Genomic DNA, 144179 nt, shown 5'->3' with positions numbered 1-144179 from the left:
CATGTCTGTCTCTGCCCCACTTCCCATGGCTGGGTGCTGGAACCCCCCACCCCCAAAGAGAAATCAACCTGTTTCTGAAGACAGGGTTTGGCTCACAGAGTTGGCACAAGCCTGCATCCTTTTATTGTTTCCCAATAAAAAAGCCTCTTTGGCTGAGGACCTGCAAAGATTTATGCACTTGCTTGATTCTCTACTCTGAGACTAATCTCACGGGTTTCAGTGGGACCACAGGCAGTGTGTATGTGTAAATCATCATGGCACTCAGTTCTGAAAATCAGTGCAAATAGAAAATAGATTTAAATGTACATCTGGTTATTCAGCCTTCATACTTAAGGGGAGAAGGGACAAGAAGCATTTTTTCTTGATAACAGAGCTTGAAAATGCTGCAGCCAGGCGTTATTGAAAAACTGGTATTGGAAGCTGGTTTTAAACAAATTTTGCTGCAAAATAAGGTTGAAAAAAAAGTTTGTAGGTATTATCTTCTCAGTGACTAGTGGTAGACATTCAACAAAAAAATTTCTTTTGGTGAGAGCTAATGACTTACTTACTGAACCTGTTCTAATTTTACTGTGTCCTTGTATCTTGTCATGTAAGATCAGATCTTCAGATTCTTTAGAGAAAGTAATCTTTCCAGTAATCAAAGATCCAAGAGGGTAATGTGGGATTGGAGGAAATATGGCATGGCACTTTTCTGCGGGATGTGCTTTCCTGACTAGGATACTTTCTCATGATGTTCTCTGCAGCTTGGGATGCTGTCTGAACACTTCAACCACTTAATAATATACATTGATTTTTTTTTTTAATTTTCTGTTAATATTTTCATTTCTTGGATGAAATTTTTCTCCCTCCCTTAACTAAGTTTCTGTGTCTTGCAAAGAGCCAGAGACTGGATTTTAGCAAAGAGCAGACACATCAGGCTTCAGCAGGTCAGCCAGCCTTGGTGAGAGCCTCCTTGGAGGGAAAGAGAAAGATCTCAGGAGGGGAAACAGAAATTAATCCAAGTGACTGATGCATGTGACTGGGAGGCTACACAGGGGTTTGGAGTGTACCTGAGGATGCTGGGGTTAGGCTTCAGCAGGGACATACATGTTGTTTTCTAATTATTTAGGGTGAGGAGGAGAATAGGGATCTTCATGGTGCAAGTGGGGTGGGTAGTAAAACTGAGCTAGAGAGCTGAAAACCAAATGCCCCATGTTCCTTTGGACTGCATCCCTGCTTTTCTCAGCATCACTTCACAGTTTGTCTTTAAATCCTCTTATTCAGGACTAGTAGAGAATATGATAAAGGAAGGGAGTTAGCCAGTAGAGGAAAGAGGGGTGTTGACCTCAGTCTTGGTTACTGAAGGGCTTCTACTGTTGTGGTGTAATCCTTTGCTGGAATGAGACAAACTCTGTTACTTAATTGGGCAAAGCTCCTGTTGACTTGTGCTTGATTAACAGCCCTGGGATCTGGCTCTGTGCAGTTGTGATGAGAGATGCCTCAGCACTTCAGCTCAGCCTGCCAGTGCTGATCCCCCCAGCTGCTGCTTCCCAGAACTCCCCAGCTACTGGTGGTGTGCACTGTTTGAGGGGGGAAATTTCTCTTTGAGCAGCTGCAAATTGTTGGTAGTATGCATGCTGAAAGGCAAAGCCATCAGCTGGCAAGAGGGAATGAGGGTTAGGCAAATGGCAGAGCAGAAATCTCTCACCTTTCCTCCTTTACAGCCTATCTGCTGTGCCCTTGCCAAAAAAGTTTTGGGGTTGGCTTCTTTCTTTCTTTCTTTCTTTCTTTCTTTCTTTCTTTCTTTCTTTCTTTCTTTCTTTCTTTCTTTCTTTCTTTCTTTCTTTCTTTCTTTTCTTTCCTTCTTTCCTTCTTTTCTTTCTTTTTCTTTCTTTCCTTCTTTCCTTCTTTCTTGTCTTGATGCTACCAAAAGACATGGACTGCTAGGGGCTTTCTTTGTTTGTTTGTTTGCTTGTTTGCTTGTTTGTTTGTTTGAATGGAGCCAGCAGACCTGCTTGCAAGCAGTTTTCAGCATCTTGGGAAGTTACAGACCACCCAAGGTGCCTCTTACAGGTCTGTGGTGAGGTTCTCTCTCCTCTAGGTAACAGCAGGATTAGAAAAGCACTGGGCTGAGCACACACATGTGGGGCTGCCTAAAATTTTCTTCTTCAGACAGATTGTGATGTTTCACCTGGTGCTCCTTGTACGTGGCTTTCTCATGGATGCACCCAGTGTGAAAATCAGCATGTCAGGCATGTGCAGCCATACCCCACTGCTGCAGTGCTGCTACCATGTGCTCCTACCGTGTGCAGGAGTCACTTCATGTAGAAAATAGTCTGGTCAGTACTGTCTGTTAAAACCAAATATTTGGCTGTACTTGTCTCATGGGCACTGGACATGTTTTATTGCACATAAACTCAAAGAACACAATTCATCCCTTCCAAAAAAAATAAACAGTCAAATTGTAAAGACTGGGAAAATTAGATTGTGCACAGGGCTGTTATTAAACCACCTCAGATGCTCTATCAGTCTCTGAATTAAGAACAAACAAACAAACAGAAGGCCTGCAGGCTGCCTGGTGTTTAACAAAAGAGGGGCAATTAATGAATTGGGTGTGAAGCTGCATTATGATTTTTAGGAAAGATTTTGGGAAGGGAGTTAAACTACTGGAATCCATAACATTTGGCACAGGGTTTACTGGTTTTAATTTCACATTCTTAATACCTTCTTAACTGTCTCGTGGACATCTGATGAACAGAAGAAACTTTCTGTGGAGCATTTTCACAATATCTTCACTTTGTTGTATAAATATGAAATGGTGAAGCACGGAAATGCTAACTATATATAATTTTGTTTCTATTGCAGAATTATTAATGATATGGCAGCTGTAGTGTTTGCATATTCTACTTTGTCATTAAAACCTTGCTGTGTATCTCCTTGATGGTAACTCCTTTTAAGCTGAGCAGTAACGTGGCTTGAATGAAGACTTTAGGGTTTAGCAAATGAGGAATACACAGGCTCGGGATTCAGAGGAGCTGATGCTCTGTCAGCTCTTCTGTGTTGATAGTGACATGCTCCTGTCATGTTCACTCTCTGTGCTTGAGAATTGCCTTTTGAGAAGCAACAGCATCATGCTGGCTGAAATTGCTCTGGGGTCAATATCTTTATCCTCCTTTGGGGAAGGAACGTGGATCCTGCCATCCTCTCTATAGACCACAATGTATTTCCATTCCTTTTGTTTTAAGACTGTAATTCCTATTGTTTGTTCAGGTTCTCTCCAGTCCAGAAGTTGACAATGAATAGGGCATTAAATGAGCTGTATAAAAGTCTGTACACTAATCCATGGGGCAGACGTAGATGTAAACAATTGGATTTCTAAGTGCACTTATCTAGCATTTTCTAGGTAGAGGGGGGAATATCACACTAGGGAAATAATGATGATTTGTTTTGTTATGAAAAAAAACCTCTATTGTGGCCTAATTATCTGAATTTCTGGAGTTGTATACCATCTGAAGAGTGATTTATGAGAAAAGTAAGGAATACTTCTCCTTTGTTTCAAACTGGTGTCCCCAAATATGCAGCTGTTGTACACACAGAGCCAAGAAAAACAGATGTGGGAAGAAGAAACTGGAGAACATAAGAGCATACAATAAAATAGATTATCCCATGCCCAGAAACCCACATTTCTCCCATATATGATGGATATATAGCTTACACCAATACATAAAGACAGTATAAAGAGAAAGGGAGGGACAGGTGAATTACAGCAGCACAGTCCCTGGTACTCTGTAGCTTTTATGGGGCTGCTATGCCTGGCTGCAGAGGGATTCTGTTTTACTGCATCCACTTCGTGTTCCACTTTCCTGCTGAATTTTCAGGAGTGCTACTTTGTTATTGATGTTGTTGGTGAATTGTGGTTTTAATTGATGGAGACCATACGTGGGGAAAGGAGCTTCTGGAGCGTCTTCGTGTCATTGTCACGGCTCTTTGTCAGTCCCTTTCTGCAGTAAATCTACCCCTACACTTCTGACAGTGCAGCAGTAGCAACTGAGCTGATTGATTACGTGTAGGCTCACACCAGTCTTTCAGAAAGCAAATCAATTTACATTTCTCAGGGAGTGTGCTCTTATTTTTTTAACTTTTACCAGTAGCTGAAATGACTCTTAAGCTTTAATGATATGAATGCTATTTTACATATTGTATCTAGGCTTTGATACACAGGACATCCCTAACAACTAATGGATTCAAGGCCTGTCCCTATGTAATTAATTCCTCTCTTTATGTTTTTAGGCTGGTGGAATAATGGAAAAGCATTTAATTAAGAGTATATTTGTGAACCTTCCCTGAGGCTGATTCATGCATAAAACTTAGAAATTACATGCTGCTCAGCTAGTAACTTTTCAACAGGATCCCTTCCTTTCAGCAAAGAGACCTCTTGTTTTGAGGTAGTAATTGTCTCTTTCAGATATTTGGCCAAATCAAATACTGCAGGTCAGCATTGCTTCATTGCCTGTAGCAGATTAATGCCCATTCCCAAAGCCTAAGGCTTTAACTGACTGTTCACACAAAGGCAACCTTGTCACAAATTAATAGAAAGTTGCACTTGATTTTATGTGACTGGCACTGGTTGGTTGGTTTGTTGGTTATTTTCTAGAATTTAAACCACTTGACGCAATCTTAAAATGTATGTGTGGTACTGGTTTTCATTGTGTGGGGATTTTTTAATATTAAATTCTATTAAATCTTCTTGATATCTGCATTGAGAGACTTATTACAGTGACAATGCTGGAAGACAGGTAGGAACAACACTCTATGTCATTTCCAAAACTTAAAATAAAATAATGGTTTTACCTGATTTACCCTGTTGATAAACATGGTTTTTCTTAAGAGAAAAAAAACAAACCCAAACAAGAAAAACATACAAACAAACACCAACCCCCCAAAGCAGAGTACGGGGAAAATATTAGAGCTCAGTGGGAGGCATAATACAGATTTGCTTCATGTAGTAATGCCTTTGATTTTTTTCTCTTTCATGTGTGCTGCTATCATTTATAATGCTAGTTTTTGTTTGCATGTCTCTAACTATGGTGTTTACTCCCAGGAATTGTTTTGTGATGGCTGATTGCCCCAAATAAAGGATGCTTAGATAACCTCGTCTTTAGCTAAAAGAGCTTGGGTTTTTTTCAAAACAAAATACAATTATTGTTAGAATATAAAAATCAAATACAGTTCTTCACCCAGTAACCTGCAGAGAGAATAAAAAGAAATGTGATTTGCTGTAATAATTTGTAGCCCAATGTTCACAATTTTGTTGAGAAATGTGATTTTTTTATTGAACTGCAAACTAAAATTTTAAAAGCATATACTTCTGCTTGTTTTTTCCTATTTACAATATATTCAGAGACCCAGTAAAACACTATTAACTCAGAGGCTAAGCACCTAATAAAATAGGTGGTTTCCATTTTACGCACCAAATTCTTGACTTAGAATAAAAATTTGGGCAGGCTTAGGGAAATGTGTTGGTAAGTGAAAAGTGACACCTGCCAGAGATGTGACTACTCTCATCATTTTGATGTATAATCCACAATCATTCCTTCTGATATCCTATATGTACAGCAAAGATTGTTCTAAGACAGATCCCTGATAAAAACATACATAGAGACAGTTGGAGGCATAAAATCCAAGTTGAGATTTTGCTGTTGGACCCTTCTCTAATTTCATCATTATGTGTATATGTGTTTCCATTGCAGATTTGTTAAATTTCTGTGTCATCCCAGTTACTTTTACATTCCAAAGTTGGTATTTTGTATTACAAAAACAGTACTGATACAATGCAAAATGCATCTTTCTGTTTGCCTGAGATTCTGTAATTTTTAGGATCTCACAACTGTAGGAAAAAGAGTAGTGCCATAATGAGTAGAATTTATGAAATCTGATTTCCTGTAGCTTTGTGCTAGATGTGTGAATCTTCTTGTGTCTAATAAATTAACATTAAAAATTTCCCTCCGCAGGAAAGGGAGGGACATTATCTTTCCTCTGCCCTACCATCCATACATGTACAGAACTTTATCAGACAGTATTTTTATAACTGCTACGTTCTGTCAAAACCTCTTTGAAACTGCCCTGGAAAAGTGGAAGTTATTTTGCAAGGTAGACAAATGGATAGAAGCACCTGTGCAGGCAGTTGTATGAAGTGACTTCTTTGGGAAGGAGGACTGATAATAAAAAGTGACTTGCTTAATTCCAGCTGCTCTGACCATGCTGGAGCAGATAACCTGTGCCTCCGTTTGTCACGGAGGGAGGAAGCGAGAGCAGCCCCTTTATCACCACATTTGATTTGCTGCAACTCAGAAGTGTTGTTCAGCTTCCAGGAGATCTCTGAATGGATTTCATTCTGCAGTGGTATCAGCTGGAGGGTGATTGATTTGGTTGTGCTCTTTTCCTCCCCTATTGTGTAAGAGTTGTGGTGATTTCAAAAAATGTTTCTTTTACAGCATTAGCTGAAAGGGCAGGGGAGAAAAATAAAAATCAACAGCATATCCCCTCTCAATCCTTTTCATCCACCCACCAGTAAAATCCAGGGAAGCTGATTTGCTGTACTTTAATTTTGACAGTGTATTTTTTTCCCAAATTGTTAAGCTTTCATAGTTGTTTATATTGCTTTAGAAATGGGAAACATGGTATTACATTTTGAAACCTCAAAATATGCACACAGTGGAAAATTTGTGAATTTAAAAATATTCCCCAGCTTCAAGGGTGGTCAAAATGCTACCTTCCAGGGGGATGTGTTGTTCCTCTGGATCTGTATTTTCTGATGTCTGCTAAGGTTCTATAGCTCATCTGGTCAGAGCCTGGTGTTAATAATGCCAAGGTCATGGGTTTGGTGCCTGTGTGGGCCATTCACTTAAGAGTTGGGTTTGGTGATCCTTTTGGGTCCCTTCCAGTTGGAATATTCCATAATCCTAATTATAAATGAACACCTATATATAAATGCTTGCTGTTCCAGTATTCAGGCTTGGCCAGCCCCTCTCTGAGGAGCATCTGTTGGGGAGTATAGAGAGAAGTATGTATCAGGATGGTTTTCCCTTCCTCTCCTTTCCCCTTTTTGTTTTCATGCTTCTTCCTGTATGGGAACATCTGAGGCTCACAAAACTGGGGATATTTGAATAAATGAGCAAGGCTGACATCACTATCTTTTATACTGACTACCTACATAAAGCTAAACTTCTAGAGTACTTAACGATCAGCTGAGCTAAACAGATTGCCCAGAGTAGCTGTAGGTTGTTTGAAATAGCATTTTATCCATCATTTATACATTCGAGCAAGTTTTTTTAAGCAGAGTTGGCACTGCAAAAATCAGTTTAAATTAAAAACAAACAGCAAAACAACACCAGACTCACGGTAAATAATTTCATCCCCCATATGTATATATCTGTACAACGTATATTTCTTCTCCCTACATATCCCCCTGGCTACAAATACAAGTGCTAGGAGGGTAAGGTTTCTTGTCAAAACCTTGGCTTTTGATGACATTGCCCAAGTGGGATCTTCTGAGATGAAAACCATTGGTGTGTGAGGCCTGATCCATTTGCTCTGGCTGGTTGTTCAGCAGTTGGACTTGGGGAAGGAGTGCACAGTCTAAAAGAAGCTCTGTTGATGAACAAAAGAAAAGAGAGATTTATGCTTGGTCTTTCCTCTGGGGCCAGAGCTCTGTGTGTGTCCTGACAGGACTGCTAAAGCTGAAATTTCCGTGGCAATACATGGGTGCTGATGAGGCCCTTCAGAGCCATTACTTCCACTACCACCACCCCTCTTGCCCCTCCACTGTTGTGGAGGAGGGAGATGCCCACCCAGCTGAGTTTCTTCATCTCTCTTTAATGCTATCCTGCTGGTTTGGTCAGCTGACTTGTCCCCCTGCTTGAATTAATTTCTGCTATAAAGCTGAAAAGCTGGGTATGAAGCCTTTGAGGATCTAACTTTTGTTTTTCCTGTTTAGAGCAGCCTCTCAGGTAGCTCTTTCTCCTGGTGGTTCTGACTCATGTCACCTCTGGGTCCTGCTCCTGTCTCTGCTCCACAGGGCTGGGGAGCAGCCAACACAACCCTTCAGAGACAGACAGGGACTCTCTGAGACTTCTCATGATGAATAATCTGTGTCTGATGCCTGTGATGGCCTCAGGCAACTCTGGTTGCTGCTGGGTCTTAGAGCTGCTTAAAGATCTTTGCTGGAGCCTCTGGGCCCTGCGTTAGACAGCATTTTGATCCCTTACAAAGCTGCCATTTATTCAGATCTGTGGAGCTATGACGGACTTAGGCAGGCCTGTCTTGCTCTTGGCTAGGGGGATTGGTGTTGTCAGACCAGCAGACACCTTGCATGGATGCAGTTGAAACTTTTTACTGGAGCAGCTTTTTGGGAATGGTCCACTGACAGCGGCAGCTGTCTCTGTCTTGTTGTTCCATTGAGTGAGAACTGCTGGTGTGGTAGAACAGCATGCCTGTGTCAGCGGGGAGCTCTTCTGGAGCTGTTTCAGACTCTGCGGATGGCTTGCTGGAGCTGAGGAGCAGTTGTCCCAAGCTGACTGTGACAGCTCGAGCTGTCCTGACGGATGCTTTGTGCAGCACTGCGTCCGTGGGGCTGGGCCTGGCCACCTCCACCACCTGCCATGGGCAGGGCCAGGAGGCCACCACCACACCACCGGTGATTTCAGAGATTTAAGCAGCAGCAGTTAGCTCTGGGGGATGAGATACCACCAAGGTTCTCATCTGGTTGGTTTTGTTTACTTCTAATGCTCAAGTACTAGAGATGAGAATCACCAGGAGCTACCCTAAGCATCTCTTGTAATATCTTTCTTACTTCTTACTGGATCTAAGCCTTGCAAATATTTTCCACTCCATTCCTGTCTTGTCTTCAGTCCTGTAAGAGCTTTATGCTTCACCCAGTTAAAACTTTCCAGGTCTCATGTGTGGTAAGAGTTCTTAACCAAAATCAAGCTTTAGACTCACAGGCTATATAGTATGTGTGCATCAACTTCAGCTACATGTGTGCCTTTCCCTTTAGGTTATCCTAGGCAGCAGGGGAAGGTTCCCTAAAATGGGATCTTAACGATAAAAATATTTAAAACAAAAAACAAAACCAAGAAAAAAATGCAGAAAATTTGCATGAAGAGTACAGTACTCGAGCTGTCCTAGTTAATGACCTCTCTGAGAAGCTTATCAAGCAAACACTGAAGAGTCTTTGAACTTGCCCTTAACACAGGCATTGATATTGGGCTCATCAGTGCTGCAGAATTACAGTATACTTCAGGGAATTGTTTATCACTGCAATCCTCAAAAACAGGATGACTGGCATGGTTAGAGGCAAACACCAGACATTTGTCCTGGCATGGGCTGGGCTTTCAAACACTTGAGATGATGAAAGCTGTATTCTGTCTTGCTTTATGGATGTTATCCTGCCTGCTATCATCTTTAAGCATCTGGGAAATAGCATTGCATTTAGATGGACTTACTCGGGATTTCTGAATAAAATAAAAATAATTTCCTGCACTTTATTCTGAAATTTTTCATTTTTACTTTCCTCTTAGAATTTGTGGCTGCACATGTGAGGTACATCCAAACTGATGTACCTTGTGTCCTGGTTTCTACCACCTTGAGGCCTCTTTGGGTCTAGGCTTTGTGATTGCTTTACTGAAGAGATCATTTCAATAGACAAAGCACTGAACTTGTGTTGGGTTTGTTAGAACTTAACAACATCACTTGTATTCTTCTCTGTAACTGAACAGTAGTAGGAAGAATACTTATAAACTGCTCTTATAAATTGCTTTTGTTTTCAGAACTTTCTCAAATTAATTCACTGACCACTGATCCTTCTACATATGGAGTGCAGCAGTGCTGACAAACAAATTTTTGAAGGCAAAACACTGGCACACTTGCTGCTCACACTGAGGTGCATGAGATGTTGTTGCTGTAAATGTTGTGGCTGGGCTATTACAACAGGGACCTGGAAAGACAAAGAGAAGATCATTACAAGAGGTGGCATCAGGAGGAGAAGTACCCTCCTCTCTGAAAATGGAGAATTTTTTGATCTCCCTCCTCCTGTGTGATTAGTCATTGGGAGTGCAGCTGTTCATCACGTACTGGGCAGCTTTCCAGCAGTGTGACATTATTGACATGCCCCAATCATCACCCATTTCTGCCTACACTTCTGGCTTACAAGCTTGAAATGTTCCTTTCATCAGCTTTTGGGTCCCCAGGAGGCTGGTGCCTGTGTGAAAGTGAGATGGGGGTACCTCTAGAACAAACAGGACTCCTCGTTTCACGCGTCCTTAATGCAGTCTCTTCTTTCACTGGGATTACACTTGAGTTAGTAAAGCCAACAAGGGGCTCCCTCAACCTGGGGATCAAGTTGCCATGTAAAAGGTTTTTTTTCAATTCAGCAATTCTGGGTTAAATAATCTTCAGCAGCCAAAATAAAACTCTTGTCTTTTTTTCCAAGAAGGTGGGTTTCTAAGTGCTTGGATGCTGCTGGGCGACTGAAGGAGGGATTCCACGGATAATCTTAACATTTTTGTATGGTGTCCTGAAATTATATCTGTCATCCTTTCCCCCTCTGAGGGGCACATCATTTCATCTTAGTGGAAGGGTTTTTAGAAGGGTTACAGAAATATCTCTTACACTTACTGAAATGTGACTGACTCACTTGGAAATAAAACCTATGCTAGGAAGCCATAAGAAACAGATGAGCTATGGCTGTCCCAGATTTTGGATATGCTCTTTGGTCTCTCTTTGCACTTCAAAAGCATTATGTAATTTTCAGAATTAATCAATGAGTTACGCTTATATGGGGAAAACTAAAACAGAAAGGTTAGTTGCTTGAGAGCAAAACCAAAAAAAGAGCAATAATCCTTTTCTTCTTAGTCCCACAGAGTAGACATATCTGATTGTGTTGTGGCTTTTTCTGTTCCTTCTTACTCCAAAGGAGGGGGATGTCTCTTCATCCCTGGCACTGTGCTCCCACAGACACGAGTGGGGCTGTCTCCCTTAGAGCAGGGCTGCTGTGGTCAGAGCCTGAATGACCCCCAGGGCCTTCAGGGGAGGAGCAATTTAGTGACCTTGTGGGGAAAAAATGGAGATAAACATTGCACACAAACTGCTGGTTGTTTTTTCGTTGCTCCCTTGAAAAATTAGGATTAATAGAGCAGCAGAAGAGTGGCATATTTAGGGTTTGTTTACCTTGTTTTTGAGCATCTTGGCAGCTCAGTAGCTGCTCCTGAGAGCTGCAGTATCAACTGGACAATCAGTGCTCAGAGAAAGGAGCTTTGTGTTTCCTTCAGAATTAAAGGACAAGAGCTACCTGCCTTGCTGGCAAATGTGATTAATTGTCGCTTGTCTGGAGGAGAGGAGTTATGGCCTGCTGGCTTTTCAGACTGCCTTGTCTGCCTTGCCTCTCCTACAAGGCTATGGAAAGGAGTGGAGGGGAGGATACTGTAGAATTTGTCAGCGTGATGCTGATATACAGTGAAGTGCATGAGCATAAATATACTGCTCCTTTTTGAACTGATCTGCATCCACAAATAAGCAGATTACAATAAAGCATGGGGTAAATATCTTAATTTTTTTTTTTCTTCACAGAGAAGAGCAGTCATGGAAAGCAGATCAGCTTCCAAAACTTCTCCTTTGCCAAATGCAACATTTTTTATATATACATAAGTGTGGTCCAGCACTGACATCCTCATAGCAATGGAATACAATTGTCTTTTAATGCCTGTGCTTATTCCTTGTTCCCTCAATAGCTGCTCAAGACATGACCCTGCTGATAAGCATTTGTAAGGTTTTGTTTAGAAAAATTGTTTTCTATGTTGTCCCTGCAAGAGAGTCTGAGCAAAAAAGTTCATGAAACAGTAGGGTTTCCATTTTGCTGCAAATTGCAACTTTCTTTTTTTTTTTTTTAATTTCATTTAAAACTCCTTTAAAAAAAAAAAAAAAGTAGTGAGGTTTTGTTACTTATTTGAAAAAATGGAAAGAAGACCCATTGAAAGATTCTCATCTTCCTGATCATTTGAAATTCTTATTTTTGCTGCTTATTTAAGCACAGAAAAGTCACGATTTTTATAACTAGTAGGTATCTGGATTATGCCCCAAGAGGTCAAAAATATAGTCCTAGCTGTGTTATATGTCCAGATAAGGGTGATAATCATTCTCATGGTTTTATTTGGGAGGTTGTGGAAGACAGGACTGTAGTGAGGCATTGAAAAACCAGAGCTGGGCTTCCCACCGGGTCTTCCCCACTCCAAACTTCTCTCCTGCTCTTCATTTTTACATTATGATTGTTTTCTTTTTCTGTGTGTCCTTCTTAGCCTGCTCTCCTGACAGCCCAGCTGGTACTGTTCATAATTGGCAGGCCATTCAGGGCTTAGACAAAAATAGCTGTAAATTAAAACACGATTGACTGACCACTCTCTCCCCTGCCTTGCACCTTCTGTAGATACTTCTATGTGTGGAAAATGAGTGGGAAATTATATCACTTTGTTCCAGTAAGATTTTATGCATGCTTTGCAGGGATGGAAAGGAGCACAGACTGGTATTGTACAGACACAGAGCCACTAATTTACATTAAGGCTTGTGTGCTAGTTCTTCCCTTGGTTCACACTTTCCACTTTTCATGCATTTCATTAATTTTAATTATTTATAATATTAATAATAAATCAGTCTTCCTTCTACTCTGTCCCAGGGGAACCCTCTCATGAAAGTTAAAAATTAGGTATGTTATTACTGTATCTGCTAAGCATTAGGAGCCAGATTATTCTAGATAGTGATATCTGGAGAGTATGCTGATAATTTTAGATAGTCATTCACCTAGATAGTGAATTGGAATTGAAAGAGGGGTGGAGGGTGTCAAGCTATTACAAGCTCTGTAATAGCACCTCCAGAAACCTCAATGGTAATTTAATAATGAAAAAAAGATTCTAAAAGCATTTAAAAAAAATAAAACACCAAAGCTTACAATGGTCCATACCTGTAACAAGGCTGATTAATAAAACAGTTTTGAAATGCTAATTCTTAAGATGAAAGGCTAATAATTAGCCTGTGTAATTATTAACCAACTTTCAGAACTGACCTGACAGCTGTTTCCTGTGTTTTGGAAAGGATGATGGGCAGAGGGAGAAGGCTGCCACAGTGATCCACCCATCCTTACTGACAGACACACGCTGGGAGGTGCAGAGCCCACAACTGGTACTGCAGCTCAGATAGAAGGAAGGCAGGCAGGTAAGAGGGTTCATACAGAGACATGCTTAGGTTTGACTTCATCTAATTCACCTTCTCCACTGAAAAATGAAAACTTCTGGGAAGTTTTTGGCATGGTTTTGGTGTCTGTTTTGTTGTCTGTGTGGGTTTAGAGCCTTTACCTTGCTGAAGGGGCAGTTCTTCTTGTAGCAGGTTTACAAAGGAGGCCGTGCCCAATGTTCTGGTCTAGCATCTGTAAATGGGTCACAGCTCTCCCAAGTCTACAGGCTGGTAGAGCTTTTGCAGTAATGGCTTTCCTTAGAGCAGGCATCCAATTTCTTTAAAATCCTTTTAGGTCCAGTTGACCCAGGAGAAGAAATTCTTAGCAGGAGTTTTGTGTTCCTCCCCCATGCAGTCATTGTACAAACAAGAACTCAGCCTCTATGAGTAAATTACTGTATTTGGTTTAAATGTCTTTGGATTTCAGCAAGTTCAAGATGTGCAGGCAGACTTGTTTTAATTCTCCCTTCCCCTCTCCCATGAACTTTTGCTCAGAAAAGACTTTCTGGGATGAGTTTTGACTAGGTTCTGACTTTGCATATACTTTTTTTCCTACGTGCTTTCTGGCATATTTGTAATGTTCACGGGGTAATTGCTGTTCTGTACCACATGGAGACCTTGATCTGCCGCTGAAGCAAATACAGTTCCTGTGTTGAAGGCAGAAACTTCCTTTTGAAAGTTGTCACAAAGCTCCTACTCTTGCAGAAGATAATAAATTTCAAAGCCATCAGGAAAGCCGTCAGAGGGATCAGGCTGAATATCGCCCTAAGGCACATGGATATCTGTTTAATTTTTTTCCTTTTTTAATTAATTAATACAGACTAAAGCTTCTTAGGACTTGGAACGTTAGGAGTACCTTCGAAGTGGATTTGTTGGCAGAGGCTGGAATGCAGGATCAAAGATGCATAATGGATTCTTTTCTGCATGGCCCAGCCTCAAAGAGCTGGGTCTCATCTCACAGTGCAGAAGTTGATGGTGATTTTTTGATTTTTTTTTTGTGTAATCTATTGTGAACTCCTGTCAGAGCTCTGCTGGGACTGGTTTCATTGAGCAGTGCTTAATGCCTTGGTGACTGACTTATCCTATCATTGAAAGCATAGATGCTATGTTTGGGTTATTTTGAACCAAAAGTTCATTTTAGGATGTAGTTAGCTTCACACACTTTCCTTGTTGCAGCAGAGGACAGAATTTGAAAATGTGTGCATTTTAAATGGAAAAAGAGAGTTTTTATGTTGTTGGAGAGTAATTGTTTTCACATAGAGGAGTGCATGCAAGTGCAGAATATGGGTGTTGTGGGACTGAAACAAAAGGTGGAGAAGGAATTAGTGTTTTGCAGGGTGCTGTTGTAAAGCTGATGGCCAAATTGCTTTGCAGCTTTTTCTCCTTTCACAGTTTCTGGTCCTGGGGGAACTGACCTAGGCTTTCCATAGGGCAAACTAGAACAGAACCTGAAGAGCTGTCCCAGAGGAATGGGGGAAGGGATGTGTGAAAATGGATGGGCAGAGGAACTGGAGGGAAATGACTCCTATGAGTTCCCCATTACCACTCTTCTGACTTTTATATCCATTTTAATGGGTTGTTCTTAGTCCTGGTGAGCCTGCTGTGTTGGTACCTCTGCCTTTCCCTGCATGGCAGGATGCTTGCTGAAACAAGGATGAGAGATGGGAAAAATATGTGCATGCTGTTTGGTAGTGGGTGAATACCTGAAGTGATTCCAGGTGAGCCACCTTCTAGACTGCTGCCACACCTGAACTAATTATCTTCACAGAGATATTTTTATTTACTGTGAGGAAGTCCCCAGAAGTTGTGCTGTCTGTGTAGGAAGAAGAGTTTAAATCATCCTTGTAACCCCTTTCTCACACTCGTTTTCTGTTGGAATTGTTGTTGTCTGTATTTTCCAGGTAGTATTGAGAGCAAACTAATAATTGTATCTTTGGTAAACTGTTGGTATGATCACTTTTTTCTAGGTTAAATGATTTATGATGTTTTACCACAGTCTTATAAACAGGAAAAGCCAGCCTAAAGACTGAAGAGAGATACTAATTAGAGAATGATAGAAATACAAATTTAAAGCAGCCACAGTAAGGCAGAGAATTTAAACAAAAGAGCGTCCCTTTTATTACAACCTAAGCCTTAATTACATATCCTAAGTCCTCTATTATATCCTAAGTTTAATTGCAGAAAACAGGGGATGGGAAAACTAAGCCTTCACAGACATATTTGGCAGGAGCTCTGGAATATGATTTGACATTAGAGGAGAAAGTAGGAAGTGAGCCCTCATGAGGAGCACCTGAGAGACATCAGGATGCTCTAACTTGGCCAAGAGGAGATGAGGAGAACCTGGAGCTTCAGCCACCACGGAATGGGACAGAATTAAGTGGGTGAGTGCAGGCTGGATGCCCCCTGATGTAGCTAAGGGAGAAGGTGATGGTCAAATATGACCTGGTTATGTACTTTACTGTTTTGTCATTAAAAAAACCCCAAACCAAAAAAAAACTGTTTATCTCTACATTGGTGACAATGTCATTAAAAAATGACAAACCAAAAAAAAACTGTTTATCTCTACATTGGTGGTGTGAATTTGTCACAGTATGGCTTAACAGACTCCCAAATTGTTTATCACCCACCATGAATGGCGTTTTCTTGAGCAAACATTCAAGGAATTGCTCTTTTGGGGGATTGGTAGCATCAGTTGTTGATCTTGCAGAAAGAACATATTTAGTAAATTGTGGAAGCATACAGAATGCAGCTCCTTGACCTCCCAGTATTTAATGACAGCAAGGTTTCTCTGCTATGTGTGTGGACCCTCTCCTGCAGACTTGCTTTGTTTAATTCATCCCCATGCTCCCCAAAGTGGTCACTGAGGAGGGACGTGCCCTGCTTCAGCTGCTGTGCAGGGCTGTGAGCAGCCCTGCAAGCTGGTTTCTCTTCCAGGGAACCCTGGACTTCGTGTGTTTTCCTGGTTTAATTTTCTTTGTTTCCAAATACACTGGATTGTCTAGCTGGTCTAAATTGAGTGTGCTCATTAAGTCGGAATAATGAAAGCATCTCTTTTTCCTCTTGGCTTAGTACAGACAATACAAAAAAGCCATAACCTAGATAATCATGGAGGCTTAAACTCCCCCAATTCATTTACTAAAGGTAGATTCCTCTAAGTTTCAAGAGTTAGAAAAGGGGTTTTTTTGGTTTGGATTCTTGTGTGCATGTGTGGCTTCTGAGACAGAGTTGCCTTTAAATTAAAAATAGGTGGAATTTTTTTTCAAACAAAGAAAAATGCACTTATTTATCCACCTTTGGTTTATATTTTGAATTCTTGCTTCAAATAATGGGAGTCCTGTAGAATTTCTGAATAAAATCATTAAGTATTTTGCATAAGAGTATTTTCTAATTGCATTCTGTAACCTGAAGTTAAACATCCAGAAAGATGATAGATATTAGTGGACAGTCTATATTAATATATGTCCAGCATTAATATTTTAATGCTTAATGTTATCTACCTATATTATCTCTGTAGGCAGAAAATTGTCATCTGTTTTCCCTTTTCCACAGATGAAGTGACACCCAGAGACAATTATATATATATCTCTTCCTACTTGTTTTTAAAAGTGTCAGGGCCCAAGTTCATGCAAAAATAATATGGCAGTGTCAGGAGCTAAACTTCACTTTTAGTCTTAGATCACATTCCTCTTCCCTCAGCTGAAGTGACTCCAAAAGGGATTTTGAAAGCTTCATAGCAGGAGCAAAAGCTTCCTGTGGATGCTTTCCCTCTGTTGCTTCCACTGTAATTTTGGTAGGTGTTGTTTATAATCTCCTTTAGTAGCAGCTTATGTGAAGCATGGAATTCCTCAGGGAGAGAGTAGTTAGTGAGAGACTCACAAAAACAGTGTGTGTGGAAAAGGAAGATCTCTATCTCCATTTTAAGTTCTTTTGTCGTGAGCTGCCTTCCCAGCTGACAGAGACACTACATAAGTCTCCATGCTACTCCATTCCCAGCTCAGTTTGTGGTCTCTCTTCCCAGCATCTGACCAGGAAAACGGTCTCCATTGCTGCTATTTATTAATGGACATTCAGAGGGTACAGATGGATTTTTTATCCATACAGAACTAGTTAGGACTTAGGGTTATTGTAAATAAAGAAAATTATAAATTCTTCTGTGTTTATATTATACAGTTTTCACATCTGCAGTATAAAATATATCAGCAGCTGTGACACTGAAAATCCTGGGCTGTTTTCTTCTTCTGCCCTTTTTCTTTTAAATACCTAGGTTTGCCCTCAGTATGGGATTTCTTTGTCAAAAACACTGGGGTGAAGAGCCACGCAGCCCTCACCTTGTGAAAGAGCTTTAGAGCGAGCTGCTGATGTGTTCTCCTGAACTGGGGACACAAAGCTGTCTGCCTGACACCTTTGAGAAACGAGAGTATGTCTCCACATCTCTACCTCCTTTGCATAATCTGTGATATCTGAATTAAGTTTCATGACATATTAACACTTTGAAGCTGAGTTAATACACTGTGTTGTATATAATACATTATGTATGATTTGGGCATCAATTGTGCTGGAGCATCAGCAGCCACAGACTTGAAAATGTCTCTTTCTGTGACAGAAATCCTAAATAATACTGAAACCAAGTTCTGTTGGCATGATTCTATTTTGTATTCCTTGTCCCATTACAGCATCTCTTACTTGCAAAACCACTCATGTCCAAGCCATCTAGATTCCTCTTCTCTCCTCCATGTACTTGTCACAAAGTCCCCGTTCCACATCTTTGGTATTACAAATATTCCCATGGCGTTGCACGGATAATTTTCATTTGTAACATCAGAAGTGCTGGGATTATGTTAGCTTTGCTGAGCCTGGGCAATGTGATGTGAAGAGGAACAATGATGAGCATTAACATTTATAATAATGATGTGCCGCAAAGAGTAAGAAACAGAAAGAAGACAAACCCCACTGTGTTTTCTCTTCTTACATACTCACATATCATGCTCCCAAACTGAGCTAAGATAGAGCTTGTTTTTAGAAGTTGTCTTGTGAACTATTTGTCAGACTACATTGGTCTGACATTGGATACAGTATATACATATATATAGGCAAATATGCAGTCACAGGTTTATTGCTCTTAATATAACCCATCTTAAGCCTGACTACTTTTGTTTCAAAATTAGACTCTCAGAACATATTAATTATGGACATATCCCCAGACAACATGGCTGTCCATGGGGGATTTCTGCCCTTAACTCTGATTAGCATTAATAGGAGCTACCCATGTAAACTCCTAGAGGACCAAAAGAGAAATAATGTTCTGCTAGCTATGGGTTTTTGTTTAGGGTATAGAACAATGCTAAAATGCTCCAGGAGGGAATTGGTAGAGTGCCTGATAGTGCCAGTCTGAAACCTTCCCTCTCTTTACATAAATACTGTAGATATTCCTATGTACAGGAGCATGTAGGGACAGAACAAAGGGGAATGGGTTCAAATTGAATGACAGCAGGTTTAGAATAGATTAGATATTAGGGAAAAAATCTTTTCTGTGAAGATTCTGGAGCACTGTAACAGATTTCCCAGAGAAGGTCGAGATTCCCCCTCTCTGGAAGCGTTCAAGGCCAGGTTGGATGGGGCTCTGAGCAAACTGGGATAGTAGAAGGTGCTCCTGCCCATGGCATGAGGGCTGGAATGAGATGATCTTTAAGGTCCCTTCCAACTTAGGTCATTCTGTGATTCTCTGTGGTGAATTCTGGAACTGATAAAAACACATGACAATGCTGTACATGATACATTTTGTATATTGTATATTTTAAAATTTATATATAATGTGATAGTACTTTTTGTTTGGTTGGGGTTTTGTTGTTGTTATTTTGATTTTCTAACCTGAATGAGACATTAGGGAATACCTTTTATTTTGTGCCCTGGAAGCACTGGACTGAGGAATGCTATTATATAAATAATGTCTACGTGACCTGATGTTGTATGCCCTAATTATCCACTTGTCATAATTCTCCCACCTTGAATTTCTTGGGGAAAAAATAATCGCATTGGAATTAACAACAGGAACAATTTTCAGACAGAGGGGGTGGCTTGTACTAGATGTTAGATAAACTTAGAGATTATTTGGTTTGTCTGAGACTTCTGGGCTCTAGTGGAAGCTAAGCATATAATAATTCAAATAGCTTCTTAGTGATGGAGAATTTACTGCATCTTTTGACAATTCATCTCAGTGGCTAATTAGACTTAAAGCGTGCTTTTTATCTTCAGATTGAACTTGCAAATATTGGATTCTGTTGTGTGTCTGCCCACTAATTTAGAGTCTTATGAAATATCTTCTTGTCTAGTCCCTTAAAGATTATAATCTTCTCTTTGAAGCAAAATACATTTAGTTCAGTGTCTCACTGGAAGGAGTCTTTTTTTTTTTTCCAGAACAAAATCATTCTTGTTGCTCTTCTCGGCTCTCGTTCCATGCTTATTTATTTTTATTTATTTATTTAAATTAAAGGTATTGTAGTTTCCCAGAGGCTTTCCTGCTTTGTTCCCAGAGACATTATGGTTTCCTGTGCACGTCTGCAGCTGTCCCTAACTAAGCAAATGGCACAGATCTTCGTGCCTGCCCTCATGGGGAGAGGTCTGACACCCCTGAGCTGATGGAAAGAGCAGGCAGGTGCCATCCAGAATCCAGCCTAAAGGGTTTTATTGTCTAACACCATTCAGAAGCTGCACCCAGGAATAAAGCAGGATCTCTTCCAAAGGATCGTGCCTATTCTTAGCAGCAGCTAAATCTTATGATCATGATGGTAGGCCCGTGTGACTGGAGGGCCGTGTTCCAGGGCGGAGGTGATGAGGAATGCATAATGCCTGCCTTATCTTGGGGGGGCTCCTCAAGGAGGAGAAAGTCTCAGCTTGCTGGATAAACAGAGGGAAATAATAACAGAGTTGTAGCTGTGCCAGCTGCTCTGCAGGTCACGGCAGGGCAAAAGTACTCTTACCCAAAATGTAGTAACAGAAGGAAAGTAATTGTGTCATTTTCTGTCAGTCCGCTCTCTGCAAAGTGTGCAAGTCAAACTCTGAGCTTGGATGAATGATGATGCTGACAAAGCAGTGCCCTGGGTGTGAGGGGGGTAAAAAAATACATCCAAATGAGAAAAGTCATGGGCTTCTCTTAGGGAGCAGCAGGAGCTGACCCTCCTCATCTGATTGCTTCTGAGTGCAGCTAGCCCAGCTTCTGCAAGGGAGTGCTTTGATATCCCTCCACATTCTTTATTCTTTACTCACCTGACTTGCTAGGCTAGTTGGAAATTTCCTTTTTTGTATCATACTGTTAATGAAAATGAAGGAAAACTGGGTCAGGTGTGCTTGAGGGTGTCTCCCCCATCACATGGAAGAGAAACAGAAAACCAGCTAGCCAGCTTGTGCAAGGGAGTGCTTTGATATCCCTTCACATCCTTTATTCTTTACTCACCTGACTTGCTAGTCTAGTTGGAAATTTCCTTTTTTGTATCATACTGTTAATGAAAATGAAGGAAAACTGGGTCAGGTGTGCTTGAGGGTGTCTCCCCCATCACATGGAAGAGAAACAGAAAAGGAAGAGAAAAAAGTCACCAGAGAGGCATGGAAGGAAATTCATGTTGAAAAGATGGTAGTGATGAAAAATAGGAAAAGTGTGACTGTGATCTCTCTGCCTGTGGATAATTTATTTCTAACAAGCTGTAACAAATATTATACTTCCAAGTATTTGTTTTATTCTAGTTGCAGATGAAGAATTGTTCAGTACACCTTTACTTTCTTAATCTTCTCTTGCTGCTCCATATTTTTGTGACAACACAGATGTAATGGAGCATTACCAGGATCTTCCAGTACTTTTCTGTCACTTAGTTTTGTTACAGTAAATGCATACAGGCATCTTGAGCTTTTACTGTTGGTGCAGAAATGATTAAAGCATCTTAGGTGGCCTCTTTCTTGAGGTTTTCATTTGATGTTTAGGTAGGTTTCTGTTCCTGATCAAAGATTTATTTTAGTAAAGGACAGGGCACAAATGTCTTCTTCAAATTTGCTGGGCTGTGCGTGTTAGCATATTTTATGATGAAATACACAGAAGCCAAGCACTGACACTGCTCCAAAGTAAAACTGGTAGCAAAAAGCTGTACAACTATAAAACTCATGACACTGTCATAAAGTATGGCTTTTTAGTGTGGATATGCTGACACTTTTCTACTATTTCATCTCTTTAGCTGATTTATTAAGTAAGGTTGAATGTCACTGTGGGCTGAATTACTGTAGGTATCATCACAAAAAGTGATCTCTGCAAAGACAGGCCTCAGAACATTGCCTGATTTCTGTATTTAGGTCTGGTTATTAGAACTGATCACTCAGAATAGAGCACGCAGCAAATATCCACAGTATTCAGAAGGTGCATAAAGTCTGAAATTGATTTTTTAAAAACTTTTTAACATTTAATGTAATCCTATCAAGGTGGGTGATGAATTTTATTTTCTGGGCAAAGGAAAGGGGGGAAAACACCCTCACACCATGCTCTAAAGCCTCATTAACAAAGAACTTTACTCAAGGAGGAGATGTTAATAAGTAATGAAACAAAGGCTCTTTTATGGAGATTAAATGTCCATGTGTCGAAGTACAAAGTTCCTGTTGCAAAGTGCAGCTGTTCCCCTGCTCACAGCCCCAAAGCCTGGGTTCAAAGTCTGCCAGTTTTCCTGTCACGGAGCTGACCGGGGCAAGGTCCGGCCAGGGTTCAGAGGTCAGTGGCTGCAGCCTTGCTGGCCCCGTGGCCCTGCTGTCTGACACACTCGGGATAAGCAATTTAAGATTATAAGTACAACCAAGAAAAACTTCCCGTTGCCTTTTCTGTCGTGTCAGATTTCATTAAAGAGGGAACTTTTTGGAAGGAGTCGCTGAAGTGTTTAAAAATAATGTGCTGCATAATGGAGTGACCTCACCAAACCCCTGTGAAGGAGCAGAGTTGGAAAATGATGCATGTGGGAAGTAGTGCCTGTGTGCGTTCTCCTTCCTCCTGAGAGGTATTTAAATGAGGGGGAAAATGAACAGCTAATTCTATATATCCAAAGAGATGAAACAACTCTTTTAAAAAAAGAAACAAGAAAGAAAAAAATCTGGTCCCTGTGTTCCCTTTGTGTCACGGTAACGGTGTTCCACACCACGGGGGTGAAGAGAACTTAATGCGTCTGGATATCCTGCTTTCAAATCCTCCTTTTTCACCTCCTTCAGAGGCTTTTTCGAAGCTAACCCCAACTTTCTTATTCATAAGGGCTGAAAACCCACCTGTGCAGCTTTTTTGATTAGCTGTGGTCATATCAAAGGCTGCTGTACCCAAGCACAGACCCTGAGTGAGAACGGAGACTGACAGCTGAGAGCAAAGGCTGGTACAAACACCCTTGGAGGAATTTATATTTCAGGCAGTGCTGTAGCTGTATTACAGGTAGAGAAAAGTTTCCTATCTGTTGCCACATCCTTTATCATGGAAAGGATGATAAACCATGGGTGGTAAACCAAGTCATCAGTGCTCAGTGCCCGCAGCATGCCGCTGGTCTGAGCAGACTGCTGTCATCTCACCTCACTGAAAGGAACATGCATGTTCAGAAAACTTTCTCAGACATCAGAAGTCTGCCCCCATTGTATCATGGCTGCTATATGTCTGGGTTCAATAAATTTAATTATAGAGAGCCACGAATAAAACCAGGATTCATGGAAGGACTGCAGTAGCCAAAAACGTGAGTACTGGACCAAAAGGTTTGTGTGCTTAGAAACTATGATTTTTTCCTTCCTGCCAACATTCATGAGTTCACCAAACACCAGAGGAGCCTTCCTCTGGAGGGTTAGTTCTGTGCTTTTGTTATTACTTCAGGTCTGACCTTCTCTTTCTAAGCAATATATTTAAGAAACTAACAAGGACCCTACTTGTTAGTTTCTTAAATATAGTGAACACTCCAGACCATGGCTTGAGAGGACTTGGAAGAGAGCATGAGGTACTCAGTGCTTAAAAGAAGTGGGGGGGGAAAAAAAGGTCAGCCAAGGTCCACAGATCCAAAATAATGTGTTATAATGGCTAAGCCCTTCCTGGGAGAATGCTGAGAAATAGAAATAACAGGAACTGCACCTGTGATGTTCCAGTCCTGTCCTGGACTGTGGAAACTCAGGAATATTAGGGAGATTTTCCTGCTACTCTTTGTTGTCTGCATGCAGCCTATGCAGTGAGCAGACCAAGCCATTGAGCCACTGTTGGAAGTAGTGCCTGTGGCAGAGCACATCCCTGATCAGTTCATTCGGTCTGCACTGATGCAAATCCCTGACACAGCAGCAATAGTGAGTAACATTTGATGTTGCTCCCATTGCTGCAGTTCCACACGAGTCTCTGGCCTCTCTTTGCTAGGCTGATTATCCCTGGCCTTGGAATCTTTGTTTCCTATGAAACTCTGACTGTCGCTGCACTCCCCAGCACTTCTGGCAACTGAAAATACACAAAAGGTGGGGAGAAGATGATAAAGTTAACAGCTATAAAATGTGTACATTGCCTGCTGCACTGATAAAAGCCCTTCAGGTGATAGAGCTCTTCTGGGTGGTGACTACAGATTTGAGCCTTGGCTTGCCTCATCTGAAAAGATGAACCCTGTCAGGCCATTACTACTGTATGGAGTGGGATTCCTTCATTCCTTTCTCTTGGCATTGACCACATATTAATAACAATATGTTTGCAGGGGAAGGTGTAATGGAAGGAAGGAAGGAGGAGAGTGCCTGTAGCCCCACGGTTAGTGAGGTTTCATGGGCCAGGGCAGTAGGCTGAAGTTCAGGTACATAGTCCAAATCAAGCAAAACAGGAACTGGGACTGGGTTTGTGAGCTAGCAACTATGCTGGCTGGTTGTTGGCTCCACTGAAGTGGAGAGGTGAATGTTTGCATCTCCCTCTTGCCTTCCCCTCACCCCATTTTCATCATAGTCTTGTATGCCTGTGTCACCTGGCTTCAGCTAGAAATACAAGAATAAACAGCAAAACTACTTGCAGGTCAATTCTTGTTTTCAGTTTTCTGCTTTTTTACTTTTCCTCTTTTTTTCCCCTTTTTGTTTTATTTTAAGTTTTTGCCTGGGTGTACCTGCTTTTGTTTGAAGCTGCCTGTTTTCTTTCTCAGCAGATAGTTTGAGAATCATCCCATCTGTTGCCTGCCTGAACCAAAAACCAGATCCCAGAGAAGGACTGTGCCATACTAGCTGGTTGCAGATCTACTAGGATCCTAACACTGAGGAGAGATCTGACAGGTAAGTAAAAGTTGGAATTTATTTTACTTGCAGGTCAATTCCTGTTTTCAGTTTTCTGCTTCTTTACTTTTCCTCTCTTTTTTCCCCCTTTCTGTTTTATTTTAAATTTTTGCCTGGGTGTACCTGCTTTTGTTTGAAGCTGCCTGTTTTCTTTCTCAGCAGATAGTTTGAGAATCATCCCATCTGTTGCCTGCCTGAACCAAAAACCAGATCCCAGAGAAGGACTGTGCCATACTAGCTGGTTGCAGATCTACTAGGATCCTAACACTGAGGAGAGATCTGACAGGTAAGTAAAAGTTGGAATTTATTCAAAGTACCAAGACTCTTAAAAGAGAAGACTGTAATTGCCCCTTCTGAAAAAAAAAAAAAAAAAGAGTGACCAGAAAATGTTGTATGCATGCAAATATGACCTGCAGGACATTTTTTAATCTGGGAACTAGTATCTTTCCACTAAGAATCTGTGCCTGTGAAATGTTTTCTTCTTGGTTTACACACTCCCCAGGTCCTGTTTCAAACCCCTCCAGGTAAGGCTATCAGAAAAGCCCTCCTATCTAGCTTCCTCCTTCTCATGCAAATACAGGTGTCTTAAGAAAATGCAGGGGGATTTCCTTTGGCAGGAATACTGAAAAAAGCCAAACCAGAATAGCCCAAAAGTTATTTTTATTTGTTTCTCATTATTGTTTTGGTTTCTCATTATTGTTTTGGTTTTGCTCTCATCTTCAGAACTTTCTGAGTGTCTTCTTCATTCAGTCTTGACCACAGTGGCTGGGCAGAGTCAGAGGCTTGTCTGCAGCTACAGTTTTACTGCTTTATTCTCCTGGGGTAGTTAAGGGAAACTTTCCACCACCCATTGCTACTTCCTAATGTTGTGATATGGTTGTGTTATGTCAGCAAGAAGGTGCTTGTAGAGATACTTAGAGTGCTCTCAACAGCAAATTGACATTGATCATTTAGTGCCATATTCAGTAAAACTGTTTGCACACTAGGACTTGGCCAATTTAAAAAAAAAATCAAATTTGAAATAAAACACAAAGTACCCTGGCTAAATGTTAAAATTAGAGCAGGATTCTGAGTAGCTCACTACTTTATACCTTGATATTAATGAAACATGTTAGGTACACTTTAGATGAGTCACACACATTGTTATAAAATAAGGAGGAAAGAATGGACTAAAATGAAGTTATTTTTATAGGTCTACATATATTTACTATGTAAGGACTTTGACAGATTTCTTCAAAAGAGTTGTTCAAAAGTAATGTTTGTTTCCTCATATATAGAGGCTTCAGTCTTTCCCTGGCAAGAAGCTCAGGTTTTTACACTTCAGCCATAGAGCATGGCCTGCACGGTGTAAAATATTGATTGAAAATGAGCTTTTCTAAGAAAAGAAAAAAAAAATAAAATAACTACATTTGCTTAAAACATATGAATTATTATAGATGTCATGTAAGATATATGATATGAGAAAGGTTTGAGTCTTTATTATGAAAGGACCTTGTTGGTTTTGGTCTTTCTGTCTGACATGAGGTTTTATATGAAAATCTAGAGTTGTATAGCTTCTGTGTTAAGTGGAGGGTTCTGCATGATCTCCCCATTGTGTGTCTGGCTGCTGGTTTGCCACATTTAAGGGTGGAGATCAGTGGTTTATTGTGAAGATGCTGGTTTTAAATTCAGAGTTGAGATTGTTGTAGAAGCTTTTTGAGAACTCTCAGTTCCCAAAAACAAATCTCAATAAACTGCCACCTATGGTGGGAGTGATTTAAATATTTAATGATGTTTTGACTGGAAAATGAATGAATGTAGAAAGATCTTCTAGAGTTAACATTGAATTAATTTCTCACCAGTGTTACTTTTAGCTTGTTCTTCCTTTCTCTAAGTCACTCTCACACTCTGGGAGTGCTCCTTTGTTCCTGCTCTTGCTCCCCAAGGTGCTCCCTGCCTGACTATCAGCACGGATGCGTAGTTTTCATCTGTGGAGAATTTTCTAACTTTCTAGTCATAACTGAGAATTTATGTGCTCAGTTCAACTCGATGAATTGCATGACAAATCTGCAGCAAGGCAGACGCCATCGGGGAGACAGAGAGGCTGCCTGTCTGTCTTGCCAAGTATCTCAGCAATCCTGGGACAGCAGCAGCTCCCTAATGCGACAATGAGCCGTGTTGACTTTCAGATATATTCGGGTACAAAGTTCCTGCTGAAGATTTCACTTCCCCAGCAGTCGTCTGACGCAGCCGGGTATCTCCACCGTGCTGCCATATCTGCTGGAGAGGGAGAGGGAGGGGAAAACACTCCTGTGCCTTATCAGCCGTGCTGGTGGGTGGTGTGCTCCTCCAAAGAGGAGCAAGCGTGCTCCTCACAGACTTCAAGGTGTGTGTGCCTGCACGTGTCCCCTATTTTTCATACTGCAGCTGAAATTTCACTAATTAGCTTTTGCTTGTTTACATTAATTGAACTTATACACATAGGATGATTTGATGTACTTATTTTTATTTCAAAACTCTGTGCTATTATTTTATGCTTGATACATGGCATCACCATGCATTTATTTTCTGTGCTGACAAGCAGACTTGTTTCCTTGTGAGGAGATGAATTGTTTACTTTTCAGACAAAATACGAACATACTCTTTGGAATTATAGCATGAACTGGTCTATTTGAGAGACTGATAGGTAGGTACACAACAGGTGCTCATATTTATTGCTACAGCTAAAGTAGCATTTGCTGAAATATATATTAAGAACCCAGAGAATGCAAGAAGGACTTGAAAATATGTCCACTTTTTTTATTCACATCCCATTTTGATAGCTCATTCTTAAGTAACAGTGAAATTGTTTGGGCTTATTTGGTTTCAGAAGAAGTGGAGACAAGATAAAATAATTGGTTATCTTCAGTTAGGTGTTAAGATGTACTTTTTTCTTTTTCCAGGAAAGATCCTTAGATTAAAAATAAGCCGGTTGATTTTCTATGGATTTCATCTGAGCCACAAGCTTTAGGTCAATGAGACTTTGATTTTTCAAAATACCAAATCAATTTATGTGAGGGACAGAGCTTAAGTTTTTATTTCAGTCTCAAGTTTCCTATTTTTAATGTGTTTTCTGAATGGACCCCTGTAGTCTGGGATATTGGTGATGCAGGGCTTGCTTACTTTGACTAGGACCAGGAGTCAGTCACTGCTTGTGCATGAACTGAAATGAAGCCATGGAAGAGAGGAAAAAAAAACTTGGAACACCAGCTTATGAAATTGGCCACCCAGCTTCCTTGTAATATAATGGTGATGGCAAAAAGAGTCTTGAATCTTACAAGGCTTCACATCTCTGTGGAATTCAGCAGGTGCCTCTGGATACATTTGTTACACCCAGCTTCTTTAAAGTGGTTTTGGTGTTTTCACAAAACTAAGCAGATAGCCTCTGGAACACTAACTGCTTGGTAAGGAATAGATGGATTTAGTTACATTCCTTCCCTTTGAATGTCATAAATGTAGATTTCACACAAGGAGAATAAAACAGTGTTGCAATTTAAGCAGCTTGTCTCTAATGGTTGGAATTTACATTTCATTCTTTGCCATTGACTTTTATGGCAAGGAGCTAATGTAAAGATGGTTTTGATAAACAAATCCTGTATATCTTAAGTAGCAGGTCAGTGAATCTTCCTTTGAGCAGCAAATCCATTCCAATACTCAGGATTTTAGCCAGGGTCACAGGGCAAAACTCTTATGTTGCAAAAACAAAAACAAAAACACAAAAAAACCAACCAAACAAACAAAAACCCACAAAAAAAAAAAAGCATTGCAAAAACAAAAAAAACAAAACAAAACAAAAAAAAAGAAACAAAACAAAAAAAAAAAAGCCAAGGGACTTTAAATGATCCAGTAGAGATGATAGGACCTTGGCATATGAAAAACCCTGATGTAGTAAATCAAAGCAGGCTGTCTTGAGTGTAGTAATATTTCTATGCTAATAAATTAGTGTCATAAGTGATTTGTCAATAAGATGTAGAATATGCTATGAGGGAAGTCAGACAATATTTTTCTTTCCCACAGAAAAAGAGGGTGAGGTCATAGCAAAATGCTCACCATGATTTTTTTCTAAGAAATATGTGGGTGCTCTGACCCACTGCACAATATTTGCATATTTAAATTCTTAATGTGCCTAAGATATCCTTGCATACCTAAGCAAGATAGATGAAGATGGGCTGAAAGAATTGGGGCCTCAGAAGAGAGGAATTTGGGGAGAGCTTTTAGTGGCCTTTTAGCACAAAAAGGTGACTTACAAGGAAGATGGGGACCAGCTTTTTAGCAGGGCTTGTTGCAATAGGACAAGATGTAATGGTTTTAAACTGTTCAGGAGAAGAGAGGAATCTGGGGAGAGCTTATAGTGGCCTTTTAGCACTAAAAGGTGACTTATAAGGAAGAAAGGGACAGATTCTTAGCAGGGCTTGTTCCGATAGGACAAGATGTAATGATTTTAAACTGAAAGAGGGTAGATTAAAACTAGAGATAAGAGAGAAATTCTGTAGATGTAATGGTTTTAAACTGAAAGAGGGTAGATTGAAACTAGAGATAACAGAGAAATTCTGTATGATGAGGGTGGTGAAACACTGTTACAGATTGCCCAGAGAGGTGGTAGATGTCCCATCCCTGGAACCTGATCAAGGTTAGATTGGATGGAGCTCTGAGCAACCTGGTCTTAAAACTAGAGATAAGAGAGAAATTCTGTATGATGAGGGTGGTGAAACACTGTTACAGATTGCCCAGAGAGGTGGTAGATGCGCCATCCCTGGAACCTGATCAAGGTTAGATTGGATGGAGCTCTGAGCAACCTGGTCTAGTTGAAGATGTCCCTGCTCACTGCAGGGACTTGGACCAGATGACTTCCAACCCAAACCATTCTACTTACCTTTTGATCTGATTGGTCACAGCAGGCCCTGCTGCACACAACCTTCCTCCACTGCTGCTTCATGCAAATACAATTACAGGTAGAAATCTAGTCTGGCCATTTGGCACCCCTCTCTCCAGTGATGGCACAAAACCCCTTAGGAATGTCACAGGATTATCAAAACTCTAAGGAGCCATACTCTGATAACTTTGTTTTAATTCATTCCTGCTATTAACAGTTTTGGAAATTGCATCTTAGTATAAAATATAGAAGTGTTAAGTGGATGTAATTCCTCTGGAGCTTGCTGGATTGGCTGCAGCAGAGCCGTAAGCCTTCTATGGATCTACCTAAATAAGTGTGATACTGAGAAAAGAGTTTCCATCTTTCTCAACATCCAGAGAGTCTTGGAGGGTAGAAGGCTGGTTTATTTGCCATGCTTTTCAGGTAAAATTTGCTAATCTGTGATAAGATCATCTTCTGTAGTAGTAAATGAGGGTCTCTGCAGTTTGGAACCATCAGCCAGAGCACATCAGCCACAGCTCAGGAGCAGGTCCCAGGCGGAGTCCTGGTGCATCCTCTCACACATCACAGTGTATATTTTCAGAACCACCTCTGCACTGTGCCCCGTGGTTGCAGTTTCTTCTTGTAGGTTTCTGATTTCAGGTCGTGATTCCTGAGCAGATGCTTATTCCTATCTCTGGCTGCTGACCCTTGGTTTGACTTTCTGGTTCCTGGTTTTTGGCCATGAACGTTTGCCTCATTTCCCAGCTCTGGACACAGGCCCTAACCTTTGGGCTGGATAGCCCCTGCTCCAGTCTGTAATCTTAGACAGCCACCAGCTCATCTGTAGTAGAGAGTACTCTAATTTACTCAATAACAAATGAAATCTAGCAGATAAATTTGGGATTTTTTGCTGTGTTTTCTTTTTTATTAATTTATGGCAACTGCAGCTATTTAATTGTAAACTTCTACTAGTCTTTTTCTCGACTTCTACTAGTATGTTGCTAGATTGTGAAATGTGAGCTTCTACTTTCCATTAGCTGTTGTATTGTCCCTAATGGCCATCCTTTCTTAGGGAGACTATTGCCCTGTCTGAGCCAGTGGAGGGGGTGAACAGAACTGTTAGCATGTATAAACATTTCAAACTGGTGGCCACAAGTTCAATAAATTACCCTAGAAAAGGCAGCAATGTCAGAACTTCCATTTCATTTCTATGGGACATGTTATAAACATTATTGATGTACTGTATGCATGTTCTGCTTTTTTGTGGTGGGAGTTCATAATGTCATTCTAGCACACATGACATAAGAGTGTAAACACACTCAAAATGTGGTCACTTAGACCCATAAGAGTGTCGTGACTGAAACTTGATGAAAATATGAGTTACAAAGTTCACAAAGTATGAAGATAAATTTCCAGAAAGAGGAAGAATTGAAACTTATAATGTGTGTTAATGTTTGGGTGGAAGAAGGGTCAGGCTGCTTTGACAGGAGAATAAATGGATAAGGAGTACAAAGCTGAGTTGTAAAATGTACTGAAGTTGATACTTAACCAGTTACAAGTCATATGGTATAGACAATAATGTGAATCTGAGTGAAAACTGCTTTTTTATATGCTATACATGTTACATTGTTTATACACAAAATGGTGTAGCAAAGGAATTCACATATATATATGTGTGTGTGTGTGTGTGTTCATCAGAAAATAGAAGTCACAAGATCTGGGCAAATGTTATTTTATTTTGCCATCAAAAATTCAGTGATAAAACATTCCATGCTGATGCAATGGCTTTGCTTTGTAATATTTTGATGGAATTAGGTATCCAAAATCAAAGTAATAAGTAATCTGTCCTGTTTCTATGTAAAAATGTGTGACAGTTGCCAGTCTAGGAAAAATGAGCTATTTTTCACCAGCTTAAAGGTGAGTTATATTATATTCTGCTGTTCATGGATGTTTCATAGAAATGTGAACCTTCCTTAATTTTAGAGCTTAAATTAAAACACATCAATATAGAAACTCTTGGATTAACTTTTTTATTAAATTATAAAAACTTCCTTGCTAAACCCATCTCCTTCTGCCCTTTGACAAGAACTGTCCTTTACTAGAGCAATTTTCCTATAGATGAGTTTTTTACCCTGAAGCAGGCTAGCTCAAATAAGGGATATCAAGGTGTTCATGAGATTTAGCTAACAGTGAATTGAGACTCTTTATCTTAGTAGAAGTGGATAGTGGAAGCAGCAAGTTTAGTGCATTGCTTTGGTGTGTTTCTTCCAAATTGGCCCCGTGCATTAATACGATTTTACATACTTTTGTTAAAATATCAGCTCAGAAAATGAAATAAAACAAGCACCTCCTTCAGTTTGTTTTTCAGTTAAAATCTGTTAATATAAAAAGCTACAGCAGAACAGCAGGGCATAGTTTTTATCTAAACTAACTGTTTTACTTGGTTTAAAGCTCTTTAATGGAACTGCTTGTGAACTCTTATGATATTCACCATGCATAATGATATATATTTTTTTTTTCCTATCCAAATGAATTAAAAATGGAAAGTACTTCCAGTACTTCTTGGTAAGTACCAAGAAGTCATATCCCTTGGTATCACAGAAGTCCTTTCTTCATTAGAGGCAGGTAGTTTCCATTATTCATATTCGGTACCATTTAATTTAAAGTCCCACCATTACTTTAAAAGCAAGATATTAATGAGAGATGTTACTGGAGTGCTGTCTTTTAATTTGATATTGTTCGATCTAGCTGTTTTAAAATTTCTAAGAATAAAGCTTCCATTACATATTAGATAAGATTTTTAGAGGCAAGAACATCTAATTCTTGTCTGGTTTCCCTTGATAGCCAATTGCCTTTCTTAAATCTTCACCATTTACTTCTAGGGTAATCCTTTTGCTTTGCTTGAAATAATTTCTCTGATTCCTTGATATCCATGCATTGCAATTAGTTATATATAGATATTTTTCATACCACCCCCATCCACTTAGCTGGTGAGTAGACAAGTAAAACATACTTAGCACTTTTAATTTTACCTTACAAATCAATCACTGTAGCTCCAAAATCAGTTAAATTTTTCTTAAACCATCATTCAATACAAAGAGTCCATTATGCGTGTCTGTGAATAATACATTCATTGTGTGATTTAAATTCATAAACAATGTTACACAATTAACTTCATAAAATTGTTCACTTTGAAAATTGTGTAGCTACAATTTCTATAATAGTAGCTAAAAGACAACAGCACTAAGCCAGGTATTGTCACTTTGAATTGCCACTGGTAAAGCAGAGGCCTCTGAAATGTGCAATTGTGACAGAGAAAGTGCATTCCTTATTACATATTTGTTCCTTTAAGTTCTTTCTCAAAGGTTTTCACCTTGTTTTGTGCTGCTGTGCAGTAATGGTGTAAGACATGATTACTTCAGGCAATGGCTTTACTAATATAAACAAGTATTACTCAAGGATTTTTTTAAATTGGATTTTTAAAAAAAGTATCTTTTTCATTGTGTTTTATTCTCTATCAAGTTGTTAAAAAAATATTTTGCTCTTTTGCCTTTGGCAAACACTTTTTTCTTGGGATGGCATGAATAGCAGGATCTGCAAGAAAAGGGAACACAATGCAAAACCATAAGAAAGCATATTTATATGTTGATAATTGTTTGTTCCAAGTTTGAAGACTAAACTGAGATCCAGGTGTATTGGACAGCAGTGAATATATTTCTGTTGTGTTACAGCACTTAGATAAGATAGAGTTGAAATAAGCCTTTCACATATGGGAAATGGAGGTGGGAATCGTGGTGCAGGAATCTGCCCAGCGTTACAGAATTCAGCAGGAGAATCAGGAGTGTGATCTCCTGCCTTCCCACTGAACAGATCTACAAGACTGTATTTATTCTATAATCTGCTTTTATGCTCTTATCTATTTAATCTTCCCCTCACACCAATTTCTATAAGTATGTCTCCGCAGAGAGCTCCGGCGTTTCTGCAGATGAACCCTGAGGTTTTATAGTAACGCTGTATAATCATTACACGGGAGGCACTCGGCGCTAAAATGCTGCAAATTACCATTGGAAGTGACTCATTCCAGCGCGGGGAAGGAGGGTTCGCCGTCTCTCCTGGCCGCCCTGCCGTCGCTCCCGCTATCCTTACATAATGTCACATATGTCACATATGTCCCGCCAGATTGCCCGGCGCTGCCGGGGGCACGGGAGGCTCCGCGCTCGGCAGCCGCTCCCTGCTGCTCTCACGGGCAGGAGGATCCCGCCGAGTCCCGCAGGGATTCTCCCAAGGGGCTGCTGGGGATGGGAGCCCCGGGGCCAGGCTCTGCGCCTCCGCTGCCGAGCGCAGGGAGGGGATGCTGGCGGCATCCCTGCCGGCTCCCGGCCCCCGGGCTCTGCTGGCTCTGCTGCCCTTCTGCACAGCGCTGCTCACCTCCCTCGGCTTGCCCCCTGCCTCTCCCGCCCATTTCTCCCCGACATTCCTGTCCGATGAGCGGGAGAGTTAGCGCTGCCCTCCCGTCACCTGGATATCCGCACACAAGGGATGTCAGCATCAGTGTGTCTCAGCCATTCTTACCCTCTGCTGCATAAAAACAACCCAGAGGGAAGATATCCCATGGCCCAGAGCTGTGGTGTAGAAATGCACTCAAATGAAAGCCCAGGCATGGGATGAAAGGATTTGGTACCCGATTTGGTACCCTACTACTCAAATTAAAACACAGCCAGTAGCTCTTTAGCATAGGGCGCCAGTTACTGCACATGTTATTTGTTTAAATTAAATTGAAGATTCCACCACTGCAGAATTGCACCGTGTGTGAAACTCCAAATCTGCTACAGTTCCAGATTTATAAAAGAGCATTATAGGGAATATAGGCCTATTAATTTTACAGTCTAATTTCTGATTAGATTTTACAGCACCTCTGACGAACTGCATAGATTTTACCCATTAAAAATGATGACAATCCAGTTCTGTCATTTTAAGTAGAATTAAAGCCAGTATTGCCAAGTATGATAATATCTTACAAAAAAAAAAAAATTAACCAACAGACACACACACATATATAAATTAAAATAACCCTGCACCATGTTGTTTCTCTATAGGAAAAGGTCCCTTGCCAGGAGAGTGGGGCTGTTACCTGTTAGTGCAGTCAGGAGCCTGTGGGTCTGACAGCTGACATCAACAGAAATTCTCCATTCTGGCTGAGCAGGTTAAGTAATGTTTCCTAGCACAGCTGTGTAATGTGTCTGTTGGTAATTAAAAGCGTCTGCTAGAGCTGGTTAAGGAAAAGCATAAAGTGAAGCATTCTCTATCAGAAAATAGTTTTGTAAAGAATTAAAATCTGTACAATGCGTATGCTGTGTATTAAAGGAAACTAATTGTTTTTTCAAAGAGGAAAAAGAAGTCCAACACTGAAACAGCCTGCTCTTGGCTTATTTTATATGCAAGCTGAAATAAACACCCCTAAAACCAAAAATGGAAGTGTTGCAATGTGAAAATAAAACTTCCCTTTTCTATAATGTCAGTTTTAAAATTGGGGAAGGGACTTATTCTGATTTGACACATCGCCAGATTCTGAAACCAGACATAAAATGACATTCTCACTTGGGACCTGACTTTCCATTTGCATTTGTAGATGCAAGGTACGTTTTTTAGCCCTGATTTGCTACACTAATCCTGTTGACTTCGCTTGAAAAGAATGGCACGTTTCCCACTAACTTTATTAGTGGCAGGATTGGGCCTTGATGCAATACCTCATGTCACAGCAGCAAAACTTGTTGCCAATAGTCTGTCTCAAGGGAGGAGATTTCCAGTAACTGCTCCCTGAGAACTATGCTAAAAATGCAGCTTTTTTTCTGTCCAGCCATCGGGATAATGATATACTCCATCCCTAAAGAGAGGGGCATTGACGGAGCTGCATTGATGGCACCAGAGGTCCCTGCTGGCTTGTTCGCTAAACAGAACTGGCAACTGACTCTGAAGATAAAAGTTCTTGACGTTTTTCCAAGCTGGTGGAATGGAGCTGAGTGACACTTAGAAATAAATAGAGGAGGGAATAGTACGATCTTGAATGGCAGAGGAGCTTTCATGAAAGGTTTTCATGGGGGAAACGTGGGATGCACTGTTCCAGGCTTGAGTCTAGGGGATTTGTTGACAGTTGGATAATGTGCATGTTTGCTACCACTTGTATAAAATGCAGAGGGAAACAAGGGGAAAAGCTACAAATGAATCTTTTATTCCTACTTAAACAGTTAAACCCAAATACAGTATATATCTCTTCCTTCCCAATAATTGACTCTACAAATTGCCAATCTCTTTGGAAATCTCTTAGAAGAACATTGTCTCTCCCGACAAGGAAAAGTACTTCATGAAAAACATTTGTCACTTGTCTGTTATCATAATTCATGATCTTATCCTTCATTCTCTTGCTTGTTTAAGCACACAGAAATAGTACTTTTAACCTGAGACTTCAAAGGTAAAAATATTGTGAAGAGGTCTCCATTCTTTTTCTTCTCATCTCTGATCTCAGCCTTTGAACATCAAAGTGGCTCAAAGTTTGGGGTAAGTTCTTAAGGATCCAGTTACTTGAAAGAAATCAATTTATTTCCCATGTTCACATTCACGATAGACCAGAACAAATATTAATATTCAGGAATGGTTTAATTTAATAATTTAGAGCAATTAAAACAAGTTGCTGCTTAATCTTTTGCTCAGTACAATGAAGCTCACTCATTCCATTGTATTGATATGAAAAATCCTCAACTTCTGTCAGTCAGAAGTTGCCAGAAAAAAAAAATCATAACTTAGGAATTACAAAACAATTAAGAATGTAAAAAAAAAATTCCCCAAACAAAGAATGCTGCCATTTTAATTACAATATCACACTGTCATGTAAAAGGTTAACACTTAAAAAACAAGTCTTGTATCCTCAATCTATTACCCCTAAGCAATTCTCATTTTCACATTAATTTTTGTAGGCTGCCATCTAAATTAAATACTTTTCATCTCTGTCAGTTTATACATATTCTCATTACAGCAGACACTAGAGCCAAAATATTTTAATCTTCAGAGTAATCCGTGTAGGCCCATATTCTTAGCTATAACTTTAGGGGTTCTACAACTGCTCTTTTCCTTTTAAATAGTGGCAGAAAGTTTTTGTGCAGAAATTCTTGCTCTTGTAAGGACTTCCTATAAGCAAATAAATTCTGCAGTCTGTAGTGAAATTGCCTTTGTTGTCAGTGCTAGAGAGTTAGAAATCCTCTTACTCCCCTCCACTGACTCTTGAAGTTCTGTGTTCTCAGGAAAGGTCCTAATGACAATATACGGGAAAGTTTAACTTCTGGTCATTTAAAAGCCAAGTCCTGGGAACAAAACTCTTAACATTTTCTTTTTCACAGGAAAGATCAAAATAAAATTAAACAGCTTAGACATTAAACACTTATTAAGCATTTCATGGCAGCTGTCAGACACAGCTGAACCAGAACCCCTCAGAAAACAATGCAAATCGTGAGCATACTCAGAGCATCAGCAGGCAGAGCAGCCCAGAGTGCCTCTGTCAGTCCTAGTGCTCTGATCAGCCCGGCAGAAGGGTGATGACACATGAGAAGTCTCCCTTTAGAAGAAAATCAGACTTTGCAAAGAAACTGTGCCTATACATTGTCTTATTTCAATACACAGGGTATAGCCATAGTGCATCGGGATTCAGGAGCTGAAAAGTGCTTCTGAATCTGCCAGCTGGGATGCACCAACACTTTCTGAAATATATATAGATACAAGCAGAAATCCACCACCCAGTGCCCATGGAATAGCTTTAAGATTGTGAGTAGACAATATGCGAGTTTACATATCTTTTTTTTTTCTTTTTGTCTGAAGTCAGTGATAAAGCTTCTGTTACCTTAACCTGGTTGAATCAGCCTCCTGACAAATATCTCTTATAATAAGTCAAAGTTCACGAAAATACTTGGTAGTATAAAAGCAGTAATAGCTTAAATAGATTTTGTAGTGTATTGGTGACCACCGTGAGAGAACAGCAGGTATGAAACATGCATTAGTCTGTACAATACTTGCTCTGGAAACAGCACTTGCTACACAAGATGAAATTTGATAATCGGCCTCCTTGGCGGATCAACAAGCTGGGCATTAAAATAATCTAGCCTAGGGAACATAAAAGCATGAGTGAGCAATAAGCAAAGCACATTTAGTTCAACTAATAATAAGAAGCCTTAATCTTTTGACTGCAACACTGAAAGAAGAGCTTGCAATCATAAAACATACAGGGTTTTTAGCCAATGAACCTACATTGAATTTTAAAGCTGGGTTAGAAGTTCAAGTGGGTGTGGGTTGATGGCAAGCGCCAGCCATGAACAGCTCAGGGTTTTTCTCCGATTTTAACTGAAGAAAATTGATGCTTGTAGAGGCTTTTATGCTCACCAGCTTGTCAATATGGTAATAGCATCATCTGAAATTGCTGGTTTGGTTGACAATATCTGTGTCTTGTCAGCATAGAAATGAAATCCAGAATGATGCCAATGAGCAACCCTGCTCACAGGCAGCTTCAGATTGGTGAGTAAGAACAGGGCCAGAGTGGAACCCTACAGAGCACACCAAAAAAAAAAAACAGCTCTGGGAGAAGGGCACAAATTACCCTTGAAAATATAATGTAGGTAAATGTTGGATAAATATGATTTAAGCCAATTTAGAACTGTGCCAAACAGGAAGATAAAGCTCCTCAGGCATTCAAGAAGAACATTAAGATCTAGCAAAATGAAAGTAGCTGGTATATGAGAGCCTGCCTTTAGGAGAAGGTTACATCTCTCTGCTGTCCTGCTGAAAATTTTAAGTAGTAGAAACCCCACCCAAAATACAGAATCTGTTTCCATGCTCACTGAAGTCAAAAGCAAATCCTTTATGTGCTTTGGTGATGCTGGTTTCTGGGGATGTAAAATAACACAGAAATTCTTGGAGGGATTTTATGTTTCGTGTTGTGTATCAACTTATAACAAACAGAATTATTGCATGGTGTGGCTCTTCTTGCTTTCTTCTGGATTCAAGCAACTGAATAATGCTAATGCCACTCTTTTTCATTCAAGCCTGGAAGGGATAATAAAAAGACAATTAAACCTAATTACAGGATGACAGCTTCTGCAAATCATTATTTTTTAATCAATTTTTGAGAATTTAGGAAAAAATTCAGTAGGTTATTTTTTATTTTCTGGTATAGATTTTCTTGCTAGCAGGAGCATGCTAGCAGGATCAGAAAATATCAGTGAAAATGTTCAGTGATATTTCAACTCTCAGAGAAGAGAATGGGGAAAGAAAGAATGAAAACTCAGAAGAGAACAGTTGGTCAATCAGAGGAAAAGTATTTTGGTTTGGAGAGTCTGGGCCATACATTTTATCCCAAAAATAATAATAATAATAAAAAAATTTTAAAAAAGGTGGGGGTTTTGGATATCAAGGTGGCAACTTGAAAAAAGCTGATGAGTCATAGAAAACAAAACTGCATGTCTTCATGTCATGATTTACACTGTGTTTTGCTCATAAATCCAAGTACAGCTTATTACTGGAATTGCAGTAGATCTCTGATACTGGGAAAGAGAATTTCAGTAGAGAATAGTGAGAATCATAACACAGTAAATTGTTTCTTCCTTTTTCTTTATAGAAAGGACACAAACAAAATCTATTTACCATTGAAGTAATAACTCTGGAAAGCACATGAAACTATTTCTTTCAAAAATCCAAGAATTTATCTGATTTGTTGTGTCATTTATTAGCTTTCTTTAAGCATCCATATGAGCGACATTAATCAGACAGCATGAGTGGAAAATTACAAATAACTGGTACATAAAGTGGCTTGGGAGAGGTGAAAAAATGTTTATGGACTTAATTATTTTTTGTTGTTGCAACCTGGCCAATTTAACTGCTTGATAATTGTTTGTTAAATAACTGGGACTAGTGATCACCTTTTCAAGAGTTTAAATCTGCTTTAGATAAGCTACACAGAAATTTTTTTTTTTTTCAAGCAACAGTCTTTGCATGTTTCTGCTGGTAGACAATGGGCCAGGCCATTGAAATATTTAAGAGTTATTAAGGATGTGGAACATAACATATTTTAGGAGCTTCCTGTAAGAAGCAATGTGAGTCCTTACCCTTGTATTAAGAAAGTTAACAATAGTATGACGTACCAAGAGTTCCAGTATGGTTTACATTAAAGAAGGAATTTTAGGGGATGGAATAATTTTGAAAGGAGTTTTTCAGAAAAGACATGGATCCATTTGCATTTTGTATAAGATGACAGTATTCTGCTTAAATAAAATAACAAAACAAAGCAAAAAGTGGGAACAGCAGATTAGACAAAATTCAGCGGGTTAAATTTAAACTCTTTTTTCCAAACCAAATAAACATGAAACAAAATGTTCAAATTAGTAACAAAATGCATTTATTTTCTCTACTCAAGTTTTTATTTTTAAATAGTTGTTTTGGCCCCTGTAATGCAGCAAAATGCATGTTGCTCAAATTAAGAATGTAACCCAGATATTCTCTGTGCTAAGTCATCAAAACACAGAATGAATTTTCTTCTTCACAGAAAATACTTCCACCTTTTCTTTTTTTAATAATCATATATCAAACAAGAAAAAAGAGATGTAATTATTCCAAAATTAGAATTACATATATAGAAACAGGGCATAGTATCTGCTGTTTATATATGGCAGTACCCTCACGTTCCCATTCCTTTTAAAGCAAGGGCAGTCTTGGCTAGGCAGCTCTCTAAAATATATGCAAAAAGTGGAAGTGGCAAGGGAAATTCCCCAGCTCTGCAAGGGGATGCAACTTATGTGAACAGAACTGTTGCTTTGTGGTTTATGGTGACTTGAGTCACTCCTATGCCTCTGACAGTTTTATGTCAGATGTAAACTGCTGGTGTAATGATCAACAGCATCAAAGCTGGAATTGTTATATACCTAACATTTAGTGGAGCTAATGTCTCCTAATAAAACCTAGATATTAGTATGCTAATAAAAATATGCAAAGATATATAGTTGGATCAGTCATAAAAGCACAGCTAATATGATTCTGATAAACTTTTAATGTAAAATACAATGAAGCAGAAACTTATCTAACTTTACATGGCCTAGTGATTAGAGTTCTTTAAGTTTTTTGATACACAACTTGAATGGATTTTCTCATTAGGCGTCTGTATGTAAACAGAAACACTAATTAATCACTTATGACTAAATTTGTGATGCTAGGTAGGTAAGCAACAATTTTTTTGAGAATATTTCATCCTTAGAACTGGAACCATGTTTTCAAAACAGTCTCCTTTCAGGTCCCTAGACAAAGAAGCCAGATTTTCTTCAGAATTTCTTAGTTGTACATAATATGTGGGGAGGGAAATAGATTTAATAAAAATACATGAGATGCACAGTTTAGCTTAACACAGCAGTTTCCTGTGCTTGAGTCAGAGCACCTAGTATCATTTGTACTAAAGAATATTATTGCAATTTTAATACGTAATTAAAGTGTTCATTTATTTTAAAATGTTTGTCCAGCACCTGTGTTATTTTGAAGGGCAAACACAGGACACTTAAGCTTTGCTTTTTTAGGTGCTTCCTAATGGTCCTCTCCAGAACTTTATTCATTTGCAGTGTGGTGTTGGCTGCCAGATCGTGTGTGTATAATCCGTACGTACTGTTCATTTCATTTTAGAACATACTGTCTCAACAACACGGCTTGTGTCATCAGGAGATCCACGACAAAGGGTTACCCAGAGCTCGTGTTAGCCAGCCAGAAAAACGGGGCTGTGAAACAAAATTGTTACTGAGAGTAACTTCTGAAAGCAGTGTGAGAGAGGGCATGATTCTTCAGTCCCCTTTCAATCTGTTACTGCTGACATGGGGAACTCCTTTGTCAGAGAGAAGAGGAAAATACAAATTCTGAAAGGGAAATGAATGTTCTGAACAGTTCCAGCTACATGCCCATAACCTTCTCAAATGTTTTCTTTGCATGGGCATGGACCCACAAGTAGGAGCAGTGCTTGTGCAGTGCGATTCCTGCTCTCCTGGTGCTTTCTCGTGCCTGTTTATGAACAGGGACTCCAGCGTGGTTATTTTCTGGATGTGCTTTCACACCACCAGGAACGTGACTCATCAGAACAATGTTCTCAGAAATATAATCTTCATGTTTGTACAAGTGGGATGAAATGGAAGGAAATTCAAGAGTACAGGATGCTCTCTTCTGGATAAAAAAATCCTGGTATTTTAGACTGGTAAAATAATTAATGTAAGGTAGTCATATCAATTTAGCACTTGGACACTGGACTCTTTTATAAAAGGTGTAAAGTGGTGTTTATTTCCTGCCACTAAACGTAAGACCTGAAGTATTAGTCCTGGTTTAGGGTCAAAAATCTGCATGCCCCTACCCCAAAACACACACATGGTGAAATAAGCCTCACCACAGCTCGTGCCTCAGAACAGATATGACGTGCTGGAGGCATGGCCAAAACTCACCAGATGCTGCAAGCATATGATTCCCAGGCCACTGGACTCTTCTATAAAAGGTGTAAAGTAGTGTTTATTTCCTGCCACTAAATGTAAGACCTGAAGTGTTAGTACTCATTTAGGGTCAAAAACCTGCACGCCCCTGCCCCAAAAACACACATGGTGAAATAAGCCTCACCCCAGCTCGTGCCTCAGAACAGATATGACGTGCTGGAGGCATGGCCAAAACTCACCAGATGCTGCAAGCATATGATTCCTCCATGAGAGTTTATATGGTACAGCTGTCTTTAAATGTTTCTGTAATTGAAAAGACTCTAGCATCTGGTCCTTTGCTTATTACTCTTAGAATAAATAGTCACGATCTGAAGTCTACTTTTAAATAATGCAGGGAAAAAAAATTAATTTGAGCTGCTGAGGGTACATTCCTCTCAGATGACCTGCTTGGAAGTACTTGTAAAAATGGAAGTCAACTCTGCAATTTAAAAAAGAAGAAAAAAAAAAAGGAAAAAAAAAAATGAAGTGGAAAACAACTCCAGTAGGGAATGACAGATGTATGCATACAAATACCTTGATAATTTTAAATGTAGGTAGATGAAAAAGCAGTAGTGTGTAGTTTTTATAACTTTCAGCCATAGAGCGTATTCCTTTTACACTTTATTGTGTAACTTTTACACTGTATTGTGTAACTCCACCACCAACAGTTGCAGACTTGCTGCTGTCATGAGGAAAACAGGAGGTGCGCTGTGGTACCCCCTGCAGGAACCCTTCCCTGGACCAGTTCTTCCTCTGATAACTCTGTAAGGTTCCCACTGATTTCAGGTACTCACAGATAGTACTCCTGAAGAACAGCAGACTTTTGCACCTTACTACTTCAGATTTATGGATAAACACCATTATATGATGATCAGTAATTTAGGCAAATCTCCTTTGAAGTCCTTTATTGAATAAACAGGATTCATAATGACTCCTTTTTTCTTTTTATTTTCTATTTTTTTGGTGTATGTGTGTGTGTCTCCCTAAATTCTGGAACAACTAGGTGATTTAATCCTCTCTGAAGGCACCTTTGAAATGGTGGCTAATCTGACATATTACGTGAATTGAACTAGGCTGAGTCAAGGACAGAATTTCATTATTTGTCTATGTAAGGCTGACAAACTATTTTAGAGGAAGATTTAGTCTGGAAATGCATTTCTGTAAAGCTAGCTAGCTTCTCGACCACATCCTAAGCCTCTCATATCATGATTGGATGCCATAAAGCAAGGCCTTAATTATGGTGATTGAAAAAGGTAGTTTCAGAATGGTTAGCTTTTTGAGAGGCTGAGATAACCTTAAATAAAAATCAAAATAAAAGCAACTGTAGTTCTCCCAAGCTCTTCAAAGCACCTTATGTGATTTAAAAATAATCTAGCATTAGCTTAAAAATGTTTGGGAATAATAAAATAGCATTTGCATCTACTTTTTGATAATAATATGTGTCTTTTTATCATACAGCACAGACCAAAGCACAGTGTTGGTCTGTGTTTTGCTTCAGCAAGTTAAAGACAAAGTTTGCTACTGAAGATGCATCTTTGCCTATCCTTTTTAAATGCAGTATTGTAATCATCAACATTATCAAAGAGAAGTTGTAGGTACATCAACTGTTTATTTAATAATTTTTTAAATGGTTAGACAGATTAATTTTGTTCATCAAGAATGTCAGAATCATAGTTATATTTTGGTTTTGAAAGAAGTTTTCCTAAGTCAAAAATATAACTCTGTCTTGTAAAGGAGGGAGTGCATTATAATATACTTTTATAAATATAAAAAATAAATGTTTCTTCTTTTTTAAATGCAGTATTGTAATCATCAAAATTGTCAAAGAGAAGTTGTAGGTACATTTTTTAAATGGTCAGACAGATTAATTTTGTTCTTCAAGAATGTAAGAATCATATTTTGGTTTTGTTAGAAGTTTTCCTTGGTCAAAAATATAACTCTGTGTCTTGTAAAGGAGGGGGTGCATTGTGATATACTTTTATAAATATAAAAAATAAATGTTTCGCTGGTATTACCAAAGTATGACACCAATAGCTCTCCACTAAGTGCTTGCAATTCTGGGAGTGAGTTCTAATGTAAGCTCTATAAATACACTTTTCCCTTCCGAGACTGATGCAAAGGAAGGAAGTTTATGCTTCCCTGTCACCACTGGCCTTCCATTTAACAGCATCTTAGAGTGATGAATTCCCTTCGGAAAAAAAATCAGTGTCCTGTTTTGTGATGTCTGGAGGAAAGTGAAGGTGTAGACACCACCCACAGATGGTAGATAGGTACAGGCAGGGATGCTCACCTTTTATGTTTGGGTGCTGGTATTACCAAAGTATGACACCAACAGCTCTCTACTAAGTGCTTGCAACTCTGGGAGTGAGTTCTAATGTAAGCTCTATAAATACACTTTCCCCTTCCAAGACTGATGCAAAGGTAGGAAGTTTATGCTTCCCTGTCACCACTGGCCTTCCATTTAACAGCATCTTAGAGTGATGAATTCCCTTCGGAAAAAAAATCAGTGTCCTGTTTTGTGATGTCGAAGGAAGTTTATGCTTCCCTGTCACCACTGGCCTTCCATTTAACAGCATCTTAGAGTGATGAATTCCCTTTGAAAAAAAAATCAAACAGTGTCCTGTTTTGTGATGTCTGAAGGAAAGTGAAGGTATAGACACCACCCACAGATGGTAGATAGGTACAGCCAGGGATGCTCACCTTTTATGTTTGGGGAGTGAGTGAGTGTTTAGGTTTGGTTGAAGAACATTCAGAAAGGACCAACAAATACACATCAGTATTTTCATACTTCCTGAGAGATGGATTTACTGTGTGATGGATTTTTTTCCTTTACTTGTACAGGATATTTATTTGGTATATTGTTTGAATTCTCATAGTTAAGTAAACATGGACTAGTGGCACCATTCATTGTGATACAACTATTAAGTGGTGGAAATAACCGACTAAATCTTTATGTTTTATTATTTAATACAGTCTCAGTTGATTGTATCTTCCTGAAACTTGTGTCCTCAAGCAACTATATGCTACCTGACAACAATAATTTTAACAAATACTCCACACACACATTTTTTTCTGTTGCCTGTCCAAGATTCCTCATTTTGTAGGTCTCTCATCTACGCAATACATTCCCTAAGGTTAAGAATGAAAGACGTCTCTACTACAGACACTCTTGATTGAAATAGCAGATAAATTGCTGCAGTAATGAGAAAATTTCCTTTTCCCTAGATAACTTAGCTGCTTAGCATTGAAAAAAATTTGAGATGAAGATTCTTTATGAAATAAAAAATTAAGGATAATTTCTTTACAATCAAAATTTGCTAATGAGCCTATAATGGAAATGAAGAGCAAACCCATTCTTTTAATGGAAGTACCATCAGGCTATATTATGAGACTTATGTTCTCAAAAAGGGACTTATATAAACACTGTGACATGCAATGGCTTTAGAAAATGCTGCTGCATGTCTGGAAGAAAGTGGTTAAAAACACATGATGAAGTTAACCTAAATCTTTCATTGGCTTAAAAAAATAGGTCAAGTAATACATTACTAGCTCCACTCTAAGCCTGTACACAATCCGTACATTCCAAAGTGAAAGAGGTTTTGCTTCACATTCCTACATCTACTTTCATTCATGTTATCTCTCAGTTAAAATATTTAGCTTTTCATAAATGTGACTCCCTTTTGCTTTCTTTAAAATGGAAATTCCTGTGCTCTTTAATATTAGTCTCTTACTAAAAAGACGCTTGAATAGATCATTTATTTTACCTGGGTTTTAAAACTGAAAGGTTGGCATGTGTTAATGCAGCAATTACCATGCAGTTTATATGTGACTTGCAAACAAATTTGTTTCTCTTTCGTCAGTCTTTGACTGTGGAAGTGAAGTATCATGAAGCACTCTGTAAAGCGCTTGGCAGACAGTGTGCGACACGTCGAGACGTTTGTTAAACACAGGCACACAGGAGGTGTGATGAAGGTCGCCTGCACTTTGTAGCTCCGTTTATACAGCCAGGTTCAGCCTGTATCTCTGCGTGCTCTCTTTGGTGGCAGCAAAGTCTAAAGAACAACTTGACATTCAGCGCAATTTCTGACAGAAGAGGCTTGGGGGACGTCGCCTACCAAAATGCAGGGCTGACTCTTCTTGGGAAGCACTGCCCAACTCCAGGCTGCTTTTTTTCCTTATTTTCCCCCTCCCAAACTGTATTTATTCGCCACGTGGGCAGACAGCATGGCTTTGATGAGCCGCTCTGCCCCCGATCCTGGGGGCGCTTCCCCCCGCCCGTCCTCCTTCCTTCCCCCGCACCACAGGGACCGCCCTGGCAGAGCCGGCAGGGATGCTCCCCGCCGCTCCCGGTGGCCTGGGAAGCAGGGGCCGGGATAAGGAGCCGTGCCGGGAGCCGGCAGGGCCGCGGCCGGGGGCAGCGCCAGCCGGGAGCAGCCGCAGGTGCCGGGGCGCTGCCGGGAGCATCCCGGCCTTTCCTTCGAAACAGCGGTAGTAACAATAACAATAATAATAACAACAACAATAATAATAGCACTGAAGTTTCTGGCGCGTGTTTTTTCGGAGGAAAGGCTGGAAACGTAAGCTGTAAGCCGACAAGTACTAGTCACACTAGCAGCCCCTATTATTCCAAAGCAGCCGAATGGGGAAAGGAAAAAGAAAAAAAAAAAAGAAAAAAAAGAAAAAAAAAAGTGTTATTTTTAAGCCATTGCCGCTTTCATTAGATACGGGTCCTCCGGTGCTGTCGCTCCTAAGTTTGTTTCCCGGGGGCTCTGCGACTTCATTCAGATTAATTAGAGAGGGCAGGAGGGGATGGGATCCGCGTACGTGCGGCCGCCCTGCCCTGCCCGGGCGGGGCGGGGCGGGGGGCGCATCCCTGCATGCCCGCATCCCGCCTGCCTCCTGCCGGGAGGTTACCAAAGGGTTAAGAAACTTGGCTGGAGAGATGAATGGCGCGGCGCGGGGAGGGGCCGGGCTGCGCCGCGGCGGGCGAGGTGGAAGGCGGAGAGGGAGGATCGCGGCTGCGGGTTAGGCTTTGAAAGTCAGCCTCGCAGGCATTGCAGCAGAGCCCCGAGCCGCGGAGAGCAGCGCAGCGGAGCTCGGCTCGCCCTGTATGTGCGCGGGGATGCGCGGCGCGGGGGGGACGCGCGGACCCGGGGGTGGCGGGAGGCGGCGCGTCCTGCCCTGTCCAGCCCCGTCCTGTCCTCCCGCCGCGGGGACCCGTCCGCCCGCCCCGGCTCCGGCCCGCCGGGGAAATGGCCGAGCGGGGCGGGCCGGGCCGGGGCCGCGCTGCTGCCGGGCGGCGGCACCGGGGAACAATGCCGGGGTGAGCCCGGCGCGGCGGCGGCGGCCGCGGCACCCCCGGTGCGGGCGGAAAGTTTGCCTGGCCGCGGTGGGTTTGGGGGAGCCGCCGGAACGGAAAAGTTACTAGTCCGTCCCCCCCGGGAGCCGCGAGTGTTCCGCCGAGCGCACGGCCGGGCCCCCTTTATCGCGGGGAGCCCGCGCCGCCCCTCGCGGAGCGAGCGAGCCCCGCTCGGTGCGCAGCGGCTGCGGCGGCGCACCTGCGGGCCCGCCGCCAGCCCGGGGCTGCCGCCGCCGTCCCCGCTCGGCCGCGGCTCGGGCTCGGCTCCCTGCGCCCCCCAAAGATGCCTTCTCATCGCTTCGCGCTCCTTAGGGACGTCGCTGTTTCCCTTCTAGACTAAAGGTTACTTTTCCAGACGTTATGTGCCTTTTTTTTTTTTTTTTTTTTTTGGTGTGTCCCCGAAGCCCTCTAAAGGTGAATTTTAAAATTTTTTCTTCCTCCCACTTCCACCCTTCGTTTTTCCCTGCAGAACGTGTTGTTTGAGGCTCTTCTTTCGAAGTGTCAGTGGGTGATTAAGTTGGAAGGTAGTGAAACCTAAGGAAACGTAGCGTAGGCAAAACGGGGGCAGCGTTGTAGCGAGCAGACAGCCTTATGTATGTGCTGCACCTTTCTTCTTCTGTCTTGTCTATCCTGGTGATTTACTGGGCTTTTAGTTTAAAGAAGGATTCAGATAAAGTGCTTGACACATGTTGAAGGTGTTGGAAAAAAAAACAGTGGGATTTCTGGCTTTGGGATTATGTTGTTGTTAAGAAGGCTGAAGTGGAAGTTGTCCTCTTTTGCCTCATCTCTCTGGAATCTGGAGACTATATTATTCCTTGTTTTATTTTGAGGGGACCTGCTGCAGTGTCAGACAGCTCACAGGCTGATTAGAATTTAACTGAGTCATGGCACTATAAATGTTCAGAGATACCGTAAAGCTTTATTTAACAAAGAGTGCGAATCCAATCTGCGAAGACCTGTGGGGAGGAAGCAGTCACTTGTGGAAAGGGGGTGGTGTATTCCTGAGCAAGTAGGGAACATTTTCTTTAAGACACAAATGCGATTTACTGCTTCTAGGGCTGACTGAGCACATGAGAGAGTGACACATTAAGATGCCAGATGACAAAAGCTCTCTGAGCTGAGGGTATCTTGTGGCTGGGATCACATTTAATGGCATCTGAGTAATTCTGCTCTATGGGCATCAGTAGCTAACATCTTGGAAAGCAGAAGTTCTCATCAAGAACAGTGTTCAGGCAGCTTTGGGGTTTTTGTTGTCTGAGGCAGCTGTGTTCCCAAACTTGTGGTTGAGAAGTTTGGATTGTTGTTCTGTCAGTGCTCTCCTGAGGTAGAGTTGATGTGGACTCCAAAGCAAGACTGAGTTAGGCGTGATTGAAAAGCGTATGTAAGGGTGTTTGTGTTCTGAGTTCCATGGAGGAGGTGGGGAGTAGTGACTGCTTGTTTTGGGCAGGGGTGAAATCTGACCTGCTGCTGGACTGGCCTGTGCCTCTGGGTTATCTAATGAGCAAGAACTATCAATGGCTTTCAGGTTTTGTAGGCCATGCATGCACAGAATACAACATGCAGTCGAATGCCAAACCATGCTGGATTGAGGTTTTTGGGGTTTTTTCTCTTTTAGTCTTTTGGCAGAAAATTGTGGGTAAAAACATCTTTTTCTTTGCTTCCCATGCTTGTTTCTTTTTCTAAAGTGAATGATGTGCTAACCAAAATTTACGATAGTCATAAAAACTATGTTGATAAAGAAGCAAAAGTAAATAATGGTATTATATTGTAAACTTAAAAGGGTGATCTAATCACTGGCTGTATCACCTGCAGTGTTTGGGGTAAATTTGTCCTGTAAAAGGCATCAAGAAAAACTTCAAGTGGTTCAGTTAACTCAAACATGTATTAACTTTGTGATGTTTGCCTGCAGTTTTGCTTATTGCATGATTTGCTTTAAAGAATTGACAAAGTCTTGCTTGCTTAAAGGTTATTTTGTCTCTTCAGAGCAAACTTTCTTTTTCAGGCTTTGAACATTGGCAGAAAGTTTATATAGTGCCAGCTTTATTATCATTAGCAGTGAGAGCACTGTTAACTTTGCCAGGAACAATGCGGGACATGGCTACAATAAAAGATAAACCCTGTTTTGCACTGTGCAGAGCACATGAATAAACTTGCTCAAGGCAAAGCCAGGGAGTTGCATTTCCCCCAGTCAGCTGTCCTGCTCTAAGGCTGTGCTTGACACCTCCTTGCAGAGCTATCAGAGAAGACAGGAAGACCATAAGATCTCTGAATTATTATTTTAGAATAGTCTTCAGAGCTTGCCTGTATCTTGAACCCCAAAAGTCTTGTGGGTGTTTCTTTTTCCTGTATGTGAATGTGGAGGGGGTCCAGAAGAGAGCCTGGGGAAGTGTGGGGTTCCCAGCTGGGTGCCTGGTTTGGGGGCACAAGCCCCTTTTCCATGGGGGGCTTTGGTGGCTGCCCTCCCATGGATGGGGCCTCCAGGCAGGGCAGGGCTCTGCCACCTGCTGAGTGATAGGTTGGGTGATGAGCAGGAGGCAGGGTTAATAGGATAGCTGTCCTATGGATTAAAACATTTCAACACCCTTTTGGGACAAGAAGTGCAAAGTTTGGAGTATAAATCATTGCTGCTGAGGAGGGTGGGTAATGGCAAGCAAGCAGAAAGGTATGTAGGTAGGGAATGAAGTCTGAGCAAGAGGAGAAGGTGTGAAAGAATACGCATAAATGTATAAAAAAATAGAAAGCATAAATTTGACAGTCTGTCTAAATAGCCTTGAACTAAAGACAAAAAGGTTAATGGTAACAGCATTTGTGGTTTGCTCTTTCTTCCTGCCAACAGGCCAAAACGATAAGAACAGTAACTCTGAGCTGTGCTGGCCTGCTTGCAGCACACAGTGGGAGAGCTGGGGGGAAGTGTTTAGCAGGGTTGTGGCATTGCTTTTCCACATTTTGGTGTTAGGGATTCACTAGCTGCATTGGAAAAGACTGAATTAGAAAACAGCATACAAGGGTTGGCACCCAGTACTTCTGGGTGAACGTCTGGGTTCACGTGAAAACTCATGTGTTTCCCAGTGGGAAGATATTCCTTGGGAAAAGTGGGCAGAGGGACTCTTTTGGTAAAGATGAATGCCTGCTCTTTAGGGTTTCTGGATTATTTATTTCAAATACTTGGAAATGCTAGCAGACCTATTTAGCACTTGAAAGAATTAATTTGGTAATTTATTTGGCTGTCTGTTGCAGGTCACTTGGCTTGATGGTTGAAGAAAGAGAATAGAAACTAAAACTCATGTAAATAAATATTCATGTGTAGAAAGGGGAAGAAGCAGTTGCTAGACATCTTAGCTTGGGTCAAACCCCTCCTGGCATAGTCTTCTCATACTTAAATTGTTATTGGAGCTCATTGCTCTTGTTTAATTGCCTGTCTTGAGTGAAATTTTGTTTTCATACCACTTATTTCTAAATTGCCTTCAGCAGAGGAAAACCAGTGTTGCTTGTAGACTAAATCAGATTAAAAGCAGAAGCTACAGATCTTCTGTTTTAGTCAGTGGTTTCTAAGACTGAGTTTAATGTAGGAGAGAAACTCGGTGTTGGGAAAGACTTCTGAGAGGAGGATCTTCCTCCTCTCCAGAAAGGAAGTTGTGAGGGAGTCCTTGCAAAGAAATCAGGTGCTAGATGTGTTCCAGTCTTGGATGAAACTATTATTTGAAAACAAATAAGGAAGTATTTAATTTGCCCAAAAAATAGTCCGTGAAGTTTAGTGTTGAAATGTAGCCAAGCAGTATATCTTGCTCACAGATGAACTGTATTTTTGTTCTCATTGGTCTTGGAGTTGGTATTGTTTGGATTTTTTTTCCATAGCAAACTTTTAAGATTCATCTCTACCTGCTTTCTGCTTCTTCTCTGTGCCCCATCCCCCTGTGAAAAGAGAGAGGGAAGGTGAACTGAAAAGGCCTTTTCAGTGATGTCAAAAGCAAGGCTTGCCTCAGATGTAAAAAGAAATGACAGTTCTTGCCCTAGGAGATGGCCTTGTTGGTGGTGTTCGTGTTACCACCTATCCTGCATTTGGTAGTCCATAAAACAACACAAATCAACATTCCAAAAACTATAAGGTGTGTAAAGCGAGTGGTTCAGATACAAAGAGTTTGGGAATAGAATATTATTCTAGAAAAGTTTTTTTTCCTCCTCAATATTTAAATCACACTGAAGAAATACGGATTTTTTTTCCCAGAAATAACAAATTCTGTTGTTGTCTTTTCACTGAACTCTCTTAAACCTTTTTTTGTCACTTGGAATAATTCAAAAAAGACTGTTGAATGCTGACCTAAAGGAAATCACATCTATACATTGAACCTTCATGGCAGTACTGTATGGAGTGTGTTTTTGTGTCTTGTTCTGTGTTTTTCCCTATTACGTGGCAATCTCTCTTCTCCTGGAAGTAAGAATGACTAAATTCACTCACTTGTCAGTGGTGAAAAACGTTTTGTCTACATCTGTAGTATAGAGCAGTAATACTGAAATTGACTATTTTTCCTCAAATTCTGGTGCCTTGTTTTTTTAATAGCGCTGCTTTCTTCTGCTCTTTGGGACCTCATGTCCTGTTTTTCATTGTCTACAAAAGATTCCACATCCAGCTTATTTACCCTTCCAGTAAAATGGATTTGAGAAGGCTTTGAACTGTGTTTATTTTGTCACTTTACCTCTCATTTCTCTGTTAATGTTTATTGTGATGGCAGATCTTTCTTCACCCTCTTTGTGAATACAAATTTTGAGGACTGCACCCCTTCTGTGGTGCAACTTGCCTTTTCATTTTGTTATGTATATGGAAGAAGGATTTAAAATATTGTCTGCATGTAATTCCAGGGTATTTACTTATTTTTCAGCTTAATTGGCTCTGTTGGGCATCTTTTGTTGGGTCTTGGTGCTGGCAGTAGTCCAGCATGCTGCTGTTATTTCATGTCACTGAAAGCTTTGAATAGATGTTTTTTTGGATGATGACCCATTGATCAACACCTGTATCTTCTTTCCTGGTTAGCAAGCACATTGCAGTGGTCAGAGTTAGATGTTTTCTCTAATCTGGCTTGGATCCAAGTGGTTTTGTGGAGGGAGAAATGCTCAGATGTGCTCCCAGCACACACATTTCCCACTCTTCCCCCTCTATCCTACCCACCTGGACCCACCTGTGGAGTCCTCAATGCTTGAGAAATCTTCTTGTTTAAAAAGCTTGGATTTTTTTAAAGTTTTTTTGTGTTTTTTTTAGGGTTTTTTTTGTTTGTTGTTGTTTGTTTGTGGGGTTTTTTTTTTGTGGGAACAGAGGCTAAAGGTGTTGCAATAAGAAGAGGAACTCTCCCATTACCAACCAGAAGGAGAGAGGGGAAAGTTCAGTTTAGTGGTGGAGAAAGTATCTTCTTTTTAATTTTTCAAGTGTATTTTATTGTATCTAAAGTTGACTCTGTGCATAATAAGCTTACTGCTTTGGGGATAACCAAAAAAAAAGACCTTTAGTAGTGAGGCTTGTTACAACAACAAGGCTGAAATAGCAGAAAATAAGAATGATCTGGGCTAGCTCTAAGTTTGCAACCTTAAGCAAAACTTCACTTAAGAATAATGGACAAATGTTGAGAAGAACTTCTAAGGTTAGGATTGTAATGGAAAACATTCTTTAAAATAAAATAGTGTTATATACTGTTCTTAAATCTCTCAAAAGCAAATATTACAATTTCTGCTGGTTTATTTTTTTTCTAACTAATTTTGTTGCATTTAGCATTGCACTCACCTGTTATACTGTACTCTTGTCTTTTCCTTATGTATATGCAAATTAATAGAGGCTCTTTAGAAACTGATTTTGATGTTCATGGGTGCAAGTTTGAAGTGTTAAGCAGTAACCACTACATAGGAAGGAGGGCTTTCATGTCACAGCTGTTTTTTGAATGAAAGGAAGGAAAAGAGGATTCTGGCTTAGAGTTGAATGTGGATTTTGTTCAAGACAACATGAGTTATTTCTACTGGTTTTACTCGTGGTTCTGTCTGGAAGATTTTGATTTCTGAAGTTTGGATCTACATTGTTCTTCTGGTATGAAAATGTTATTTGCAGCTTGTACTAAACAAAATAAAGCATTGCTCTCTGTTATACCAACTGTAAGAAAATAGATCAAGACGTATTAGGTAGGAAAGAATGATTTGCAGAATTTCATGGGGGGATTTCTGCTGTTCTTTTCAGATCCAGCATGAAATTTTTGAGGAAGACAATTAATACATCCTTGGACTCCTGAAGGAAGAGCTTTCCTAATGGAATCACATTCAAGGTAAAAAATTTGTTTGGGTTGTTTACCTTGTCTCTTTCGCTTGGGGTTTGTTCTTTGTCTTGACAAAGCTGTCAGAAAGCTGTGTGCCCTGTATAAGCCTTTTAGGATTATAATATGTTTTGAAGTGATAAATGCTCAAGTTAATCCTTCTCTTTTACTGTAAGAGTTGGGGTTTTTTTTAATATATGTGCTGATTAAAGAAAAATACATATTTTTGTAATGTCTGAACTTTCTGTGTGTAATTTGCTGTTAAGTTCTGAAGATTTAGCCCACCTATTTGGGAGGTAGCTAAATAGTGAAGAACTTGATATACATATAATTTCAGAGTGAAAGAGAAGATTAAATAACACTTTCTATGTTACCATCTCTCTTATTTTTTAAATAAAACAGATCCAAATTGAGCTTGTGTGGCAAGGGACCATCACAGTAAAATCATTATTAGATATTACGTTACAATGGCTTGTAGACATTTAGCATCGCTGTCATTTTGTTTGGATCTGCTCCCTTGCTTCCCATTTCCTAAATCCTGTTTTTCTTTGATACCAGGGAATAATTCCCCGAGTGTTGTCCAGTGATTGCTTATGTATATGCACTTTGGTTTGTGAGTCATTTTATTCACTTGAGTAGCCCCACTGTCCTCAGTGGGCCTACATGCGTGCCTAAGAACTTGAGAATGCTGATGAGCATAAAGAATACAATTTGGGCATGTAATGGTTGACAAGCAGTTGTTGTTTTGTTTCTTGTCTCTCTTAGGACTCATTTGCATTGCCTCCAGTGGCAACTTTTGTGAGCATTAGTAGGGAAGGTCTAGAAGCTGGAGGCAGTCATACCAAATCCCAGCCTGCAGAGCTTTCTCGTATCCACTGTAACGACACAGACTGCAGATGCAAGGATATGTTTTTCTCTTATTTTAAATAAATCCATGCGTTGCTTGACTTTGCTCAAATACAACATTGGTCTGTGTAGTGCTGTTTGAGCATCGCCAACACAATAGAATATAGCCAAGTGAAATCATTAGAAAATATATACACTTCCTACATTGTAGGGATTTGGATTTAACCAGAATCAGTGCTTTGGAAATAACCAGAAATTGAGATTATAAATCCGTTTTTTCCTCCCACAATGTTTTTTTCTATTTAACTTTTCAAAAAAAGAAGTTGAATGTTGCTGTAGTGCATCTTGTAGTTGTCTGAGCAATTGTATTTACAGAAAAGTAAATGGTATTACTTGCTGGTCTCAGAATCAGTAAGTCAGGCACTTTGGAATTAAAACATAATTAATTAATTAGCAATTTAAAACTGGAGAATTGTTGTGATCAGCAGCAGATGGTCTCTTATACAGCTTTAATAGAACTTAGTAGACAGTGGCTTTTGTGGCAACAAGCCTTTTGAAATCTCTCACATCTTCAAAGTAATTCAGAGCTTTGGTTCAAGATTATTTCCCCTTTGTAAAAGGAGTTCTATATAATCAGAGTTGCAGAAGCATAAACTCTAAAGAAGGATGTTGCACCAAGTGTTCAACTTGTCAGTAAGGTGGTTAAGCTAAAGGTTTGGGAACATGGTTGTCAGTGTACACATGGCTGATAATCCCCACACAGTTTGCATTCTGTTTCTAACCTGTATTATAAAGCAGTTATGGGCAGTCATTGTTGTTTTTTTTGGAGTGGGGAATAGATTTGTTTACTAGTTATAAGCGTTAATTGTGGAATACCAAGCTTGGTATACCAAGCTTGCTTGCATACATAAATAGCTTTGTTGTGGAGTCCAGTAGTGTCTTGATCAGAGGTTTGTTATTGTCACTGGGATTAGAGTTCTTGTTTAAGTCAAGTCAGAGTTCTGGACCCTTAGGGTAGACTTTCTCTGAAAGAGTACTGCTTTAAAAACATTTCTGCTGGTCTTGTTGATGCTGTGTAACCTTTGTGAATTAAGAGATGGAGCAGAAGGCAGCCATGCTTTAGTTGAGCTTGCATGAAAGGAAAAGTTTGTAGCTAGAATGAATAAATTATGTCTTTGTTTAAGTCTGTGCAAGTCTGAGAAACTTCAAAGGATGCAACTCACCTGGAGATGCATATGAGAATTACATACTCATAGTAAGTGTAAGTATCTTGTCAAAAGAACAAGATGGTGACTCAGTGTGAGGAGGGTTGGCAGAGGCAGCCTTTAATTGAGGAAAAATTGGTCACTGTAAACCAATTATGTCTTGTTTTTAATGATGGCTTTCAGAGAACAGCAAATGAGTGCAGTATGATCTTGGCTGATAGCATGTGCTTTTCTTGTTGCATATAAACCCAGAAGCCTGAGGATATGAAGTTGCTTGCAGAAGTTTCACTTTTTTTTTTTCCTTCACCCTCCTCTAAAGAGGAAAAGGTAGGCTGTGCCAGTGGAAGAAACTGCACTTTTTTTGTTGTTAAACTGATCAGTGTTTGAACATATTTTGTCTTTGAGGACTAACACAGGGGTTGGTAACTTGCAAGGTGGGGAAGCATCCCTCACTCTTTCTGTAGCATGGCATTCAATATTAAAAGCAAACTTTTAGGTTTAACATATTTGAACTTGTACTAGATAGGGTTAATAGGCTAGAACAAAAGGTCAAAGCATAAGGCATTAGGCTTAATTAAGGGAGAGCAAGAGTGGCGGGAGTATGTGACAGTTAAATGGGTTTCCCACAGACTAATGTCTGTTACAGTGCAACCATGCCTCAACTTAAGTGGGTTATTTTGTGCAAAGGGCAGCCTCGATTAGCAGTTTGACATGCCAGACGTTTCTGGCCAATCCCATCTGTTTTGGAGGTTAAAAAGCATACCTTTATGAGCTGATAGATTGATTTGTGTGCCCGTCTGGTAAAGATTAGGAGTCCAAGGCCGATGCTGTAAATGCCAGTTATAGAATACTGTGCTTTCTTAGCCGCTCTTTGTTTGAACTGTGGTGCAACGGGGCCAGCAGCTCCAGAAGTGACCGCGCGGCAGGGGTGCCACGCTGAGAGCTGGGAACCAGAAACGCTCAACTCAGAACGTTTCCTCCTTCCCCAGGTTTGTTTTGAATGTGAGCCTGTAGGCTTTGGGCGCTTTCCTTGGGAGGGGAATCTGGCTTAGCGCGTTCCCACGGAAGGCTCACGCCTCTTCCTCGCTGCAGCCGCTGCTCCTGTGCTGTCCAGAGGTTACCTGTCTCAGCATGAACGCTCCTGCAGTTCCAAGCACAATTGGCTGCAGGACAGTTTTGGTACTTGAAAGGTTTCAGCATCTGAAACTCATTTGTCTGAACTCCTTATGCTGTCTGTATCCTTCCTGCTCTGCTGTCGAACTGGGACGATACATGCACATTCTGTTGTTTTTCCTTTGTAGCTCTTACTTTCAGGATAGTTTCTCTGATTGTGTCATGAGGTTGCCTTAGAAGCCTAAAATAAAATAGGTAGCACAATAAGTCTTGACTGTGTTTCTCATCATCTTTATGACTTTGTAAAGTCAAAGTTACATTACTATTAATATAAGACTATTAATAAATCGTTGATGCAATATAACTGTTTTTGATAATGTTCAAGGTTCATACACAGTTGAAGGTGATTATCCTATTTTAAAATCAAGTAGAGGTCAGACTGTATTGTAAGATAACTGACTGTGGCCCAAATGGTATGTGATGGCTTCAAGTCAAATGACAGTCCTCCTCACTTTAAATATATACATGGTTGAGAAAGAAATTGTTAGCTTATATTGCATTTTATGTAAGATGTTGATTAACTTCTGGTGCATTTTGTGAAAAGCAGGGAGATGTATGCATTCACCTAAAAGTCATGCTTAAAGATCTCATTTTTAAGGTTTCCCTGTTCTGTCTCTTTTCCATTCAAGCAGTGACACTTGTAGCTAAATATAACTGAGACATATTAGAGACAAATTAGCATTTGGCACCCTGCATTTAGCATTTCTACATTAACTTTTAGAAGTAGTCACCTGACTAAAGTTTCTTGGTTTTCTCCTTGCAAATGCGATTATCTTTCCCTTCTTCATTTAAAAGAAAATGAAATTGGATGACAGCAATGATAATGCTACTCATACTGTAAGGATTCCTTGTACCTGAGCTATATTTTTTCTGTGGCAGCTGTGACCTGTTTCTAAAGAGATTTCCTAATTTGCCAGTAACTTGTCTTCACTTTAGAAAGCTCTGTAAGAGCCACCCTAGTTTTTCCTTTTTACTTCTGTTTGAAATGCCTAGAAGTATTTACAGTGTCCTTTAGGATGAGCAAGGCAACATCATTATCTTGCAGTTTATTTAGTAACATGGAGCTGAAATGGGCATATGCAGCATCATGTTCTCTATGGAATAATATCTATTTAAATGATTTGGATCTAATACATATTTACATGAAAAAATGTCTTGCCCTTCTCTGTGGGGAGAGAAGGTGAACAAGCATAAATTTTATAATACTCATTGCTTCTCTTGCACTAAATCATACTTAAATTGCAGAAGGTTGCTGGCTTGAGAGTTGTATAAAAAGTGCTTGGCTAGTAAAGTAGGGTGCAGGGAGTTTTACCTAATTTAATACTAAGAAAACGTTGTCAGCTGCAGTGTATTGATATTGGACTGCCTAAATCCAAAAGCTGTACTTCAGATTTTTGTATATGTATATTTGTAATAATTTTGTGGTTATAATACACAAAATGTAATCCTGAAATGATCCATCAGTGCAGCGTGCATGTGTGCTCCATTTTGGCTAATTTGATTGCTATTGATCATATCTGAGCCATTATCTAATATCTTAGGAATGGATGGACTGTGTCTATACTTTTCTGCTGTTTCAGGGCATGTCATACTTTATGAAGTTTCTTGAAACAGTCATTGTTAAAAGTTTTTTCTAATTGCTGTTTGAGCATTATTGGCATTTCCCCCTCTAAGTGTGCCATGGGTGAAGCAATGACAGTGTTCATGTAGCATCTTAAAAGTTGCAAACTTGTCAGTTTAGCATTCCCAAGTATAAAGACTCTATACCAAGTATTTGCTAGTTCTCAGTGATAGGGATGTATTTTTTAAGAGTATATGTTATTTAGAATATTATATTTATATTTTATATTTATTATGTTATTAATTTAGAATATTATAAAACATTTTTAGAAGGTATTCATACAGCTGGATTGGCCATTACACATTAAAAACAATTCTGAAGTGTCCATTGCTTTCAACATTGAATAGTCTTCAAAAAAAAAAAAGAAGGGATGGACTTTGTCTTTGGTGTTTTAAAGGATTTGCTTTTTTGATCTAATTGATGAAAAGCAAGTTCCTGGTTTGTATCCCTGAGCCTTTGCAAACTGGGTTAGAAAGATGCTGCACAATCCTTGTGAACTGGCCGACTATGGATTTCTCCTTATTTTAGATTTCCATACTCTTTGACCTTGTAGTTGTTGACTTTGGTCTGGAACAATTTCAAAGTCATGTAAATGAATGTAATTAAGGTATTGCTTATCATCTCGGAGAGTTCACAATGATGCTTATTGGCTAGAAAGGTTTGTTTACTTAATATGGAAGGTTAATAGAAGGTTAAATTTTACTGTGTAAAATGCCTTCATAATGTTTTTATTTAGCAGCTGAGGAAAATAGTGTTTGAAAAGGCAAATAATAGTTTTATTTGACCTCCATGTGTTTCCTGGAGCTTGCATTATTGGGAAGATTTATCTTCATTGCATAGTCTTATTACAGTTTTCCTTTCTCCTTGTTTTACAAAGAGAACCTCTCAGAACTATTTGAAGGCCTTTGTGTACCAAAGGAGCTACATTAAGGAAGGAAGTGCAAAAACGTTTGACAATAATTGCTATAAGTAGTCCATCCACTTCCACTCTGTCTTTTGTTCCCCTCCCTGTTTTTGCCAGAATGAGTTTCAGGCTTTGTTCTTTGGTGCTTCTTTTGTCTTTATTCCCACTGCTGCAGAAATACAGTGGGAAAGCAGCATGAAACAGCAGGGAAGAACATCAAGATACTGGTTTGTGCCTTCATTTCTCAGGCAGTAGAAGGAGCTGGGCCTAGGCCTCTATTTTCTTGCCAGTAGCCTTCAACTTTGTTTGACTGTAGTTGTTTTGCTTATCATTTATGGAAAAAAATTGCTTGCCTGAGTGGGTTGTTGTTTCTTTTTTCCCTCCACTTGGATTTTTTGTTGTTGGCAAAGAAATGAGTACGTGACGAGTGTCACACTAAACAGAACAAAAAGACCCCAAAAAACTTTTTCCCACACCTTTTTTGTCTCGTGGTGTTTTTCTAGGATTGCAGCTTCCAGATGGAGAAGCAGCCATCCCTGCTAGGTTGGGGGATCCAAGCAAGGGTGTTCTGGCAGTCCTACACTGGGCTGAGTTTGGTGGGGAAGGACAAAGCTATGTGAAACGTGAACACAACTGTCTGCTCAGAGTTCTTTATTCATTTGGGCAACGAGGACTACTGGCTGTGTTTACCTTAATTTGCAGAGTACTTGGTTTTTGTAATTTCTCTCATCTAACAAGAGAAGCATCTGGGCCCCTTACTGTTGAGCTAACTTTCTTCTGGTTACTTGAATTTTATGTGCTAAAGTAAGTATGCAGCCATGAGAATATTCTTCAAATACTTATTAATTCAATAGATAGTCTTATTTGACTGTTTCTAGGTTGTGGAAATACTCTGTAACTCAAACCCAAGAGCAACCCTTACCCTCCCATTTTTGCAAGAGCTGAAGGTTTCAGGTTCTGTTCTCTCGTTCCTAGGTGTGAAGATAGGACAGTAGCTTGTTTTCTCTTGAATTTGTATTAACAACAATAAACTGAAATGATCTGAAGGTGCTTTCAGAAGGTGGACAGCAAAATCTCTTTGGGTGAGATGTGGGAAAGATAAGAAGCTAAAGTTCAAAACCAGAATATAATGATCCAAAAAGATTGGGGGCATTGGGGAGGTGGAATACCACAGATGAGTGTGGAATCCTTCAGTTTTGAAATCAGGGGTGGTGCTGTTGAGTCCTCCAAGTGCAAAATTTCCCTGAATTTCAAGATCATGTGTTAAAGTCCTAAAACTCCCAGAATAATGGGTCTCTAGAGGTGCATGGCTATGGGGAGGAAAGGCAAAACCAGCAGAAAAATCCCCGTAATCTGTTACTTTGGATCCCGTTTATGAGAAATAAGGGAAGAATCTATGCATCTTTGCCATTCACTTTTGGTTAGCTAACATACAAAAAGCAAAACCGCTCTAATCTGGTAAACATTGGTCACGTAAGAGTGCAGTATCTCCTGAAGAAAAATTTCCTCTTGCTTCTGGAACTCCAAAGGATTTTTAAAGAATCCGCCCTGGTCCTCTGACAGTGGTGGTGAAGTCTCTGCTACCTTAAATTTTATCCTGCTACAAAATAAATGCAAAAAGACTTTTTAATAAACTGTGCTGATAGTATTTTGTAACCTCTTTGCACTCCCTCACATAGGTTTAACTGTTGAGATGAAAAGATAACAAGGTTGTGCAGAATCACATTTACTGTTTACTGAACTCTGTCTCGTCTTTAGATTATAATATCAAACATGAAAGATTGAGCATGTCTTGTGAATATAGCTCTTGAGTAGAATTTTCTGGAGTGCTTGCTCACAAACCTTTTATTTTTTTTTTTAAGCTTGTTTGTCATATGCCCAAGGCTATCTGAGCATGCATATGACCCAGCTGGTTTTTGATCTGAAATGCATAAAAGGTCACTTTGCTGAACTTTATCTTCTGGACCTCAAGTTTTACCATTAGTGATACTCTGCTGTGAATTTCCTAAATGGAAAAAAGGATCTGTTCAGTGTGCCCTTCAGGCTTTCCAGGCAATTTCACTTTTGCCTTACCCTGCTCTGCTTTTGTTTTTAGAGTATTCTAACACTTGATAGAGGAAGTGAACACTATTTGGACACTATTTTTGGGGTAATGCTGAGTATTTTGGGTTGTAATGTTGTATTCCTCTAGCTCTGTCTTGTCCAGGCAAATGTCAGCTGTATTCTGTCTCTGCAAAAGTGAACTTGAGCATTAAGGTAGGTCTTAAAATATCCTCTTTGTGCTGATGATCACACTACTTCTGTGTCTTCCACCTTACGACTTTGTTGTTAATTTTGAGGAAAAATTGTGCATGCTTCACAAGACACCAGGAGCACAAAAACAATCGAATTTCCTCTGTTCTGGCCTTCTGGGGATATCATAAGCCACTGCTGCTCTGCTTCTTAAGTAAATTTGGAGCCTCTGATACCAGTTACTCTTTTGGATAATGGACTGTATGAATTTAACATATAAGCATGCTCGCCTCCTTTTCCTGTCCTCCATAAAGGTCACTGTACAGGAGGGAAAGTTGAGTCATGGGCTATAAACACTTGGAGGTCTGCTATCTGATCTAATTTTTGTTAGCTTATTGCTTGGTGCTGTGGCAGGTGGACTTTGTCAGGTTTATCCGTGGCGGTGCTGCTGGCCCTGGTGACCTGCTCCATTCCTCTGCAGAAGGTCCCTTCCCTGCAGGGAGATGGCACAAGCCAGGGTGTGTCATCTCCTCACTCGCCTCTGTACCTTGCTGAGCAAAGAAAGTTGCTTGGAGGTGCAGCTGCCTAAGTGTGGTTTTTCTTAATTTTTTTTAATCTAAAAACTTGTCCGTGTCCCGTGGACATAATCTTCAGGATTCAGAAAACTCTGGCAGGATGATGTGTGGTTTTTCTTAATTTTTTTTTAATCTAAAAACTTGCCCGTGTCCCATGGACATAATCTTCAGGATTCAGAAAACTCTGGCAGGATGACATGCATTGTAGAAATAGTGGTGGTTGCTGAAATAATTCAGGAAAGTAACTTGAGATACTGCAATATTTCTGAATATTGCAGATATCACATAGATAGGAGAAATACCTGTCTGCATTGTAGAAATAGCGGTGGTTGTTTAAATAATTCAGGGAAGTTTTTGAAGTAATTGAGATACTGCAATATTTCTGAATATTGCAGATATCACATAGATAGGAGAAATACCTGTTTTACGTGCCCTTTCACGTAGTCTAGTAGAGCTGGTGGTACTCAGAACAGGAAATACTTCTGAGAGTGAGAGGGAAGTAATGGATGGGAATCATTTTTACAGTTCCTGAACCCCTTCCATGTGTCTGGCATGAAGCACCTACTGTGATCAGCTTTTTAGGTGTTGTCAGTTTTCGGGTTGTGTTTTGTTGGTTGGTTTTCAATCTCAATTTAGATTCTGTAGTTAAGATACCAATCAAATGACCTCATAGATTCTTGTTTGGAAGAATTAGAGCAAAAAGCCACTTTATGGCATAATTGAACTTGTAGTGATGCAATTTACTTGTAGAAATTTTAGGGGGAAGAATGTATTGATAGAAGTTTAGGAAGGGAATTATGTTTATTTTGCATGCTTTTGAATCTTTCTGGTAAGTGAGAGCCTTATTCTTTCTGGGTAAAATAGGTCTTACTTGGATGGATCAAGTGTAACATTTTTAAGTATCATTCGTGGAAAAATTGTTTGGAAGCTACTTATGATTTCGAGAGTTCAAATAATGCAATGCTCTTCAGTTGTAATACATAAAAATGAGATGGAGAAACAAACACATGCTTACCTTTCAGCCTGCATAAACAGCCTTGCTAATTAAGATAAGGGCAAATATCCTTCCTAGTTTCCTTTTTGATTTAATCATTAGACTGTATTAAAAATGTGTAAACATAATTCGTAAACTCACTTTCCTGAGTCCTGACTCCCTGTGCTTGTGCTGGTGTGCTCCAGCACTGCGTTCCTATATTTCTTATTTACAAGCGAGTCTCTTAAGATACATAAAAATAACTGGTAATTACCAAAATAAGATCAGAGAAGAGAAGAAAAAGGTGTAATATCTGTGCTTTTATTAGCTCTTCTTGGCTACCTCATGTGTGCTCTTTAGTCTTTGCAGATTGTTCATGTGTAATGTGGAGAACATTTTTGTCTGGAAATGCAGAAGTTTATTTGAGGAGTTCAGAGGCCATGGTATGGCTGGGAGACTTGTCTGGATTTGACCCGCACTGGATATTTTGATATGCTGTGGTCTGTGGGCACAGCTTCCTCTCAGTTTACAAGCGCTGTTTACCACTCCTTGCGACTACGCATGTAAATAGCAGAAGTCTGAACTAGTGTCAGATTAAATTTTAATCCACAGAAATTGCTCATTGAGCATCTCATGTAAAGTAGCTGGTTAAATCCCTTCCTCCCTACCCACTCCTTTTAATCACCATTACATTGCTGGTTTTTTTTCCCCCAGCTGTTTTTAAGTGGAATGGGAAGAACTGGCTTAGTCTAAAGCAACCTACTACTCCTTAAATAGTTCACACTGACATCAGTGGTTGTCTGAAATCTGTTTCCTTTCAAAAGATTTGTGATGTATACAGACTTGCAGGTACAAGACCCTTCTAAATAAAAGCATATAAACAGGCTTGGGTTAAAATTGTCACACTTGTGAGCTAACATAGCTAAAGCTGTAGAATTATATCGGGTGAAGAGAACTGCCAGGTTTAGTTATGTATTTATCCTGTAAAGTCTGTGGTGGGTTTATTTTCTTATAGAGATATTGTCAAGCCTAAGTCTGGGCTGGTTACTCTGTGGATGAAGGCAGGTGTGCTTATGTATACTCTTTTCCTTGAAAGTTGGGGAACAGCTCTTTTTTTGTCCTTCTTTTTAAGCCTTGCAGCATTTAATGAGATGGCTTTAAGTCATCATCTACTGTGACAGAAAGTACTTGTAATAGCATGCCTGCTGTAGGAAGTTATGGCTCTTGCCCTGTAAGTGCTGTGCCCTGTTCCTCTCTACAGGCTCTCTATCCTTGTGTTGTTTTTTTCTGCTTTTAGTGGGAAAGGGTGGATGCAAACCTGTGGCAGGCTGACTTCCATGTCCTTGCAGCCTTCAGTAGTGGAACAGACTCAACAGGGATATCTGGGCAGAGAGAGGGTGAGAAGTGTCCAGACTCAAGTTTAAAAATTAATCTAGGAAGGACATTCTAAAAATAGATTAGAGCATGTGAACATATAGCTGTGAGAAAAGGAGTGTAAAGTATTTTGGTCCTAAAAGAGGCTTTTTAAAGGGATAGCTGTTTGCATCTCTTTCAACATGCCAAATTTACTGTTTTTGATGCTTAAAAATATTTATTCCATTTTTATGGGAAACCTGTCCTGGTTTGCTTTCAGTGCTTCCTGCTCTCATAAGCTTTGACACTGGGTGTGAGAGAACATCAGGCTTAAATGGAACACACCTAAATTTAGGGGAAAGAGCCCTATTGCCTGCACAAAGTGAGCTCTTTTTAGAGGTAAAGGTTGAGCTTTTGACCAGTTCACACTGTTTCTAATACACTAACATTTGTTCTAATTGTTCCATTTAATAGCTACATTGCAGTAAATGTGCCTTTCCAAGGAGGAGTCACTCCCTTAACCCCATACCAGGTACTGATTTCAGGGGGAGCTTAGCATGAAAACTGATGAAACTGTAGGGTCTTCTGTGGGTTGGTGGTTTGGGAATTGTTCTTTCCTTTTGTTGGAAGGACCTAGGGAACAAGTGATTCCACCCCCCAGGTCTGGCTGTGGTTTTCATTTCCTATGCTAATGAGTGTTTTGTAACACAGGAGCACAGAAATGATGGCTGGAAATAGCGCTGCATTGTGTTTTGGAGCAGAAAACCACATGCAGACACTAAAACAGGGTAAGAATGGGACTATTAAAATTTGACAGGCTAAAATGTGTGGGGTATTAAGTTGGCCGGAGCATCCAGAAGGGAAGTCTGTAGCAAGAGAGCCATCCTAGGGTTCCACAGGCTTATTGCCAGCATTACTTCAGTTTAGCACGGACAAACACCTGGTTTTAGTTGCATGGAGTCATTATTTAACAATAGAATACTGGAAAAAGATGCTTGCATAGGACTAGCAGGAAGGGCAACATCTTCGTGGCAGTGCATTGCATGAGATTAGCCTGTGGAGGAGACAGGACAAAACTAAGGCCAGGTATGACAACAGGTAGCCCTCTCATCAGACAGTCTATTTAGAAAAAAATAGAGCAAATGTTCCTTATTTTAGTTTTTATATTTATGTCTCTTCTTGCTAGACTTGGAGATTAGAAGGCTTTAGTCTGGGAAATTAAAGTACCTCTCTTACTTGAGCTCATTGTGTGGAGGCAGAAGCTCTGCTACCTGTGTGAATGAATGGTGCAGTCAGGATTCAGTGGCACTGGTCTAGCACTCAGTAAAGAATTTTCATTTTAAACCACTGTCAAATAATGAGAGGTTTTGCTTGCACAAAGGCTGGCATTGCACATGTGAGGAAAAGCTTGGGCATACTCACTTAATTAGATGTGGAAATACAAGAGAATAGCAGGAGTGACTCCTTACAGATAAAGTACACAGATTGATACTGCAGCTCAGTTTCAGTCCTGCCACTTCACTGGCACAGGCAGGGCTGTGGTATTGCCCTCATGGGAGCAGTTTTAGGGATGTGCAGTTATTTGTCATATTAAAGCATAAATGTTTGTGCCTTCTTCATTTCTTGAGCCCATTGCAGGATGAGAAAGTAGAGTGGTGTTACTGATCAGAGTTGGGAGAGCTGGAGGATGACTAAGGAAAGCTTTGCATGAGAGCACAAGTGGAAGTAAAGGAATGCAGGAGACTGGAAGTGATGATTTTTTAATACATTTTATTGCTGCCTCCCTCCTCAGTAGGCTCACCTGAGCCTCCTTGCAGATAATCATGAGCAGCAGCAAGAGTTAAGTAAAAGTTAATAAATAAAATGAGTAACATATGTTAGGTGATTCTCTGAAGAAAAGGGTGACTGTTGCTTCTGAGAGACTGTGTCAGCGTTTGAAGCTTTCTGAGGGTTTCCCCCTCTCTTTATTTTGTCTTCCTTTTCCAGTTTTATTTATTTTTAGCACTTCTCCAAAGTAAACACATAATCAGGTATTTAAGTAGAGGATGTTTCTAAATCAGGTTTATGAGATACTCTGCTCCAGTTTGGCTAAAGGAAATTTTATTAAAAGACAAGCCCTGACTCATCAGTTTTACATTGTTTCATTGTAAAATAGAACTCTGCCATGGTTAATAAATGACTATTCTAGCCTAGTACTGGATGAAAAGGCAGATATTGCTGCAGTAACTTCTGAATGCATCTGGTAATGGAAGCTAATTTAAACAAACAAAACCAACTCAGAAAAAAACAACAAAAAGGAATTTATGAAGACCATTCATTTCCATCTTTAATCTGTGCAGCTGATTAGCTGTCTGCATTAGGAGTTTCTGTAGGTAACCCCAGGTGTTCAAGAGCTTTGCTCTGAAGACTGCAGGGATATTACCACAAAGTATTGACGCCCTTCTGTGAATGAAGGGGTAGAAAAAGCACAACTGGATATTTCCAAATCAGAAAAACTTTTTGAAAAGCCTTAATAGGTTATCAACATGGTGATGACTAAAAGCATGTGTATAAAGTCACGGAATGTCTTGATTTGGAAGGGATCCATAAAGCTCATTGAGTGTGAGTCCCTGCTCCTCGCTGGACTACCTAACACTGAACCACATGGCTGGGAGTGTCATCCAGAGGCTCCTTGAACTCTGGGAGCCTTGGTGCTGTGACCTCTTCCCTGGGGAGCCTGTTCCAGGGACTGACTGTCCTCTCAGTGAACAACCTTTTCCTAAAGTCCCAATGGGCATGGGAAAGATCTGCTCTAGCCCATAATTGCTGGGAGGGTCACCAGGCTTTCTCCCAGTGATCCAAGCAGACTGTGGTGCTTCCTGTTGGCATACACAGAGAAATGCTATGCACTTTTTCCTACAAGTACTTTTTGGGTTAATTTTGATTGTCATAATATTTGAACATTTTATGCCCTACCTGGGTCTGTTCTGTAAAGTAGAAAAACCACCCAGCTTCTTAAGTAAATATGTTTTTAGATTGTATGTTTTATGTTTGGGTTGTGTTGTTGTAGTTGTTGATTTGATTTTGGTTATTTATTTTTAAATGGCACTGGCTAGGTTTTTAGAAAATTATCCTTGACGTAGCTTTGTACTTGGCCCCAGACTGTTATTTGTAAAATTTTGGACAAAGTGCTAGTTATTTTTACTGGCTAAAGAGCTTGTATGTGGGGGGAAGAAAGCCTTTTTATGTTGTCTTTGGACTAAATAAGCTGTCAATGGTCCATAGTACTGCACCTGCTGTAATTGTTGAATGCTTCTATTGACTGATAAGTTCCTTTTCTCAAATATTGTTCCTGCTTTGAGGAGTTATTTTGACACCTGTATTTTTAAACTTTTGAATAAAATAATACAAATACTGTTGAACTTGCTGTAGACTTTAGGTTTTCCAGCTGTGTTTGGGTCTATATGAGGTTATCAGGTTGTGTGCTAAATATTAGCTCAGTCTGCTGCCTGAGTATTCTATTACAGTACTGTAAAGAAGTTTTATAACAATACAAATGGGCACTTAACCCATATTGGCTTTGCAAAGAACTTCAAAAACTACAGTCAGACTCTAATCACATACAGTTATCTGTAATAAAATTATTATTTCTGGCACTTGGACATCTAAAAAGCATTAAGATTCAGCAGTTCTTAAAGGCAAAAGAAAATATTGATTACAATTTGGAAACCTGCTATGAGTTATGGAGCACAGCTATATATTTTCATCTTTTGCTCTTTAAAAATTAATTTGTTCCTTTTATGCCTGTTGTATAAAAGGCTGCATGTTCAAGGTGTGTGGATAAGTAAGATGAACCCATAGTTGTTTTCTGTTTCAGCTGTATTAATTGTAAGGGTTCATGGGGTTGTTTCTTCTTGTCCTGAGCTCATTATGTACCTGAAAATGGTCATCTGCTCTAAGACATTTTCAGAAATAATGGGAAGAGTATGTGGAAGGATGTACCCTTCACATGGTAGCAGTTGTTCCAGAATCTGACCTCCTTGGCATTGGATTTTCCGGGTAATTGAGAGTCACCTGCTCTTCTGCTCTGGTCAATCAAAAGATGACTTGCTTTTCCAGGTAATCTTTTCTTTCCAGCTGGACATGGCACATGATTTACCTTCAGAGTATGTAGAGATAAAAGAAGCAGCAAACAGAGATAAAGCAGTAAGGGCAGGTGCTACTACAGTTTACCAGCCTCTGGAGCACTTCACCTGTCCTTTTATCTAAGTGTTTTGTAACTTGCTGGTTTTCTGAGGAAGGTACAGCCAGCAGGCCCCCAACCTTGTGCATGAGGACACAGAGAAATGAGGTGGCGTGTCCCAGGGGCTGTCTGTGGCTGTGACCTCTGTGTGAGGCCATGGAATCGCCAGTCCCTGGTCAGTGCTCCCCAGCTTCGGCCGGCAGGGCAGGCAGGAGCGGCAGGAACATGCTCAGGCAGTTCTTCAACAGCTGCCTGGCTTCCTTTTGGCTTCTGGGTACAATTCAAGGTTTTGGCCTCGGTTACTTTTAAGCCTAATGTGACCTGAGCTCCGGCTGAGAGGCTGCCTGCTTTTTTTTTTTTTTTTTTTTTTGATCCAACCTAGCAATTAATGTCAACTGGGATACTTGACCTAGATCATGCTCGTTTTTAATGTCAAGTAGCCATTGGCAGGAAGTTCTTCGAGAAGTTCTTCTGCCTGTGGAATGTGCTCCCAACCTGGTCTGGTGGGCGGGCTCTGCGCCAGGCCTATCTTATTTCTTTGCCTATGGAGATGAGGAATGGCTCAGTGCTTCTCCTGTTCTCCTTTGCCCCTGAAGAAAAGCAGGTTAATGTGAGTTTATAATCGCTGCACCAAGGTTTTTCCACTTGAGCCATGTGGGTAGATAAGTGAAATATATGTGAAAGAAAAAATAACATACATGCCTTATTATGGAAGGGGTTTTTTTCCTGAGAGAATTTAATTGAATGTTTTGCATGAAATGAAAGCAAAAGACATTTCCTCACGCAGACCAGTTTAAAAGTATGGCAAGTTAAATTTAGATAAGTTCTATTTTCTTTCAGCTTTGTGAAAGACTCTACAGCCAGGCATGCAAAGTTTCCTTCCTGCTGGGAGAGATTTGTCAAACCACTAAAGCCATCACCAAGTGCTTTAAGCTTAAAGCACCATCTCCAGGTTTCACAGCTGAACAGGCTGTAATAGGGACCACTTTGCCCCAGGGGAAGGTGTTTGGTGCATTTTTCTTAGCTGTGCCATTCGTTGATCAGTTGTTGAGGCAAAATGTTCACGATCAAAAGCAGTTTTGAGGAGGAGGGATTTTGTCTGGAGTGCTACATGGCAACTGCATGCCAAAGCTGGAGCAACGAACTGTTGGAATATAAATACAGTCATAACTTTGGCCTGGAAAAGCTCTGTTCTACAACTGCTGCGATTGTTGGCAAATGCCCAACAGCCAAGCGAGATGACTCTGGTTATAGAAGGATACGAGGAAGGAAGAGGGGAGATAAATTTCATCTTAAGCAACTAGGACTTGTTAGTTCAGTGTGGAACCAATTTCTAACAGTACATCAATATCACGTCCCTTTTTGCTCAGGTGAGGCACTGCCTGGCCCTACAGGATAAGGGAGTTCAGCTTGCCATGTCTGCTTTGGACAGGTTATAAAAAAAATTACTTACCTCCCTTTCCTGAACACATTTTAACCCTTTTCCTGTCAGTGTGGATTCTGGAGAGCTTTGGGAATACCATTTAGGAGGAGAAAGAAGAGGAATTAGATGTTAGAAGTAAGGAAAAAATGTTAGTTGTTTCTGGGAAAGTAGAATTAGGGAACTTGAGACTATTAATTGCTTTAGTTCTTGTCTATTTAGTAAAAATGAGGACTCTACAATCAAAAGTAAGAGATAATGGAGGTGATAAACCTGAGCCGGTGGCTTGTTTCAAAGTCAAAGGAAGATTAACAGGTTTCAGCAGATACTGGGTAATATTTTAAGTGTAGGACAAAAGGAAAATGGTTTAAGAAATTGAGAACTTAAGGAAATAAGGTAGAAGAAAATGTATAGGTCCCACATAAAGAGAGAGATCTTTTGGCAAGTCTTTTTTGAAGACTGGCAACAAAAAGAGGAAGTTTCTGTGCTAATGAGAAGAGTTGCTACCCAGTCAGGCAATTCTTGTGACATCTGAGAGGAAAAGTACTGAAGGAATAAGTGCAAGTTGACAAATAATGTTGAAATAAACACACTAATTGGAGTCATGTAACTGAAAGCAGTTATGTGAAGGTCTGGGGTTACCTGGGATCAGGCACCCACTTTATTGAGTGGGAAATGCTGGGAACTTACACAAACAGTGCTTTGTTACTCAGTTTTAAACAGGGAGGATTAAGCTGATGTTAGGACAGTGTGGGCTTTGTCTCACCTGTTATTAAGGTCTAACTCTTGAGTGGAAGTGGAGGGAAAACCCTAAATGTATCCAGCAAAGAGAAGAAGGAGTCCTGGAGAACTCCTGTCGGGCAAGGAGCAGAAGCAGGCACTTGTAGGATGTGATTCATTTGACCTCCTTTTGACATGTTCTGTAGGAGGAGTTCAGTCCAAGAGCTGAGTTCTTCCCATGGGCTGCAAAGAGAGGCCAACATGACCTGCTCAGATTCAGACACCTACACTGTAAACATCTTCATTTGGTCAAGTGAATCCTGGCTTGGCATCCACATCTAAGAATGGGGAGAGCAGGTTGCTCTGTTATTATGGCTTGTGGTTAAGTGTCAGATGCCCTCCATCCTACTTGAGTAAAGACTCAACACCTCTCCAAAATGGAAGCTGGCATTCCAGGGTCACCAGAGGTCTGCCCAGGTAGTGCCAGCAATTCATGCTGAGGCATTGCCAGGGCATTGCCCTTGTGCCATCTCTGCATGGGCAGCAGGAGCCAGCCCATGGTGACTCCCTGCTCCTGTGGTGTTGGTGCCTGTGGACACCAGGGGTGGATCCCAACTCTGGAGGCACAGTCCCGGTGAGACCTGAGTGCACAGGGGCAGTTCCTCCAGCTCCGGAGCAGGGGGAGACTTCCAAGAGCTGGAAGCAGTGGCTTATGGAGTGTCCCCGTGGCAGTGAGTGATTTACAGGTGAGCGTGTGCGGGTGTGACAGGAGTTCCACGGGGACACTGTTCCTGAGAGCAGCGGGTCTGTGCTGGTGACAGCCCTGGTGCTCACCTGTAAATCACCCCGTGCCTGCTTGGTGGGCCATGGGCAGCACGTGATTTATTGAACATGGTTCCTGAGTGAAAGCAGAGTTTTGCCTTGTGTTGTTGACTACGGTCACATAAAGCACAAGAACGCAGGCTTTGTTGTTATTAAGTCAGTAGTTTTGGATTGTAAATAATATGTGGATGTTACTATTGTGTTGTTTCCATTATATCCATATAAATGTGTTTTTATTGCTTCATGGCTTTGAGATTTTTGTTTATGTTGCAGAACTCCCAAATAAATATACACATGTATCTGTATTTAATTTGAAAACTCTGAGGTTTTTTTCTCTTGAATTTTTTGGTGGTTTATTTGGAATATCAGCATATTATAGAGTGACTGCAGTATTCTTTCCTTGGGTATGCAGTATCCTTTGCCTCTGGAAGAGATTTGATTTTTTTAATTTTTTTTTTAAAGAACAAAACTGAAAAGCTTTACTATTCTATCAGAGTGAAATGTGAGTTAAATTTTTGTGGAAGGTTTTGATAGAGAAGTTAATAAAAGCCCTATTTTAATTTGATTTTGAGTTGTATTAAAATTTAAGGAACTGGACTAATCCTTTTTTAGAGAAAAGGAGGAGTGTCACATTTAATGTTATGATTATTATGAATTATTTTTATTCGAGCGTATTTTAAAAAGTAGCCTTGTTGAGAATGTCTTCATTTTTATTGCAGAAAAATGTAAACATATCATTCTCATTATTACACCTATTTTATTAAAGTGCTCATTGTCTCTGTACAGGCTCATTTTATAATGTATGCATCTGGTAATGAAAATAATAATTAAATTCTTTCACAATGAAACAGTGATTGGGGGAGGGCGGGGGGCGGAGAAAGCTCAGGCAAATTAGCAGCTGAATTCATACCCAGCAAAGCTATAGCTAATTGACTAGTAAGGCTGATTCTTCACCTTTAATGTATTTTAAAGCCTAAAGTTATATTTTAAAAGAGATGCTTCTCACTTTTTTTCCCCCTAATTGGCACTTCACATTTGGAAATACCACTTCCTTTTTTTCCCTCCTTTTATTCTTCCAGTATTTTTTCCCCTGTTTCACGCTCCCCAGCCCTCCACAAGTCTTCTCCCAGTCCTCATGTGTGTTTTCTGACCTTCAGCCACTGAGGAATTGCTCTTGTACTGGGGCTGCAACCCAGGCACTGTCTTTGAAGGGCTTGAAGAAGATGCTGCTGGCGAGGTTGGAGAGGTCTGAGAGATGGTGCCTCTGTTGATCTAAAAAGTGCACAGGGTGATGAGGCAGGCTGTATATACCAAACCCTAACAAAGTCTCAGTTCTGGGAAGGACAAGCATGTCATCTGGAGCTGAGTAGCAAAACCAAACTGATGTGGATTAAGATACAGCTGTGCATGCTGATTGAAATGTAGGAAATAATGTAACATGGCTGACCCCCAAAGTATCTGGCTTAAATCTGATACACTTTTTTTTTGTTCTTAATCTTTGCTTTTCATTGTATTATTGCTTATTTTGTTTGTTTGGGATGATGTGCACTCTTAATGTTTTTTGTCTGGGTTGGTTTTTTGAGTTTTTTTTCCTGAATCCTTGCCTTTTTTCCTTTTAAATCTGGGTTGGGTAGTTCTTGATGTGTTTCTTGTTTCCTTTTTATTCTTTATTTATGCCTTATCCCTAAGCAGTGTTTACTTTGCTGTATATCCTCCACGTCTCTTTCATGGCATATTCAAAGAGATTTACTCTTCAGTCAGGTCTTGAATACGATAGAAGCAACATCAAATGTTTTGAGAGTTTAGGACAAACTTCTGACAGTGCGCAGGCTCAGCATAGCCCTGGATGTCTGTGCTCATGTTGTCTTGCAGGCACAGATTAATGCTGAAATAGTCACACAGCCTTGGACTGTGTAATGATTCCTCTTGTGTAACACAGGGAGGGAAAATGAGGTGGGAAGGACCTCAGCCTCGGCTGGTATGTGGGATTCAGCTTGGGGGAGCTGTAGTACCAGGGCTCATCCTTTTCAGAACGCCTTACAATCATATCTGACGTCTGGGGTGGCCTGAGTCCATATAAAATACGATTTTTGGGAATGCCAGTCTGATCCATGTACGAGTGCTTCACGTTTGGTATGGTGTCGGTGTTTCCTACTTGAGATTAATCACTGTTACATCTTAATGAAATGGATGTACAACCTACTTTATTAAAAAAGGCAAATGGTGTACAATATTAAAGACTTAGAAGGTGCACTAAAATGATGGCATGTAATAATAAGATTTACCTTGTGTGAACAAAAGGCAAAGTGACTGTATTTGAAGCTGCTGCTCCATCATTACCTTAGAAACTAATTTTGGTTTTTCTTGAACTTGTATAAGCATTCTGTTTCAGCCACCACCTGCAGTAATTCATTCTGCCACCCTTAGCATTTGGTACTTCTGCAGGACTGATCTATTTAATGTATTGTCAATCAGTCCTTTTGAAAATCTGTTATTTCAGAGTGTCTTCTTTTTTGATGCGAAATCAGCTGGATCCTTCATTACAAACGTCTGTGGTCACTATCACCTTTTTTATGTTTTGTTGACATTTCATCCTTCTTTAGACCTTAAAGGAGAACCAATAATTTTTCCTGTTTGCCCTCAACAGCTGTATCCATCCCCATTTTTTTGTTGTTGTTGTAGTGTGGATTATTTAACATATACTCCCCCTATTACCTTCCCCTAGAGTACGGTTTTTTCCATAAACTTGTGGGAAAAAAAAGAAAACTTTGGTGATGAAAAGCCAAGTTTGGCATGGCAAAAATTGAGTTTCTTTGGGGGTTTTGTCCATAAACTTGTGGAAAAAAAACGAAAAAGAAAACTTTGGTGATGAAAAGCCAAGTTTGGCATGGCAAAAATTGAGTTTCTTTGGGGGTTTTGCAACTATGTGTGCCTATTGCAAAAGTTTTGTTACGTGAGACAAAACTTGGAGACCTCTGCAGTTTGGTTTGTGCTGTTCTCTTTGGCTGTTTTGAGAGAAAGGAGTAGTGGCTGCTCTGGAGGGGGGACCAGCAGATCCCAGGGCTCACCTCTTACCTGCCAGCCTTCATGGGAAGCAGCTCCACCATCTGGCATAGCTTCCCTCTCAAGAGATCAACTGCCAAGAATACTTTCTTTCTTAAATGAATCCTGTTTTCAGGGTAGAAGACTGTCTACTCACTGTTTTTGTTTACATCCACAAAACTAGAGTTAAGATGTCTTACATCTGACTAAAGGGGTAAAATCTTTTACAGGGACACTATTGAGTTCAGCAAGTTTTAATCATTGCTTGTTAAACCTCTAAATTTTTTTAAAAGAGATTGTGAGGATATTTTGTATTATACATTTTTGGCAACAAACTGGGCGTGGAGTAAACGGGAACAGAGAAGGTTCTTTATACTTATGAAAAACTAGCAAATCCTGGTTTTATGTGGGCTGGTAAATTTTTATGAATAATTGGTCAAGTTAGTTAAGTATGCATTTCAGCTCTGGTGGTTTTACTTTCTTCTTTCTCCATACCACTAATTCTCGGGTTTTTGGAACAGGTCGTGTTTTTGCAGGACATTTCATACAGTTTTTCTTCTAAATAAAACATATTGGCAAAGGGTTTCATTACTTTAAAATGAATGTATTCTAGTTCAGTACCTTTGTTCCAAATGAGCTTCCATTGCTGTTGAAATTTTTCTGTTTCTCAGTTGCTTTCCTTGATCTCACTGTGTACCTAAGGAATGGAAAGAGATTAATACTTCTGAGGATGGTTGGTTGGTGTCTCTGAGATCTACTTACTCTTCTGTTAGTGATGATCATTGATCTGCCTTTGAATTTGTGGACTCAAATTGGCAAGTTTTGAGTTTGTCCCATCACCCATTTGTCATCCCCGCTGCCCAGGACTGACTAGGGTTGTGGTGGTAGGTTGATTCATGTGATTAATCTGCTCTTTATGTACTTTTAGTGTTTAAACTTTCTGCTGATAAATGGAAAAACTGTGGCCAGAGGCTTACCTGACCATTGTTCAGGAATTCTACCCCTTAAAATCCAGAAAAGTTTGTTAATATGGCAAAAATAACTTGGTGCTCATACTTGTATGTGGTGACAAAGAAACATCTGCTTGAAGAGCTTGCAGTGACCCAGGTTAAATGGTCTGAACAGCACTAAAACCAGTTCTACAGTATTGGGATTTTTTTTTTTCTTTCTCATTTTGAAAGAATCAAAGATAAATGTCTTGCACGTTAAGGAGATGAGCTGTAATAAAGCATATATGGATGATATGGCAGCAGTCCAAGAGCATTAGTATGCATGCCCTGATGGAGTTGTGGCAGCTAGCAGTCACTCTCAACTTAGAGCTAAATGTTACTCAGGGAGCATGGAGAGCCTTCCTCCGTGAGCTGGGCCTGTTTTGGAAGAAACTCACCCCAATTCAAGACATTTCTTGCCTGGATTGGTGTAAAACCTGTTGGTTTGGAGAACTAGTGTCCAGCTTTCCCAGGGAGCTGCACTGGTGGCAGAGGGTCAGGGCTGCAGATGATGGTGTGTGTAGAGGTGTGGATAACAGGGGTGTGTGTAGGGTGTGTGCATGGTGTGGTGTAACAGAAATGCGTGGGTAACACACGGTTGTGCTGACACAGGGCTGGTGGTGCTAGCAGTCATGGAGCAAAATTCATTCATATTTATTAACAGGCATATGGAGTTACACGAGCACCATCACTACACGTGGTAATTTCCGCCCTGCTTTTTGATAGAGCAGGGGCTGCAGGCCCTTATGAAACATAGCGGTGGGAAATCAGATGTGAGGGTAATTCCCCAAGCCCTTGCCTGCTTCCTTCCTATATCTGATTAGCCATTGGGGAGGACAGTAAGGAGTGGGCAGCTGGCCAGATGAGTTGTTGCAGTGGATTGGATCTGGCCAGCACGCTGCAGCTTGGGCATTCCACTTTGGATTGCAAAAAGAAAGGTCTATATGAATTTATATGACTCCAGCTTGCTTTGAAAGACGTATGTTAGATCTTGATGGTTGTTATGTTGAAAAACCTGGTTCTTCTTGTGTTCTTAAGTAGCAGGCCTTTGAAAGATCTTAGTAGTTTCTTTTCCACGATTATCTATTCATTCCCTTTGCTTAGGGCAGGAGTAATCTTTATTGCTTCCCTGCATTATTGCATGCTTCTTGCAAGTGTTCAGGCTTTTACTTTATTATCCTTTGGAGACTCTTTCACAAAGAAATGAACCTTGATGTTGGGTGGTAGTGAGCATGAATATTCCATGGCCAAAATGTTCCTGCTGTGGAGTCCATACATAAGAGAATTAAAGGAAGGAAATTTTCCGTGAGGTACTTCCCATATACATTTGTTTTCTGTTCTTTGGATGCCAGTTGTCAAGTATGACAGATGAGGAGAAGGCTGCCTCGATGAGCATAGGAGATCCTTTGGATGATGTGAGGATACACAACATAGAGCCATCTGTGTAGATGAACTGTATGTACAGTTGTTTTTGTTGGTCATCTTATGTTTTTGGAGAGTACTATAATGTTTGTTTTGCTCTTGTGAGCAAATGAACTGAGTCCTTTTGTTTTTTCTGCAGACAGTAATTTGTTGTTGATGCTTTGTTTGATGTTTGTTAGTATCAACACATAAACATCGTAAGGAGGAAAGGTTTAGAGTTTTGTCAATTCTCTCCCTATTATGGCTGATCCATTAACTTTCTGCGGTTAAGACAGCCTCTAGGAGGACATTTGATATTTACCTATAAAACTATTTTATAAATTATGTGAGTTATATTTAGAGTAGTAAGATTCCATCTTCATCTCTTTCAAATTAGTACTCAGTTTGCCTTCTCCCAACGCTGCATTTCTGCTTATCCGTGGTTTCTCAACAGTGGTTCACTTGTACATCAGGAAAGATGAAACAATAGAATAATGCTGTTTTTTATGATTATACACATTATGTACGTTGCTAATAACTCAAACAATTTTTGTGATGTTCATGAAAGTTTGGAGAGCTGACAAATTAATTTTGAGTTGCTTTTTGTTTTTGTTTGAGGTAAATAGTTGTTCTCCCAGTATTTTAATTTGGCAAATCCATGTTTTTATGTAGATTCATGCCTCTTGAAGAATGCGTTTTATGTCTGTGTTTGGCACAGACATACTGTTAGTCATCCGTAAATGAAAATAATTGAAAAGTGACGGGTTTTGTAAATGTTTTGAAATCTTTGTGTGCATTTAAAAAAGTTGTGAAAGCTTCATACTTCTGATTCTTTAAATCAGGCAGCCTGGGGATGGTGGCGGTAACAATTGTACTATTGGCAAAATACTAAGAATTAGACAAACTTGCACACCTTGAGAATCTGGACTTATATTCTGTGGTGTGCACTAAATAGAAACCTGATGTGTCTTCTGAAAAGCAGAACAATATTACTGTGCTCTCTGCTTTCCTAAACCAGTAGTTTGGCTTAGGAAAGCTAAGACCTGCTGTAGTTGGAAAAATTGCTGAGAGTATGGCGCTGTTGTGTATTTATTTTATAGAGGCATTGTGTTTGGGCTGAGGGGCTGTGTTTGCTGCAAGACAGATCAGAGGCTTTGTTTCTAAAAGGATCCATCTAGTGTTTCTGAGAAAGGGAGGAGAGCAGTTCAGGATAATTGCCTAGGAAATTTCTTGCCATTGCTTCTTGTTATTTCTGTTATGTATTTTAAAACTATTGGTTCTTAAGTAAGTGAAGAAGTGGTCCTTACTTAAGCTTATGGCTTGACTAGGAACAGGATAAATCTCACTTTCCTCTACTTAAGTTTCTGTTTACTTCAGTGTGAGATTTGATATCACTTTTGTGTTCTATGCTAATAAATAGTCAAGAGGTCTGAATTTTACAAAGGTATTAGAGATTCATAACCATTTGGATTTCTAAAGCTAAAAAAAAAAAAAGAGAGCCTAGTATGTTGCAAATTTAGATGCGTGCGGTAAAGTGGGAATCTCTGTCTTGAGTATAATACAAAACACCTTGTAATTCTAAATTGAGACTGTTGTAAAGTGAAATACCAAAATATCAAGAGAACACTTGTGGTGGGTGGGTTTCTGACACCCTGGCTAGCTGGAGAGCCAGGGAGTCTGAGCCACTGCAAGACCTAGGAATTAAAGAAGCCTGTTTTGGAGAAGGAAGTGCTGTTGGCAGCTGAGTACATAAATACACTTAACCAGGAATCGCTGCTGTCTGCTGTTGGCTCCAGCTATTTTGCTGGACACATGGAAACCGTATTACAGTTCGATCATTGCTGGAACCCTACAAGTGTAATTCACTCTTCTGTTGGGCTTCTCTGGTTGTCGGCTTCTCTTCTCAGTGGCCTGGAGTACCACATGAAGTGTGCATGCCTAAGGTGGATGCACACATGTGAAAGTACAGTGTATACAAAACATGCCTGCCTGCCAGACACTTCCATCTTTTCAATTTTCATGGCTAGCTGTATTTTCTGTAATCAGCATGCTGCTTCTTGCTTTGTACTGAGATTTGCACAGACAAAACAGAGTATTTAAACAGGAGTATTTGAAGGTGAACTTTGGCAATGTAGTGTTTCAGTGGTGATGCAGAGACTGATATATATGTTAAAAACACAAAAAACCCCCAAAACATACTGTTGTCTTCATTTCCTAGGCTTGTGATGTTTCTTTATCAGTCAGGTGCTGATAAAATACTAATAATATTTAATACAGCACAATCAGAAGTGTAAATAAAATAAGTGCTTCTTTATATTACCCCCTTCAATCCCACATCCTTAATTATAGGCTGGAGGAAGTGATACAGAAGCTTAAGGAGGTTAGTTGGGGTGATGAAAGAAGATGACTGAGGAATAAGGAATTGTGTTTAACTTTATAAAGCATAATATAAACAAACTTCTGGATTTTTTTTAAATATTGCAAATTATTGTTGAATGTAGGTAGCTCCCCACCCTTACCCCTCTTTTAAGTGCAAATTTAGAAAATGTTGTGTCTGGCAGAACAGGGGAAGGAGCTCAAGGACCTGACTGTGTACTGGATGCCTTCAAAGGCTAAGAGTGGGAGGTGTAGCTCAGACGTTGAGATTGCAGGAGTTGAAACTGATTTTATATCATGTTTATACCTTCCAGATATGGGTGGGTGCAGAGATAGAGACAAAATTAGAGCCTATGGTATTAAAGGTAGCCAAGTAGAATTATTAACAAGCAACTGATCAAGGCCACTTTAAAGGGTGTTTTTTCACTATTGAAAGATGTTTCCAGACATCACTTTGCTCTGAAATCCACTTTAAAAAAAAATTCTGTGCTCTGCAGACAGCCAAAAAGCTGTGCTTGTGAATGTTAAAAATGACCTTGAGCAGAAGAACTCAAAGGTTGTTGGTGGCTTTGTACTGAATAAAATAAACTGGCACAGCAATGAGAAAAACCTGCATTAAAGTTCAGGGTCCTGATTCAGCAAAATACAGTCTTAAACACTGATACAGTCCTTATTGTTCTGCAAATGCTCATGTAATTCACAATCAGGACACAAGTTAAATATTAGAATGAAATGTATTTATGAGTATATGTAGTATGAAGTGTTAATAATATCCCTATATTAATATATGAGATGATTGAAGCAGGAAATGAACCCCCCCAGAAGTGAATGGTGCTATCTGGGTGGGTCATCAGCCTTATGTTTTTGGTTTTTTTTTTTGAGATCCACTTTTTGAAAAAGTGTGCCAGGTTTGGGAGTTACTGTTTTTTAAACATCTGCAGAAGGTTGCTGTGGTGAGAATTTGAGTCAGTGGGAGACCTAAATTAAACACTAGCCTTTACTGGCAAGTTGTGGAAGATGCCTGGGTGTTAGTTGAGATCTCAGCAGAATAAGATTATTTCATTTGTACATAGGATCATAAAATGGCCTGGGCTGGAAGGGACCCCAAAGATCATCTCATTCCAGCCCCTTTCCATGAGCCAGAGACACTTTCTACTAGACCAGGTTGCTCAGAGCCCCATCCAACCTGGCCTTGAACAATCTAGGGATGTGGTATCCAGAACTTCTTGGGGACATCTGTTCCAGTGCTTCAAGATCCTCAACAATAAATAATTTCTTCCTTATATTTTGTCTAAATGTGTTTTCTGTCAGTTTGAAGCTGTTCCCCCGTGTCCTGTCGCTCCAGACCATTGTAAATAGTCTCTCTCCATCTTTCCTGTAGCTCCCTTCAGGTTCTGGAAGGCCTCAATTAGGTCCTTCTCTGTTCCAGGCTGAACAATCCCAGTTCTCTCAGCCTTTCCTCCCAGCAGAGCTGCTCCATCCCTCCGATCACCTCTTGACCTCTTCTGGCCTGACTCCAGCAGGTCCCTGTCCTTGCTGTGCTGGGAGTCCAGAGCTGGATGCAGCTCTCTATATGCCTGAGAGCATTGTCCAAAAGCTTCTTGAGCTCTGTCAGGTTTGGTGCTGTGACCATTTCCCTGGGGAGCCTTTTCCAGTACCCAGCCACTCTCTGGGTGAAAAACCTTGTCCTAACATCCAGCCTAAACCTCCCCTGACATGGCCACAATTTCAGGCCATTCCCTCAGGTCCTGTCACTGGTCACCAGAGGAACAAGATCAGTGTCTCCCTCTCCACTTCCCCTTGTGAGAATGTTGAGGACTAAAATGAGGTCTCCCCTCAGTCTCTTTTTCTCCAGGCTGAACAGACCAAGTGCACTCAGCCAGTGCCCATGTGGCTTCCCCTCCAGACCCCTTACCATCCTTGTGGCCCTCCTGTAGATGCTCTCCATATGGAGAACATGGAAAGGATCACAGTATTTGACCACTTTAATATACATAATTCAGTACTTCTTGGTCTTACCTGTTACTGTCAGGTAATAATTACAATATGAATTTATTTTGTACTAGTGTAAGTCAGTTACTGCATACTCGTATAAGAAGGCCAGCTATATCGAGCATACTTAAAACTAATACACTACTGATAAAGCTTCTCACAACGTAGTTATACCTGATGTTTTATAGTAGTATTAATTTTCATTTTTCTGGGCTTCTTTGGGTGCTGGTTGGAAGTTAGGCCAGAAATGTTGGGAGACGTGGTCAGTCACAAAATGAATTTTCAACTGTTTCTGCAAATGCTGATGGGATGTATAGTTCCAAGAGAATAGTTTTGTCAGTAGCGTCCTTAGCAGATATTTTTTATTTAATAATGGTGTCCAACTGGAAAGAGAATGCATTATATTAACATCTGCCATCTTTATCCCATTTTTTTTCTGCTGCAGTGAGGTACACTGTGTACAAAATAAGTCTGAGACTTAAAGAATATGAATGTTGTGTATTCAGAATCAACAGTTAGAAAATGGCAGAATTAAGATTGAGTGGGCAACCTGTATTTGGGTGGTCTGTAAAATGCTTGTCCTGTCCTGTCCTGTGTAGACAGAGCTTGTGTGTACTCCTGTGAGTATCCCTGTGGTAGGAGCAGGCAGGGAACAGCCTTACTCTTTGCAGCTTGTCATGCATGAGAAGTTGTAGCCACAAAGAGCACTTTCATGGGATGGGTAGAAAGGAGTGTCCAGCTCCACAGCTGTGACATTGTCATGATGGCTGTGGTTTGGGTGGGTGGGCGTGCTGTGTAACTGCACTCACTGCTTCTGTCTGAACCTCCTAGGGACAGCCTGATTTGGAAGTTTTTACTGAACTGTTGTGGCCCTGGAAGAAAGCTGCTAATTTGTATTTTTGGCTTTTGGCTTCTAGTTTTGGCAGGGCCACACAACGTGTCCCATACTTGGCAGCAGCGACTGTGTGGCTTGAAAGCTTTTGAGTCACCCTGCTCAGCTGGAACGTTGCAATAGGAGTTCTTTGTTTTTGTTTTGGGGGTTTTCACAACACTTGGTGTTTGGAAAAACCATAATATATTTTTGTCTTGTTACATGTTGGAGAAGCTTAAGAAATCATGGATGTTGCATGGCCATACCATGAAAATTCATTTTAGTGTTTTCTACTAGGCTAACATGTGACATGGGAACTACTTCTACTGGTCTCTTCTAATCCCTCTTCCTGGTAATTGGAGTGAACTGGGAAGCTTTCTAAGAAGCACAGCATGGAATGCAGTACTGCAATAATTGTGTTATAGACTAAGTGGCTAAACTTTATTTTCTTTTTTCTTTCTTTCTTTTTTTTTTTAAACCCACCACAGTTGCCTGTATGGCATCCTGTCATTGAAAGGCTGGAAAAAGAACGCCTTTGTGCAGGAAGATGAGTGAATCCCCATGTGTGGGTCTGGTCAGTCTCCATTTGCCAGGGTCTGTGATGGGTTGGGGAAGCCACATGAGGTGTGCCACCCCCAGCCTCCTGCTTCCCTGGGGCTGCAGAGCAGAGATGGGAGAGCCTCTGAATAATCACGGGGGTTCTTCTGACGGCCAGGTGCTCTGGGAACACCGTGGCCTTCTGCCCAGGTGTAACAAATGCCTTGGAAACCTTAGGCCTGTGGAAAAGCATCTGTATGGTGCAATTCCTCCTCTGCTGATGCAGAAGGCACCGTCACTGACGTTACTGAAAACTAACGGTTAAAATTGTTAAAGCCTTCTAACAAGGAGGGTGTTTTGTGAGGAGAGCTGTGGTTCCTGGGAGTGAGGGAGTCAATCTATTTTAGTGGTAGGTGAAGGGTAGTGTTATAGCAGCTGTGACATAACTGCCAAAGCTGTGTCCTTCTTCAGTAAACTTAAATGCGTTTTGTTGCCGTGTAACAGACTATAGTGCCTAGAAAATGACTGTACAAAACCAGACTAAAGGAAGCCTTCCGTGCTCAAGCAGAGAAGAATCACAACACCCTCTGCTGGTGCGAGCGACTCCTTCCTTTTCTCCTCAAGGACTTGCCTGCTGGATATCCTAGAAACACTAAAAGATAGTTCTGAAGTGTGATGCTGGCTCCTTTTGATTTAGCTGAGGTTATTTTAACCCATTTGTATTTATTTTGTTTTCCCTTGTAGAAATTGACAGTTTAATCTGACCATTAACATACCACCACTCAAACAGATGGGGGGAATGTGGTGATGCCTTTCTCCCGCATTCACATTTGGGGATCCATGTTGCTTTCTAACTAAGCATTCTCCTACTTGGCAAAATTTTGCTGGAGGTGGTGTTGGCGATTTTGTGTGCAAATGCACTTCTGAAGGAAGCACCCATCCCTTCAGTGTGCCCATAGCTGTATTCGAATAAAGCTGCTAAATCCATTGGGTAAACTTGTGGTTTCATGGAGTTCTTAGGGCCTTTCCTAGAGGTTATCTCTGTGTCTGTGTCACTCTGTGGGATGATGAGCAGTCACAGGCAGGCTGGGCAGTTGGTTTATTTGGTTTTGCTCCCCTGTGTGTACAGTCATGCTCTCCAACTCTTGGTCGGCCCGTCGCCTGTTAATACCCTCTGCTCTGCTTCCTGCTTGGCTCGGGATGACTGGGAAGGAAATCACAGGTTAGGACGAGAAGTGGTCCCTTTTTAATTCCTTCTCATAAAACAAGGAATGCCTGCCACAGCCACCCTCTGCATATTCCTGACCCTCCTCGTCCCTACCTGGCTTTAGCATGCACAGCATGCCGTGATGGGTGCCGCTGCTTCCACCTGGGAAAAGCATCTTTTTCCCGGATATCTGTGGAGGGAGCGGAGGCACCGAGCTCCGGTGTGCATCCGGCGAGCTGTGGGGAATGGCATTTCCAGCGGCGGGGGAGGCCAGGGCCGGGCTGGCGGTGCGGGGGAGCCGGGCGGGAGCAAGAGCCCCGCTCCGAGGAAATGGTGCCTTACATAATTCGGTTATGAAAGAATTGCCACGGGCTGAGCCGCCCCGGTGCCTGCCGGAGCGTCCCTCCAGCGCGGGAAGGGTTAAGAGGAGACAGCATCCTGTCAAAGACCTTGTTTTTAATTTTGCCTCTCACACTGGCACAGATCCGGCTAAGAGCAGCCCAGATTAGTTCGGGAAAACCTTTGAAGAGATTTAAGATGTCCTTCAGCCAGTTTGAAGGTTTTTGTCTTGCAAATCCAGTACAAGGGCGCCTGCAGGCATCTCGACCCTTGCTGTGCTGCTGATGCAGCTCAAGGTCACACTAACCCGCCCTGTGACATTCAGCAACACACACACGCACAAAAATTATGCGGTGAAACTGCTTCAGCATTCAGCCAACCAACAACTTCCTCAGTTCCTCACTAAAGGAAGAAGTATATATTTTTTCTCTTTTTTTTGCTGCAGGAAATAATCCAGGATTTCTGGTGTGTGTGATGACAAGGTCATTTCTTAATTAGAACACATGTAAAGAACAAAGCTAAATGGCTTCAAAACAGCTTTGTAGTTGATGGAGAGGATTTAAATTATTTAAAGAGATAGTCACCCAAGTATGATGGAAACTGAATTCTAAACACATTAACTCTTTCAGTACTCTATGGTTTCCATATGCTACTCAAAAGGAAATGTCAAACTTGGTGAGCATTATTGCAACTGCTGTTAAATGAGTATTTTTAACATGATTTATAGTTAGTGTTTTATTATCCTGTCTCTTATCGGAGTTATGACAGCAAGATTTTTTTTTCTTATTAAACAGTGGAATACTCACTGGCTAGAGATCAAGAGATAGCTATAGGAAATTGCTTGTTGGAGATCAGTACCTTAATTTCTGCTCTGTCTCATATTTTGATGAATGTATTAGCATTAATATATGTATGCATGTGTGAGTACACATATGAAATATAGTGCAAGTATACAGGTATTATTCAGAGCTGCCTCTGGGAGGAATCTAGACTCCTGTCCTCAGTGCTCTGCGTGGTTGCAAGGCATAAGAACATATTAAAGGTGGATTTTGGGATTAGGGAATGAGAAATGAAAGGAGAGAATTGACAAGAAATGGCAATTTCACTTAGTTTGAAATGACTGTGAGCTGGATGGGAAGAGGAGATGCATTTGAATTTTGTTCTTTGAATTTGCTTGTCACTTTGAGTCAAAGCACCTAAATACAAAGGTGTTGGTACCACTCTCTCAACCATGGTTTCATGTGGCTGTATGTTAATTATTCATGCTTTTAATCCTATCCTCCTATTTTTCTTTTCCTTATTCTGTTTTCTAAGCTTCTTATTCTGTAAATGCCAGGGGCTGGTAAGGTGACCACCCTTCTGTGGTTGCCTTGGGCATGCAGAGCCCCAGGTATCCACGGGTAGCACTCTCCTGTTAAAAGGATTGACCTGATGCACCAGAGGAGAAGCAGGATTTACTGTGGGCTCTAGGACCTGCCTTTTGGTGCCAGCACACTGTAACTTTCCAGCTTGTATGCTTAATAAAACAGTGAGGGCAAAAAACCACTTGTGAGTTGTTCACTAAGGGGAAAAAGGCAAAAAAAATCATGGAGTAGAAACTTTGCTTGAAGAGTTTGGGCTCTGTATATGCTCAGAGATGTCACTGCATGATTTGTCTGAGAAATGAAATGTGCAGAAATCAGTCTTCTCCTGTCATCAAAAGTCTAGTACTTAACTCAGATTTAAGTGTTTCAAGAGTAACTGACATAAAATTTACTGGGGGATTTATTTCTCCTGGTTGTTTTTATTCCTGTTTTGTTGTTTGTTTGGTTTTTTTTTCCCGGGGTAAACCTTGTTCAGCTGGAACTTGCAGTGCAGTAAATGTCAGATGGAGTGTGCTTACTAGAAAGATTGTGCTGGCTCTGAGGACCTCCTGAGAAAGGAGGAACCTGCATTTCCCAGGATAAGGAGGGAAGATAGGGTGCTACAACTTCTTTCTTCTTCGGGTTGCTTCTTTTTTCCTTTCCCTGCACCATCTGGCTCAGGCGAGGCTTGTGAGAATGAAATGACAGAGGGAAACAGGCTCCACACAAGGAAGGCACGGATAAGACAAAACTGATGTGCTCTGTGAAATCTGTGTATTCCTGCCCTTGCCTGGGGTGTGCTGTGCCCTTAATATTATGGGAGACCTAAGCTCACCTGCTAGTAATTTCTAATTTACTGTCCTAATTCATCGATTTGTTATCACTAATTGTACTTCATTTACTTCTGTGTAGTTTCCAGTACCTAAAGGGTTGAAAGGTTGCTGTAATTGGCACCCGCAGCTGCTCTTTCTTTTGACAGGGGATAATTTTGCAGCCTATGCTTTGTGTGACAGCTGCCTAATTGGGCATTCTCCCCTTGTAGCAAGCCTGCCTCCTCCAGCCTCCCTGCTGACAAATGGTGGTGGATTATAGATGAGGACACGCTGACCCGTTCGACCTTGCTGAGGCAGCGGGGAGGGGCCTCCTGCTACTTGAGGGAAGCTTTGGGTCATTTAAAGGACAAGGTCATGAGCCAGGTGGGGAAATGACATGATATCACATGACAATAGCCCGATGACACGGTCAGTATGTCAAGGACAAACTCATCAGTATTGATTAACGCCGCTTTTTTTGCTGGCGTCTCTCTGCAAAGCCACTGATATTTCAAAAAATGTTTTGCTAATTTGTCCTAGGTGAAGTGCCAGGCATTATTTTGGGGAGCATTTGTGCAGTGTTTTCTTCTCAATTCAGATGATGTGCAAAAGCAGGGTTGTTAAAAGCCCGCCGATGAGAATTTGTAGGGTTCATCTTGATGTTTTTGGTAAAATGTACATCTGGTTGTACTGGAAGGAAAATGCCAGGAAGGATGCATGACAGGGCAGAACTTGAGGGGGAAAAAAATTCCCTGCTTTGAAATTTCAGTGTTTCACTTTTTACTCTCTGAAAGGCACATATATAAACCTCTATGAAAACACATGTATCCACATATGTACAGCTGACTGGAAAGTGAGAAAAGTCTTTAAATAAAGATGACCAAAGAGAAAAGTTAAATATAAATTGGATGTTTAAAGAAAAAGTCTAATTATATCACCTCAAGGGCAATACAGTTTAGATAATGCCCTTCCTATTTTAAGAACTAGAACAGTATCCAACTATGCCAGGCAATAAAAACCTGCTAAGTGGGTTTTCGAAAATGTTGTGAATACAAGTGACAATGTTTTGAGAGCATCTTCATGTTGCATTTCTATGCTAATAAACTTCAAGGTAAATGAACAGCTTGTTTGACATTTGCTATGTTAGACAATAATAAAATGCTTTCTTCTGGAGTAATTAGACTTGATAGATTGATTATGTTAAGAGGTAAAGATAAATATAACCAGAAAGAGGACTCTCACGAAGGGAGTTAGTGCCCGTTTTTGAACTTCACTGCTGTGGTTGTGGTTTGGCCAGTGTGTCACACCCATGTGACACATGGACACACGAACACATGGACACATGCACAAACACACGGCGTGGTGTGCGCGGAGTTTCCGAGAAGCCGGGAGAGGAGCGTTCACCTCTGAGCCCCCTTCCCTTCTCCGAGAGATCCGATTTGTTGTGGGAAACTGTTGTGTCTGAGCCTCGTCAGTTCACCAGGATGTAATTTTAGTCCCCTGAGGTAAAAAGCCGTCAGTGGTAAAGTGTGATAAATTAGTTCGCTCAAGTAGATGCGCGTGCGTGTGTGTGTGTGTTCAATTCTGACCTTGCTGTGCATGTGTTGAGCTGCTCTCGGTGCCCGAGTCAAGCCCGGTGGAGGTTTAATCCTGTGCCCTTGTACACGTATACTTGATTAGTAGTTGTGGTTATCTCAGCAGAAGACATTCTGCCCTCCTCCTTGTGTTGGTCGGGACCCAGGCATTGGGGAGTCAAGTCGAAGGAGAAAGAAAAGGGATTTTGCATTAGTATTCTATGAAAGCCTTACTGTCTGCAGAACAAATTGATTGCTACAGTGTACCTGTGCTTGGCACCACTGCTGTGAAAGAAAGGTATGGTTGTAATCTGTTTTATTGTATTACATATTGTGACACTCCAGGAATGCTTAACATTCGGCTCTTCTGTGGCACATGCTAGAAGTCTAAGGGAAGAAAAATATGTGAATGAATGAAAAGTGTGCGAGGCTGTCGTATCGGCAGCTTTGTTTACTACAGCGAACTAAGTAGCCCCTGCTAATGAGACAAATTTATGTGCCAATGGCAACGTAAGGAGATGATTAACTGAATTCTCTGTATTCTGTTCAGTTCCTCACATCAGTCTCAGTAGTTGCTACGTACCTACACAGATAAAATTATAATTAATGTTTTAAGGGGGTTTGTGTTTAGCTTTTTGCAAGATGATTAATGTGAAATGTACTTGGACATGGATGTGTTTGCCTCTTTAAATGAAAATGTGTTGTTTTTTCCTAGTTATTAATCTGCTGTGACGGTCTACATTTTGGGGGGGGAGTGTATGTGAGGGGGTGTGGAGAGGTACAAAACCCTGCAAATCTTAGATGTGCTGCTGTGATAAACTGCACAAGAACAAAGCTCAGGAAAAGTCTTGGAGGATTTGAGTCTTCATATCACACACAAACACACACACCACCCCCCCTTTAGTAACGTGTAAATGTGCACCCCTATTTTATAGGGCTCTTTTGTCTCCTTAATGCAGCTGTAGACTTTACATAGTTGATTCTCTGGTTTTACAGATGCTCAGCTGATGTCAGTTGTGTGGGAAGTATGAAGCACTCCATTAATAAAATTCAGGCTGTTTCACAGAGGGCTGTGCTTAGTGGTTCATTCTTGGCATCACTGAAATTTTGTTGCTGATTATTTGGCTGTTTGCTTATGGTCACTCCAAAACATCTGAAATATCTGCTCTTGTCATGCAGACATTCCTGACTAATTATATTTAGGACAGGTGGCAGACTTCTCCTGGGCATTTAAATCTGCGTGTAAACCTAATCTAATAACTTGATGAGAAAATGAAAATCTATCTTTCCTGGTGTGTTATCACCACGCACAAGCCACAGAGGTATTTGTGAAATCCTCTCTCTACTCTTTGTCCTGGCAGGTGACAAGTAAATGAGTTGCTTTAAGGAAATTAGGGACTTGGAAAGCACTCTGTGTCCTGAGCAGCAATAATGCACTGTAATAGTTACTTCTGTCATACAGCCTTGCTGACTTAAGATTAACATTTTATGGATGTGGGGTACATTTGTATGAGTGTACCCTTGAGTTTCCATTTTGGCCCTTGCAGAGTGTCAATACAGCCTTATCTATGCAAGTTGTTGATCTTCAAGATCTCTTGATGGCTGAGAAAATTTTTGAAGAACCCCAGTTTGGGAGAGTCTGTGATGTGACTGTTTGGACTCAAATGTGCTGACTATAGTTGCAACTAATTAGTCAAAACTTACTTATTCAAACCAAGTATTTTGTGAATAAGCTATTCTTCCCCCAGATAATTACTTTTTTTTAGCACAAACATGTGTTGTAAGAAAAAGAAAAGTTTGTAAGAACAGTTGCACAATTTACACAGCAGATGGAAGGATCCAGGGACCTCATCATATTTAACCATATTTAAGAGAATTTGAAATGGTTAATTCCTATCTCAAATTCTGTATTAATTTTTTTGTAGATTTTAACCAGTTGGTGACAGGAGGTTGAGTTGTGAAGAAAGGTGTTAGATAAATACAGGGCAATACTGCATTTCAGTGCAATTAACTTTTGTTCATAAATAATTCAACCTATGACTTTAAATATCAGAGGAAAAGAAAATGACATGTGATTAAATCCAAGTCCTTGAAAACATTTTGCCAGTCAAGATTGCTGTGACTGCTTTGGGACTTCTTATAATTCCTCTGTTGAGAAGAGCCAGTTCTTAGAGTTGTGGGGGTTTTGTTTTGTTTTGTTTTTGTCAATTCTCAACATACCATTAGAGATATGAGGTAGACTCTTCTGATCATAGTTAAAATAGGACTGATGATGTGTTATTTTTCATTTGTCTTGATTTTCTTAGTGACATGGAATATATCAGCTTGAGTAGGCTGTGATTTACCCAGGTTTTTGGTGGGTTTTTTGTTTGTTTGTTTGGGTTTTTTAATAGAAAGTAGAAGGATGTTTGCTGAATTAAAACTTTTACTACCAACTTTACTGATTGAGTATTACTGATGACATTAGAATCTTGTTGAGAATTTTGGAATACTATTTGGCCTGGGGTAGACTGCTGTTTTGTGGGTGGGGTTATGGAGAAGACACCAAATGAGGAAGAAAACCCAAAGCCAAACACAACCCCAACCAAATAAATTGGATTTTAAAACCAATTCTTGCTTACAATGGAAGTATGCAGTTGATTCCAGCATTGGTTACCTGTATTACACAGCTTTTCCTCTGGAAATACGTAATCTAAGTTTTAAGTAAGAGTTGGTGCTTGAGTGTTATTACCAGTTTAGGCAGATTTTAGAGGTGAATTCCAGATTAGATCTGTTTTTGAAAGGTAGCTGCGCCCTGCTTGAGATTATTAAATGCTTGTTCCCTATCTCCACCCCTTTTCTTTCTGTTGCCATGGCCTACCATAATAAAGAAGAGAGGAAGTGGAAGTGTTGCATAACTTCAAGTAAATAGATTTTCAGTGCAGATACTGAAGGCAGCCTTAACTCAACCAGTGCTGTCACTACCAGATTCCTGCTAATGCTAAAGGCAGTTGTGTAATTAATGGCCTTGTGTACTGAACTGAGACTGCTGCAAAACCTCTGGAGGGAATTATTGTGTCTCTTGTGTTGGTTAACTTTCCCAGAAAATACAGTCTGTTGCTGGTAGTTTGTTGGGGTGATGGGGGAGGATTTTGTAAGCCATGATGAAATATTCCCTGGCATCTTCCTGACCACTGGACATAGCATCTGGAGCAACAGAGCCAGGTTGAATGGTTGAAATGGAGCTGTTAATAAAAGTGAGATGAGTTTTACTGGAGGAGACAAGTGTGGTAGAGATAAGAAAATAGAAAGCTGCACTTTAAACTTTCAGTGTGTTTTTAAGATATTTTTGTTGTACAGTCATATAAAGAATTTGGACCTGGTTTTGATACTAGCACCTTACCTAGTGCAACAGTGGTAAATGATCTAGAATAGATGAAAATTATTTGTAGTTTTTTATGTAATCTGTTCTCCTGAAGCCATTTATAAAACCTTGTTAAAAGTTCCACAACCCTTTTTTTCTCCCCTTTTTTTGATCTTTGTTTCTGCAACCTCAACCATAGGTGGCACTGACTATTAGCAATTAGAAGGTTTGGGATGCGTCCCCTCCTCCCAGACTTAGATGACTGAGCCACTGGCAACTGCTTGATCCATTTTCTCTCACTCTGGCAAAGAGAACAGTGTGGCGGGTATCTGTGAGTTCTGCAAATGAAGGAGCCAAGGTACTGACTTGGTCAGTTTGGAAACTTCCAACATTTGAAGGTAGAATTTGAGTTTATACAAACTCATCAGGAAAAATATTGATTACTGAGGGTGAGCAAACTTGTTTTTGCAGGCTTAGTTCTAGTTATTCAGGAGACTTGCAGAGGAGGATCAATCAGGCTTGGAGTAATTCAGCATTCCAGAGGCTGGGCACCAGTGAGCAGTTCAGCACATGCAAAAAAAGCTGTCTGCCTGGATTCACTTGCTGCTGCAGCATCAGTTCCTTCACTGCTGCTGGCACAGGATGCTGCAGTTCTGCCTTTTCACTGGTGGAACCAGGGATGAATGCACACCCTGTGCTCTGGTCCATCTGAGTGTATTGCAGCTGAATTAGACTGGTAAAAGCCAGGTTTTAACAGCTTTCTAAGGCAAGGAATTAAAAATGGACCTGTTTTGGCAGGAAGTTCTTGGATATGTGTACAGACATACTTGTCTGTGAGAGACCCTTGCTTCAGGATAGAAAGGACTTTATTGTACTTTGTTAGGAAAGAGACTGAAAGTGGTCAGTGGATCAGAAGAGCTGCTGTGCAGTGATTTTTGCACTGTATTACATGTTTTCCATGTAATAGTTCTTGCACAGTTTATTAGGCCTGCTTCCTCATGTTAGGTCCCTAAGAAATAGGGAAAGTTGGTGGAATTATATTTTTGATCATAATGCCATCATTAATGTTTGCTTCAGTACTGATATTTTAGTTCTGTCCTGATGTGTTTTTTTGTTCGAAAGAACGTTGTTTCAGCACATACAGTGGAACACCCATATTACTGCTCTGCATTTGACTGACATACATGTCCACCTGAGGGTGATGGGAATGCCAATAATTTGTCTTATTTTGGAAGACAAAGTCATTTACTGTAGTGTGCAATTCCTACTCCTTTAGTAGTAAGCACCATTGTTTCCTCAAGTTTAAGGCACCCAGTTGTTGTTTGGTTTCACTAGTAGGGGGAAACCCCCCAAAAACCAAAACACCCGCAAACTGTGGGGAGAATATCTTGTAATTCTGCCAAAATTCAGAAAATCTTTATTTGCTGTGGATATGGAGTTAATGTGCTACTGAGCAAGCTGCTTAATCCTCTCCTGTTGTTGATGTTTCTCTTGCGTAGAGTAGCAAAATTCCAAAGCATGATATGTTCATGGATGTTCCTAAAATGTTCTCCTTTGTTCCAAGATGGAATCTCTCTTTTCCTTGCAATTTTGACGGTACTCAGTAGCCTCCAACATGTTTGAGACCCACACAGTGCATGTAATGAGAGGTCCTGGTGAACAATGTAGGAGTGAAATTACTATGATCAGTCTGTAAAATAGCAGCAGCCATCTAACATCAGATATTTAGATGTCAGATTGAAGCAGGTAGCTGAAATGCCTCTTTCTTGTTAGTTTGCTTGTGAGTGGGGTTTTTTAATGATCTCAGTTTATGGATAAGCAATATGTAATTTAATTCTGTAGTTCACGTAAATCCAAAATAGTTTGGGATTTTAATTCCAGATTCATGTAGTGAATGGATAAGTCTGTGAAAGTCCTTTCTGTACTTAGGATGTTGCTTATACTCTGCAGCTTGGTGGTGGAGTACATTAAGATTATTTTTTTATTGGTATTATTATTAAGTTTTTAGATTATGGTTGTATGTTTCATCAAAAAAGCCCCTGATGCTTGGTCAACTTCAAACATTTTCTTCTCAGCTTTTCTACCTGTGCTGTCATTTTACCAGAGAAAATAATTTCATGGAAGGGTAGTTCAGATGCGTGTTTTTTGTAATTTGCAAGTGTGGACGCTTGCAAATAGTTACAGCTGACCAAGTACAATCAGCGATGGAAGAAGTATCTTACCAACAGTTTCCTGCTTCTACAAAAATTTCATCTGTTCTCCAAGATTTATGAGGTTGTGATGTCAAAGGTTTTTGTAGCATTCAGCTAGTCATGATGGAATGCAAGCCAGTTTGAAATTAAAACTGGCTGGATGATATTTGCTATGCAAAAATTAAACTCCTAATTTGCCAATTACACAAAAAGAAATGTTAAACAAGGGAGGTTTTAGTACCTGAAGTGGCAAAGATTGTGCATACATATCCCTATCAAGTAGTCTGGTTTTTCTGGATGTGCATTAGAAAGACTTCATAAATACTGTTAGCTTTCTTTTGATTATTATTTGTGGGGAACATGGATCATGCTTGCTCTTGAAAAATATACGTTTGTTTCAAGTAAAGTAACTGAAGTAAAATGCAAGAATCCGTGGGAAACACAAGAAAGATGTTTTCAGATACATTAGCAAAAAGGAGCTTGTTGTTACTCAGTGTTCTTGAATCATTCATGTCTTACTGAGCAGCTGGCAAAAATAAGTTGCATTCAGTGCATGCTTTATCTCTTATATGTGGAAGTGAATTGCAAGAATGGTTTAAAGTCTGTTAATCTTTGTTTTGGAATCTTACCCCCACCGTGCCCCTATATAAGTGGAGCTTTTTGGTCTTGAGTGGTGATGGATACACAGTAATTTACTAGTTTTTCTCCTTTTTTCCCTTCCATCTGTTTTTCAGCAACAGATTAGAGTCAAGGTGTTTTAGAGCTTCCAGTCCTTCTTCCTGTTCCTTTGGTCAAAATCACCATAAAAACAGTGTAAACCCCTGAAAATTCTGAATTTTCCATTCATATGCGTTATGACAAAGTTTACTGCACTTCAGTGGAAATGCTTCCTACAACATGGTAGAGAAATACAGCTGGTGTTTTAGGGACCATGCTACCTAGAATTTCACCTCTGGCTTTATATTCTAGTGAGGCAAATTGATTATAATGTTTTGCAGTGTGCAGTATCCCACCTTAACCTGTTTCTGCTTGTCATTTTTTATAGTTCAGGACTCCATGCTGGTCAGGCAGCTTGAACAGTCTCACAATTTTTCCTGGCATTGATGCTTTCTTCCTCTTTGTACCTACTTTTCCCCTACATCTTTCCTTTCCTAATCTTCGTTATCTCTGCATCTCATCTCAATTTGTAAGCACTTTGGGGTCGTAGTCTGAATTTACAGGAATATAAAACATTTTACAATAGTAATTACGCCAAATGTCAAGCACAGACAGACTTGCTCTCATAAACCTGGCAGCATATAAAGAAGGCAAGTGGATTTTGCATCCTGGTAGGTTATTCTTGGTCAGGCAAACTGTTCACCTTCCAAAGTGCTACGAGAAGCTCTGGTGTACATGATTTTATAGGGAGATACCAAGGTAAATTTGGAAGCAATGGTTATGTTTTGTTTGCGGTAAAAAAGAATTCAGACCCAGTAAATCAAACCACTCTGTGAGGTGGAGAAATTATGTTCAAAAAAATGGAAACTTGCAGTATTAAGTCTGCTGTTTGGGCTGGGAAGGTTATTTGATGAAGGCAGCTGGGACGCAGAAAGCTTCCTTGGTTTCACTGGAGGAGGTCCCTGGGACACGTGCTCCCTCAGCCTTCACCTTGCTCCCCAAAATTTTCCTCATCCATGTCATTGTTTGTTGTCATGATTAAAAGTAAGTAAGTAGTTTTGGTCTCTCTGAAAAGAAGTATCTCCTTTCTTTCCTAGGAGCAGTGTTTTTTCACTCTGGTCTTTTTTGCCTCTGTGCCCTCTGAAGTGAGAGCAGGTTGCATCAGGGTAGGGATAGTGTCATTGCAACAGCTGGAGAAGTGAAAGAGCTTTCACTAGACTTTTTAAAAGTAGCAGCTCAAGAGAAGGGGAGCCCTTTGATGCTGTATTTTAGCCCTTCTACATTATATTTTAGGCCTTTTGTACCCTTTTCTTCCTATCATTAGTCTTTGTGTTCTGTTGATCTTTTAGGGTGTATCATTCTTTACTTCCCTTCCAATCATATGTAGTAAAAAAAAGGTATTGGGTGAAAGCTGTTATTACAGCAGCACATATTGTTGTACTGCAAAACCAATAAATGCATTTTTTTCTTCTGTAAGAGGAAGAGAAAACATACTTATTTTGGAGGCCAGTGTTGCTCTAGGGCTTCATTTAATTGCTGTCCAGCTGAACTTGTCAGCATCTCACAGGTGCAGATGTATTTATTTTAAACTTCATATAGACTATGATGAGAAAAAGGGAACAAACAAGTCTGTGAGGAAGGGCAAGCAACATATATCATTTGTGTTTTGGCTTGTGGTCTTGCAGGAGGTATTTTGGTGGATTTGGATTAATTTTTGCTTTGGTAATTTACTGCTGGAGGAGAGGAAGAAAGAGCCTCCAGAGTGTAGATGATCTTCGCCTGGGGAGCAGTGCAGAAGCATAATGGAATTTCCTGTGTGAGAGGTGCCTGAGTGTTATAGTAGAAATGAGTGTTTGTGGAAACAAAAGGGTAAGGAAAAAGGACACAGTAAGTGGTTAGGTAATGTGGATAGAAATGAAAGTTATTAATGTTTATAGAATTCAGATGAGAAATTCTAAACTTAATCTAGAGCAAGAGAAAAACAATTGAAAAACAAGTTAAAATAAAGGGTTATATGAACAGAGTGTCTTCAGGGGAAAGATTACAATAACAGCTGTGTTTTGTGTAGTGTGGAATGGTTGTTAATGCTACACTAGTGTGGGTTGTGGAAGTGGGGAGCTGTGGGAAAATTGAGTGAGGGTAATGAGGAGAGCAGGAGAAAATGAGTAAGATTCTAGAGAAGCAGAATGCAGTGCCTTGGGTGTGTTCCTGGTTTCATTTTGCTTGGTTGTTTGGGACTTTTTTTTGTCATGATGGGCAAATGGATAGTGGAATAAATGGATAGTGTTAGAATAAAGATAATCTCCTAATGACAGCTTTTTTTTATAAAGTGGGTAGTACTAACCAGGGAAGGAGAGCTATCCCCTCTCTCCTGGTAGGTTACCTTTACCAGCTTGCTCAGCTCATTTGTCAAGTTCTAATACTCCCACAAATTGACCACAAGTATAACCAGCTTCTGGGTAAAACTTTATATTAATCTGTTTATACCATGTTAAGAAGTAAGACAGGCTCCCTTTTGAGCCTGATACCGAATTAACAAAATTACTTTCCTGTTACTATAGAATAGAATTATTTTCCACCATAAGTTTCTACATCCTGATCATAATGTATTTATTTTTGGCAGGAAGGAGTGAAAACCAGATTCACAAAGATCCTGCACTGACATTTGAAAGGTATGAGTTTCTGCCATGAACTGGAAAAGTTTATTAACCTGTTTTTTTTTTCACCCCAGACAGAGTGGTAACTTTATCTCATTCACACTAGCTTTGGTCCTTATCCTTCCCAGGAATTCCAGTCAGTAGATGGTTCATTTCACATCCCTGTGTAGTCCTGATCTCATTCTCCTGACATTGCTAACTAGGGTGCTGAGGTAACAATCTGCTAAGTTTCCTGAGAGACTGAAGACATGCTCACCTGCCCACTAAAACTTCTGGCTTTTTCTCAACATGGATTTTAAATTGTATGCTTCTAAGAGCATTAAGTCCCTTTGAGAAAATGTTTTGGGTTGTGGGTTTTTTATGGGATTTTTTTCCCTCTGGTATTCCTCTGTTGCCCTCTTTGGCTTGTACCTCCCTTTCCAATATGATTTGCTTCAACATTTATTTGGTATTTGGGAGTTTGTGGTTCTGTAAGATTCTGCAGATACTCACAAGTCTTAACTGCTACTGAATAAAATCCCGTTAATGTGTTCATTTGAGTTCTTTTGGTCTCACTGATGAAATTGAGCAACAGAATTTGAACAAAACTATCCCTCTTTAACAAGATTATGTATAGACTGGAAAAAGAAACAACAAAAAAATGCCTTCTTTTGGTCTCACTCACTGATGAAATTGAGCAACAGAATTTGAACAAAACTACCCTTCTTTAACAAGATTATGTATAGACTGGAAAAAGAAACAACAAAAAAGTGCTTTAGTAACAATGCAGGCAGTCAGTGAAACTTACCTTCAGGTTATTGACAAGGCCTTACTATGTATTGATTTAGAAAACACTGGAGTTATTGATGCTACATTGAGCTGGGAGGTGACATCCAGTTACATCAAGGAAAGATGGCTTTATAGAACACAGAGAACATGGGTTGTGACCTGTCAGCCATATCCAAATCTCTGTTATGGCAGGGTAAACTGGAAATAATACATAGCTGATCAGCTGAATTGATAGAGTTGTGGTTATAGATAATAACTATCAGATAATTACTTTATACTACATCATACATGGCTTCAGCTACTTTGGTGCAGTTTCACCTGTTTATCTGCTAGATTCTTGACTTTCAGGTCTTTTGTTATGACAACTTCCCCCACTCTCACCACGTTTTCAGTACTCACATCAAGTGAATAAATTAAAACTGTAATTTTGAGCTGTTTCCCCCAAGGCTGAGACAAGATTTGCAGAGAGAAATTCACTACCTACCTCCCACTGCCTTTCATTGTTACACATTTTATTTGTTGATGAATCACTATCAGACTTCCAGCATATGGGAAACCAAATCACCTGCAATGGTTGCTGTGTGTTGAACAACTTGAGGAATGGGAACTCTGGAATAACTGATGTTGCACATCTTGGAAATCCTATGCTGTGTCCTGAATGATAGAAGAACACTGAAACTTCAAATGTTAACTAGTCTGCTTTTAGTGGTCGTGATGCTTAAACTGGTGATGTGTTACTGGGTTTTAGCATGGTAGATACCCCTCTGTCCTATGCATATACCTGTAACTTTAATATTTTTTGACTCATTCAGATGCCTCTCTCATGCACAGATCTGCGTGTGTGCGTAACCTTGCCATTATTTTATTGTCCCATTAAAATTCATAGGTGTACTTACGTCAGGGAAAATAAGTAAGTAAAAAAGAAGTACAAAGTTCAAGAACTTACTACGACACTGTTCATCAACAGGGTGTTTTAAGATTTTTAGAAACTTACTTGACATTTCACACATGTAAATTTAACTACGAACAATAATTTTCTAAAAAAATGAGGAAGAATTTTAGCTTTACAGAATTGGGGATTGATAATCATCCAGTCCTTCAACATAATCCATTGTTGTGGACTCTTGTTGACTAGTAAAATTGACCAGAAATAGTTTTTTCCAGCTGTCATATTTGTTGTTGCAGTATTGGCTGGTTGTTTGCTTCTGTTTGTCATTACCCCCTTTTAAAAGACAGCACCCTTGAAGTGCTTTACATTTGGATCACTGTGTGGAAAGATGCCTGTTCCAGCTCTCCAAAGAGGAATGGATAAGAACTGGATTGCGGATATTTTCTACATGGTGTCACAGCCAAAACCACCACTGGCTGCTGACAGCAGCCTGCACATGCACGTCCCTGCACCTCAATGAGTGGGGGATTTGATCCAAAGTTCAGAGCAAGCAGAAACCCCCTTGATTCTGCAGGTTTTGTGTGTAAAGAGTGTGAGCTTGTATTTGAAAGGAAAAAACCCAAACCCACAATGGCTGCTGGCTTGTTTTATCAAAGGTTTGGTTGTGAAGATTAAAGAGGGTTTTTATAGTATAAGCTTGAGAGAAGACTTGCCATGACACTGAATGAACAGTTACTCACTGTAATACAGCTCAGTTAAAGCAAAGGCTTTTTCATGTGTTTGTAAACTTAAAAAAAGCTATGTGACTCCAAATAAATTTGCTATAGGATTTCACATGTTGGGCAGCTGTACTGCTAATAATGATGCGTGTCCTAAAATGTTTTTAGTTGTGAAATGTCCTATATACACATTTTCATGTGTGCTTGGTTCTCAAAGTAAGCTACTGATTTGTGGATGTGGAAGGAACTTCTGCTGCTTTGTTGTAATCTTTTCCTGATTTACTTTCTTTTATTTTTCCCTTTCTGACTCTTCAATGCAGTGAGAAGCTTTATCAGCTTTACACAAAGTAGGAAGGATAGAAATTCCACTTGGAAAAAAAATTAACCAGCCTCCCCTTTTCTCCCATTTTGCTGAAAGCGCTTACAAAAGGGGGACTAAGGAAGAGCAGAATTGTATTGCCCTGAGGTCTACAACGTAAATCAATTTGATCTTAAACCAGTGACTGTTTTAAGGTCTGATGAATCACTATCTAAAAGCACCTATACCACAGTGCTGAGAAGCTGGCATCCCAGGCTCCAGGAGTGATTTGTATCTGGCCCTAGTAGTGCAGGCAGTACTATAGCTTAAAAGGGCGATAACCTAATTCTTGTGAAGGATATTTTCAAAAAGGAGACAAGTTAAAATATTTTTTTCCATCTTTTTTTTCCTTTGAGGTCTTTTCATTAGTAGCTGAGACAACCCAGTCATATAAGTGGAGAGCTGCAAATGCACTACCTTTGCAAAAATGGAGGAAAATCAGTAAAGAAATGTTAAATAGCTGAAACAAGGTGCAGGAGGGTATGTGACAGTATGAAGGTTTTACTGGCAATATCCAAGAAGCCCACATACTAGTGAGCACAGGTCACCCCAAATGGGTTCAAGTAAAAGCTTTAATATTAACAAAATATGTGATAGCATGAAGGTTTTACTGGCAATGTCCAAGAAGCCCACATACTAGTGAGCTATGCAGGTCACCCCAAATGGGTTCAAGTAAAAGCTTTAATATTAACACAGGCCATTCCCAGTTATAGATATATCTCTCTGTCTAAATATAAATTGCTCCCACTCATGTCTAGGCTAACATCAGAGCAGTGCTGGTGTTGAAAGTGGGGGTTAGGAATTAAGAGTACGAGCCACACTATTCTTTAAATTACTGCCTATTACAGTGAGCATCTAAACTTTGTGGCAGCAGTGCAGCTTTGAATGCCATTGTGTCACCCAAGACACCTCTTCCTCGTGTTCAGGCATCAGAAGGGTGCATGTGGTAGACGTGACCTGTGAGCTAAATACTGTCCTGCATGTGTTTAAAGCTTTGAGAATGTATCAGTGCGTGGATGGATGGATAGATCAGTAAATGACTTTCATTGCTGACTATTTTCAGCAGCTGAGTTTTAATGAGTCTTTCAACTGTTGCTACTGTGTTTAATCTGCTCGCTTACTCAGCGTTCAGCATTAGAGAGGCTTTCTAGGAGGTAAATGTTGTCCTGATTACAGAAGAGGTTAGTTTGATTGTGTTCTGCACAGACCTTGAGGTTCTTTTTGTTAATTGAGAAATATATGCTGTGCACACAGATAATTAGGATAAATAAGCAAGTGTTGTGCTTGGAAGTGCACATCCAAATATACAATTGTTATATATGATAAGCGTCTTGAACTGCTGCAAGTTAAAACCTGAGGTCCTGATTCTTTAACACTGGTCTTGCTATGTGTTTGAGTGGGTTTTCCTTTTACATTTGTAATTTAATGTGTATTACCAATGGCTGAATAGAGTGAAAAGGATGGCAAAAAGTGTCTTTTACTTCCTGTTCATTTAACATAAGAGCTTTTCCTTAGTTTATGTGCTGTTCTGCCTAATAGCTCTTATCAAAATAAGTAAGGACAGAGCAGCTGCTCTTAATATAGGGAATACTTAAAACATGCAATGTACCAATGTGAAGAAAATGAAGTGTAGTGGTATTTCTGGTAAGTCTGCTAAAAAAAAAAGAAGCTTTGATCAAATGCCAGCTCTTACATCAGTCCTCTTTGTAATCTTTCTTGCTGATCTGTGACCTTGACCTTGTGTTTGTGTTTGTATGTCAAATCTATTTTAGGGATGGACAAACTAAGTTCAGTTTAATAGGATTTATACTCCAACTCCACAGGATACCTTAGTAAAATATAAAAAATAAAATATTTGGGTCAGTTAAATTTTCAGTCGTCTTTTAAGATTTTAGTGGGTTTGAAGACATTGATGTTGTTGTTGTTCTTTGGAGATGGTTCTTACAAAGAGATCTTCAGCTCACCAATAAACTCTTCTAAATTCAGCATGGGCCTTCTGCCTGGAGGTGGGGTTTTCTCTTCAAGCATCTCACCAGTGGCTGTGCTTTTGTTTGGCATTGAGTGAGGTTCAGCAGTGAAAGTGGTCCCTGCTCTTTGTCCTGCCTCATGCCACTTGTAATCCCGTGTTCCACAGGGAGAGCTGCAAAAACAGGCACTTGGCTGGATCTTTGGGGTTCCTTTGGAATGGGGAGAGGTCCTCAGTCTGGCTTGCCTTGTAGGAGCTTTGTGCACTCAGCAGATTGTTAAGCACAGCCCTTATTTTAAACATGAGCAAACAGGGCAGCAGGGTTGGTTGGTGTAACACTGGCACTTTAGGCATATGGGTTCATAAAGCCTTAGTGAGGTTGTTGGTTTCATGGGCATTGCGAAATAGGGTCCCAGATTAGCTAATACTTATGTGCAAGTATGGAGTAATAGATTTATTTTTAACCGGTCTTTTATTACTGGGGTAATGTTATTTTATGTAGAAAATCACATAAAATAATAGAAAATAATTTTCTTCTAAAATCAGTCAGACATCTATATTACTTTGTTTTATACTTTTTTATTTGGCATAAGCATCAGTTTTAACTCTCTTGACAGTAATGGAACAAGCAATAATAATAATAAGTAGCTTTATTTTTTTGCTATTGCAATTGTTTTCTCCATGAAGAACTTATTAAAAACAGATATAAAATGTTTCCTTTCCACAAATTCGTGGTGGCGTATTAAAATGTATGGCACTATTATCTGCATAAACTTTGGGAAATTATTTCAAAGTGTATGTCCTTACAGTGAGGGATAGTTGAACACTTCCCCTTACCAGCTGTCCATTGTTTCTGCTGTGCCTTTGTGGCAGTAACTACTGTTTTCACTGGTTTTGAGTTAAGTTGGTATTTTAATTGTTCTCATTTGACTCATGGCTGGAGGTGAGGTCCTATTCTTTATGTGTGAGGGTCAGATGATCACCTCTGTATACATCTATATGACTTCAAGTCCTTTTAATATTATACTTAGGGATTTATGTTGTGAATGTTTTTAGATTAACTGTGACATCGTGATAAGGACGTCTTGTCCTCTTGTCTTTACAGGATGTTATGAGCCTCTTCTCCCAAGGTTTCACTAAAGCTGGTTCTTATGTTTTATCTTGAATTTCACTTGGCTTTATTGATGTTTTGGAGAGAAAAAAAATATTGGAACTGCGCTAGTAGAGACCATCTTGCTAATGCAGATTTTTCCTTTCTCATTTAAATGTAGGTATATGAGCCTTTTCTGTGTCCACAACAACCTTTGTAAACATCATCCACAATAAGCTGAACTCTCCTATTACAACAGAAGCTATAGTGTCCCCTTCACTCACTTGAAAAAAAACCAAACCCAAACCACAAATCATCTGGGTCTCTAACATGGATTTATGGGGGTTTTTAGTTGAATGCTATGTGGCTGTGATCCTGTATTTCACCTTGCCTGGAATTCCTGTGTATTAGTGTTCAGTTAGCTAAAACCTGTTCTGTTGAGAAGTGTACAAAGTGGCTTTCATTCATAACCATGAGATGCTTGGTCCCAAGTGAAACACAGCTATTACTGTCAATAAAATACTGTGCATTACTTTTTAGTCCTTTGTTGCACTCTGACATCTGAAGCCCATTCTTGGTTAAAGTAACATAAAGTGACTTAACATATGCCAAACCACCTAACATAGTTATTCCAAGAAATACACCATTTTAGTGCACTGCTATCAGTAAATGCCTGTATCTTTAGATCCCTCCAACAAGCAGGAGGTCAGAGTTGTGTGGAAATGTATTATCTGCATGCATTGATCATAACTCAAAAGCATTACCCGGGAGAGGACATTGATTTCTTCAGTGTATATTAATCACACTTCATTCCTGGGGAGTTGATATAGAGTTAAATGCATAATCAGTGATTTGGTTTTGTAGGTGTCAGAGGGAATGGAAATCTGTTTGAGTTTCCTTTTAATTGCTTATTTATAGGCAAGTGGTTTACCAAACACTGGAAAGGTGCATCCTCTGTCCGTGCTGTTGTATATTGTATTCCTCTGTTCTGAAAACAAGTCTTTGTATAGATTTTTGTATGTTTTTTGCTCTTGGTCTCTTGAATAAGGAGACTTAATTAACCAAAAGTCTTTCTGCTAACTGTATTTCTGAGCTCAGATCAACACCCTTTCCCACCCTTAGTTGAGATTCAGTGATACATGCTATTTCTGGATCCCTGTCCTTAATGGATGTGTGATGGGGGTGTAACTTCTCTGCTTTATCTTTCAGTTTCTGCCCTTTTGTTTTCAGCAGCAGAAGACCATTGAGCAGTGACTAGTGGGACGGGTTTAGGTGCCAAATACTTGCTCCTTCACGGGTGGTGTTCCTAAGTTGGATGTCTGTTCTTCCTCATTCCTTACAATTAGCAAAGACTTGGCAGAGAGTGGGTTTCTAAGTTCATGCCTAGAGTGTTAGCAGACCATAATCAACAAGTGAACTTAAAGATGTCCTTTACAGTGCCATTAGAGAACAAAATATAAATTTTCCTCTTGTTGTATTTGTAAGAACAAATATATGTACGTGAGTCTGGGTAAGGAATTGACTGAAATGTCTGTGGAACACCAGGTGAATAGTAAGTTATATGAACGGCGTGGGGTATTCTGTATCTAGGAGTGATTATCTCTGTGATGCTCTGTTCTTGTACGTGTTAGAATAAGAAATACTTGCTTAAGGTAGGCTGAGCTATTGTTTGAAGAGTATCACAGCATGAAAAATGGCCACACGTGTTTCATCTCTGTATTTTGCAGCAGGAGGTTTTGACGAGCAGGCCACATTTGGATTAAGCTGTGTATGGTGCTTAAGTGTGCTTGTAAACCTTGGAGAGCTGCTGCTAAGGCTTTCACAAACTCAGTTTTCAAGGCAGTTGTCTGCTCCCCATTTCCTCCTTCACATGTAATTCATCTCTTGTGGGGGTTTCATTGGGTTTGGGATTATGTTGGATGAGGGATTTTTTTTTTTATTTCTCAGGTAGGATTTTGGTTGGTTGGTTTAGCTTTTTGTTAGGGCTTTTTTTTTTCAGTCCTCCCACTGCTGCCCCATCCCCACAGTGAAGAAAACACCTCTTTCTGTTGTCTACAACCTAAAAGTCAGGTCGGGGCTGGCTTTGGCATCGCACAACTTAACAAAAACACAGGGGAAAAGGCTTTTCCATTGCCGTGCCTGTGCAGAATTGGCCGCCAAGCCGCGGCTGTTGCTAATCCTGCATTATCCAAGGGGAGTTTCACAGAGGGAGCGGCGCTGCCGTGTGCTCCGTGCCAGCCCGGAGGGAACAGCCCCAGCTCAGCGTGGGGAATGCCAGCTCTGCTGGGGTCGGAGTCTCGGCAGCCTCTTCAGAATTCCTGGCAGCAGCAGGAGCTCCTGCTGCCGCTGCTGCAACACGATTCCTCGTGTGCCCTCTCCTGCCCGAGCTGTCTGAAAGGGATAGGCTATCCTTCCCATGTCTGAAATGTCTTTTGGAGTCAGTCAGCAGGTCCAGGAGGAGTGAATAATGTGCCAAGCTCCTGGGAAGAAGCTTATTTTTGCTTTCTCAAACTGATACCCTACATTTGTAGGAGAGGAGCCTGATTTATTTCATTTAAATGAATTAGTTGTAAAAAAGAGGCTTCTGGATTCACAAGTTCTTTTGAGCGCAGCTGTGGGAGAATTCACCCACTTATTGCTGACTTTTGCTCCCCCATCTGAACATTTCTGCCTTTCTTTTTTTTTTTTTTTGTCTTTTTCCAAATTACATTTGCAAAGGGAACCTTCAAAATGTCTTGGCTGCCTGAATCAAAACTGTGAAGAGGTCTCAGCTGCTCCATTCATCTGAACAGATTTCTGACACAAATAAAGGCTGGATTTCGGAAAGCAAAGCACTTAAACACTTGATTCTCTTAAAGCACGTGCTTGAGTACCATTGAAGTACCTGCTCTTGTGCAGCTCTGTGCATTTGGTGCCGGGGTTGTTGATCAGGGCTGTTTCCCTGCTCAGAACCTTTGCAAAAAGAGCCAACTGAAGACTGAAGTGTTTTTACCAGCACTATGAAAGCATCCTTCCTGCTGAAATCAAAGGTGTGCAAATTGAGCTTAATAACAAAATAATTCTGGGACAGCAAGTCTCATTACCCCCACTCATTCTTAGTTCACTGCAAGATTCTGCTGCAATTCCCAGTGCATCTAAGATTTTTTTTTTTTTTTTTGAGATCCTAATTTCATTATGCTCTTCAGCATTTCACTGCAGGCAGCCATAAGGATGGAGAATCACTTGAAATCCTGTGTTCAAGATACTTAGTGCTGGTACTGCAGCTGCTGAGTAACACACAGCCTTTAATATATTTATCCTCAATTGTCTTTCTGAAGTTCCCATCTATTATTACTCCATCTGGGAAAACAGGGTACAGAGAAGTAAAACCAGAAGTCAGACAGCCTGTCTGCAGCACAGTGAGTAATTGGACCCCTGGATCCCAAGCTGCCACTGTAATCACTGTACTGCATTCCTCAAATCTGTAATAATTAAAATGACAGTCTGGGCCATTGGCTGATGTGGTGGGCTGGAGCCTTTACACTTGGGAATATGAGAATAGGAAGTCAGTGAGAGGCTTTTTCTGGCTCTTCCAGTAGTAGCTAAGCATTAGAACACCAAATTTATTAAATAACTAAAGATTTTTATTTCACAGACCAGTTTGATTTTAGCTTTACAAATGCATGTTTTGATTCATCCTAACTTAAAAATGGAACATAAAATTGCTACAGGAGTTTAATAGTCATGAAAGAGCTCTGAAATGTAGTTAATAAAAATGTTTTATCTGTGTGAACATATACTAATCTCAACCTCTATTAATCATTCTAACAATGTGCATGAGTTTGGGTAATGTGTCTTCTAATAAATGTTCATGTGAGCAATCTGCTGGCCATTGCCAGTTTCCTAAATGAATACCTTAATGGTTTCTGTAAGATTTTTTCCTATGATTTTGAATTGAAACTGCAGAAGAAGAGACACCTTGATAATACCGAGTTTTTTGAATCACCTAATAGATTATGTAACCCTCATACTCAAATAATGTTATTCTAGTGTTGTTAATTTACTGCGGGTCTCTGTTCCATTTAGCAAAAGGGTTTGACTGCAAATGCTGGCTTGAGATATCAGAAAAATGTCTTATAAATGTGGTTTTGCTAGTTAAATTGTGTACTGTCCAGAATTTCTTAAATAGCAGGAAATATCTATTGGTTGAACTAAAAGTCTGCTGTTTGTTTAGAGGATCAGTTAGGTTTGCAGCTGAGGTTTTCATTCATTCAAAGAATTAGTTAAAAATCAAAACCAAATATTCAGGAGCAAAAAGAAATTGGTTCTGTTGTGCTTTAACATATTAGGAGCTGTGTTCTCAGATTTCATTATCTTTTGCAACAGTAATATATGGTAGGCAAAGGATCTTAAAGTTTGTTGTTATTATTCCTTTAAAATCGTTGTGGTGGAGAAATATATTTGTAGTTTGCAAACCAAGAAAAACTTCAACAACTGCAAAAGTGGGATTAATTTTCTGGATGTGTGCAGTTCAGTGAACATTTTAATATTGCTTTATTTTCCCTATACTGCCCACAGTTTCTCCTTAGGCACATTTTAAAAGGCTGAAGAACTGATTCTCATGGTGTGCTTCACTTGGGGAGTGTCTCACCAGGTTACAGCATTTGTGCTTTAGTTTTGTTTAGGTAGACATGGCTCAGTGAGCTGTAATCAGCAGAACCTCCTGGAGGTTCTGCACAACAGTCGGGTGGTTTATTTCTCATGGTACAGAAGTCTGGGAGTAGATATTGGAAGTGACAAAAAAAGAGTGTATTTAGGGTAATTCTGGTCAGGAAAGCACATGAATGTATCAATTTATTTTGTCATAGTAATTAAATATAATATTTAGGTCTAGAGAGTTGTAGATCTTAGCAGTTGCTTCAGCCCTTACTGGGAAATGAGAAATTTGTTGCTGTATCACTTCTCCTTTCTCTCTCTTCTGCCTTTTCTTTAAACTTTCTTTTTTCCTTAACAGTGCTCTGGTAATTTCTTGACTATTTAATTTAAAGAAAAAACATTAACATTTCAGTGGGTCCTGGGAAGTTCTTTTGTACAGTTTGTATGTATTTAGAAGATAGCTAAATGGTTGCCGTAGTGTCCTGCTGAGCATTAATTTCCAAAGCTGGTTTGGATTTGTCATGACTACACCTCAGATGGACATTGTCATGTGAGATTTTAACACTAATATCTGTTACAGCACTAAATCAAAAGAGGCTTTTTAAAAGGATTGCTGATGTCCTGTTCTAATGTGTTAAGTGCTTTCCAGATTTCATTATCTTTAAAGAAGCTTCTTTGCAGCAACCCAATTTCATTAAATTTATCAGTATTTCCCTAGCACTGGGTAACTGAAATAAAATAAAAAATGAACAAGGTGTCAAAACACTTGTTAGAATAGTTATTGTATATAAACTGTACTGGCTACAAGTGTCATCTCCTGAAAGAGGCTTTTGGAGTACCTGAGGGATTTGCATAAATGCATTGTCTTTTTTGAATTACCCCAAGGTGCAGTGAATAAATTTGTACTGAATGTTGGCTTAATGGTGCATTTGTCTGGGACTGTATCTTAAAGGTGTCCTGTAAGCCTTGCTTTTACCAGATGGTCAGAAAACCTGGCAGAATTTCAATTTTATTGTCTTAAATGCCATACTTTTGGAATCTGGAAAAATATATTCTCCACATGAAATGTGTTCCCAAATGTTTGAGGAAATTAGTCTAATTGTGTTGCTGTTCTGTTGGTGGATATTTGATAGTTTCATTGAAAATCTTGATTTTTTTTTTGTTTGTTTGTTTTAGAGATTTGTTACTTGTGATTTTTATTCTGGTTTTGGGTTGAAAGCCTGTGAAAGCCCACTCAGAGGTACAGAGGTTTTTGAAGGAACAGTAAGATGATCAATAATTTTCAGTTAGCTGAATCAGCATTTAAGTTGTTTCATGTTTGAAGGAGCACTGTCTTCCACAGGTAATTCTGTAAATGCTGTTTAATGTATTTCTGAGAGAAGTACTGAGACCTCAATAATAGCTAACAGCTTTGCATTTGATATTTGAATGCATGGATATACACATTTACACTATAATGCATTGCTGGTTAGATTTTTTTGTTTGGTTTTGGTTTTGGCTTCTTTTATTTAAGATAACTCCATTTTTAGAGTTTTTCTAGATGACTTAAAACCAAGTAAGGGAATATTTGCCCAGGGAGATTAAGGACGGTTAACATTACAGCTATTTAGTAGTTCTTATTCTTTACATTTTTAAAATCTGATTATTTTCTGACTTCTAGTTGCGTGTAGATTTTGAATTAAAAACTTGCCTCTGGGAAATCAATCATAAAATATTCATTCACTTTAAGGAGGCAAGGATTTAATCTGTGTACATCCCTTTTTAAACTTGTAAATACAAATTTTCAATAGAGTTTTAGCCCATGAAAGCAAATTACAGAGTTCAGTATGCAGAAGGACACTTACCTTTGCTCGTGTTGAATATTTATGCCAGTTTAGTACTGAGTGAGTGAAGGAGGGATGCATGTGTGGTGTAATGGTCTCATTATTGATGTGTGGTGACTGAAATGTTCGTGCTGCCATTGACCAGCCCTGAAGTGAAACTGAAGAGATGCATCCAGCACAAGAGCCATTGCTGTGCATTTTAAAACAGGTTTTTATTCCACACTGCCCCATCCAAGGAGCTATTTAGTAGAGCTGTTATACACTCTTGAAGAATAACAAGATTTCAGGGAAGAACTGGTTTGGTTTGGTTTTGCTTTCATATGTTTCATGTACAGAAAGAACACAAAGGTGAAAATCCTCCAGGGAAGGGAGGATTTTGATGCCAGGATTTATGTTGCATCATAAGCAACCTCTTCCCCACTCTTATCACATGATTGTTCTAATAACTTGTGGTGTTTGGGTGTTGTAAGAACAACAGATTTCACCTCTGTTGTGTTGCCATACTGGATTTTGCATTGATGAATAGTCTTGGGCAGCACCAACAACTTTGTTTGTCCTTTCAGCAATGTCATCCACCTGCCAAACAGAAATGTACTTATATATATGATGCTGTGTGTTCTGTTATTTGACAATTTGTGTAATGTGAAACTGAACATTGACTTTAGGCCTGCCTTTTCCTATTAGTTCAGTTTAGGAGTGATAGGCTGCATGTCCTGTGTATTTATTTACATTTACGGAAGAAAAGTTCATGCAACTGTGAAGTAAATTTCAATGGATTTTTTTTAAAAAAAACCTGTGTTTAGAGTGATTTCAGATTTTCCAGTCAGGTTTGCTATTCCTTATTTTTAGCTGCAGAATAGTGAAATTCAGTGAAGGCTTGTAGTAGCTGTGCTTATTTTTATAGTTATAAGCTTTATAGTAAGCTTAATTTTTGTGTAGAACATCATCTCAGAATTGGTTTCATAATGTTCTTTGAATTGGATACCATGTATTTTGTCCTTTATTTGATTTATAGTTTCTTCTGGAATGTGTGTTGTTTATGGATCCTGAATCTCTGCCTAAGACAATGTGTGGGGGTTGGGTTTGACTTTATTTTTTTTAAGGAAAAAATGTTTTTTGCAATTATATCTTAATCCTAAATATTTTCTTTCTGCTTTTCTTTTGTGTTTCTGACTTAGGAATTTTATGTGCTTGGTGGAGATGGAAAAGGAAGAAAAGCAAGCTGGTCTCCAGAAGAAAGAAGGCAGCAAATATTTAATGGAACTTTTTTTCTGTGAAACCATGTTTTGAGTGTTCCTCCTAGACGTCGTCCATAAATATCCTAGATATCAGCTGATTGCTATGATTGGAGACCTGGCTCATCAAACAGTGTACACTGGGAGAAGCCTGCCTAGGATAATACATTTTCTATTGTTTCTGAAAGTCTCTAAGAAAACACTGTAGACATCTACCTGTTATTAACTCTGCATCTTGATTGAGCAAAACTAGTCTTCGAAGTGAACAGAAACAGAGCCTTTTTGGAAACTTTTATTGAACATGACTCATGGAGAAGAGCTTGGCTCTGAGATGCACCAGGATTCTGTTGTTCTAACTTACCTAGAGGGATTACTAATGCATCAAGCAGCAGGAGGCTCAGGTACTGCAGTTGACAAAAAGTCCACTGGGCATAGTGGGGAGGATCAAAACTTTAAGATTTCAGGAAATATATTTCCCAGCTGTCAGAGTAATGGTCCAGTTCTTAACTCAAGTACGTATCGGGGATCTGGCATGCTGCACCTCAAAAAAGCAAGACTGTTGCAGTCTTCAGAAGACTGGAATGCAGCAAAGAGAAGGCGGTTGTCTGATTCCATTGTGGATTTAGATGGAAAAAAGGAAGCTTTGTTGGCTGGCATGGTTGAAAATGTGCCTAAAGGCAAACAGGATAGCACATTACTTGCCTCTTTGCTTCAGTCATTCAGCTCTAGGCTGCAGAGCGTTGCTCTGTCACAGCAGATTAGACAGAGTCTTAAGGAGCAAGGGTATTCTCTAGGCCATGATTCTTTACAAGTGGAGAAAGATTTAAGGTGCTATGGTGTTGCATCCAGCCACCTGAAGACTCTGCTGAAGAAGAGCAAAGCAAAAGATCAGAAGCTGGACAGCAGCCTGCCTGACATCACTAAGAACCTGCCCAAAGAGAGGTTTATAGAATCTCCTCACGCGGTGCAGAGCAGCCCCAAGGTGATGAACGAGCCCCTGTCGTGTGCTGCAAGGTTACAGGCTGTTGCAAGCATGGTGGAGAAACGATCCAGTCCTGCTGCTTCGCCCAAGCCCAGCGTAGCGTGCAGCCAGCTGGCTTTGCTCCTTTCCAGTGAAGCCCACTTGCAGCAGTACTCCAGGGAACATGCTTTAAAAGCACAAAATGCCAATCAGATTGCAAGCGAGAGACTCGCGGCCATGGCCAGGCTACAAGAAAGTGCTCAGAAGGACATAGGCCAGTTTGGTTTGGCCAAAGGAATGACAAGCCATCTCAATGGTCAAGCAGGATCATCCCCCAAAGCAGTCACTAGCAAGGGCAATGTGGCACCGTTTCAGAGTTCAGTGGGAATCATGCACTCGCCTCCCAAAACTGTGGGATACAAAAGTACTGTGGAAAGGAGTAACTTGAAAACCTCTCCCAGCAACAGTTTGCTCTTACATCTGCTGAAAAGCCAGAATACCACCAAGCAGGTGAAAGGGCGTGAGCAGAGCGAGAGAGGCAGCATTTTTGAAGACAGCAGCACACCAACAACTGTTGATGAGTATTCAGACAACAATCCCAGTTTCACAGAAGACAGCAGTGATGATGAAAGCTCCCATTCTAACTGTCTTCCTATAGACCTTTCCTTTAAACAGAGGACAGATAAACCAGATGCAGGTGCATCTGCATCACTGGATAACCTGACTCAGTCCTTGCTTCGTAACTGGGATCCAAAAGTTTCGTGTCCAGAGAACAAGGAAGAGAAAGACACTCCGAAAGCTTCTAAGCTGAATCCTCACCAGAAAGTAACACTACTTCAGCTGTTACTTGGGCATAAGACTGAAGAACAGGTAGACAAGAGCAATGATCCTCAGGGACCACACAGTACAGCTGATGTGGCAAAATTCACTGTACAGACTGGGAAAAGGACTCCTGTTGCTGACAGTCCCAGTGCCAACCGAATGACTCCGTTAAGCACTCCACCCTTGCTGGCTTCTGCAAAAGCAGACTCTCCTATAAATCTCTCACACCAGTCACTGGCTGTCAAGCGGAGCTCGCCACCCTATGCCTGCAGCATCCAGCCGGACAGACTGATGAATTCTGCGTCCAAACACTTGATAGACCTGTCCAAAAGCAAGGAAATTCAAGGAGCTAAGCTGAGCAGGACTGATAGTCCCCAGAACTCCTCGGCATTCAGTGCCAGCAAGCTGCTGCAGAACCTGGCTCAGTGCGGCATGCAGAGTTCCATGTCGAGTGAGGAGCAAAGAGCTAGCAAACAGCTGCTGGCAGGGAACATGGATAAACCTGTGGGCTTGATTGATAGATTGAACAGCCCTCTGCTTACGAATAAATTGAGTATGCATGAAGAAAATAACAAAATATTCAGTTGTCAGCCCGCACCCGCTGAACAAGGACTTCCAGGTTCGGAAATAGAAAATCTCCTTGAAAGGCGCACTGTCCTTCAGCTGCTTCTGGGAACTCCCAATAAAGGTAAAAGTGAAAAGAAAGAGAGGATGCTTTTAAGAGATGAAAGTTCTCAAGAACAGACAGACAAGGCTTTGAATGAGCAAATATTGACGGTGAAAATAAAAACTGAACCATCTGACGAATCAAATGTTCCTTATAATTCAAATGCACAACAAGTAAGAGAATGCAAGGGTAACAAATTCCAAGGGTTTGCTCATTCACTGCAGAGAAACACAGCTGCTTCTCCAGCATCCGAGGAGGTGAAATCTGAGCCTCTTTCACCTCAAGATTTCTCTTTTTCCAAAAATGGCCTGCTAAGTAGGTTGCTGAGACAGAATCAAGACAATTACCCTGCAGATGAGCTGGACAGGAGTCACCGAAACAACGAGCTGACACACCATGAATCCAAGAATCTTTGCACAGTACCGAAGAAGAGGAAGCTTCATGCTGAGCCTTTAGAAAGCCCATTAAAAAAGATGAAAAGTAATGTGTCTGATGCTGGAAACAATCATGCTTCTCCTACCGAGGCACTGTACGGGCCTTTGCTTAACCAGCAAGAACTGAAATTCAGCAGAAGTGATGCTGAATTTAAATATGCTGTAAGTCATGGTTCAAATAGTGAAACTGAAAATAGGAGTTGGTCTAGAGATAGTAAAGGCTTTAATGTGTTGAAACAGCTGCTTCTCTCAGAAAACTGTGAGAGAGATCTGTCACAACATAGGAATAACATGCTAACAGAGGGCAAGAAAAAAGGAAACAAAACCAGTGCAACAATCAATAAACCTGAATTCACCATTTCTTCAGTAAGATCGTTGGTGGGAAGCCCTGTGCAGCAGAACAATTGTGTAGATCACAGAACATTTCAGTATCCCGTAGCAGTGAAAAGTCCAGCCAGCTCCCCCTTCCCTGAACATCTGGGGAGTACGGTGTCCAGACTGGAGTCCGACCAGTTCAGCATGTGTTCCATGCCCAGTGAGAAGGGCCCCATCAGATGGGTGATCACGGGCATGGACAAGAACGATTATGAGAAAGACTCTCCGAGACTGACCAAAACCAATCCCATATTGTACTACATGTTACAGAAAGGTGGCAGCTCTGTCAGCAGCCAAGAAGCACATGACAAAGAAATTTGGAATGAACCTTCATTTACCGAGAGCGCAACTCGTGTTACAATCAAAGAGGAGTTGACATCTGACTCAGAGCTTAAAACTCCTTTCAGTAATTTAAGAAGCCCTTACAACAGCCATATGGGGAGTAACACCTCTCATCAGCACGGTGGTGTGAATGGAGAAGTGCATGGACTTCTGGAAAAAGTGCGAACAATCAAAAAAGAGCCAGAATAAACTGCAGCCTCCTCAGTGAGTTTACAATCAGCGGTTTTGAATCTTTGTTTAAAAAAAAAAAAAAAAAAGAAAGAAAAGAAAAAAGAAAAATGAGTATGAACTTCACACTGTATAAATTGAGCATGATTTAAAAAAAAAAAGCATGGTCTAATTGAAATGTTTTCATTTGATAAACTTTTTATTTTTCTGGTGATGTTATTTAAAATACATGTAGATAAAATTTGCTTTACAGTAGATTGTCACAAGGAAACTAGAAGGGTTGTAATTTGTACAAGACGTTTCTGTATGTATCAGATTAAGTTATGAGTACTCTTTGATCAGAGTCTTATTTGGATCTGCAAGCTTTTGGTATAACATAAAGTGTAAGCGTACAGCCTAGGTGGTGGTAATGCTGCGTTTTCTCCCTCCCTGTAAAATAATCCTTATTTTTTTGAAGGCTGAGCATAGAGACAGTGTACTTTTTTTTTTTTCCTGAATGTTTTAATATGTTTTGTGAAAATTTTAAGAATAACTTTTAAGAAGTGGAGCAGTCCGTCCAAGGTATTAGCTCGTCATATTGGAAAACCTGCGTCAGTGTTAATAATTGAAGTGCACTGAAATGTATTTTTTAGTGCTTCCAAAATTTGTATTGTTATTTTTAAATCTTGTTTGTGGTCCTGCCAGAATAGTGGTGTAAAATCTATTTTTCTTCCTTGCCCTGCTCTCAACAAATGCCTTCCTCAGAATTCTTAGCCATAGTTATGAGTTACTAGTTAGAATTAAGGGTTTTTTCTAGGTTTTTATAAAAAAGGCAGATTTTCATAGGCCGTGCAAGTACTGCATGAGTCCTTTTGTCGGCACATTCCTGTCACTTTCCTGCCTAAAAGGGGAAAGCCAAAATGCCTCTTGGAGTAGTGTGATTGAGAAGGCTTAGTACATGTATTCAGTGAGGAAAATGCTGGAAAGCTTGTGAAGGGGATGAACAGAATTGTGTTCAGCACCATCCTGCTTCCCTGTGGAAGAATACCAGCTGCACTAAAACAGCACATCAGACTTCCACTCAAAGATGGAATAGGATTTTAATGAAAAATGTGTTGGCCTCTTCCTGCAACCAGGGAAAAGAATCTATAATCTGCCAATATTTATTACTCTCTGAACAGCTGATACATGGTTTAATGCACTACCCTTTCACTGCAGAAAATCTGGCTTTAGAATAATTTTCCAGGTAGCACTGAGGATAAAACTGTGGTTTTGTCATGTTCTGTAATGGATAGTGGGATATATCTGAGAAATCCTTCCCTGCCCTTTTCCTCAATCCCCACCTGTGCTGTGATTTGTAACATCTGGCACTATCAGCCTGAGATGGGAGGAACTGAAAATTGCAGTCAGAGCTGAGACATCTTAAAAGAATTGCTGGCTGGGGAAGAGTGCTGTGGCTCTGCTTTCCCGTTAGCACTGTCAGTGTTAACTCCATTTGCAGCCCTTATTTCTCTGGGGGCAGGAAGAGGACAAAATCCAGTTCCTCTAAATTATATGAATTACTGGCAAGCAGAAGTTTTGCTGAACTTTTTACTCCCCTTAAAAAAAACAAGTTCTCTGTGGCTTCTTGATTTCACAGATAATCCTCTCTGCCATCAGCAAGCAGCTCAGCAGTTGGCTTGCACAAATAACGAAAGCTGCACTCTGGTTTAATGTTGTCTGTTTTCAGCGTGGCGAGCCAGTGACATGACAAAACTGCTGTTTCTGTCCATCCCGTGTCTGCATAGCAGACATCAGGGACGGGGCATTTTGCTCTTTTCCATCTGGTTTGGTTTCAGAGATCCTTCTCCCAGACTCGTGTCTTGCTGAGACAGAGCAGGCTGTTGTCCCCCTCTTGTCCCTGTCCCCAGCCCGAGATCAGTTCCTCCTCTTTCCAGTGCAGTTCCTACTGAAAGGGACTTCTTCTGTCTGACAGCTGGAAAATGCACCACTATTCTGTTTTGCCTCCCTCTGGGGGATACCTTCTTTTAGGGAACACAAATATTTGGCAGTATCTGGTATAAAACATTCCCCCTGGTTTTTATGAGAAATAACAGAGCAATTTAAAGATATATTTTTATGTTACTTCGGTGAAGCATAATATATTAATGGGCTGTACAAAGAAGATTTATATTTTAAAACCTTCACACAAATCTAATATCATTTTAAATGTCATTGTCTGAAGTATAATATAAAAATAAAATTTTGTTTGTCTTTAATATTGCATTTATAAGTAGCCCAATGACAATTCAGATGTCTCATAGAATAATCATTAATGAGATAAAGTATATTTTGGATTGACAGTGGAACTGAATTCTTTTTATATGAGTCAACCCAGCAGAAATATTAAAAAGATGGTATTTGTTCCATCCATTAAATGTCTTTTAAAGTCTTAATTGATTATTTTTCTTGAAACAATGTGTATATAGTTAGGAAATATATACAATATAGAATAATAGATGGTCCCCAGACTAAATACAGGGCTATAATTTGCTTGAAGAGCTCCACAGAAAAATGCAGCATGAGAGGATGTGGAATTATCTGGTGGAAAAAACTTCTCCAAAGTTAAGTTGACATGAAGAGTGGGGAAGAGATTCTGACCCTAGCAAAAAATAACACTGGAATCGAGCAATGTGCTGACCTTTGTATTTATTCTAGGGTAGTCTATTGTTATAATATATACTTTTGAACATTTAGTTTTGGAAGTTTTGTAAAACCGTTAAAATGTTAACAGTTTGACCAGTTAAGGATTTAGCTTTCTTTTTAGTTGATGTTAACAAAAGGGTATTGCCATTCTCACAGACGTCAGTAAACTCTAAGATAAAAGAATTTCAGTTTGGGACGTGGCGTTCATGGAAGAATCTCCTCTCCTGTAGACATTGCACTCTCAAACAGCAGGTAGCAAGGCTGAGGCCCTTGAGAGAGGGCAGGACATGCCAAGGGAATGCTCAGTCAGCTGCTAAGAGGGCAGCTGTCTCCTCCTGTATGGAATTCTCCAGTATCGCTGGTGTTACCCCCTCCCTAGGGAAGAGAGAGGTCTTTGAATCTACCCCATCCACATTTACAGCGTTGACACCTTAGGACCAAAGGCTCTTTAATTTTTTTTTTTGTCATGTAGCATGGGTGAGTGAAAAGGAGTTGCTATTTCTTTCCTTGGGGATTTTTCCATCAGAAAAGAGGGGTGTGGGAGCTGGGTTTGTTGTCCCAGGAGGGACTGGTAGGGCTGGCCACGTTTTCCCAAGCAGCTCTAAGATCCCCAATTTCCACCAGTCCCTGTAGATGAATTGCAAATCAAGGTCATCTCTTGAGTAGCCCTCGGTACTCTGAGCAACTCCTGTTTCCTCTAGGCCTTTAGACTACAGATTTGGAGAGAAATGGGGTCTTGGCAGAGCAGTGCAGGATCAGTGGGTGCTGGTGTGTGATCCCACCATCAAAAGAGCAGGGAGGGAACAGAGAGCACATCTCAGTTACAGCCAGCAGAGACTGCTGGGGGAAAGCTGCCTCCAGCTCTCAGACCAGTGAGGAAGCGAGTTAGGGAATTGTCTCTATACCATGCTAGGAGTGCAGTTGCAGCTCCTTGGAGCTTGGACCTGAATTAACTCTGCCCCCCTTAGCTGGAAGGGCTGGGGCTGCAGCAGCCGCGTTGTGGAGACCCCAGTGCCTTGCTCGAGGGTGGAGCGCCCAAACCCGCTGGATTTGGGGATTGACTCGGAATTGCCACGCAGATATGCCTTTTCTTTCCAGAGGGAAGTGTCTGGGACTCAGACATCCAGGTTTCTAGTGTCTCCTCTGCCAAAGCTTGAGGAAAAGATGGTGGGTAACGCTTGACCACTGAAGTGGAGAGCTGGAGGGCTTCTCTACTGATACCACATATCTGGGCAGCTCAGTTTGAGAAGTTTATATGAGATCAAAAGGGAATTCAGCCATAAGTTTTACTTTTCGTAGCCATTTACTCTTAGTGAAGTTTTTAAATTTTTAATTTACAAATGTTTTTAAAAGAAAGGAGTGGTTTAAATTTTCCCTGTTAAATGTTGGTGAAAGTATTACAGCTCTCATTGACGTCAGTGACATGATATTACCAGTTTGTTCTCTGCCACATCTTACAGAGGAGTAAACTGGTAAGTATATATTATATATATATATTTATATATAATGTAAATATGTTGACTTGTTACGCCTATAATATGTTGAAATTGGTTTTTAAAAGGTGATGTAAATAGTGGTTTCCTTAATGAAAAATACATATTTTGTATTGTTCTAATGCAAAGGAAAAAAACCTTTTAATCTTTTTTGTTATGTATATTCCATGTATAAGTGTAAATATGATCACATAGGTTTAAAAACTTTTGCATGTATGTATACAGTTGCAAGTCTGGAAGAATGTATAGAAAAATTCTTTTATTTAAAGTTGTGATTAACTGCTGCATGAAAAGTGCATGGGGGACCCTGTGCATCTGTGCGTTGGCAAAAAAAAAAAAAGTCTTAACAAGTCAGGTCAGTTCAAAACACAACAGTATTCCACTTCTGGACATGACTTCTGCTGTGGTATTTTAGCTTTGTGAAAGAATGTGCTTCAATTCAAAAGGGTCTGGAAAAAAAAAATGCAAACCTACTTTTAAAACATGAAGTGCTCATACAACTATTAATAAGTCATGTAAGTTCAGGACTACATTTTGCGTAATTGAAATATTGTACCTGGACTATTCCATCCCTGTAAAACAAAGGAGTATTGATTTTCATTGCCATACATAAGAATTTGGGATTTTACCACAACCAGTTTTATTGTGATGTGTCTTCAGTAATTTAACTGGTCTCATTTTTTTTATTAGAAATTAATTTCCTCATGTGGTGTCACAAAACTGTACATACTGCAGTGTGAAGTTTTTTTAAATCTTTCAGTGTTTACTTCCTGCAGAAGATTTGAATAAATGAGAAAAATGCATTGTCTTGATGGTTTTTAAATCTGCTTTTTTTCATGTGTACTTTGTGTTACTGGAGTGTTAGTGGGCTCTTTGCATCAGTGCTGTTGATGCAAATTTCTGACAATAATACCTCAAGGAACTTAGGCACACACAGCCTTCAGCGAGGCTACTGACTGGAAGCTGAGTGTTGTTGAACTGGAAATGAAGCAATCTAAATCAGATTAGCAGCTTTTGTTCACAAAAATCTGTATTATGTTTTATTTAAATACCCTTCTGCTTATTAACTTGAAATCAGTGACCATAAACTGAAAACCTCTAAGTGGGAATTCTCACGTGAAAATAATTTTGCATGTTAAAACATTGTTCATGTCCCTTGTGCAGGGCAGAAAGATCTGTTTTCCCACTAAAATCTACTTTGGTTCATATCACAAAGAAGGCTTCTCAGTTTCTACATTTGCTTAAGAACATAAATAGACAAATAAGTGAACACAGTTTGCCCATGAAGCCCACACAAAGGTTTAACAGTGTACTTCCATCATATTTTGGAGTTAAGTCAGCTTATGACATTGGTGCAAATGATGGATTGCAGCATTAGTGCAAGTGCTGTTTCTCCAGGAAATTTTTGTTCCAGGGTGTCCAGGCAGTGTCTAGAGCTGTACAGTTGCAAGCAAGCCCATAGGATAGGTCATGACTGTCTTGGGTAACACTAACACCTTTTTTAATGAATCATCCCATGCTTCCTGGTCTCAGCAATAAATTGTTTGCCTGGTTCTTTGGAAGCATTCTGGAAGGCAGAAAATGTAATACATGAAGGTAATTTTAAAACAATAATTCCGAGTCCATAGACCTCATCTAGGGCCTCCTGAACTGTATAACTGAGCATTTTAATTGTTCAGTATCCAAAATGGAACTGCGTGGGGATGCTGTCTGACTTTGGATACATCATCTCGCAGTATGGGTGTAATGCCACCAGTGATGCTCAGCTGTGCTCCAGAGGGAAAGGACCCTGACCCAGCTTCTGCCCAGACTCTCCTCTCTGTAAGTAGGCTTGATGTGAGGGATCAATGGCTGAGCCAAAAGGCAGCCACCTGAAAAAGCAATATCACTAAGGAGCCAATCTCATCTTCTAATGTCAGTGCAGCTTGGAAATAATGTCGTGAAATACCTGGTTTCATCAGTGCTGTGTTTTTCAGTTTTGAGCTTTGTCACCAGGCAAAGCCAGCGCTCTACCTCTGTTTCTTCAGTGGTGATGCCCTGGGACAGTTCCATGGAGCACCTGAGTATCTCTGACTTTTCTGTTATTACTTGGTGGGGGTTTCAGGCACTTGTAAATTCATTTGTGCTGTGACACCAAGTAAAACTAGCACAGTGTCTACCAGAACAAGCAGGGCTGCGGAGCTGGGTGTAAGGTGTGCTGAACTCCACACACCTGTGGTGGGGTGCTGAGGATGTGGAATGGGTGTGGTATCCCAAGAACCATTCCCCTCTGAGGAAATGTGAACAGCATTTGCTTGGTGATTCAGAACGAACTCACTCAGAAGTGCCTCACACTGCCAGTGAACTCTTCACAGACAGACCTGTGGTCACATGGAATCGTCTTGGTCCCCAGCGTGTTCCTCACAGAATGAAAATTGAATGTGGTGTTGATGGGTCTTTTCCACCAAACAGCTGCTGGATGAAGGAATTTTCATTTCTGCTTGAGATTTCCAAACTGGGAGGGCAGGGGACAGCAGTAGTGTTCATGGGAGTTGGCACCCCGGTCTTCTCTGCTCCTGAGTGAAATGAGCTGTAGCACTGTGGGTGTCGAGGACAGGTGTGGACTCTGGTAGGTCATTTGTAGGGATGTGCACTGTGGAAGCCTTTGTAGGAGTAGAGAAACTTACTGCAGTAGTACAGACGTGTCTTTAAATACGAAAAGTAAAGCAAATTATTCTTCACTGACTGTAAACTTGCCAAGAAAAAATGTGGGTTTGAAACTAAAGAATACAATGACAATGTTTTGCTGTATGGCACAGCTTGGCACATTAGGGCTCTGGAATACACCCATGGGAATGTCTGTAGGGACTTGATATGAGCCTACAGCAGAGGCTAGGATATGCAGGCAGTAATTGCTGATAATATTTTTATTTCCTTTTGATTGTCAGAGTGACTCAAAGGGAGCATGGCACAAACTTGAGGCATAAAAATCCTCTCTGCTGGTAGCTATCAATGCTGCTAATGAAGGAGCATATGCTGATCCAAGCTCACAGCAACCCACTTTGATTTGGCTTTCTAAAGAATGGCTTGCTCTTAATGAACCAAGAGATTTGTCACTGTTTCCAGATTACTTTTCTGGTTAAATTACTCAGAACTTAGCTGAGTGCAAAAACAAACATAATTGACTTGTGAATATGCCAGTTAGATAAACCTGATGCCTGCTTCCACAATTAAAGTCAGTGTGTACCTTCAGTGCATTGTGGTGTGTTGGGGAGAGATGGAGAGACAGCTGTCCTTATCCACAGTACAGATGATCTGGATTCTCTTCATCCGGTCTAGTTTGGGAAGGTGGTGAAAATTTCTCACTAAACAGGAGGCAAATTTCTCACAAACAGGAGCTTAGGCTGCTCTCTAAGATAGTGGGTGCTCTCTGGCCCCAGTCTTCACTGAAGCTGCTGCTGACTTTGAGAGTCACACCCCTTTGCATGCTTGAATTCCTTCAAAAATTTCAGCTCAAAGGTAGTAGCTGCAGATGAGTTGTGGGTAGGCAGTGAGATGGATACATCGAGTCTGTGGTTATCTCTGCATTTGTCTGTCTGCACCTCTGTAACTCTAGCAAAGTGTTACAGCTTTTAAAGTTCTTCCTGACTAGATTCCATGCCCAAATCTCAGGTACTGAGAGAAAGTGATGAAATTCAAGGATGATTTGGAGTTGGATGCCCTGGTGCTCAGTCTCTTGTATGCTGTGACTTCGGAAATGCTTTGCTAGAGTTTCTGTGGAAGTGGGAAGTTCCTCCAGTAGCTGATATAATTGCACCTTTCTTTTTCCCCCTGAATTCACATTTTACTCTGAAAGAATCCTTTGGTTTGGTGTTAGGTTTTTTTCAAGAAGCCTCATTGACTCTCACATACCTCACAAATGGCTCAGTAATTCACCTTTGGAGAGCCAAAGAAGCCTTCAAGTGATGCGTGCTGTCCTCACACAAGTGCATCCGTGCCTGTCCTCTGTGTGTGCAGTGGTGGACCAGTGACTTGGGGCTCTTAGCTTTTGTGCCACAGTTACTTAAAGTGGAGAAGGAAGAAAGAGAGTGAAGAGGAATCTTAAGGTGGCAAGCTACAAGATGTAATTCCCAAGTGCCCTTTTACTTTCTAATCCCACTTAGTATTCTGCTATTCAACATGGCCATAGTGAAAAATTCCTCATTAGCATTTGCAGCAAGAATTAGATAGATCCAGGAAACAAAAATCTTGTGTAGCTATTCATGTCAGGGGTTGTAGACTCATAGAATGGCTTGGCTTGGGAAGGAGCTTAAAGATAATTTCATTCCAACCCCCTGCCATGGGCACAGACACGTTCCACTGGACCAGGTTGTTCCAGTGGAGCTCCATCCAACCTGTCCTTGGACACTTCCAAGGATGGAGCAGCCACAGCTTCCTGGGGCAACCTGTTCCAGTGCCTCAGCACCCTCACAGAACAAATTTGCTTCCAAATTTCAAATCTAAATCTACCTTCAGCTTAAAGCCATTTCCTCTGTCCTATATGTCCATGTGACCTTGCGAAAAGTCCCTCTCCAGCTCTCTTGAACCCCCTTTAGGCACTGGAAGGTGTTCTAAGGTCTTCCCATAGCCTTCTTTGGACTGAACAACCCCAGCTTCCTCATGTTCCATCCCTCTGGTCCCCTTGGTGCCTGCTCTGGCCTGGCTCCAGCAGGTCCCTGTCCTTGCTGTGCTGGGAGCCCAGAGCTGGATGCAGCCCTGCAGGTGGGGTCTGAGCAGAGCGGGGCAGAGGGGCAGAATCCCCTCCCTGCCCTGCTGCCCACGGGGCTTTGGATGAGCCCAGAACATGTCTGGCTGAGTGTACAGAGATCAGTTCCACCATGGAGGTACTTAAATCATGGAGTATTACTGATGCAGGTTTGCTTTCTTCCTAGTCCAAAATCTAAAGAAGCTTTACATTTCATTATGAGCAAGTACCAGGAGCTGGTTGGTCAGCATGTAAATATGTCTAAAATCAGAAAAAAAAAAGGTTTAGGTAATCCTTGCATACAGTGATGTCTGTCTCTTGTGTAAGGAACTGTTAACTCTCATGCTATTTTCCCCCTTCCTCTTACCTATTATTTTGAATCCTTTCATCTCATCTTTAAACTACACAGGAGCCCAGTCATCACCCATGAAGGGCAGAGGAGACAAAAGAAGTATATATTTTTAGACAACTCCTTTGAAATAAGTGTTTGCCTAAGGTACTGAGTTATGCATTGGCTGTATTGAATGCTGTGTCTTGGTCTCTCCTCTGAAAGTATTCACCCAAGGCATTGCATAGTGCCTGCACACTGAGAAGAGAGGTGATGACATCTAACAGCAGCTACCCCCAGCACCCCCTTCATTTTAGCATGCTGCTTAGTGTGGCAGAAAGAAGCAAAGTGTATGACACAAAGCCTTTTTCGCTCCCCCCCCCCAAAAAAAAAAAAAAAAAAAAAAATTGCTTTTGAAAATGGCACAGAATGAAAACTACAGGTTCAAGGTCAGAAAAGGGAAATGAGAGGGGATTTTTTTTTTTTTTTAAAGAGTCCTCCTCAGTATGGTCTAGCTGGCAGCCTGTTGCCTTCTCCCATCTTGTCCCACCACCTCTTCCCCAGAGGGAAGGCACTATGGTGGTGCAGGTAGTGATTGTTTCCCAGGGGGCCAATTTTTGCCATTTGCATGAGATCTGACTCAGAGAGCTGCAGTCCCCCAACACGGACAAAACTGTCACAGGTCCTGATGGAAGAAGAAAAGGCACTGAAATCCCCTGCTGAAAATGTTCACGGCCCAAAGAAATATCCTGTATTTTTGCATGCCGTAGACTTGCAGTTATTAATTTAGAAACGGAAGGAATAATTGTCTAGAAACTGACAGTAGCTATCGTATTGAATACATCTCACTTTTTAAAACTTAAAAGGTCTGGGGATAAAGCTAGTTGCATAAGAAAATACCCACATTTTATGTATTCAGTATTTTCAACAGATTTTTTTCACTGTCTTCCAACATCTGCCTAGCACTTGAAAGCTTAGTTCTCTTTAGTCAGAAAGGTACAATTCCAGTTTTCCTGCCATCTTTATCTCTCCTTTTTTAACATTTTTGTTGTGCTTCTAATAGAACAATATGGCTTGCTATCACTTGTTTGATTACAAATTATGCCTGTAACGCTGTACAATGCTGCTGCAAAATGTCTCCTGACAGTCCCAGGAAGCTCCAGCATGGAGCAGAAGTCTCCTCTGACCCAGGCTAACTACTGTGCCTTGCTCCTAGGGTGCCTGGAGCAGTAAATGGTAATGTTGGTCATGTGGGATTCTGAGCACTGTATAAATTTCTGCCTAGATCAGTTTTTCTATCTCTAGTCCGGATCAAGGGGATAGGGAGATTTTTGGCACTACATTATGGGCTGTGGAAGTAGCAGCTGGTTTCCAGTCATCTTCTGTGTTCCTGCTAGCCTACATTAATGGTGCAGCTGTGCCAGTGTCACCCTTTGAGCCTGTGCCCAGTTGGCCTAGAGCAAACACAATTCCACAGGAGCTGAGACGGTGCTGTCCCTTTTGATGTGGAACGTGGCTGCCTGTGGCATGGAATGCTATGCCTTGCAGGGAAGTAGAGAGTTCAGCAGAGGAGATCAAGTTCTTGACAACTGTGGAAACATCTGTAGAGCAGGGCACAGCTTCTTGCTTTTTGCAGTTTCACTCCGGATGCTCAGAGTTCGCTCTCCTCCTCTGCTCAATCCAAGTATTATTCTGGAGTGGGAGCCAGGAGGGGAAGGGTCAGATGGATGAGAACTGCATTTGTGGTGCAAAATTCAGTCCCTGGAGTGAGGACCAAATCTGAGGGTGATGAAGCACAGAAACCTCTGTTCAGAAATGCCTTAAAGCCAGGAGAGAGCTGCAGCACTACATTGGCCAAAGGAGTGCTCAGAGAGATACTCTTTTTGATCTGATATTCAGATTCCTGAGACCTGACAGGGATTAAAGGAGGTGCTATAGAAGGGGCAGTGTGATGGAGCCCTGCTGGCCACAGGGGCTGCTGCTGCTCAGTGGCCAGCTGGGCAGATGGTCCATCCCGAGCCTGGAGGGGTTGGGTTCACTGAGAGTCCAGCACAAGGGGGAGATGCAAAAAGGAGCTCAAGAGGAGCATTGTGGTGCCAGGATGCCTTGCTTCAGCGTCTGAGCAAACAAAGTCAGGTTATAAAGTCAAAATGGTAAGACTCCTGTGACAGTAGGAATTCTGTTTGCTGTATTTTCTTTTTCCACAGCAGAAGTTCCAGCTGCTATCTCATCTCTGCTTGCTTGGGCTCTGCAGCAATTGCTGCAGTTTTCCTGCCATGAGCAAGTGTGGCTCTTTCCACAGCATCTATGTGAAACAAATCTGTGTTGCTTTCAGGGGCTGTCTGTAACCTGTTGTGACTGGCTGTATTTCCTCACAGATAGGAAAATAGGAATGGTCTACAAATTATTACTGAGGAACCCCAGACTGCATTGCAGTTGACTGGAGTTTGATGAAATTTCAGGGGGGGTTTTCTGTAACCTGTTGTGACTGGTTGTATTCCTCACAGACAGGAAAATAGGGATGGTCTACAAATTATTACTGAGGAACCCCAGACTGCATTGCAGTTGACTGGAGTTTGATGAAATTTCAGGTGGGGCTTATGATCATACTATATGTCAGGATTTCTCTGGTAAATAGCTGAAAAAAGAGTTCTTGGTTTAGAAAGACTTCAGTGCTAGTGGAATATAAGCTGCACATATATGTGACATGGGCAAGAGAGTATCACTTGCAGTATTTCAAGTTTGGGTGTGTTAAAATGCATAGAATGTGGGTTGGCCTTTGAATTTAGGGCACCTGAATGTGAGGATTCCTATCAGATGGCAACACCCCTGGCAGTGATGGGACTGCTGTGATGTGGTCAGAGACGTCTTGGCAAGCGACAGATCACAGAGTAGACAGTGAACTCCACTATGATGCAGCTTCTTGTCTGCATTGGTTATTTAAATCACACTGTCTAACCCTGCCCCTGCTTGGCTTATCTCACCTGGGACCTTTGAGTAAAACTAGGTTAAAATGTACTTGCAAGAGAAACATTTTCGAAATGTAACTCACTTGCAGTGCATTAAATGAGCAAATCTAAAAGCCAGCGTGAGTGAAGAAAATGAAAGCAAGGTTTCTGAAGCCAGTGAGCAATCAAAGCAGAAACAGGCCACTGGCTGTAATTTGTACCTGAGACCTGTGAAAGCTGACCCCAGGCTTGCAATTGTAGAGCAGGTGTAACCCCTAATAGGCTTGGACAAGTAAATAAGACCTTGCAGCAGTGAAAGTGCCTTATTGTGACTGTGCTTGTGGGAGCCAGTGTTTTTCTCAGCCAGGCTCCACTTCACTGTGTGCTCCTCAAGATAAAGCTCTTTCACTTAGGCTTAGTTCCAGTATTCAAGATTTTTGTGTATTTTTAGCATGTTGTTTGTTTATCATCTGCCATATATTTCTTATAGCAACAGCAGGGCAAGTTAAATATGGGGTCTCGTGCCTAAAATAGCTTTTCTTGGAGAACACAGTGCTTTTATACTCTGTGGTTAGGGGTTTTTTTGAGGGAGGGAAGGGGAACTTTTATAAAAAATAAGTGTAAAATAAATAAAATATGAAAAAGTTGAAAATCTTTGAAGCTGACATTACAGCTAAATCAAACTGTTTAGATTTATGTGCAAAGTAAGGAATTTTGGTGCAGAGGGTCACTTTAGCATTTCTTTCTGTGGAGAGAAATGTCAATGAGCATGAATGTGTATGTACACACACACAGAAGATGGGTACAATGACTCATGCAGACAAAAGAAAAATTAAGAAAGCTGACAGTGCAAGGGCTGGTATTTAAAGCAGGAGGGGTGTGTAGTGAGCATTCCTGTAGAGTACCCATTATTTATTAAGTAGAGGCAGAGTGAGTTGAGCTATACAAAAATATAATGAGACATGCTTCAAGGAATTTGCAGCCTATTACAAACTCAGAAAAAACCACTGCGGGCACATAAAGTACATTAAGTGCTGGTACAAGTTAGCAGTAGTGAAGGAATCTGGCTGAGGTCATTGTTGAAAAGCATTGTGAAAGGAATGAGTCTAGAGGAGGAGAGAGGGGAAAGTCATCTGAGGTGAAATTCTTTGGAAGACTTAAGTGGACCTGACACCAACTCCTCTGTGTGGGGTGAATTTTATCCTTGATGCTGGGGAAAGTTGACTTCCCACTTGGAGAGGAGTTGGGGGAAGGAGGAGAAAACTGAGGCAGGTTGGACTGGGAGGAAAGGTTTTGTGGTGGGAATTGAGGGAGCTTTTGAAGATCAAGCTGAGGGAAAGTTAAGAGGGGAAGAGGAGACAATCTGAATTTATGGAACTACAAAATGACAACTGAGCTTGATTTGGATCTAGTCAAGGAACGCTGGTTACAGATGGTACTGAGATGGTTTTTGGGATCTGAGTCAATCCAGAGGATTCAATACCATAGGAAATGTAGAAAAATAAAACAAGAGTAGAGGTGGGGAAAGCTTTATTTAATTAATTCCTTGCCTGGGCACTGGCTATCCTTATTTCAGGATTGTGTTGCTTCTTAATTTAAAACAAGAATGATTATCTGTGGCCTATGTCATGGAGGTGATCAGAAAACAGAAGAGGACCTATTGCTATGGAGTTGTCCAGTGATATCTTAAAAAATAAATCTATGAACCCAATAAGTATGAAGGAAGAAAAGGGAAGATCAAAGGTGAGATGAAAAGAAGTTGCTTATTAAATTGCCTAGAGAAAAAAAAAAAAAAAGGTGTCATCTGGATCTGAAAAATGAGTAGTAGTGAGGTAAAAGCAGGAAAAGCTATGTGGAGGGAGCTGACTCTGAGTGGCCAGGTGCCTCCCTTTGTTTATACTTAGCTGGTTTTAACTAACAGAGAAGTATATCCTGGTGTGGGGGTGGTCCCCACACAGAACCCAAGGCTAAGCTTTGCTTAGTTAAAGGTTAGTGCTGACAATATCATCTTATCACAGCAAGCTGAAAAAGAATGCAATGGGACTTCCTAGTAGTGAATTTTAGGGAAACTTCCTGGTTTCTGGTTGCAAGGGACAAGAAAATAACAAATTGTGGCTACTATAGCATGGCTCTTGGGCAGGTTTCAAACCAGCCATGGTTTTAAACAGAGTCTGATGAAGTAGAAGATCTTACCCACTCTATAAATTATAAAAGAACTTCCTTGCACCTTCTCTTTTTCCATATTATTACTGTGCACTCTCTGGGGCTGCACACTCACAGAGGAGCCCGTTCCAGGCAGCAGATGATCCTGGCTGCTCTCTCAGCAAACAGGGAGAGAAGGGGCAGACAGTCTTTCTTCCAAGATCATAAATTTCAGAGAGGAATTCTTTACCCTTTTCAAAAATTATGCAAGAACATCTTCTGACCCTGGACCTGTTAAGCTGTGAGTGCCCAGCCTTACCTTTGGCACTGTGAAAACAGAGCAGCCCTGTTGCTTTTGGGGGTGACCTTTGGCTCTCCTGTGGTGTAACTTAATGAGTGTGGCAACACCTCACCTCTGCAGCCTGACCTGGCTCACCTTTTGTGTGGGGGACGCTGAGGTTGACTGAAGAACAGTGCATTTAGTCACAAATACAGGCAAACTACGTGCTGTTCCCAGATCTCTGAATGTGCACTTGGGAGCAGGGAGGGAGAGTTTGCCATTGTCTTCAGCTCCTGCATTCCCCAACTCCTCAGTTCAGAGCAAGGGTTCTGGAATTTATAGCCTCCTATATTTATTTCATAACAGTGCAAATGCTTCTAAGTCAGTGAATTCAACCATCCTGACAACATATTTGCTTTTTCCATCTGACTATTCAAGGGATTCTCAGAGACCCTGTGGCCCTACTCTAAAAATTATCTGTTGTTCAGAAAGAGTCTCTAAAGATTGTCCATGTACCATAAGCAAATACTTGATGAAAAAAAAATTTTTTTGAAATATTTGCTTGTATACCCAGATGACCTTTCACCTGTTTAGCATGGTAGTTAGTGTGAATATACCTTCTGTGTGTCTCCTCAGCAAAATCTGGTTTAGAACATTCCACACAGTCCTGGAAAGAGAAACCTGCAGTTTGGGGAAAAAGATGTATCTGTGGACTGCTGCCCCTGCCAGTTTTCAGGAGTTTATTACTCTTAGGGGAAAGCTTAATAGTCTGTTAATTGAGAAGACAGAAGATCTTTTACACTTGGCTGCACACTATTATTAGGAGCACAGCAATAAAGGGAACAAACCTTAGCCCACATATTCAAGTAAAAATTTGCAAAATAAGTTTAACAAGATAGTGATGAATTATCCACGCTACAATGTGTAGCAGAGCACAAAAGGGATAATAGCAATAAAAGCATTGATTACTGCCAGGGATTCTGCTCATTTTTATTTTTTCCTTTGACAAGGTTCTTGTTTCTGGTGCTTCTGACTTAATCCACAGGTTGTAGAATTGCAGCTCCATAATGTCATGGCAAGGTGGAGTTCAGCCTAGCTTGCAGAAAATTACTAATTTTTCCAAAATCTCACTGCTTATTAAACTTTGGATGCAGACAACTAGATCAGAGTGAACACTGAGTTCCTGGGAGGTACAGAACAGTTTGTTCTGAGGTTTTGCTTGCTTTGTATGCAGGAGGAACTGCTGCTTTTCAGAGGGTGGTCTGATGGTGCTGTGATTCACACGTAGTAGCAGTGGTACCATGACAACTTCAAACTCAGCCGTGCCTGTGAATTTCATCTCCAGTGCCAGCCCCATCTTTTATAATTCCCATGGTGGCTTTCTTGGTGGTTTGTTTGGGTTTTTTTTCATAATGGTACAGTGTCACTCTGAACTGTTCCTAAGATTTTAATGCAAGTTGTTATTGTCCCAGCTTAAACAAAGAAAAGAACACAGCATTAAATTTGTGAATGCTTCTGGGGCTTATGCTTTTATATCAAAGTAAATTATGGCTCTGTAAACAAGAAATTATTTGATAAACTCTGTTGTAATTGATCTTTACCTACTTAAAAGAAGTCCAGCATGTGGCATGCTGCTGGTATGGAGTCCATGAAATTTTGATCTCAGGCTTTCCTGTGATTAGCTCCTGGTTCTTGCACGTGGCTTTGCCAGGGCAGGGCCTGAGCCTGTGTCTCTGTTCCAGGGAAACCAGAGGGCTCTTGCAAAAACAGCTGTGGGCTTTTGAATCTGCATATCTAAATCCAGAGTATCCCCAATGAATCTGCATAATTTACCACCTGAGAGAAGATCTTTTTTAAAGCTAAGTTAGGAGCACCTGCACTGGGGTACATAGAGAGCATGCAAGCTTTGAAAAGGAGGGGTAATATATCTTTTTATGCTTTGTTTTAATCAGGCCATCATCCGTTTTTGTAGACAAACAATTAGTTCCAGGACAGAAGACAATGATCCAGTGGAAGGCACAGCCTCGTGTCCCATGTCCAGTCCCATGCCTCGTGTAGCCCTTTTGGGAAACCAGGTGTCTGCAGGAGCAGTGGGCAAGCATTCATAGCATGGATATTTTCAAACATTTATGGTTTGCTGAAGAAGTTTCTGTTTATGTTCCTATTAAAAAAGCTACGGGTGTAGCTTGAAGCAGAGGAGCAGGCTCTGTTCTGTACCACATTTGTGTTGACCATCAGGTTGTGGATCAGGATGACTCCTTGCTGGTGCTAAATTTCCAGCATTTTCTTCTGCAAAGCTGTTTGTTTAGAAATACTCATAACCAGGGCTGTTGGTGTGTGTGTCAGGCTGTCACTGTCACTGTCCCTTGCCTCCCTCATGGCAGAGCTGGTGCTGCTCTGGAGCCACATCCCTGAGGATGGTGGGACAGGACTGGCCATGAGGCCCTGCCGTGCCCTGCTTCAATGGCCCTGTGCCATGATGGGAATAGGAAAAATAATGTCTGTTGTGCACTCAGGTGAGGAAATTCTCCTTGTTCAGGAGGAGCACAGGGAAGGGGCCCAAGCAGGGCATTTGATGGTGGCATCTGAGAGCCATATATATTCCAAACATCTGGAAAATATATGGAATTTGCATGCAAGACGTGCACTATCTAATGATATACCTTTGTAAAACCAAAAATGGAGGGGGTGGGGGCAACAACCCCAAGCTAAAGGAGAGGAACCTTCCAAACATTTCAAGTGCAGTTTTAAAAAGCAGATCTGCTGTGTCTCCTGATGAGCTCTGACTAGCCTGAAGTCTCCTCATACAAATTGTGTCAGCTCTGCCAAGAGCTGAGATTATTTTGGGCCTGCCTGGATCATGTCAAGGCTGTTTGCACCCTCTTGCCCTGGCGCCAAGTGTGCCGATGCCTGCTCTGGCTGGGGTCAGGTATGCCTTGTCCTGACCCCATCAGGTATGATGCACTCACTAAAACCAAACAGGTGCTGGGTGGGGGCACTTCCTCCTGTCCTGGGAGGACAGAAGGACTGTGCCATGTCACAGGAGAGGGCTCTGGGAGCCAGGACTCTCAGGGGCACCTGGGCATTGCTCAGAAAGGAGGAGATGGGGCGTGAGGAGAGCGCTTCTGCTGATGGCAGCTCTCCTCCGCCAATGACTCAATAAAATCTGGCAGCCAGCTGGATCACCACCAACACAGTGTCTTGAGGTGCTGCTAGGACAAAGTAAAAATACTGTGACTGGTGTGGCATCTACACTGTGCCACATCTACGAGCAGCTCAGAGTCAAGGTATTCTAAGGAAATGTGAAGCTGCTGGAGCTGTCATGGAGAAATATGGAGTAAGACGCTAGCACAATACAGGAGACAGTGCATAAGGTGATGCTGGCTTCCAGCTAAGGGTTCCACAGCCCTTTCAGCAAGGTATGCCATGTGTGGAGAAATGGCAGCACAGCCAGCCATCAGTGTCACCCTCTGAGGGGGAATCTCAGCCACTCCACAAACCAAGCACGTGACAGAGACTGAAACGCACCCAGCAGAGGTTCCTGAACGTCTGAAACTGCTGTTCTTTCTCCCACCCTGGCAAAACTTCAGTCTGCACCACTGTGTCTGCGGAGAGGCACGAGCATTCCTCGCAAGGAAAGCTGGTGCTAACAGTTGGCGTGTGGAGGAGAGCAGGGATCCGACAGACGGCTCCCGGGAAGCAAACGGGAGCGCCGCGCCGGAGCAGCAACATCTGCCCACCAGGAGCCAGGATCCGGGGCTGTGTTTTCCAGCAAGTGACACGGACTGGCACAGTTTGGGCAGCTGCCTCTGAGAATGGGGAGCCTTCAAAGATGCTCATCCCTCTCCTGCAGTTTGACAGCCCGGCCATGTGTGACTCCTGGTGGCTGATCTTTCCTCAAACGCTTGGTTTCCATCCCTGCAAATGGACTCGGTGCTCTGATAGCCTGCCAGCTGTTCGGTTTTAAGGCAACAAGCACACTGCAAGTATTACTTTTTTTACATGTGCTCATTTCAATATGTTCAGATGTGAAAGTACTTAACTGCATAATGCCCCAGATGTCTGAAGGCCTCTTGGGGATGAGAGCACGCACTGGTGATACTGTAGCCTGGAACAGTGTTTTTTTGTGTGCATTAGGAATGACTACAATTAGCAATGGAAATTTAGGGCAGGAAACCACCTACCCAGAGAAGAGATCGACTGCAGACAGAGCCGTGCACAATAATTCTGAAAACTGAGCAATATTTGATATCCAGATAAACTGAAGATAAGTCTGAAACTCAGCCACTCAAAAACCAAGTTAAAGTAGGTCAGTGAGTTTAGACCCAGCACTGCAGTTTGAACAACTCACAGAAAGTATCTGCATATTTTTCAAAACATAGGCACTGCCTAAAGCCATTGCTTTGCAGCAGATCCAGAAGTCGACGGAACATCCAAAAGCCTAATCCAAGACCTTCCAATGCTGCAATAACATTGAAAATGAGACTAAATCATCATCCTTTTTTAAGAAGTGTTCAGTCAGGGGAAAAAATTTAAAAGGGTTAAGCTTCAGCTGACACATGCCCTACTTCTCATGTGAGCTTACTAGGAACAGCAGCAGGAATACATCTCTGTGAAAGCAAGCCAAGCATGAAGCTTGGTTTTGGCCTTGGAATCATTGTGTTATGGCCCATCTTGGGGCTTGTATGGGGCCACAATACTTCTCCCAGCTCAGTCCTGCCCACCAGCCTTCCAGGGCAGAGCCTGCCCACAGCCAGGGCCACCACAATCCTGCCCTTTGACAAGGCTGATTCACTGTTGGAGTGTGGAGAAGAGAAGGCAGCGAGTGTTGAGTGTCACCTGGGCAGTGTGGCTTAGCTGGGTGATAATGGCTCTCTCAGCAGGGCACCCAGAAATGCAGCAGGCTGGGACACCCTGGGCAGTGTGGCTTAGCTCCAGGGTGATAATGGCTCTCTCAGCAGGGCACCCAGAAATGCAGCAGGCTGGGACAATCCATTAAGAAACAACTGCAGGATTCCTGCTTCCTCACCTGGGTCCAATGCTAGTAATAAAAATAGTTAATGTTAGTTTGTTACTGGGGAAGAGCAGTAGCATTGGCCAGTTATTGGGGCTGGGCTGGCACAATCCCATCAGAAACAACTGCATTGTCACCTTGAGGAAAATGGGCAGCAGGTGCTTCCTCACCTGGTCCAATGCTAATAATAAAAATAGTTAATGTTAGTTTGTTACTGGGGAAGAGCAGTAGCATTGGCCAGTTATTGGGGCTGGCACGTGACTTCTCACTTTTTGTGTTGGTATTTCCTCTCTCCTGACAACACAGAAGCTTCTGGTTCTGGCATGCCATTTCTCTGCTGGTTTTCAACACATAATATGAGAGTTCATTTAAAAAAGCAAACAAACAAAAACCCCCCAAATAAATTAAAAAAAACAAAAACAAACCAAAACCAGAAAAATCACCCAAACTAGAATAAAGTGACACCAAGTAACTGGCTAGAATCCTTAATCTCTCTCAATAGCACAGGAAAGCTTGTACAGACTTTCACAGTGAATGACTCAGGTTGGTATTTAAATTTATTTGAGAAGAAATCACCCTAAAAATATAAGTGAAGACTGATGCAGTTTTCTAGGTTAGGTCTGCCTTATTTAGTGAGCCTCATTACATGTTCAATGACATAAAACCAGGTGGCAGTTGACACACTAAACCAGTCTAAACAGGTCACAGTCTGCTCCAATGTCAATCATTTGCCTGGGGTCAGGAAGTAAAAGTAGGCCATGACTTCATTTCTAAAAGCATCAGATTCGGTTTTGTTCCTTGTTAGTTTTTCTCAGCTCCTGTGTTGAAGTGCAGTGGTCACATCCATCCAGGGGAAGCATCTGAACCTGAGGCTGTGCCTTCCTAGGAATCCAGTGGGCAGTGTCCACCCCTGCCTTTTCTGGCTGCTGAGGGGGTGGCTCTTTGTTATCCCTCTTGCCCTGAGCAAAAATCATTATGGATTTCACAGAGCAGCTCCCTCAAACAGCTCGTTCCATGTGTGCCAAAGGTACACAGAGGCATGAAACACAGGCACTGGGATAAAAGTCTTGGCTGATAGGCTGGCATCAGGAGCTTTCCTTTGGTTCACATCAGCTGCTTGACACCTCTGGTGTCCCTCTTTTCAGTTAGCAGAGTAATTACAATAACTTACCTTTTTGCTAAAACAGAGTTTCTGAAAATGCATTGTGTACAGCAGCATGGAAAAGCTGGTGCTGTGGAAAACAACAGCTTTTGTAAAACTGCATTTTCTGTGGAAAAAAGGCACACACTTATTTCAGTGGGCAATAGTTAATAGTGCAATTCTACCAGATCATTCCTTGCTTTCCTGTCTCCAAGCAGTAGTGTCTCCATAGGGAAAAAAAATATTCTTTGAAATAGGAAGAACCAAAATACAACATTTTACTTTCTTTTCACCTCCATTTCAGCTGTAAGGCCAGGAATTAGAGGGCAGGGTCTTCAGTGCCATGTTGAGGTGCAGAGGGAGCAGTGGTAGGTCAGCAGAGGTTTGGCCCCAGGGTTCTGCACTGGGGGCACACCCCAGCCTGAGTTTCCTTTAGTGTGCAGCACCACCCACACTGAGATATTTCATCATGGCAGTGCTGCTTTCACCAGGTGTTTTGGAGGCTTTAGTAACAAAATCATAGGCAACTGCTGAATCAAGTGAAAATTCATCACAATCCTTTTAGATAAGGTGCTGTAGGACCCTTGACACAAGTTTTTCAGTGATAAATTTCTATTGTGTGTTAAATAAAATTACTTAGAATCATACTCCAATTTTTAATTTCAGGCAGCTGTGTGGATCATCAACATTCCTAAAGGATCTGAGGTAAATTCAATTACTGAGAAGTGTTTCACCTGATATAGAAAATTGAGTGGTGTGCATTACATTATTAGATGTTTGTTTATTGATTTCTGAGGGACTATCCTATTATAGTTTTTTAATCCTTCTAAAGACTGCCTCACGTTTTGGAGAAGCACTTTGGGTCTGAACAGCCACGCTAAAGGAGCAATTTATTTGGTCTTAGCATGAGAAAAAAAAAAATCAGCATTTTAAAATTTGTCACCAGTTGGAAGCTGAGATTTAAATTTGAGAAGGGTCAAATCTGGATTAAGTATTTTAGATGTACTTCTCAATAGAAAAGTGTGAACAAGCAGAAAAATTCTGAGACAGGTCATGGATGGAAAAGAAAATATTGCTGTGCGAATACTAAGAGAGAAATGTGCTGGAAACTTTCTGAACTCTGATACTTACTGAAGCATAAACTGGACTTCAGTGGTATCTTCCATTAATTGTTCCCTGTATGGTAATCCTGTGTGGAGCAGTAATTTTGGTATAATATAATGCCACCTGTCTTAGCCACTCATGTGGTCGCTTTTCTTGTGGCTGGTTCAAAGTACAACTTTACATGCCAGACAAAAATTAAGTCTCCAGTTCCATATGTCTGAATACAAACTTGAGACTGAGTCAGAAGCAGTTAAAAGTAAACTTCAAGTTCTGAGATCTCAGAGAAATCTTGTGCTTCACAGATTCATAAATACATTCTAGTTTTGCCAGCTCTAGTGTTTGTCATTAGGTCATAAAATAAATATGTTATCTGTTTTGTTTGGTTGTGGTTTGGTTATGGTTTATTTATTTCTTTGGGTTTTTTAAGAGTACTTTTTAGACTTGTTTGTGAACCTCCAAAGCAGGCTAAAGTTGGTTGTGGGAATATTTTGCAGAGACTACAGACTAAAGTGAGATTGTTTTCCCAGTGGAAATGTTGATTACTCATTTTTCTTGTTTTCCTTCCTAGGAACTCTCTCCAAGGTTATGTATTTTAGGATCAGAAGTGTAATTGTATCCTCAGAGCATATCAGTTCAGTTTATGTAGGGAGCATCATGGCATGTGTCATATGAATTCACTGGTCAAATGCTATCTAATGCTGGTCTGCTTTAGTTCAGATTATCAGTAGTGTGCAAGCATAAGATCATGTTCTGTGTTGTCATTCAATAGACATCTAAACCAGAGACCACCAAACCTTTTTCTTGTTTATCTTGCTGTAGACCACCTAGGCTCCTTAGCAGCAGAAACAAAAATTACTCAAATTTGTTGAGTTTGTTGTTTTGCAGAAATTAGTAGTGCTGTGTTTTAAGTCACAGAACAACTGGAAAATAACCACTCATATTCTATTTACAGAAGCATATTTTCTAGGATAAAACTGAGAACACAGCCTTGTAACCATAGCTTAGCAACTAACATTGAGAAATCAGGATAAGTTTTAATAAGGTCCTTAATAAATGCGAAGGTGTATATTAACAGAATGTCACAGCTGTCAATTAACAGCTTCTGGAAGTATCACAGCTGTACATATTTTCAATGTAGAGTATTATTGGCTTAGAATAATATAATTAAAGTATGAGGAGGAAAGATGTTCTACTGAAAAATCTATTTTTAGCTTCAAAGAAACTTAAATTAGAGAGGTAGAAAACATTAGGTCACTGATGGCATTCTCCAGAGCCCTGAGAATTCAAGGGGAAGTTCTGGATTGAATGCAATCAACCACAGCAAATGTGAAAGCTTGGTGTGAAAATGCCCCCATAAGCAAATGACGTCTGATGGTTGTTTATGCCAGAAAATTACTTTCTGTGGGGATTTTGAAAAATACTACTTTTTCCAAAAATAGATGTAAAAAATATTGCATGCTATGTTTTATACCTCTTTTTTAGAGTCCAGGCTTTTAATTGCAGCCCAATGTGATTCAATTAAGAGTGAGGAATTCTAACGTGTTCACACATTTCTGTAAAATCTGTTAGTTCTTCAGATAATTGAAAGAAATACTTAAGTTAAATTACCTTTATGTACTCTGGCAGTCTCCTGAAATGCACTGCCATTTTGGGCAAGTTCCTGCAACTGTTGAACCAGGTTACTCTTTATTTCAGTTCACATTGTGTTGGCATTTCATTTAAACACTTAAGTTGAAATTACCTTTATGTACTCAGGCAGTCTCCTGAAATGCATTGCCATTGTGGGCAAGTTCCTGTAACTGTTGTTGAACCAGGTTACTCTTTATTTCAGTTCACATTGTGTTGGCATTTCATTTCTAGAACAGGTTCAAACCTACATATTTTGATGTATCTAGTAGTGAAATCTCCAGTTAAGCAGAGGGGCTGAAATAACCAATATTTACATTGACAGAGGAATGCAGGGAAGTTTCCTTCTTGTAATATTGGCTGTAGTGAGTTTCATTAACCTTGTATTTCCCTTTTGCAGCCAGGTGACACTGCTTATTCACTGCACAATCTAAATTAAACAGCAGCTGGTTGGCTCCCACATTCTTCTGTATAAGGATTTCAAAACTCATCCTGGTGTATCACTTTCCATATGTTTCACACTGAATTTTAAGCAGAGGAATGTGTGTCTCAGCCTAGATACTTCCAGTCACACCTTCCTGGTATAGAAAGTCCTGGTTAATAATTTAATCACAAATATATTTCTTCCAGATCTCTACAAGCATTTGGCATTTGCTGTTGTTCTTCCCAATTCTTTAGACAAAAAAAACCAACAAACAAACAAAAAAAAAAAAACAACCCACAAAACCCCAAACCAAAACAAAGCCAAGAAAAAAAAAAAGAGGGGTGTTGGGGGCAAAAAAGCATATTTGCCCTTATTTAAAAAAAATCTGTCAGAAGCAAGACCATAGCAGCAACATAAAATAGCTGGTTGTATATTAGGGGAAAATGCATTATCTCTTTTTTTTTTTTTCCTTAAAAAAATGACATTTTTAGTGTTTACATGTTACTCTTGCCCTGATTAGCCATATATCTTAGTGAACTCATTGAACATACACAGTAAGATCTCATTTATCAAGATTACAGGTGAAAGCTTAGAAAATGGAGGATTTTAATAGAGTCAGCAGGAAAAGGCCAGAAGTGTCTTTGTGCTCCCCAGGCAGTGGGATGGTGAGAGGGGCAAATACTCTTCCCTGTTTGCTTTGCAGTGTGAACACACTCAAATCTGCTCCTAAACCCACAGCTCCAGATTTTTCTATTTCAGCAGAATGTGTAGTTTAGCTGTGGCTGATATTTTCTCATGCTGTCTCATGGTTCTTGTGGACTTTCAAGGCTATTCAGCATGAGAGAAAATAAATTATGAAGCTTTTCCTAGAAGGGAGTTCCTTTTTCCCAGGGTTACCTGTGTCAAGTAGCAGATTAATTTGAAGAGGCCGTGGAGCCATAGTGGGTAATTTACACAATCATGAGTGAACACTTTGTTCATTGTTTCTTGTTCTTCTGATGAATCATGAAATTATTTAGGTTGGAAAGGGCTTTAAGGATCACCTGGTCCCGAGCCCTTGCCAAGGGCAGGGACACCTCTCACTGTCCCAGGGTGCTCAGAGCTCCATCCAAGCTGGCCTTGGGCACTCCCAGGGATGGGGCAGCCACAGCTGCTCTGGGAAACCTGTGCCAGGGCTTCACCACCCTCACGGGGAAGAATTTCTTCATAATATCAAATCTAAATCCACCCTCCTTCAGTTTGAAGCCCTTTCCCCCTGTCCTGTCCCCACAAGTTTTGTAAAAAGCCCCTCTCCATCCCTGCTGTGGGCTCCCTTCAGGCCCTGGGAGGTGCTTTAAGGTCTCCCCAAAGCCTTGTCTCCATCAGGCTGAGCACCCTGGACTCTCTCAGCCTTTCCTCACAGGAGAGAGGCTCTGGATGCTGCTCCGGGGCTGTGGCTGTGACCCAGCTGAGGAGAAGGCTCAGGGGGATCTTGTCAATATATTTAAATATCTGGAACAAGGTACGAGGACAACAGCATCAGGCTCTTTTTGGTGATGCCAGTGCCAGGCCGTGTGCACAGAGGCAGTGTGCACAAACACAGTGTGCACAAAGGGTTCCACTTCAACAGGGTGGAAACTTTTTTACTGTGAGGGTGACATAGCAATGACACAGGTTGAGCACTGAAGTTGTGGAATCCCATTCTTGGAGATCTTAAAAATTTTTTGGGCTGGGGAGTCTGCTCTAGACAGACTTACTCTTTACACCCCTTTTATTGTTAAATTTTGGAAATTTGGGGTTGCTTTCCCACACCAGACCCCATACAATAAAATAAAATAAGATAAATATAGCTTTTTCTTTTTTTTTTCTTCACTTCTAGAATGGCCTTTTCTGATTTCAATTTTTCTCAGTTATTAAATTAAAAGTATTATAGTTGGCTTATCTCTCAGTCTATGAAATTTCAGAAATGAACATCATTCAGCTGCAGGTCTGTTACATCAGCAGAGACAATGGCAGTACAATAGTATCTCCTCTCAGGCTGTAACATGATTCCTGAGCTTGATCTGTAGCTCACTGAAGATAAATGTAGAATGCCTACTGAGTTTACTCAGACCTGAATGGGAATCTGAATTAAATTCAATGCATAGAGAAAGGTAACATTTCTTCTTTTTTTATTTTATTTTTTTATATTCTGCAGGATTTGAAATTCATCTAACAGCTTTGCCCACTGAGTAAAAGTCACTTTTCATTCACCAGCTTTTAGGTGCATAGCCTTAAAAAAAAATATGATTTATTTTATCATCACTGGTTAAATTACTTGGCTTATGATGTTTCTGAAGCATGTTGTTAACTAGAGGCTAGTTGTTAACTTTCTCACAGTATTTAACAAAAATTTAGCATGTGTTCCATGTGTCAGAGAGACCTAGACTGAATCTTTGTTTTTCTTTTTGCCTGAGTAACTTCTGAGCAATTTTTAAGAAGTGATAAACATTGAAGTTAGGATCTGTAAAATACCATGGCATGAAACAGCCAAGCTCCTCATTACAAAGTTCAGCCTTATATTTTTGATACACATCTAAGTTCTACAATGATTTCAGTCTACATTTGAAAATGCCTAGAAGACTTTATCAGCACCTTCTCTGTTTCAGTACAGCCTAGTTTTTTCTTAAATATGTCTGCCTCAGTTGATACTCTGCCTAAAGGCCAACAGAGTAATTTTTCATTTGGAGCAAGGTCTAAAATTTAAATCAGGAAAGACCTCATCTGCATTTTCTGTCAACTTTAGAAAAAGTCCATAGAAGAAATTATATAACCTAGATCCACAGTTACAAAAGGATTAATAGTAATATTTTGTATTCAAGGGGACAAGGGAGATTGGTGTTATATAATACTTCAAAGCTGCTGAACAAAGCAACTTGATAATGGAGGTAATATGAAGTGAAATATCCAAGATTTAAAGAAACTGATGGAATGGTGCTGTTAAAGTCACCAGGAAGGCTGCATCTCTGGAGATAGCCTTAGAAAGGAACTAGGCCATCAAACTGAAGCTCTCAGCTTCATCTTTAATAGATAAGAAGCTCGTTTTGCAAAAATCAGTGTAGCACAGTTAAATTTGGTCTCTGGTAATTATAGTGGCTGAAGTTCCCTCTGTTAGGGATCTCTTCCATGCTGTCTCCTATTTATGCTTGTGCTTCCCTGTTCTTCTGCCCTTCTGCCTTTATCTTTCCACCCTCTAAAACAACACCTGAGCTGACTAGTTAGATATGGTGCCCAAGAAAGCCCAATAATGGGCATTATGGTCATATTTAATATCTAGAACAGTAACAGCTAAGGTGTATGGAGGAACTATCAAGAGCAGCTCCAGTTTTTTCAAAGGTTTTTTTAAAACTGTTTTTCCAAACATCTTTTGATAATAGATTTACACGTAGCTTATGGGATCTGGGTTTTTAAGCCTAGTGTGGTCAGGACTGATGAGCACTGATGAGGTTTTGGGACCCACCTGCAGTAGTAAAAACACTGCAGGTCCTTGAAAAAGAGGGACCAGGTGTCATAACGCTTACTGAGCCCAGAAGAACATAAAGCAGAGAATGTAGAAGAACTACAAGGGAAAATCAGTGCAAAAGTGAAATACTGAAAATCAAAGATAGAAAATATGTGGAAAAAATCCTCAGAGAAGGAACAGGCATACTGCTTCTGTTGCTGCCTTTTCCAATAAAAAAGAGTAATAACCATTTTTTACTTGATTTCCACCTGACAAGATGACAAAAGAGCACTTGGAATGACCATGACAAGAGCCTATGTGTCCCAAACCCTTACTAATTCATGTATTGATTTTTTTAGAAAAAAAAAAGTCTAACCTTTCATATGTCTGGTAAATGTAAATCAGTGACTTGAATTAGTAGCTGCTTACTCTTATATGCATACCGAGATGTGATAGTCTTAACTAGAGGGATTTGCAGCCTTATTACTTTTTATCTCTTTTGGAAAAGTTTAAATTGGGTGTTGAAACTGCAGTGAACCTTATTAAATACCTTCCCTATCCCCACTGGTTGCCTTAAGTGCACAGTAGCTCTTTTGTGTTGCTGCAAGAGGGATGAAAGATTTAGAAGCTCAAACCTGCCCAAAAGGCAGCAGGCACATGCAGATCTGGAGAGGGTGCTTTCTCATTTGTAACAATGCCAACGCTTTATTGTGATGCCTTGGAAGCATCTCTAGGTATTGATTCTGAAAAAGGTTGGCACAGGTTCAGCCCCAGTGAAAGCAACAGAGTCAGCTTTTCCAGCTTGCTTTTGAGGACTTCAGCCATCTATCAAGTAAGCAGGTTTTGCATATCTGGATGTATAATTCCTGTACAGCAAACAGTACAGCAGCATTTAGCTTAATCCCATAGCTGCTAATCTAATATATATTTCACACTTAACAGTTTTGGGGTTTTTTTTTTCCTCCTTCAAAATGGATGCTCAGTGACTTCTTGCTTTGGATTCAGGTTTCAACTTTAAACAACTGATTTTTTATTGCCAGACAGGCTGTCAGCCCATTCATCATCATCCACGTGCCCCCTCCCATTGTGCCTGTGGATCTTTTCCCTTCCCTGGCTCACGCTGCGTAACCTCCTTTCCCTCCTACGTCACAGGCACTGCAATCCTTTTCCTTTTCTGTTCATGCCCTGCAATAATCTCCTGCTAACGCACCAGCTCTCACTAAGAGAATAAGCTCTGTCACCCCCAAGCTCAAGCAGCTTCCTCAATAATACCACATGATGGGAGATTACACGCTTAAAATATAGTTCAGTCTTAGTGTTTTCTTGCTCATTGTAATTCAAGCCCTTCCTTGTGAGTTGTGACATGTCCCAAATCCCTGCCTCAGGCCTATAACCCCTTGGCCTGTTTTTTGGGATGATCTGACTCCATACTGGACTTCCCACAAGTCTCCAGGCTGCTGGGAGGCACCTGAATGTGCCCTCAGCTGCCAAGGATGGCAAATTACCATGTCCTTCAGCTAAGATACAGCCTTCAAAATAAGGCTGTGCCTTGGTTTTGCTCCCCAAATTTGCAAAACAATAAGCAAAACAAGTTGCATTTTTCAGTCCTCCAGTCTTAAATGCAGCTGGTTATTCACCTTGTTTACCTCAGAAGAGCTGTGCCTGTGCATCTATGTGTCCATGTTTATCTAGCTGGGAAACTCACAGTGTTTTTAGTAAATATGGGAAGGATAAACCTTTGCACAGTATTTCTGGGAATACAGCAAGTAGGCTGATAAATGTGATTATCTTAGTATACACTGAGGATGGGGTCCCTGTACAGCTGTGTCACACAAACTCTAATTTCTTGTGCATGTACTGGGGTAGATAGGTGCTGTTTCATAAATTCTTTTAGTACTGAAACAATTTTAGAAATTTGATAAACTGCTTCTTTTCATCTCTTAATTTTTAAACTGTTACTTTTCCTTGGACTCTGAAGCCTGGCAAGCAGATACTTCAGGTTGCAGAATTGTGTAGTAAAGCTTTGATTCATCATGCAGTCAGAGATCCATAAAACACTCCTTTCTTCTGGAAAGGATCTCATGTGGTTTTTTGTCTGTTTGTTTGTGTTTTTTGTTTTGTTTTGTTTGGATTTGTTTGTTTGGTTGGTTGGTTTTTTTAGTGGGGTTTTGTTTTGATTGGTTGGTTTTGGTTTTGGTTTTTTTTAACTGAAATAGAGTTATATAATAAAAACAAAGTTATGCAGGATGCCTGAATCCACTATGTGCTCTCCTACACAATTTTGAGAGGGATATTTTGCTCTATGATATGCCAGCTGTAAAATGAGAGTATTAGGTCTTGCCTTCTTTAGTAAGTCTATTTGAGGAAAGATAAATGTGAAGGGATAATTATACATTATTACTATGATAACACTGTTCTTTTTAATGTATGTTTTCATGCATAAGACTTCCTAAAAATCTTATTGTTATTCCACTGAATCATTCATTAGCCTTTTCTCTGTTAAAATATAGGTGTTTTCATTTTTTTACAAGAGAGTATGATTTTACTCACATGACTGTCTTTCTGGTGGGGACTTTCCACCACTGCTGAAGAAAAGGGGAGAGAATAG

At 40.5% G+C, this 144179-nt stretch overlaps 1 protein-coding gene across 4 annotated transcripts; it reads left to right on the top strand.

The window, feature by feature from the left end:
* Positions 1–24710: 24710 nt before the first annotated feature.
* NRIP1 (nuclear receptor interacting protein 1) lies at positions 24711–119189 on the top strand. Of its 4 annotated transcripts, none has more exons than XM_039713125.1 (4): positions 24711–24817; positions 53502–53586; positions 96939–96987; positions 110399–119189. In XM_039713125.1, the coding sequence occupies exon 4, from the start codon at positions 110757–110759 to the stop codon at positions 114243–114245; it is 3489 nt and encodes a 1162-aa protein (XP_039569059.1). In that variant the 5' UTR covers positions 24711–24817; positions 53502–53586; positions 96939–96987; positions 110399–110756; the 3' UTR covers positions 114246–119189. The 4 variants fall into 4 exon arrangements, with proteins under 4 accessions (XP_039569059.1, XP_039569060.1, XP_039569057.1 ...); XM_039713123.1 differs by lacking the exon at positions 24711–24817 and adding an exon at positions 46659–47036; XM_039713126.1 differs by lacking the exon at positions 96939–96987.
* Positions 119190–144179: the final 24990 nt, after the last annotated feature.

Source organism: Passer montanus, unplaced genomic scaffold (genome assembly GCF_014805655.1).
Source record: "Passer montanus isolate IOZ18808 unplaced genomic scaffold, ASM1480565v1 scaffold28, whole genome shotgun sequence".
In the NCBI taxonomy this organism is placed as follows: domain Eukaryota; kingdom Metazoa; phylum Chordata; class Aves; order Passeriformes; family Passeridae; genus Passer; species Passer montanus.
This window is presented reverse-complemented; position numbering and strand designations above follow the sequence as displayed.

Bases quoted from the DNA above. Each gene is read 5' to 3' on its own strand.
- NRIP1 (XM_039713126.1), top strand. From the start codon at position 110,757: ATGACTCATGGAGAAGAGCTTGGCTCTGAGATGCACCAGGATTCTGTT.